This window comes from Cottoperca gobio, chromosome 5 (genome assembly GCF_900634415.1).
Source record: "Cottoperca gobio chromosome 5, fCotGob3.1, whole genome shotgun sequence".
Classification (NCBI taxonomy): Eukaryota; Metazoa; Chordata; class Actinopteri; order Perciformes; family Bovichtidae; genus Cottoperca; species Cottoperca gobio.
This window is the reverse complement of record NC_041359.1, coordinates 11,238,851-11,341,966: the sequence shown is the minus strand read 5'-3', so window position 1 is coordinate 11,341,966 and position 103,116 is coordinate 11,238,851. Positions and strand designations below refer to the sequence as shown.

The window sequence follows — 103,116 nt, the reverse complement described above, 5'->3', positions numbered from 1 at the left end:
GGTCTAGCTGCCTCCGCTACCGCGATAGCAGCTATGGATTAACTTTCTGGTTCAAATGTAACTTCATCCTTTGGGAAAACATACTGACCAAAGGAAACTCATGTTTGGGGGTTATGACCCTTTGTCCAAGTGGCAAGTGAGAGGGATTCTGAGGTTGGCTGGCCTTGGTCTCAGTTTCTCCTCAAACAAACTTTAGGAAGAGTGGAGGAATCTACAAGCAAAAGTTTAAAGGCAACAAATTGATGTTTGCTTTTATTATATTTGTGTTAAAGAAACTGCAGTGGATGTATGTTCTGTCTCATCAGAACAAAACCAAAGTATGTCATGAATTTAAAGAAAAGCTATTGTCTGTGTTTCAACATTTGCAATATAATTTTTCAGATATCCGACCATTTAGCCACCATGAGAGCATATGGATGCATTAGATGAGCGCACATTTCAACATTACAAGCCCCGTGGACACACATTCCTGACAATCTGGTGTAATCAATGGGAGTTTGGCACTCACAAGTCTGCTGTTGAGTTGATACAAATAGCCAACCAGTTCCTTTTGCAGTACATAGAGGAAAAGGAGACACCAAGACATCAAAGCTGATAAGAAGCAGCTTAGGAGTCCTTGAGGAATACAATAGGATCTGCATCATCTGGAAACGTGAGGTGCACGCAGGCTGTTAAAAGTCCCCAAAGATTAGCGTAAGGAGGAGAGGTAGGAAAGGGGGGGGGGGGGGCTTTATCTGCCAGAGCATGTCGAGACAGATCACAAGAAGAGGAAAATACTGGAAATGTCTTATTATCTTGCAAATGACCATCTTTTTTCCCATAATGCATTTCAACTTACCGGTATCTACTTTGTGATTCGTGGCATTTGTAAAAAACAAATGTTCAGCTATGTGTAAAGAGTTGCCTCCAAAAAAGATTTTCCTTGTTAGCCTTAGTTCTGGGTATCATTTGAAATGTTAAATGTTTTGGTAATAGTGCAGATATTTACTAAGTTTCGGGGACCAATATCAAAACAATAGTTGTTTTTTTAGAGAAACATAAACATTGCGCTTTTCTGCACAACCCTTTTTTTTCAATTACCAAAAGCTCTCAGGTCTTAAACGTTGTCTAAACACGAGCAGGTGTGCAAGAATGTTGCCCAAAATGTATCTAAAATTGGCTCTTTTTTATTTATTCTTTTTGTATCTGGAAGTTTTTAAATAATGCAGTAAAAAACATGGCTGATGATATTTTATATATGTCTTTATTATTATCAACAAATCCCATGAAAAGACCAGAATCAGCGATGCAATAGCTCTTCTATTATATATATATATATATATATATATATATATATATATATATATATATATATATATACTACTACCCTGTCTGTCTCAGTGTCAGGACACGACTATAAACCTTGATTGGTAAAAATAAATAAATACTCTTATTTCCTTAAACAGCTGGCCGCTGTCTTTTTTAACAAACCTTACTCAAACAGGGGCACATTTGACGGGCACTATTTTAAACTGCGCCTTAATACACGTTTGCTAGTCTTGTGAGTATTTAGCACAGAAGGGCGGTGTGGGATTTACTCAAAATAAACTACAGTGCCTATTTTCATTGTAAGGAAGGAACCAGTGTTTTTAATAATTGTTGGGAAACAATGGAAGTCTGTGGCATAAGGATGCTATATCAGGACTTGCCTAAACAGAAGAATTGTGTTAGTATTTAGTTAATCTTTCAAGAGATTTGTTAACAATAAGAAAAATACTGAATACTACCAGACTTTCCTTTAAGTAAACAAGATTAGATCTGGCAAGACATTGGAATTTTTTACTTTTCAATACCAAAACAACAAACAAAATAACTGTTGCTGTCTAGACCACAGAGGTCGACAACTCAAAGCAGTGATGACCTCTTGAAGAAAGCGCTCACACACCAAGAATACTGGCTGTTGTGTGGATCGCCTGAGCGGCGAGCCGACCTGTCTCTCACAGGAAGGGGGAGTTTCCTGAAAGGTCACGGTTGTTCCAGCAGACCAAACACTGGCTAATTGCTTTGTTGTTTGTCGGCTCGTTGCCTGTTTTTGTGATGCACTTTTCCTTTGTTTAGCATTCCCAAGTATATTACCTGAGCCTGTGGCCAAAAGATGTGTAGGACGGAGAGGCCAGTTTGAAGCGTGGGAGACAAAGGAGGGGGAGGTTGAGCGCTGAAATTATGAAGGCAGCGGTTGCACGGTGGATGCCATGATTAGGCCGTGAAGGAGCCCCCCGTCTCTCAAGCTAAAAATAGCAGGAGAGGGAAGGTGCTTATGGGACTGGGGGGGAGGACCGGACGGGACAGGACGAGCAGGGACCGCAGTAGTTGGTGAGAGGCAAACAGCTGGGGGAGAGAGTGTGTGTGTGTTGAGGGGGCTCTACTCCATGCAGCTGTACTCTGTCTTTCAGCCTCTATATCCCTCTCAAATTGTTACATTGCCTCTTTTTCTCTCACACACACACACACACACACACACAGCAGGAAGGAGAGTAATGGGTCCCTGACAACCAGAGCCCTGAAGAATGAAAGAATGTGCAACATGAGGCAAGGGAACAGCTGTATAGAGGGGGGGGGGGGGGGGTGGGGGGGGTTGATTCACAGAAGAGGGGCGAGGTACAGACGCAGAAGAGATGATGAAAAAAAATGGGGGGGGGGGGGGGACATCTTTGAGAGTTACAGTATGTGGAGAGGGTGGAGGTTTCTGGAAGTGGAATCATCAAATTTATCGGTTTATGTCAAACATTGTTCTAAATCAAACCCAGAGCGTCCTGGCTGGGACCGAGGGCCCAGCAGATGTTTAGCTCAGCTGTTGCAGAAACGCTCCGCTGTTGGGTGGATGTGCCTCCGATTAAGTGGGCTCTCTGTAATGAAACGGCCTTGGGAACTCGAGGCTGAATGAACAAGACCAATGCAAGGACGACAAACTGCAGATCCCCTATGTGTGTGTGCGTGTGTGTGTGTGTGTGTGGGAGGTAGTGGAAATAACATGAAGTCACCCTGGCTAAATAACATGAAGTCACCCTGGCTAAGAGGGTACTGGCCACTCGGTTTTGGCTCTGGACTACACCCTCATATGTTAAAGCTGGTCCATGGAAAAATGGCTTAATGTTCATTTGCTACACACTTATCCACATACATTTACACCTCAACCATTTTACGAGCTGTTAACCACCTATTTGAAGGAAAGTCCTGGCCAAGATGTACATCTGTACGATATGTTTCTGTGTCTGTCCCGCAGTTTGTATTTTTATGCTAGAAAGCATCTGCATGTGGTTTATTGTGCCACTCCTATTTTTCAGAAGACAAGCTACATTTTTGTTCAGTGTATACGCTCAGGGGAGACAAAATAGCATGAAGAAAAAAAACAGAACAGCAAAACCACAGATGATCATGAGATACAGCCGCAGTGCCACACATGTAATGTAGATACAAAACATGCACGATCACGCATGCACACAGAGACACATGCGAACACAGCACAGATGTGCAGAAGTTCTTCACTCTGATTTAGACGTCATTCAACATGAATTTCTATTTTCTCTCTTTGTGTTGCTCTACAAATGGTTAATACGTGCTCTCAACACACACCCGGATCATCCTTACACACTTTGTTTAGAGAGTTTTTACCTCTGAGGTGTGACTTCTTGTGAAATCCCCCTCCTACTCGTATCCTTACTATACCACCGTCGCCGTGGTTGTAGATGACACTTATCGCAGCATCTGAAGTGTGTTCTTGCTGTGTGTGTGTGTTTAAGCGATTGAGGTTGTGCAGGGGCAATATATCCAGATGCACCTGTGTGCTAGCGGAAATGCAGCCCCCTCCCCCCCATCACCACACCACACACACACAAATACACATTGGACACCTGTACTGTCTCTTGTCTTGTCTGTAACCTTAATACTTGAGTTGTTGAAGATGTTCTCGTTATTGTGTCACTTGTCACCACTGCACGTTTGTTTTTCTTTTTGATATGAAATGATATGTGAAAGGCAGAAAAATTGAGAATTTGACTAAAATCATGAACTTAAATAGATGCACAAAATAAATCTTCCTAACATACTTTTTTGCCAAGAACATCAGATGTGTATCAGTTGGTCTTGGTTTAAAAATACTGTATACCATATTATATATATATATATATATATATATATAATATATATATAAAATATATATATATCAAATATATATATATATATATATATAAATATATATAAAATATATATATATATATATAATAAAAAAAAAATATATATATATATATATAAATAATATATATATATATATATATATATATATATATATATGAATGATCATGTTGCTTTGTATCTGATGGATGTGTAAATTGGCAGCTGCTAACAAGTTCACCATATCAACATGATGGTGATCAATTATGTCAACGTTTCCACTGCCCGAACATGGCCAAAATAATCTGCTATTAGAGGTTTAGGATTTCCAAAGAAATGTTTATCTGAATAGACACACACACACACACACACACACACACACACACACACACACACACACACACACACACACACACACACACACACACACACAGATGTTTAAAGTCAGTGCTTCAGCCTCACTTTAAATAAGACTCCAACACTGGACTTCCTGATATAATTTTTTTCTCTTACTCTTTGATCTAAAAATAAGTGGGATTGCAGTCAAAACTGACATAAACCCTCCACCCTGCATATGTGTGTGTGAAATTAGAAACTTTAGAATACAGTGAACCAAAAGATCTAGCTAGAGGATGTAAGTAGGAAAGAATAAGAAGATGAAGAAGTTTGCGCTTTGTGTTTTTCAGCATTTTAGGTACAAAAGCACATCGTTTGTGAATTTCTCAGCTTGCACCTGCATTGCAGCTCCTCTCCCCTAAATGGATTCAAAACAATATAAAACTTACCCAATTGTATTTTGTCTATTATACTGACATTTTACAGCTAATATTTCCTGCCCCCCTGTTGACATCTCTGTTTTCTGTTTCTGTCTGTCTCTGTTGTATGTAGGCCGGGGTGACCACAGGGCTGACGAGGAGGTCGACAGGTGTCCCCCTGCCTCCAGCTGTGATCAGAAACACTCTGTGTGGTTTTTACTGAGAAAAGTCCTCGTTACAGAGGCGTGGACACAAAGCTTCACGAGCTGCTCACTCTACACACACGTTCAAACTATATCTGACTGAGAGCAGAGCACATATAAACACATGTAATATACATTCATCAACATCACATTACACATACACTCACATGACACACATCTAGCCCACAGATGCATCAAAACACACATACACACAGGGCAATGTTACCACTTCCTGGTTTAGACGGCCACCGTCCTACTGCAGAAAAATCCATAAGCACAGAAAAACTGACACAGTGGCTCACTTTAATATGAAACTTGTACTTTTATAGACATAGCAGTTCATGATATTTGATATGTGGCTCATTTTACGGCAATGTTTTCTGTGCTCTACAGGGTCTTAGTCAAGCCCGAGATGTTAAATGTTCAGGAAACCACAGAGACACTCAGCTCGAGCACCACACAATGACATTTAAGATCATGTTCTCTGTCTGAAACACACGCGCGCACACGAACACGCACACACACACACACACACACACACACACACACACACACACACAATGAGCACACACTAGTCAGGTCGCTACCTTTCTCCACCATGCAAACATGCTCACAATGACGATGCTAACACGCAGGTGTTTTGCAGGTATAATGATTAACAGGTTCACTATCTTAGTTTAGCAACATTTACAAGTTCAACTGAAGCCGTTGGGAATGTCAGTAGTGTTGCAGGTAACCTCATGATGGCGCTAGATTATTGGTTAGCTAAAACTATACAAATAAACAACATATAATCAACGTAAACAGTGATAAAATAAAGACAAGTACATTTATACATTTGTACAATATGTAGGCTAGAACATACCATCTATCCTTTAGACTCGTTGTTATACAGTTGGGATGAAGTGTGTACAGTTTTGATACAGGAATGCTTAGTAAGACAGCTGACCAGCTTTATACACTTACTGTATGGTGGCATCGGTGATACATATCATGATGTGGTAAATCAGCGAGTAACCGTGTGAATCATGAAGCTGGTGAACTTTGCTGCATTCTTACTGACTGTTGTTCTCAGTTTCATATTATTGAAAACTTTCACTCCTTTTCTGAACATCAACTGGTGCGAGACCTGCTCTGGTTTTCAGAATAAGTAACAACTAATTTTTGTACTACAGGGACTATTTTCAACCGTGGTCTACAGAATAATGGCAGAAGATGCTGAGAAGATTATCACAAGTAAGGCGACTCTGTCCATTAATTTCTATACTTCCATGCACTCATGTTGTGAGAATAATGAACAGAAACCTCTCAGTGTGCCATTACAAGCTTTCTTTCTCATGCAGGATTTGAGCTAAACTCAGAAACGGTTCTGATTAGAGTAGATCCCTTTTCCGACCATTATTCATCCAGAGATGTTCTGCTGTGCAGGCAGGATTATTTGTACGGCAACGTCCTACTTCTGATTCTCACAGATTAACACAATTAAAGTCTGGTGCAGCCAGGCTTATACTGTTTAAAGGCTTCGGTCAATTGCACGCTGGCAGGAGTAAACTGTCACATTTCCCCAGTTAACGAATAAAGAAACCAGTGACCTCTGCTTTTGTTTTAGGACCTGACCTGGAGAACACAATACAATTACTTTGAAGTTCTTCACGGCAAAAAAATAGTATGTGATATTTTATACCAAATAGATCCAAATCCCCATTAAATTTAGGCCTTTCAGTTGACTATACACTAAGATGTGGTGCTGGCTGGACTCCTGAAAGTTGAAAGAAATAATATTACATAGCTCTGAATCTTATTAAAGAAACAAAATGTATATAAAGTTAGCTCAGAGATTTAGAACAATTAAGAAGGCAAGTAAAGTGTTAAAAAGAAGCATCATAATGCATTCATATTACTGTTCAGACAAGAAGCTCATACAAGAAGATATAAGTGAAAAATATGTTCTGGGCACAGTTCATCAGTCATTTTAGATTTTTACACAAATATATATATAAACATAACAATATCTCAATGAACGGAAACAGCACATTCTTTAAATAGTGTTTTTATGAACACGTAGAAATAAAACAGCAATTCTTCTGACTTTCCACCTAAACTCCATGTATAATGAAGTTATAGAAACCACATGACTGAAGTGGCTAGAGAGTGTGTGTGTGTGTGTGTGTGTGTGTGTGTGTGTGTGTGTGTGTGTGTGTGTGTGTGTGTGTGTGTGTGTGTGTGTGTGTGTGTGTGTGTGTGTGTGTGTTGCACTGAGAGTATAAATATAGGGCACGGGAAAACACGGAGGAAATGTTTGGCTGTTAATGCGACTTTGCAGCCATTATTTTCCAAGAACACTTCCTTACACACACACACACACACACACACACACACACACACACACTGCTTCTTGCAGCTCTGCCCTCTTCCTTTTGCCTGGAAAGTAAGGAGGGCAGAGGAACAACAGAAATAAAATAAAAAGTCAAGATGTTTTTCTTTCCTCTCCGGAACAATGTCGAGCTTAGAAAGTTATTTTTCTAAGTGTAATCAACATTCTTTCTTATAAAAATGTATAAAATGTGATGTTCCTCCTGTTCCAAATAAATCACCCAGCTTTGCATTAATAAACAATACGATTATTCACACCACGACCCCTGCACTGAGTCAATTCTTACATGCAATGATGTTACCGTTAGCAGTGAAGGAGTGACTTACGCCTCCTGAGTGCTACATCTCATGAAACGCAGGTTTATTGATGTTCTGTATGTATGTATTTCCTCTCTGTCTCCACCTTCAGCTCTGTGAGACCAGGGAATGTTATTTTGCCCCATGGAGGGCCTGAGAGTGGGGAAACATCCACGGGCCATGCATGCGTTCCTCACATTCTGAACAGAAACCACATGGTGGGTTTAACCCTAATGATATTTGGATGACTTGCATAAAGGGCATCCAATGTCCAATCTAGATAAGTGGGCACAGAATCAATAGGAAAGAGGAAAAAAGGGTCCTCTCTCTTTTGCCCTGCAGGCTCACACACACACACGCAGATATTCAATGCATAGTATGAGCTTCACATTACTGATCCGACTGCATCGTTCCTTGGCTTTGTCTTCTCACCATTACTGGCTGTTTAGTTTGAAATAGAACTCTCTCTCTCTGTCTCACACACAGACGTACACGAGATATGCACACAGAAAACAACACGCCCTTGTTATTACTGGAAAGTCACAACTGACATCCCCCTGCAGGCGGCTATGTGCCAACTGAACAGTCATACCCCAAGCTGGGGCACAAAAATAAAACACTCCTTATTATGCCAGGGGCATTCTTATTAAAACATACAGTTATATTTCATACAGCGGCCGCGGCAGTGCTGGAATGTACACAGTACCTTTATGTGCTTAAGTCTTGAGGTACCTTTACTTAAGTATTATTCACATTCTACTTCTACTGCACTACATTTTGGAGGCAGTTATTGTACTTTTTACTCCACTACATTTCTCTCATAACTTTACTTTGCAGATTATTAATACAAAATACAAATCAAATAATCATTTGTGATATATTATTAGAGGTTTAGCAGTATATAAAGTAGTTCCACCTTTACCAGCTGCAACATTAAAGTGATGAACACATTAAAGCATCAATTATTATAATCCAGTAATATAATATATATTATTCTTAAATGGGTCATTCTACATGATGTGTACTTTTACTTTGATGCTAACACCTTTGTACTTTTACTTGAGTAAGATTTTGATTGCAGGACTTGTAACTGAGTATTTCTACACTGTGGTATTACTTCTTCTACTCAAAGTAATAACCTTGAAGATTTTTCCTTTAAATAGATCTCTGTTAAGTTACTATCTATCGCAGAATAAAGTAACTTAATTGTGATTGACAGCCTGAGGCCCACTGATGAAAGCCCTTTCATTTGCACAATTACAAACTGAGTTGACGTTCCCGTGATAAATCACAAGCAGCGCTCATCAGAAAGTGAGATCCAAAAACAAACCTGCAATTATTGTTTATCATCATGGTTGCCGCCAAAGAGAACGACACAGAGATCTTTGAGATTGTAACTTTAAGTAAAAGATTTGAGGCGGTCTACCATCGGTCTGCACATGTGCTGCTACGAGCTGCAGTGTCAGTCTCTGATAATATGAGGGCACCACCCGTCAGTATTTATACCCCCATAGACAGAAATATATGCATTTGAGATACACCCTATTGTGCTTGTACACTGGTGTCACTCTGCAGTGTGTGTGTGCGTGTGCGTGTGGACGTCTTTATCTGGTACTCATGATGATTAGACTCTGCCACTCCCAAAAACCTAACGAAGTAACGTAGTACCATTCCAAGAAACTGTCCTGGTGCGACCCTGGTCACCGAGTGCACAGTTTGGTGTACAGAGAAGGAGCGCAAACAGCCAGGCGCAGTTTACATATTTAGTTAGATAGTTTGACTTTCTGCATTCATTTGAATCACACCTTTTGTCACATTATGTAGAATGCAACGGTAACTCCCTTGACATGTTTACATTTTAGAATAGGGAATCATATTCATTAGTGAAGTATTCATGTGGCAAGAACTAAAGTTACACGTGGAAGTGTCCAAACAGGCTGTGAACCGAGCATTGACATATTATCACCTTATAAAGGTCCTGGAACTTCCTCTCCTTGATTGGCAGAGCGTGTGGAAACATTCTGATCCATGCCAGCAGCTTATTTGGAACCTGTAACCTCTGTGGCAGTGCATCCCACGCAGAGTTCTCCGAGAAGGATACCTTGTAATGGACCTCACCATCACTGCTAAACTGAAGAGCCTGCAACTGATGTACAGTCAGATCTCCAGCTTGTTTGCCTGCTCTGATGCTCAAGAAGTAAGAGCCATTCCACTTCAGGAATTCATCCTGCTTGACCACCTTCACGTGGTCGTGTGATGGTCTGATTCTTGCAGTCTGGAGTATGATCATGTCGTCTCTCAGGGTGATGATATCCGTTATCATTTTGCATTCAATGGTACTATGCATGCTGTCACACTCAATGTGTGTGTGACCTGCAACAAGGTACTGTGTGTTATAAGTACCCCATATTTCCTGGCAAGCTCAGAAAATGCATTTGCCACATCTGCGTTGCGGTTCTGATAACCACAACCATCGCTCCACACTACCATCTCCTTGATTTCTGGATGCTCTTTGATCACACCTTCAAAATGGCGATATTGAAGGTGTGCTAATACCTCGCTACTGAGGTCACCCAAATATAGCACTACCCTTCCTTTGATTTCAAGTCGAAGAGGGTAAAGTTATGGACCTGCAGTTTTGTTTTGTAATACAGGCAGCTGGCTTGGGTTTTTGGACACATCAGCACGGCTTGCAAGTCCAAACGGACTTCTCATTGTTCGCAGAATCCTTGTTCCATCTTTCTGGATCACATGTGCATCATATTCGGCCTTACTGATGCTTACCATGCTTGAATGAAACACAAACATCACACTGATCTTTTCGCAGAATGAATGCAGAATACTTTCCTTCATGGAACACATGTGTGAAACGTTGTATCCCAGCGGCCCTCACTCCAGCAGCTGCCTGTTGATATTCCCAATGTCGAAGAAAGGTGGCAATATGTGTCGATGAAATATTGTTTGAAGAGACAAAATATTAAGAATTGAAGCCAACAAACGCAAAAGTTACTTTTGCTCCTAGTAGCTAATTACTTTTTATAATTATGCAGTAATTGTAAATGAACTGTTTGAAAGATTAGATTAGTCTTTAGATTAGTCTGTATTGTCCCAGATGGAAATGTGTTCTTGCTTCATGGAGCTACAGGAGCTGTTGTGTGTCTGTTACCCACCGGGAGGCTTCACAATTAAACTACAACTTGTGAAAGTAAAACACTAAACACACACTACACAACATTTATAGCCTATATTACAGTAAACATTATCACTTACCAATAGAGGACGAGCCCTGACATGGACATAACTTCATTTATCTGGTAGTTTTTCTTTCTTCTTGAAGCAGCTGCCATCTTGTAAAGCTTGTAAAATGGCCCAAGTCACAAGACAATGTGACTTAGGACATTTGTTTAGTGCCTAAGTCACACTCTTGAGATAGGCCGTTGTACTAACAGGGTAGGAACAGCATTATCTTTTCAGTAAGGATCTAGATAATGTTACCAGAGGTGGCCAGCATCATGAAGAGATTGACTAAGGCCATTAGTTTAAGAAGGTGAACTGATTTCTGTCAGCAGAAAGGAAACTGTAGGATTTTTTAAATAAATAATGTAAAAACTGAGTGGAATAGAATAACATGAATTCAAATGTGCCTGTTTGTCCTATGTGGACGTCCTAAAATTGTACTGTCTCCGGTTCATGTTTGATAAATGCCAAACCTGAATGATGCATGAGACTGCTACGTGTCAGTAATGCTTCGTATCTATGGGAGGTAAAGTACAGCCAGAAATACATCCCCTATGGAAAAGTACCACGGTGTACAGTGTCTCGTTGTACTGTTTTGAGATAAAGCAGCCAGAAAGGCCTCACCTAAGGGATTTTGCTGCAACCAGAGCTTCTCTTTTCTAACCATCTAACCTCGTGCACAGATGCAACGGCTCAGCAGACCGCACAAGCGCAACCTTATCAGCAGGCAAAAGAAGGTCCTCTGCTCCGTACCAGGGCTGACAATTAACTGTCGCGCAATGACTGGATTTCTCTGATAACCTTTTATGTGTTCCTCCTGCACATCACCACGTGTGCAATCTTGCTTCATACATGAGCAGCCAGAGAGATTTTGAGCTGAGGTGAGCTCCAATCTCTTCCGACATATTGTACACATATCAGATATATCTTCATACAAGCCTGCTGTGTGTGTGTGTGTGTGTGTGTTCACCAGCACTGATGCATTTACACACACAAACACACACACCACAACTCTGTGGTGAGGTTGTCCTTTATGACCTAAATGAAATTAACTGTTGCTGGCTGCTGTCAGTGTTGAATCAGAGGTCATTGGGTCAAGGCACATGTAATGAGAGACAGTGCCCCCTGGTGGATAAATGGTAGCATGGAGATATTTACAGTTTATCCAATATGACTTTAATAAAGGAGCAAATTTAAAGTAAAAAGAGCGTTGTGTTTGTGAATAAAAGAGAGGCAGAGACAATAAGATAGTCACATGAACATGAACAGAATATGGAACAAATATTTTAAGTTTGGTGCCTCCTGGCGACTGAGGGGTTAAAAGGCCCTGTCACACACATCCGTATGGCAGAAACGTATGCTGGTGTATACGAAATATCGGCAATACATTGATATAAATGAAGGGTAAGTTGTGATCGTTCGAAGGAAGCAGACGATACGGCCCTGTCACACAGTTCCATATGGCAGAAACATGCCATATATGAAAATTAGCTGAGTCCAAATACGTCCAACTTTTCCACAGCGGTGTTGTAGCTGACGTATACATAACGAATACATAACTAATTATTATACGTATGTCAAACCTATTGATAGCGTATCACTTATTTAAAACGTATCAGAGCGTCTGGACAACGGAGCTGGGAAAGTGCCATCTGGTTCACGTCATGCTGATGCTGGAGAACAGAATGTACTCTTGTCGCAGCCGCTCAGCGTCCTCCATGCTCTCTGATGATGGTTGATGTATTCATCAAGACGTGCTGTGAAGAAGTGAGGATGAGCTACTCACAGGGACCCTATATACTATATTCAAACCCCAATAAGCTCCCAAAACGCTAGCTGAACGCTAGCTGTACTGTAGAAACACGTTTAATAAGTTACTCCGTCGTCAGGCATCATCTTAACATAGGGTAGGAATAGGGTATCCACTCGTTATCAATACATTGGCTGTAGGATTCACCGCCAGCCGACGTAGCCTATATCTAACGTTCCTCTAACGTATCACGTACTGTATTTACGTAGGTAAGTATTCATGTACGTATTCCGTATTCACACGTGTCTAACGTAACGTAACGTCTGCATATCTTATGAAGCACACGTCGGGTACGTCCGGTAATTTTGAACATGCTCAAAACATCAGCGTTCAACAACGCACCCCAGCGTAACACAGTGAGCTCTTAACGAATACTACTTATACCTTACCTTATATCAACGTACACCAGCGTGTTGCCGATATTTTTGTATACGTCATATTTTTGTATATGTTATGCATTCGTTGTGTATTCGTCTGATACATTTTGTAAGTGATACTCTATCAACAGGTTAGACATGTGTATCTGTATACGTCCACTTTTCCGATCCGATCCGATGAAAAGTTGGACGCATTTGGACTCTGCAAACTTTCATACACGCCAGCATACGTTTCTGTCATACGGATACGTGTGACAGGGCCTTCAGGTACCGACCATGAATTGAGGGGGACCTTTGTTGTATGTAATGCCTCTCTCGCCCCTCATTTCGTGTCATCTCTCTACTTTTGGTTATCAAAAAAGGCATAATATGCCCTCCGAAATACAAATAAATATAACTGTCTTTAGATTATAAAGCCCATAGAACATCATATCTATACAATATTCATACTCAAAATTGAGAAATCAGTTTTGAGAATGAAAAGGTGATGAGGTTTGTACCAACACTGTCATGTAGTAACAGATGTGCCTTTCTGTAGTTTGTTCAGTTCTTGTAATTAAGAAGATTGAAACCAGTGCACTGCACTTTCATTTAGTCATTTGCACCATTTACATTCTTTCCAGAATTATTTTCCAGAATACGAAGCATCATGAACAAAATAATGTACTTTGGGATGAATGAAGTTCTACCTCTTCTTAAACTGTGTTGCTTAGTGCACGTTTAGGTGTAGTGGGAGTCAAAGTCTTGCTCCTGTTTTAACACAATAAAGATGAAACAAAATCACACAGAAGCCCACTGCTATGTACAACTGTTTATTTTTGATTTGCAAAACATCTGACAAAAATAACATTACATAAACACCAATTTATAATAGAAAAAAGAAGATCTTTGAAGAAAAAAAAAAGAGGCAAAAGATAAATTGCAATTACATTAGAATTTCGGTGACAACTTTCATTTGATAATTGGAGCCATATCATGCTGACCTACACAGGCAGTTTATGGCTAATAGATTCATAAGTATGCATGTGTTACAAACATTACATTAAGTGCTTTTGTTGGTTCAGGCATTTTACTTGAATGTGGCATGATTTGGGTTCACAATACAGGGTGAGATTTCAATGCCAAATTCAAATTTGACTCCTAGAAGATCAATACACATGGCTGACTAAGTACTAAGTAAGAGGCCAATCTCACACTCAGGCAACCTTCTCATTCGGATTATGCTGGGGAACATGTGAAGCCAGCTTCATTAACACCCTTCCCTGCATTACCAGGGACATAATATGGCACACGGCTCAGGGTAGATGTGACCATGGCGACATTGTTCCTCAGTATACACTGATCAATAAAAATTCTCTTATTTCATTCAGTGTTTACCTGAAGCAGTTTGACATGAATACAAAATAAACTTGGTTTAAATTCACCAAAGTGAGTAGTTGCTCCGTTAATATGATACTACGGTCTGAAAGAAACGTTGTTTTTCCCCAATAAGTATTCGCTAAGTTGTGTTTCAAAAGACACAATTTTTCAATGAGGCTTGTTGCGCCGCTGGGGGGGGGGGGGGACGCCACACTGCATTGTGTGGCGTCAATAACACACAACTTGGTGATGCTCGAGATAAAAGCAGCATTGCATGGATACTGAGGATTTTCAATTCCTAATTCCCCTTGTTAGAAAAAATATCGGCAGGGAATGATGAAGGGAGCAGAAATTAGGACAGAAGGAGGTGAAGACACGGAGAGGGTATGGGGGAAATGACGGGGCAAATAAGAATGACAAGGGAAGGATGGCGTCCTACAGAGCAAAGTCCATGCTAACAGTACCAAGTAGAGCGCAAACACACCTCCCGCTTCTCCTACTGACACAAAGTCTTTCAGGTTGTTCCTTCTTGACAGCTGCATTCACTCCACAAAGTTCTCCTCTTCACCTTGCCCTTAAAAACTATAACGATAAGGTAGATATCAGCAACATGGCAACCAGTGTTATTGCAACTGTTGCTGAAAATGACCAAGATATCTAAAGACAAAGATGTCTTTTTTGGAGTGAATGCAGCCTCACCCTAGCCAGTCTGGGCCCCGTTGGTCAGAGTGCAGGCACTATATTAAAAACACTCCCGGTAATTTGTGCGTAAAAAAAAGAAGGCAATGTCTGAGAAGAAAAAACTGTACAAAAAAAAAAAAAAAAAAAATATGAATGACTTCATTAGCTGGACTCTCCCAAAATCTGTGAGATATCTCTGAGGTAATCATTGAAGTATGACTCATTAGACAGCAATAAATACCAACATGAATACAAATATTACAAAAGTAAAAACAAAGGCAAATGCTTAATGCTGAAGCAAAAGATCTGAGCTAAAAGAGGTAGGTTTTTTAGGTAGATTATGGTGTACATCCATTGTGGACACTCCTTTTTGTAAGAACTAAATTAAGTTGATTCCATTACAATCCCTGTCCTAATGGGGGGGGGGGGGGGGGGGGGGGGGGGGGGGAAGGAAAAAGACTTGAAAACCTTTGCGTGGGAGATGGCCAACTGAATCTATGAATGATATCATACATGTTTTTACAGACAGGATTTGTAATGGCAACAGTTATACAAAAAACTTCTAAAATGTCTACTAACATGATAAACTGTAAAGCTTGCTGGTGATAGTGTACCATGAGTTGTATATTGCAGGTGTTGTTACTGTGTTATGTTGCCAATTTTGAGGGAATCTCACCAAAGATGGACCCATCTATTTTGTGGTAGATTTCTAAATTCCAGTATTTTCAACAACTGCAATGCAGCCTACCATAGTAAAGCCAATCAGGAAAACTCTGGGGATGCACCATATTTAGATTTTACTGTATGTGCATGTTATGTACAATATGTTGAGTGGAGAAAAGGCTCCCAAAAACTACATTAAATCACATATTTAAGTTCCCTTCGTATGATGAAGCCTAAAGTAAGAAATCCCCTAGCGCCACGCGGTACTGAACGGAATCCACTTTGTCAATTAGCGGCTCTATGATGCATCCACAAGACTCTTCCTGTTCGCTTTTCAAAGCCCCAAGAGCAACTCCTCCTTTACCCTGTTCTTGTGATGAGGGAACTCTCCCCGTGGCACTTACAATGTTCACCAAACCTCCCGCTGTGTTAAACATATACAAATCAACACCGCATCTCTATCTCAAAAAACAATATAGAACTAAACCCATATCTACATACCGAAGTATGTATTTGGAGAAAATAAACATGGACTTTTCAAAAACTTCAAAAGTCAGTGTTCAGTAACCAAGCACATCATGCCCCTCATCAAACTGACATACTATACATATGAGTGGTACTGCCTAAGACACTCAATCCTCAACTCCTTAAAGTTCAATTAATGTATGTTTACATGCATACATGCATACAAACTTACAGCACATAATCCCAATGGTTTTCATGAAGAAACTCACCAAACTCATTATGATTACGTGAATTTGCAAACATCCAAAAACTATTCAACTAAGTCTGCTATGCAGATCATCTCCGTGTCCATCCCCGACTGTCAGCGTTCAGAGTGTCCCAGTGACTGATGAAGAGTTGGAATAAAAAGCCACAGTAGCGGAGAATTTACTCAAAATCCTATAGAAGGTTAAAAACCATGTGGGCCGAACTAATTAAAGTCAGTGACAATTTCTCACGAAGCAAAGCTGTGAGAACACGTCCAGCTCAACGACAAACACATGCTCTCTCCCACCATCTTCCTCTGAGATCACAGAGTAACCCCGGTCTGTTCCCGCTCCGACACAGGGAGGCCCGCATGGCCAATCACAGGAACCGTTTTAACTGATGTCTTCTGTCACACAGCAAATAGAAGACAAAAAAAATGTAAAAAGTTTGAGACTCACGTCATCTCTGCAAATGACTTCTTTTAAACCGAGATGCTTTAGTGAAATCTTCCGAACGTAGCAAGAATTTGACTTAACACTTCTTTGGGGAATTGTCTTGATTAAAAAAAGAAGAAGAAACATCTCATTTTATATAATTTCACCATAATCCCACATGCAGCAAGCCATACATTACTGGCCTCTAAACCTAAGTGTTTAAATTCTCTTGGCAGTTTGGTTTATAAGCCATTAAATGCTGTCTGATGAAGCATAAGCCAAAGATGACTGACGGCACTTTGACAGCAGAGAGAAGGCATATGAGTTCCTACCATATACAAGCTTATCTTCCAAGAGCCATGGATAAATAGCATATGAGTTTAGAAGATTATATAATGAGGATATCCAAGGCTCTGGAGTCATCATTTCGATGCACTGTAATGTCTCAGGTGTATTAGTGATCTATATGGCTTATATTAGACAGCAGCACGGTGTGTTTAGCTTTCTGAAAATAAACCTTGGAAATTAGGCAAATACATCAACCCACCACTAAAAAAATAATAATTTGACTGAGTCAAATACACAAGCAATCCCTGTTTAAGCCATTTCTAACTCATTCTTACCAAATAAAACATGATCAAAGTCAAAACAAAAGAGCATAGTGTCTCAGAACGTAGTGACAGTGAATCAAAAACAAAAAAAGGGTCAATATTGTATTTGCATATATATTTCTGAAAAAAATTTGCCTTGATGTAGCCCTATGTACAGCGGCGGACATATTATATATATATATATATACCTGGTATTTACAGAATGCAGCCACTAGAGGGCTGCGCAGCATACATCATCAAACAGGAGGGCCGCAGCCAGGCCCTCTGACATTCTAGAAAATCCACTTCCCTGTCAGAAACGAAAGGGGTGTGATATCTGAGGAGGTCTGAAGCAGCTTCCCAAGCTCTCCGCCCCCGAGCTCACTGTTTACTAAGGAGGAACAATTCATGGAATTGTTTTTAAAGGAGAAGTGACGTATAAAGCAAAAAACATCAGTTGCAATTACATCAGTATATATGCCAATTCCAAGTATGGTATGCAGCTATATATTAACAAGACAGGCCCCTTGCTTTGGCCTCGATTTACTATTCCAGTTAGATTTGGCATCTTAGCCCTTTAAAATCTGTGATAATATAGATACTGTAGATCAATACATAGGCTTGAGTAAAAGGTAGAATAACAGTGCTTAGGATACCTGTGGTAGTAATTAACTATTTACAGGGAAACAAACAATTAAACAGAAAGAAGAAGGATGAAAACCATTTCCAAAGAGAGTCACAAGCCATAATGCAGGCTTGGTTTGATTGACAGTTAGCAGTGTAAAAGTAGCTAAAACATTTAGTGGCTAATTCTCACCTCAAAACCAGGCACCCCAAAGTCCTATCAAAACCTCACTAAATTACAGACTATGTTATGTACTCTGCAGTATAAACCTAAACAATGACAGTTTCCTTCATAGGCTGGGTCGAGTTGCTGTATGCGTGAAACGAGCCATGAAGCAGCAAGGTTATTTTTAGGTACTGGAAGCTTTTTTGAGAAAGTAGTAGACCATACCTTTGGTGAAAGGCGAAAGGCATGTGTTTGAATTGTATACACAGTCATATACATACACACATACATACGCTGCCTTGGAGAGAAGCAGATGAAAAACCAAATAACATTTTTGAAACATTGAAAAAAAAAAAAAAAAACAAACAAACACATGTGCAGGCACTGCTTTTGCACTGAAATGTCGTCCGTACTGTATCTAGTTCTTGTTATGAGTAAAAGTCACTGTTTCACATAGGTGGTGTCGAACAACCCCGGTAAAACAAAGAGGTAGCTCAACTGAATGGCTAAAATGAATAACTGAGTATGTTTGTTGTGTTGGTGTGTGCACGTCACGTACACACACATAAAGTCCATTGGAGCAGCGGTTTGTTGATTTAAATACAGACAAAAAACTGCACATAGGCAGAGGTTGTATGTATAGTTGAATTTGTATTACATGAAGTTTTCTTTGTTTACCAAGTCTCCTAACATCTGCTTTCTCTCCATACAACCTTGCTCTTTATGCCAAGATGAACTTCTTTAGACAAGACGCACATGAAACCACACACTCAACACACACACACACACACACACACACACACACACACACACCCCCACCCAACACACACACACACCCACACACACGACAGACACAGACACTTCTCTCTTCCCACTAGCTTTATACTCCACACCTCCATGAAGTCGATCCAGCACATCCTCGGCTCCCTCCCTCCATTTATACGACTAGGGGGTCTCGTCTCCAGCTTCCTATCCACCATTGAGGTTCAGAGGTTCTAGGAAACTTCGCTGCCAAACACCTCCAACACCAGCGGGGTGAGCTGCATGCTGTGCTCCGGCTGGAAGGAGAGAGAGCGGTACTGCTTGGAGTGCTCTTCGTTGAGGCTGCGCAGGTCAGCCAGCTTCTGGATCATCTTGGCGTAAAGCAGCCGTCCTCCTGGGTGGTGAAGCTGGATGTAGGCCTGCAGGATCTCGGACAGATGGTCTTGGAGCGCCTCGATCCGTGCGTGATCTTGTACACCTGGGCGGTCTGCGGGGGGGGGGGAGAGGTAAAAAAGCAACCACAATGAACTGTTAACGTTACTGGAAAACTGAGGCTTACAATGTTTGTGTTTATTGTTGAATAATATTCATCCCACAAAACAATCTTAGAAGACCAAATGTAAATTAAAATATAATTGCATGATCTTTGAGTTAGTTTGTCTGCTGTTCCAGTCAGGTGGCTTGCTAATTTTAGATCAGGGAGAGCACATCTAATAAATAATGAGGTGCCTCATATACACACACACACACACACACACACACACACACAGGAATGCAAATATACACTCAGTTAACATGCTTGCTTGCATAACTATACATGTATAATACATGCACTAAATGCATACCATACACAAATCCGTGTTCATAAGTCACAACACTTAGACCTCCACCTCAATGTGACTTATGTTGACTGATGGATAGAAACAGTGCTTCAAATAATCTCTAACCAGAATATTAAAATTTATCTTTTGCCAAAATAAAGCTGGAATGAAAATATTCTCTGTTGGAAAAAGAGGCAAACTAGATTACTCATAAACAATTCATCAAGACCCCGCTATATGTTCCCTCCTCCACACAGTCAGACCTACGGTACCTGGAGAAAGCAAGCAGATGGCCATCAGCATCACGTGTTCCTCCTCCTGCAGGTTGAGCTTCTTCAAGCCCACCTGGAACTTCACCAGCGGCTCCAGCAGCTCCAGAGTGTGTCCCGCTGCAGAGGACACAACACAGCATTACTGTCTGCGCAGCACATACAATCAGCAGCTCCATACTATATCATAGAAGAAAGGCCCTCCCGGGAAGGTTACCACTATTCATTCATTTTGCCGGTCGGAATCATCTTTGAATTATTTGTTTCTTACATGCGCTGTGCTTTCAGGTCAGTCTTCATGAAGAACTCCCCACCTGAGAATCTCTATTAATCAGCTCATTTAAATTTGGATCAGCGTATATGCCATTTATGAAGCTGCATAAATAAGAAGCCATACAAATACTGGTAAAAATAAATGCATTGATTATCATGACTGTACATCTCCTCAGTTTATGGCCGGTGCTGTGTGCTGAACCTCGATGTTTTCTGAGCACTGACTATATTGCGCCTGTAGCAATAAAATATGTTCGTACAAAATGCCTTTTTAGATTAATTTATCTTTGTACTATGTAATAATGAACTCCAATTGAATATTACTTACTTTTATAATGTATCTTATTTAGGCAATGGTCTTAGATAATATTAAAGATTTTTTGAAAAACAAATTTAGTCTAAAAAACATTTTCTTGGGAAAATGTGTTTACTAAACAAAATGAGGATTTGAAAAGTATCACTTTGATTGGTATAGAAACTCAGGTACTGTATTGCACATTTTTAATGATACACAGCAGTGACTATGAACGTCATGTTACATAATAATATCTAATTAATGATCTGCAACTGTGAAGCAATTCATTTTAATCCCACGTGGAAGAGACTTTAAAAAAATAATAAACTTTTATACGATTGATTACTGCATGCGTAAACCTTCCAGTCAGCTCTTCAGAGATATTTTAAGAAGAGCACAACAGGGCTGCTTCCCCTGCTGCAGACAGTGGTTGTTTTGTGTGGTGAGCAGGTCAGGAGTGACATTCTTTGCTTGATCCCAGAGAGAGGGGTCTTGTTTGAAAGGCAAATGAAAGCCTTGCCCACAGGGGCCTCTGAGGATATGTAAGACTGGTTTTGCAGAAAAACTTGTATTAGCATCCTTTTCCTGTGGGTGTGTACTCCATGGCAACTGCCAGTAACCTTTTCTGTACTCCCACAGTAATGATCCAGTCACTATCTTAACGCCGGGCTGCTTCCTTCAAGCTCTAAATAGAAGTGTTAATGTGTAACACGTGTGTATTTTCTTCATCCATCAGCTGAAGAAAATGAGCAGAAGAGCGTGCATATGCATAGCTACAGCAGTCAGACTGTGGCAGAGTCAACACTGACCTTTGGTGACATCGCTGATCTGGTATTTAAAGTCAGGCCCACCACAGCTCCAGGACATGTCTTCCAGGTTGAAGCTCTGATTAGAGCGCAGCATGATCACCTCAATGGCGCTGGACTTGAGCAAGGCAATCTGGTCCTCTGCAGTCAGCTCCCTGCGGGGAAAGATATCACTTACTAAGTTAGTGAACCACAAATAGTAAATTATTAAACAATTAGTCTTCAGATAACCTTCATCATGTAGTGCGGGTCATGTTTCATTTAACGGGAAAGTGATGCAGCAACAGGCAAACAAGTAAAGATTCAAACAAAGCACCTGCCCATTCTGCAAGTCTGGGATGTCAGTTCATCAGTTGTATGATTCATTTCAAAAGGGATTTCACTTATCAATGGTTTAGTTACTACAAGTTCAAGTCAGTCACAGTCTTAAATGTTTATCAGATACACGCGGTGCTGGAAGACAAAAACATCCAAAATATTTATTTCCGTTTGCTTCCTCCTGCTGTGATGGGTCCCTGTGTTTGGAAAACTCACTTGAGAAACATAAATCATGCCGTTTTAAGAGTCATCACTATCCCGGTAAAATCCTGCATCTAGTATCATTCTGAATTTAAAATGTTTATAAGAATGACACTACTGAACGAGCAGAGTATGTGCGCTGAGAGCTGCAGGTCTTCAGGGGAGATCTGGGGTGTTTTTTAGTGCTTAGGGAGCCGATCATAAGTGGACAAACATTCCAAAGGTAATCCGACTACGTCCATCACTCACTGCCAGATGGAACGACAACTTTCAAGAAATACAGGCTCTGACTCGTTTTAGCCTCGACTTTGGGGTGACCCCGAGACACTGAGCGTTTGTCCCTGTCAACACACAGAGACAAACACGCTGAAAGGCAGCAGTTGCCAAGTGTGGAAGGGGGGGAAGAAACAATGAATAAAGCCTTGGCCAAACATTGTAATTTTGCCTTTACAGTCACAAATAATGTGCTGGCTTGTGTCTTCCACAGGTATATTATTCTATTTACCGGGTTCTGTTTTCAAGGTTATGTTGCAATTTCCGATTTTCATATCTTAAAATCGACCTTGTGCCAAACAAACTCACAAACAGAAGACAGGTTTTTCTGTAATAGGTCTATCTACGTGCTCTTAAAACATGTTGTGTGATTATCGGACAGACAACATGAAGGTGTACATGCAAAACCGGTTGCTGCTCAGCACTACAGGAATGTCCTCCTCTAAAAAGGTCTATTATACTTAAAAGGGCTGATCGTCACACTAACAACCGTGGCAAATGTATAACCTTGTCCAGTGAAGGAACAACACAATATAAAAAAGATTTTCCACAATGTGTCAGCTATCTGTAATATACAATCTATCAGTAATCTATGGCCTTTAGACCACAGCCATCACTGTGGCACAATATCGACTAATCAGGAAGAAAAACAAGTAAGTGTACAAAGTCTTCAACACACATTTAGGTAAAGAGTCACTCAGAGACATGAAATAAAAAATTCATTAAGAGGAGTTTGTTTCATCAAAATGTGTTTACTTGAGCCGGTCCATTCTATAAAAACAAAAACTGAAAATCAGATCAACAGAAAGTCCTCTGCAAAGGCTTAAATACAGAGAAGCTCAGAAAATATGCACCCTCTCCTCTATGTCTATGTCACAGTGGTATGAAAACAGTCCAGCCCAAGACTGAATTAGCAACATGTCATTATCATAAAGTCATTATTTCTGCTAACGGACATGTTTACTTGCCATCTTGTATTGCTCATTTTTTTGCCAGCGTAGGAGTCAAATCCTTTGGATATGGCATATTTATTTTCTGGCTTACATCAGTTGTTAACAACTAATGCAGAGTGCCAGAGTCACAACTCTGGCAGACAGAGAGCAACACGATATTATCCCGATAATCATCAAAATATGCTTCAAACTCCACTAAAGCATACTATAATCCCTTATCCTAAATTTAGTTAAGAAACAATTATGTTTTATTGCAGAATGAAAAATTCAACCATCTCAAATAACTCATACTTAAATAAAAAGATAAATGCATTTTTTATTTTAAATAGCAACATAAGTGTTAATATGTTCTTTCTTACGTGATAATTCCTGTATCTTTTAAATAAGACTCTATTTTACACTTCTCTACCATTACACACACACACACACACACACACACACACACAAACACACACACACACACACCTGAACCCAGGGATCATCTTGGCGAAGCCAATGACCTTCTGGATGCTATAGGAGACCAGGTCAGCCAGGTGGGGCAGCATGGAGAAGCTGGAGCCCTCCTCCTCGCTGGAGTCGGGGCTGCTGCCCTGCTCGTGGTACATCATCAGCAGGTTGTTGAAGTTCATTTTGGTGTCTACCGACTCTGCAGTGAGCAAGATGAAGACAGCAGAGCAGATGGGAGGCACAAAGAGAAAAGAAGGGAAGAAAGTAGAAAAGAAATGAGAATCGGGGTCATACACAAGGCATGATAATGTCACACTATTCTTCCATGAATAGACACACTCGGTGCAGAGAGAACAGAGAGAGGGCCTGTTGATGGAAAAGGATCATCTGAAAATACACAAGTGTCAGGTCAGTAGGAGTGAGATGAAAGCTTAGATGACAGCTATGACAACATGTGAAGCATGCGGAGCTTGCTGGGGTTGTTTTGAGTCGTTTGTCTCCGCTGAGTGTTGGCGGTGGGCCACAGGACTGTGTCCCTCGCTGTGTTCGCTCGATTAGTGACGGATGCATTAATGAACTCATGTTTACTAGTAGGAGTCAGGTGTCTGTGGGGGAGCAGGTTATTCACAGAATTTCCACTGGATTCTCAGTAAAGCAGCATAACAGATTATATACGCCAACATGCAAACAGCTGAAATGGAAAGAATTGCCGTCATAAGTCAAGTGTAATAACATAACTCTTTTGAAAATATTTTCTCAAAACATGTGTGACAATTGTGAGAGATAGTTTCACCTCTTATTAAATGTCCAGTTTTTTCTTTTGTTAGTCAGTTACAATTTCAGTGAGGTGACGCTCCTTATTCTTCCTTGTTTCAATAAAAGCTATCGCTGTTTTCACTGGATCTTGAGTGAAGACTCCGTAGGGTCTTACCTGGGGAGTGACTGAAGGAGTCAGATGAGGCATCAGACAGAGAGTGGAGAGAGGCAGCTCTACTGGCGCTACGCGTCACTGGGCCCTCACGCACAGGAGGCTAGACAGCAAAAAAAAAGGAACATATAAAGACTACCGGAGGATTTGTATCACCAGAAATAAAATAAAAACAAATTGATAAGCTATTAGATGTAATCTTGGAATATTTTACAATTATGCATGTCTTCTTTCACCATCTTCACTAACACACACAGCCAACCAATTCGTTTTCATAATTCTGATTCTCATAAAAGAAATACAGACTGCAGTTTTATTGAATATTTTCTTTAAATCTGATACAGAATGCACAGCAGCACGACAGGTTCGATGTCTGAAAGGACGGAGGGGTTTGAGGGTGATTTAACACCGTTAAAAGGTGTGAGATTTGAATTATGAAACAAAACATGACTGTTGTTGACAGGCAGGGGAGTAAAGCTGAAGCAGAAATTAATTCTGATGTGAGGAAACAACACCAGTATGCTGGTTAATGCTTTTGATGTAAAGATCCCTATGGAAGTGACAAAGCGTAATTGTTGATACTCGTTTGTCAATCCAAACACGATCATAACAATATCAGCTGTATTTTTATTCAGTTTGAAGTCCCATGAAATAAATCTGACTACAAAATGTTGATGAGGATATCTGTATTACAACACAAACCCTGAAGCGGCAGAAGTCAGAGTAGGAGTCGTCATATGTTTTGTGGTGCGCCTCCACCAGTGCGGCGATGACCTGACTCTGTTCATCACTAAGGCGGGGGCCGCCGCGCCTCCTTCTCCGCTTCGCGCTGCGCTTCCTCATCCTTCCTCCGTTGAATCAGGTCCTTCTTCCTCTGCACTTCCTCATCTGTCAGAATGACTGAGGGTGCCAGTATAAAGAGACAAAGAGGGAGCGAGAGAGAGAGAGGGAGGGGGAGGGAGAGGAGAGGAGCGAGAGAGAGAGAGAGAGAGACGAGAAAGAAAGGAAAGGGGAGAGAGAGAGAAAGAGGGAGAGAGAGAGAGAGAGAGAGAGAGAGAGAGAGAGAGAGAGGGGAAAAGACGAGGAGTTAAGAATTCCACAACACCCCACACACAGGAAAACTAAACTTTAAAAAACCAAAACAGTTTACATAACCAGAAAACAGGTGGGGGTAAAAGCCGCGCAAATGTGGGAAAGAATGAGTTTAAGATATAACAGAACACAGGTATATACCACCTTTCAGTGTGTTGTTTTATATTGTGATGACAGCTATGTCAATGTGGTGAAGGTTGGTGAAGGGCAGGGGGAGGGGGGCTTGTTATTCTCTGGAGGAAGAGAATGGGAGGGGACGCGTCCATATGGAGACCCCTGCTGCAATGAACAAGTGAATGCATTGTCTCAGTTCTGTTCACTCCTTGTTGTTCTAACCACTGAATTAGCTCAGAGACAGAGAGAGCCGAGTCTCAACAACATGCTGCTGTTTTTGCAACAGCAATGCCACTGGCTCCTCTCCTCAGTGCAGTAAATCGCAGAGTCGGAACACTTGGGTGGAAAGAACATTCACTGGAAGTGAGAGGCCTTTGCTTAAAAGAGACCTGGGGACAATATCCGGATATATCAGGAGAATACAAGAAGAAAAAAAAAGTACCTGCTATTTACAGACCATGAAAATAAACAAGACTGTGGGGAAAGAAGAGGCCTCGCTAGTTTGTACATAGCAGCAGGTGTTTAAACTTCAGATGGAGTATGCTCCACTAGTTCTAACAGAACATGTCAACACTCTAATGGGGGCAAAGACCCAGAGATACTTGACCTCAGTCCAAATATTACATAATATATACAAGAGGGACAGTAGGCCCCCAAATCTGCAAACACACAGTTGTGTAAAGTTTACTATCCATCCCAAAAAAGAAACAGCCAGAAAAGTAGATTAAATGGAATTTATATACAGTACGTTATATTAGCAGTGTAATTTATCTAGGTGGGACGGGGGTCTTGGATGAATACAGACATAGTTTTGATCAACATGGTGTTTGGCAACCACAGAAACGGTCAGTCTTTATACTAATGAAAATAAATCATTTACTGTAAGTATCATGCATTTAACTCAAACAAATGATCACTCCTCATTCAAATACATGCCGTAAATCACACGGTGTAATGAGAAGAGTATATTGCCCTGAAAGCATACGGGTCACCTGTCATACTTACACTCTTTCATCATGCCAATGTCCACACAGCGCTTGAGCCGGCATGACTGGCAGTGGCGCCTGTTGTCCTTGGTGATGGTGCAACTGCCGCTAAAGGGACACGTGAACGCGGCCTTGCGCTTCATACTGCGCCTAAATAAATGTTACACATTTCACAGGCTATTAAAATACTCACAAATATAACAGTTCATAAACACACAAAAGTACAATCTCCCTGAAGTTTTCGAGCATTTAGTTCACACACACACGTAGAGCAAGGTGCTACGTGTGTGTGTGTGTGTGTGTGTGTGTGTGTGTGTGTGTGTGTGTGTGTGTGTGTGTGAACATGCTTGTAACTATTTTGATATGAAGATTTAAATTTAATAAATATATCACTGTGGCACATTCAACAGTGGCAGAAGAAACATTGATTTAGTCAGTGAAGGACAGTATGTATGATCATTAATACACAGATGTGAGAAGAAACTTCCAGATGCATGCATGGTGAGAGTTCAAACAAGGGCCAACTGAGCGACGAGGAAGGAGATTATTAAACATCCTTCTTTTTCATCCTCCCCCTTTAAACATCAACACGGCCCGTCGAGAGGAACAGACGTAAACGGGCGGATAGATCAAACACACACACAAGCTCATACAATCGTGACTTGCTCTAGTTGTGTCTTTCGTTAAGTTAGAAACGTGTGTGCGTATCAATGAGCAGCCAGCAGCCAAGGCATTAACTACGGGAGCTCATTTGTATCCTCTACCTACTGCTGTGCATTAGTTTGAAATTGGATGTTGTCAGTGGTTTTTAGTGTGTTCTTATGCAACTGTGGGTGGTAATTATATTTAATGCGTGTGTGTGTGGGTGGGCGGCCATTATATATGCAATTTCAGACCTGTGTTTGTATGCTAATGTGTACATGTGTCAATAACCCGTCAGTCAATATGCATCTACTATTTTCATGAGGGTGATATGAGCAATTGTGCTGCTACACAAGGCCTACTGTGTGTGTGTGTGTGTGTGTGTGTGTGTGTGTGTGTGTGTGTGTGTCAATATATGCATTTGTGTACCTGAAAAAACCTTTGCAGCCCTCACAGGTCATGGCGTTGAAGTGGAAGCCGGTGGCTTTGTCGCCACACACACCGCAGATCCGCGGCACGTTCCTATCAAACTCATCCGGAGCCAGAGTGGACGTACTCACAACTGTGGTTTCCATCACTGCATAAATTGAGAAAGACAAATAAGAGAGAGAGAAAAAAGACTAGACCAAATAAGCTCCTGGTTATACAAACTGTTCACTTGCTCAATCGAATAAGACAAAAAAGAAAGAAAACATGCATTATAATCAGTTCAGTGTTGCACAAGAAATGTGAGAACAAAATAATAAAAGTACATTTAAAATGAGCTATCATAATACAGTTGATTTAACAGTCATCAGTTGATTTTTATACAAAGAGACGTCTTTTTTCATGTCCCTTCATTCAGGACAACTTCAAGTCCCCAGTCTTCACTTTGGAGGTGAACTCAACTCCAGTGTTTTTGTCCAGGGTTGAGGAACTGGAGCCATATGAATCAAGTGGAAAAAACTCTTGTTCCACTCCAAAATGCTGAATCTGGGTTACATTTGATTACATAGTGCTCAGAGTATCTATTTCACTTAACAGCCTTGTGAGAGGGAGAGAAAAAAAAAGGCATGTCACCGCAAGGCTAGCATCCTCATAAACAAACAATCACTGTCCCTTTTCACAAAGCTCCTTTCTTATTCTCTTCTTTGCTTCCACTGCAGAGTGAACGCTAAGAAAATGATGGAAGGAGATGAAGGGCGAAGGGAAGGGACGCTAACTAAACCGATACAAACCTCAACAAACTCACAAATCACCAGCAAATGAGATATGGGCCCAGCTGAATAATTTAAAATGTTTTTGACAGATCACTCCATCACTCATGTCTAATTAAAAACCACTGGTCCTGCTAAACGTCTCACATATTCCTCATATTTATGCTGTTTTTCTATTTTAGTACAGCTGTGACCATATTCTGTCCAGTATGCCTTTAAACCATATTCTGTCCATGGCCAATTTTATTAACAGGCCATAAAGCAAATGGTGAAAATACAAAAGGAAACAGAGGAGCGTTTCAATTCCACACTGCCGCAGGAATCATGGACAGCAGGGACTCAAGCCTAGCTGCAGTATTTGGACGTCTTGTATCTTAGCACCACATGAGTCAATAAGGAACATCTGATACGACTGCTACAGTACAGTGCAACAGTAAATATGCACGCGCCTCGAAGGACCGGCAGCTGACGGCTCATTTTTGTGGAGGGAATTCAGCAGTCAGGTTGAACTGAACTCTGATAAACGACAGTCCACAGAGAAATTCATAGGTTGATGGAAACATCCCGGTTAAATGGGCTACGTTCACACGGCCTGTTTCACATTTTCTTTCTTAAATGTGGCCAATATCAGATTCCACTGTGAGCGGGTCGCGGCCCTGACTAACCCGCATTCGCAGAAGAGCAATAACAAAAACATCATGTGCATTTTCTTTTTAATTGCGTTGCAGTGCGTTTACATGGCTGTGTGGAGCAACGGTTGCTACTTCTATATGGAGGGGTGTGTGGACGCGGAGTCGGAGACGGAAAACTGCCATGAATTCCGATATGACTGTTCAGACTGAGCTTGCGTTGCAAGAATATCTGACCTGTATCTGATTTTGGACCACATATGAAAGTGGCTCAAATCAAGTGATTTGTTCTCTTCACAAAAACAGATCTGTCACATATGTGCAAAGAAACATACTCAGATTTGGGCGGCTTTTGCCTGAAGCAGTCTAATCACTGAGCTCCTAAAACAGTGGGCTCTGGCCAGCTGATGTAAATAAGACTAAAAAGCAGAGCAGCAATTTCTCACATAGAGAAGGACAAAGGAGATGTCGTGGGTTAATCTACATTACCTGACAAATATAAAATTGTATTTAATCTCTACATTAACCAACCCGTCAGTGTCAGAATAGGCCTGTGTCCTAAACTGTTGCCCAATTGTCTCAGTGCACTACTTGTGTTTCTTTCTCCCATCCACCGTCTCACACCTCCCCTGCACATGTCGGTCCTTCAGAATGACATACCAGGCTATGACAGCTGCAGTAATCATCTGTCGTATTTCACACATTTAATGTCTTCATGACCGTTTTACAAATAGTCTTTATCCATGGACACCTGAAGATAAGGCCTCCAGGCTATTTACTATATGATACCACTTGCAATCCAGGTGATGTAATATGAATGGGCACAGACTCAAGCACACGCTCCATGTAGCCTACATAATGTGGGTAACCATGCTGGCCAAGACTCTGAGGCTGTCTGGAAAGAGGAACCGTGGCACACTTGAACAGAATATTTCCAAATAGTCCAATAGTTTGGGTTTACCAAAACAAGTTTTCTGAAATCAGCCAGGACATCAACCTGAACCTCATCGGTCTGTTAAAACATGCTTACTGTAGTGTGAACAGTTGTACGAGTACTTTAATATCCGTTTATTTATCGCAAGTAATATCATTATGGCATATATTCCTCATATCGTGCAGCCCTATTGAAGAGGTGACATTATCAACATACAGAAATCTATGACCCTACAGCTTGTTTAAATATACAATTTGTTTTTTGACATAGCTACAAAACTGTTATTGCTATCATGTAATGTACACAATACTGACCACAATAGATGGCACGGCGCTTTGTAGAACATAAAATGTGTTCTACTGCATGTCGGCAAACTAATCCCAGCAGGCACTCACGCTCATCACTCATCGTGAGCCAATAGGGAAAACACCCATTTACCATACCATATCATCAACTGATCAGTGAAGTCAGTCCTCTGCAATTGCATTCAGCCCTGACAGGCCATTACACTAAATGCACAGTAGTATTGAGAGAGCGTTAAATAATGCATGAGGTTATTAGACCAGATCTGTACTCATTCCTGTCTCGGGCAGGCAAAGCCAGGGAACATGTTTTGAGCTTTAGGCTTCTACTGAAGGTCTCAATCTTCAATGATATACGTACATATTGTGTGTACGTCGTTCGGCGGCATCAATCATTGCTGTAATATTGCAAGCCATTACTCATGTCTCATGCGTCACACTGGCATAAAGCCTAAGGATAAATGGTAACACTGTGATTTCCGATTAGCTTACGGGGGCGAGTCCTGCTCCATGACGGGTAACTAAGTACGGACTTTTCATCGCTGGGTGTAATTACTGTGCGAGTAGATTTTAACTTAACTATTTGACCAATTTCAGAATCCCTGTTGTGTTTTGAGCAGTGCGTTGCAGCAGGAGGGAGGGACATTATTATGCATTGCCACTGACTGTATTGGTTTAAGAACTTGGAGTCCAACAACTTTCAGAGCAACTGTTGAACTCCAACCTGTTGGAACTAAAATTCTTTCAGGTGGTAAACAGATTTGTTGCTCCATGCAAAAAAAGGAGCAGCATATTCTGTACCGAAATGTGATGTTTGGAACACACTGAGCACACAGAGACCACGAGACACACAGTATGAAGGGGTTGAGAGGTTTGACTTTTCAACCAACTGCTAACATGTTAAGCATTTATAAGATGCGTCTTCTATCTAGTGTGTTCCAGTCGAGACAACTTGTGAACACAATGGTTGGTAAGTTAACAAACAAAAAAAAGGAAGGCTTTAGAATCACATTTATTTTCAGCAGTTGGACATAAAACAGATTATTGGCTGGGACTCAACATTAGAAAAGAATTAACCTGATTATAATAATAAACCCACTGAAACTATGGAAACAAGGGAATGTTTGGTATCATATGACCGTGAAACCTGTAACTGTTCATGTCGGTAGTTGCTTTACCAATGATGTTTAAAAACGGTATAATAACATTTTTATTAGTCTCCTGCTCCCTCCAATGGTTCAGTGTAGTTTTAGTACAGAACATCGCTGATGGTCAAACACAAGCATTTATTCACACTGCACACTGGTGTTTACTGGTAACATTATTAGGACTTGATATGGGAGATTATTGTCATGTAATTCATGTTTAAACAATATGGTCGACTTTCCTCCATATGCCAATTATTTCAATATGATTGTGCAATAAAAACTGAAAATTCTCCAGAAAACATAAAAGTAAAGAAAAGTATCTGCGGTTTAGAGATGTACGTCCTGCCATTCTTTTAAACACATGCACGTTTCCATTCCAACATCTAAATTAACAGCGACAGGGCAGCAAAACAGTTATTAACAAAGAAATAACTGTTGACTCTTGTTGTCTTGGCATTTCAAAACAAAGTATTTATTTTTTAATCCTTTATCCGTCTAATGTGTTCAATGTTCACACTTATTTAGATGCACTGGAAATTCATACAGGAATATAAAAAAAAAGGACTTTTAACTTCAGTTTATGGAATAACTTGCATTTCTAAACCATTTCTATCCTTGGACATTACAAACATATTATAACTATCACATGTACATTATTAGTTATTGAGAGTCCACGTGTGCATTACTTCCATTAAAAGACATTTTAAGCAACAGTTATTATGTTATAATGTATATCCTCACTGCCAACTTGGGACATCAAATTAACTTACAGGGACTGACACATTAGGAGTTGTTATTTTATTGTGACATATCTATCGATGTCAGATTCTTACCGTTCGGAGGTGTATCCTCATTATCATTTGCACTTATTCTAAGTCGCTATGGACAAAAGCGTCACCTAAATGTCAAAAGACCATTACTGTTTGCACATACAACCTGCATTTGCACGATGTTACATATTTATAGTAGTTTATAGCACCACTCAATGCACGTTCTGCATTTAATATAGCACATTTTTGCACTTCTGGTTAGATACTGACTGCATTTCATTGGCTTGTACCTGTACTCTGCACAAGGACCATAAAGTGGACAAGGAAGAGAGTGAAAGTTGAAAGTACTCCATGTGAAGTGGAGAGTTTCGGAGGGTAATTAAGATAGCCCATCTCAGCCACATGACTAATATGAGTAGGAATAAGCTTACACAAGCTTGAACATGAACAACTTCTACCTACGTCTTATGGCCACTACATTAGTTTAAGTGAAATACTTTCAATTCTTATCTTGCTTTGTGAATGTGCTCAGTGGTAACAGTGCACATGAGTAATGTAATAACTTTGTACTTAGTTAAACAACAACATACTTAGCAGCTAGTACAAATAAAGAGCAACAGCAGCACACTTTCCTCCGGATTCTGAAACCTTCTCACCGTGTTATTGAGTTTTTATTCTGCTTGTGTGTCCATTACACGTCACTACACATATAGTTCAGATGAGCTCTCATGTATTGCCCTCAGCCATTTGCAGTCAGGGAGAGGAAGTGCCAGCCCACACAAGAGGGCAGAGACAGTAGTGTAAGAGCAGAGAGGGATGCACGGGAGAAGCAGGCCAGAGGGGGAGGGGGGGGGGGGGGGGGGGGGGGACGGACGCTGGAGAGATGGAGTAAAAACAGATAGGGATATAAACATAGATACAGTGAGTAGGGGAGGGGTGACCTCTTTGTCACAATGACTTTCTGTGTAACAAGGCGGATGTGAGAGAGAAATAGTATGAGGAGCGGACACTCGGCAGTGGCCCAGAGAGAAGCGATCAACACAAACAGCCTGGTTTTGTTATCTAAAAAGATGGCTAAAAATACATCGTAATAAGCTACTTCAATTACTGGCTAAATATAAATAAATGTCTCATCTGTGAAAGCTTTTCATCTTAAGAGTATCAGGGGAGAAAGCTTTTTGTGTAAGAATCACATTTTTTGCATGATTTATCTCTGTTGCTTTTATTCCCTTTTATTATTATTATAAATCAAGTAGCTGATTTTGGTGTTACGTGTTGTTTGTATCTTTGTGCCAATGAAAAATATGTTGCCTGTATCTATTGTACGTAAAGAATAGTGTTGAGATATTTAATCTAAACACAAATCTCTTTTAGCCTAAAAACCTTTAGATTCAAGGCACAGAATGGATCGGATCACACCACATGTGACACCCACCACACCCCCCTGCTCGACCAATGAGAAAGGACAATGAAGACTAGGAGAGTAGTTTAGTTGTAACGGGGTTTGTAAGAGACGCTGGATTAATCTGATGATTACTTCCACAGAAAATAGCCAAAATGTCATATTTTGTCCAAATAACAGACCAAAACCCAAAAGTATTCAATTACAATGATACAAAAGGTGGAAAAAAAGCAACAAATCCCCACAAATGAGAAACTGGAATTAGGACATGTTTGGCATATTTGGCTTTGATTATTCAATACTCAAAATAGTTGCCTGTATATTTTTTCTTTCAGCTAATCAATTAACAGACTAATTGTTTCAGCTCTAGCAAAAGTATTGACAAAATGACAATTCTTACAGATAGAAGTAGAGAGAATAATTGATCACATAGTGTAAAATAAGCACCTTTTGGTCCACAACTGAATAATCCTTACGAAAGAAGTAAACGATGATTTCTATCGGGTAAATCAAGGGACAAAAAGAAGGAAAAGAGATGTGAACTGGAAGCCTGGGGTTTGTGAGTCTGAGTGACACAGCGGCAGCGGTCGATGAGCAAGAGATGAGGCCTGCTGTAATTATACGCAGTTCCGCAAACTGACTCTAGCTTGTCATTTTAACTGGGTGGTGAAAGCTGCAAAATAAAGACATTACCCTAATTTTGGTGGTGTAGCCGAAGGAGAGGCTAGGGAGTTTCCTTTTCTTTTTACCAAGAAACTAAACGGAGGGAGAACAAGTGCTACTTAGCATGCAGTGGAGCAGTGACTCATCTTTTCCCCCTTTGATTTATTCACATCATGGCTGAAATGACACGCATGCTACATTACATTACATCTCATTTAGCCGATGCTTTTGTCCAAAGCGACTTACAATAAGTGCAAACAACCATGAGGATACGAACTCAGAACAGCAATAATCTTGCAAGTACATTAACTTCAAATAGGCCAAACCATTTCAAGTGTATATTCCTCATAATCCAGGGACTGACGTGAGCGCCGGTCCCAGGTTGGATTTAAAGATATGACAGCGTCTGCAGAAGCCTTAATGCTAACATTTGATAGGACATTGATTCTAAAGATAAGTGGGCTTGTGCTCTTGGTGGTCTGGACTAAATTAAGAATAAAAAACAAACAATAAATATCTTTAATAAGCTTAGTCTAACCGATACCACATAAAAGGTCTAGTGATTAAATATTTACTACTGAACACCTGGCCAATTTCTTTTGTATCATCTCGTGAGTGGAGTTGACGGAATATCCCACCAAAGTGTGCATAAAATAACACGACCTGTGTCACACATATCAGTGTAAATTGTTTGCACCATCTGCATCCCAGCATCCCAAATGGATAGGTCTAACTTGCACCTTCTAATTAGCTGACATTAGACGTCAATCAGTGCGAAATTAAGTCTCGACTACAGATGGTGAGAACCTGAGGGACAAAGAGTCGAGACTTGTCAGGTGATAATATGAGGTGATATTGCACAATCAGTGTAGTCCTTAAAAAATGGTAATTCCTGAATATGTGTATTACTGCTGCAGTTTGAGTGAGATATTCATACGAGGATAAGTGCCAAGGTGGACCATGGCAGGAGTCCAAAACCACTCATAAGGTAGCATATTTCCTTCTGTTCTACTTGCCATTTAATTTCAAGCTGCACCATTGGTTTTCTTTGTCAGGTGCCATGCTACTTACAGAAAAGGCATAAGTGAGACCTTAACTGCAAAAAAGATTTGGACCACAGCCCAGATGTTAGATTAACTTTCATCAAAGTCAATATTAAGTGATTATAACACCCAACCAACGCCCACCATCTAATAAAACTAATTAAGTGGTGCCATTAGTGCCTGGGTGTTGAAATGAAATGTGATCGAGGACAGGGCAAGATATAACAAAGTGGGTAAAGAGGAGGATCCAGACAGCATTTCAAGGAGGGATCATTTTAACTGCACACAGACGTGCAGAAGAGCGGGAAAAAAAAAAAAACCTCTGGCATCACTTCCCAAGAATGTCAGCAATGAGCTTACAGACCACATCCCAACACATAAGAGTCAGAGTCGGAATCACATCCAGACCTATAACAGCAGAGGAGGAAAGAGAGGGATTGCTGTGGAACGCCTGAGTGGGAGAAGGAGGCCCTGTCTGACAGTCCAATGAGCATCCTCCGTCTAAATCACATGACGCAATCCCACAAATGGTTCTGAAATTGTTCCATGCTGCCAAAAGTTTCTCTTAAAGGGAAAGAAATGGAGAGAGGGAGAGGGAAAAAAGAAAAAGAGAGAGAGAAGAAGAGAGAGAGAGATTGGTTGGAGGGAGAAGGGAGAAAACATAAGGCGATGTGTTTTACTGCATACCTCGGGCTGGGTCACTACGAGTACAGAAGAGACATAAACAAATCAGATCTAGAATGACCCGGGCTGCAGAGAGAACTGGTGCTACAATGGAAGTACACAGGCTTTTGATTCACACATAAAAGTACATCCAGGCACACAATAATGGCAGAAAAGAGGGGGAAAATGGACATTTAAAAAGGAGGAGGAAGGTGACGGGCTGAAGAAAACAAGTACCATTACAAGAAAACATGATCTGGGAGTTGTGACAGAAGAAGTTTAATTTAAATATGAATGGCGTTTAGAAATTGCTAAAGAAAAACATATGAGGAGAACAGATGGGGGGGGGGGGGGGGGGGGAAGGAGAACAATGGACAAAAAGAGACAATGTGGACCTAACAACAACAAAGTCGACAAAGTGAGTCTGTAATGCAGCTAAACAACTGGCTGAGCAGACTAGTCCAGTCCTGTCCCTTCGGTTCCCTCTCCTTCTCTCCCTCTCTCTCATTCTCCCTCCCGCAGCCTCCACGGGTCTATCTCATGCTCTTTTTCTGCGATCACAGGGAGCATGTTACAGCAGCCGTAATAGCACATGACAAGGTGACCTGTGCCCCACACAGGATGGGCTAAACTGGGGTGGAAGGGGTGGGGGGTCACATGTCCCGTGTCCAACTCTATGGTCTCTGCACCACTCCCCCCTGCCCAGGCCCCAGCGCTGGCCTGCAAGAGTGAGGCAGTGACGGCAGCCTGCCCCCTTATGCTGGGCCCCTAGCTGGACTCTGGAGAGGGGAAAGAGACGAGGCAGGGAGAGGCCCACTCAAACACACATCGAAAGCCCTGTTTATGTCTATGCCGAATGTGCATTCTCTGTCACACAGAGTTGTGCACGCAGAGAGCCAACTGGACAGAACCGCACAGGCAACAGAAGCGTTGGTGAGGTGGGTGCGAATGCACTAAGCCCACAAGTCAAAGTTATATAACCTCCATTTAATGCTGTCTCTCTTTCAGCAAATACGTAAATATATAAGAAAACGTTTGAAAGGTGGGGGAAGAGATTATACGTTTCATAATCCAGTTTTTTTAAGAAATCTGTGTATACATTCACTGCCCTTGATATCAAACAGTGATTTATATTTGTATTCCAGGAAGATGTTTTTCTGCTTGACTTGTGCTCCACTTACAACAAATATTACCTGTGTGATGATGTGTTTGTCCTACAAACCATTAACCACAGGAGGTAATTGAGGACCAAAAGACATTAGGGGGAATTTAACACTTCATTATTCTCATATGTAACTGAACACATGTGGCAGCACGCATGTACAGAGGCACACACAGGGTCTTTACATGTACAGCAGCCTCTTTCTTTCTATAGGGTTACATGTGAGAGGAAGGGACCAATTACTGTAGTCACGAAAGGGGGGTGGGGGCGGGGTATTTCACTGTACATAAGACCTAATGGACTGTACCATCACCACAGTACACAGCTCCATGAACAACCTGCTACAGTTAAAGTCAATAAAGACACCAACTGAGCTCATTTTGTATCTTCTCAGTCAGTTCTACTGAGAAATTAATTGAACATTTATTTAAAAGCTGAAGGAAACGTGGTCCTCATTTGGGTTGAGTCTCTCGTTTTCTCCCAAGTAATACAGGTTCTCTCGTAAATTTCCACAATTCAGAACATGTGTGACCGTTGATCTCAAGTGCGAGACGACACATTCATTTTTCTAAAACAGGCGAAGCAGCTGACATAAAAACAACATCATATCAACTACCTTTGAAATGTCAATCTGAAATTGTGTATATATATAAAATATATATATAATATATATATATATATATATATATATATATATCAAATATATAAATATATATATATATATATAAATAAATATATCCCCTGCTGTTAGCTGTATTTGGTCCCCTTCAGGTTCACTTTGAAGTGATGAGCAGCAGAGAGAGAAGAGTTAGAGGCAGTTTAAATTTTAGATGCAGATGCAAGACAACACGCTCGTAGTAATTAATGATGTCATTAATAGGAAGGGACGGTGAAGGGCAGTGGTTAAGGTGTAAAAATATAAATATGTGTGTGTGTATATATATATATATATATAAAATAATTCTCCCAAGCTGTGTGTTTGTTAACGTGACGGAACTTTTCTATACTCAGATAAATTGTTGGACATGTTCTAACTTTATGTTCACTGCAGCTCATCTCTTTTTTACTATGTGTTGTCAACACAATAAAATTATTACAAGGTGTTATTAAAGATGACTAGCTAGTTTATGGGGGGAATTTTCACAAATTCCACAAAATTATGTTTCAATTGTGCAGATCTCATTACACAGCCTTTTAAGTTAGACCTTTGGTTTTAGGAGGGTCACTGATTTAGGTCACAAATGGACAGGTCAAATTACATTAGATAAAGTTTTAAAAGTAATGAAATTTCAATTTATTCTTCACTGTTCTGATATTACAGTCTTATTCATGGGAATATTGATAATAGTTAATGCATTATTCTTACGTTTTGTATGATGTGCCTGCATTTTAAAGTATCCTAGTTGTGAAATCACGAGACTGAAACAATCCCAGGAAATCTTTGCAAAAATGTGACTTCAAAGAAACATAGGTTAGGACTTAATTACATGTTAACAATACACAACTTCACAGTACATTTTCCAAATACCGCAAGTATAAATATACACGTGTACCAGGTATAACTTAGAGGCAAAAGAAACATGTCTCACCTGAGGTTTTAGCATTCCCTTGTACAATAGGTAAGACTCGAAACCTTTCCTCGGTTTATCCCAAGTAGTTAATCCTGTTCAATACAAAAGCAAAATGGCATGTCCCAAGTCACTGAGTGGGCCTCGTACCTGGCCTGCAGTTACTCTGTTTATGTAACACTATTACTTTCTACAGCAACTTACGCACTCAAGTGTAATCATCATGTATGGCAGTAACGTAAGTGCGTAGGCAAACACATTGATACAACATAGCTTTACGGTGCTAAACCGGTTTCATACTCGGTCTTTAGCAACATAAATTACAATTACGTCTCAGTCTAATAAGTCTCGACTTTAGCATTCCTCCTGTACATGCGAGTTTCATACCTCAGCTCAACTTTTCCCCATGAAGACCCGAGTTGCTTTTAATCCTCTTTAGTGACCGTTCGCCGTCGTGTTCATGCTCTTGCAAAGTGTGTCCCCGTCCTGCTCACTGGTGGGTTGCTGTGAGGAGAGAGAGTCCGCGTTGTACTAAACTCAGAAATGTGAGGCGACTTGGGGAGAAAACGTCAAACTCGTACGCCCTTCCAGACGTTGGCTCACACAGCAGCGCTGGTAGTAGCTAGCGTTAGCATGGCTAGCTGGCTGCTTTAACCCTAAAACGAGGCACCAAGTTCAGCCAGCTTATTAACCGTTCTGCGAGCGCGACCAACGAACATCCAACGAAAAGATGGTCGAGACGCAACCGTGTTTCACTGATGGGCAAACGTACGCACTAACATGAAGAAAACTCAATCACACCTACGGTAGTCCGATGTGAAATACCTCCTTCTTCAGGACCCAAATAGATGGCCATTACTTTTTGTTATGCACCGCCCCCTCTTCAGGACCTCTACGGGAAAAAGGGATTTCCCCCCCATCCCCTCCGGTAACCAATCATAGGTGGGCTCGGCGTGTATCCCGTGCTGTGGTTGGTCATCTTCGGGCCCATCCTGGCTTTGTTTGGTCGGCTCTGGTGCCCATAAGCGAAGTGCCGCCCCCTCAAACAGGGGTGTGTCGTGACGTCAGAGGTAACGGAGAGGTAAACAACTTTGACCGCGTGAGGTTTAAAGCAACATCGTTTTGCCTCTAATCTCTGAATCAATGGACACCCCGGTGTGGGGATCACCGCGCTAACATTAAACACGGTGTGGTGTCTCAATAGGTGGAACATGTCCCGTTGAGGTCGTGGTTTTCTCTTGCAACGAAGTGTCTTTGTTTTGTTGCGACATGCTTTGAGCCCTATATTTGTAATTTAAACACATAACACCATCACCATCGATACTACGCAGGTGAAATAATAACACCAGCTATGCCTGGTCCTAAAACTACCGTTGTAAGCATGTTGCACCATTATTTCTTTGACACTTTGCAAATGTGTGCAGTGAGGCGTGTGCGTTGGAGGGGTGTGTCTACTCTGCAGTACAGTGGTAGGCTGGGAAGCAAAGCCGCTGCTGCATGGCGATCCTGCTTTACATTTGCAATGCGTGAGAGATGGCAGAGTATGCCCAAAATAGACGATTAAACAACTCCACTACACGACCACACTCGGCAAAGATTGCCAATATGTTGTGCTCTTTACCAAGGTAAACATCTCTTCTTTTCTTTTTCTATTGTTTTGCTCCTACCTATTTATTAAATGTGTTCATTCGCGCGGTTGTGTGGACATGGGAGCTCTGGTATGTGGCGTAAATGCTGTGTGCGTGTATGTGTGTTTGTGTGTGTGTGTGATGGGGCCAGCGGAGGGGGGCCCGGGTGAAGGTCAGGGGTGTGTCTATAATGTAAACACTGTAAAGGCGACATATACAAAGCGGAGAGGGGAAAGAAAGAGGAGGGCCCCATCCGGTTCCATATATCCTCTTCCAACTAATCGTTCTTTACTCCAGCTGCAGCCTGAAAACAAGAGACTGATCTGTGCAGATTGTAAAGAGAATACAGATTTCGGCTTTGCAAATTATTGAGAATAAGATTTAGCAGGACTTGCCTTTTCAGCAGTACGCAATCATTTCTTACGTTTAACAAGGCATCTAGCCATATATATATATATATATATATATATATATATATATATATATATATATATATATATATATATATATATATATATATATTATATCTAATCTGTTTGTACTATTTTAAAAGTATCTTCATTTTTTCCTTTAAGTTTGATAAAATAATTAAATAGGGCCTACTTGAAACAGCAATGCACCTGAGTGCATCAACCAAAGTTAAACTAGTTTATTCGCCTATAGCTCTCACAATTGAACAACTTGTATGAAGAAGCTACTACTACACTGTTGTGTTTATCAAATGTGTATCTGGTATATTGCACATTTCTCTCCTGCATTAATGTTATGGTCAGCACTTTGCTCGAGCTACAGTGTGTTGTTTGCTGCCTTTTTGCTTCCAAAACGACAAAAACCTTGACGAAAAACATTCCCTAAATATTCCTGTCCGCTCCACATTACACAGTTACACATGTTGTAAGCACTGCATGGGTAAAGAGTACAGACCATTCAACAATTACGGCCACACCATAAAACCCAAGCATTCATGTACAATGTCAACAAAACAAACAAAAGCTTGTGCAGTTTTGTATTCTATTTTAAGTTAATTAGAATAATCTGAACCCTCCAGCACCTTAGATATGTGTCAAAAGCTTGTTGACTGTTGATTCATGATCAGTGACTGGTAGTAAAGTGTGTTGGTGTTAGGTTCATGCTCATGGAGAGTTGATCCTTGTCCTGTGGCTTGGGAAGTTTCCAAGTCTGGCACCAACACTGGATCAAGCCGTTCCACTAACAGGGATTTGTTTGGCTCCACAACACCCATGTCAGACATGTATCGTGGCCCAGCCATTTTGTGTTCTCACATGCTACAGCCCTTCACAGTAAGGTGCCCCACTGTTTGGAAACCAGGAGAGTGGAAATCATAAATCATAAACCCTTGACACGTTAAAACTTAGCACCAGTTCTACAAATGAGTATTTGTGGCATAACTTCTATAGTATAGTATTCTATAGCCTTTAGGCTATTCTATTGTGTTATTATTCTAAGTGACAGTGACTTGTAAACATCAGTTGAACACACATGTTAATATATGCACATCCAAGCAGTATGTGACTACAGATTTAGAGGAGATGCATTTACTTTTAAATTATTGGTTTAAAAATGATTGGTTCATCATGGTGTATTATGACGTTGTTATTCCTGCCACAATAAGATGAATTAAAACATTGAAGATAAAGACAATACTTTTCTGTGCATAGTGAAATTACAGTATTGAGTATTGTGCTAAATACTCTTAATGTATTTTAAAACTAAATAGCAAGGTCATGAACAGTTGCAGGGTAAATAGTTTATCGCAGAACAAAATCAGAGAAAAGATGACATTCACACACATACACACGTCATGAAACATAAATAAATACATAAACATGTGATCTAACATCACAAGTCTAAAGCTTTCTAACTTTGCCAATCCTCCATTACTTACTAAGGACAAACACAGTACGCCAAAACATGTTATTGCCTCCCTTCCAAATACCCTGAACTCATCCGACACGTTTTGAGCGTTACAACTGTGTCAAGAGTCCTCAGGTGCACCAGTCCCCTTAAAGCACCTGAGAGCATCTCTAGCCAGATTCTGAAAGCATGTGCTGATCAGCTGGCTGATGTCCACGTGGATACACTCAGTCGTTGCCCTTTGCTCTAGTTTGTAATGCTGCAATACAAAATGCATTCATGTCGTGCCTATGAAACCTAGGATATCCTGCCTGAGAGGACTACCACCCCATGGCACTTACGTCTGTCATCATGGGATGCCTCGGGCTGCTGGTCAAAACCCACATAGACTCACTTCCCCCGGGAAATCTATGCAGTCTGCAGTTAGCATTGAACAAACAGATCAACTGCCACAGCTCTGTCACATTTGGACAAGAAGAGTCTATTTGTGAGAATATTGTTGATTACAGCACAGTCACAATCAATATAATTATCTTCATCCTCACGGAGTACGTCTAAGAACCGCCATGTGAAACTGAATCTTGGACTTGCTGAAGGGCAGAAGGAGATTGGCACTTCCTCCACTCCATTCTCAGCACTGCGGACACCCAAGACTGCATGCTAAGCTCATGCCATTACTCCCTGATTACACATTACTGTGAGGCACAGCACTGTCCCACTTTCATCCTTCTGAGAATGACACCACAGGCATCAGCACAGTCGCTTACCCAGTTTTCACGAAAGAAGAAAGGACATTGTATTATTTCTGGCTTTCAGCCATAGCCTGATTTCTAAAAGCACCATCTAATAAACAGGAGGTTATTTGTAAAATTGAGACCTATGTCCAAAGTAGAGAATATCAGGTTTCTTATATAACATATAATTCAGAATACACTTGCTACTTATAAGCAGAGGCTTAAGAGTAGTCAGATGAAGCCATTATTTTATTTATTGCATTATCTGGTTTTGTGTGCACATACAAACATCGTATCTGACAGTGACAAGCCTGCATACGAGTCAGAGGTGAGACTCTCAAATTTGATGCCAGTACAACAAGGTGAAGGAGATAATTGTGGACATCAGGAAGCAGCAAGGACGAGGAGGAAACCCCCCCCATTTTCATCAATATGTCCTAAGTGGAGACAGTCAGCAGTTTCAAGTTCCTTTAGGTCAGCAATGCTGCATGATGTCGACATGTGAATTCAGCTTGGCTCCGTAGATCCTTACTACCTTCCACATGTGTTACATTGAGAGTATCTGCAGCAGCTGCATCACTGTGTGGTGTCCAAGCTGCACCACCCTGGACTGTAAAGCTGTACAGCAGGTGATGTAAACAGCATAGTTTCTCACAGGCAATAAACAACCAACCCTCCTGGACATTTACCGCAGGAGACGCCTGAAGGAGGCCCACAGAATCATCCAAGACCACACTCATCCCAAAGTCTTTTACCTTCTGGAAAACATTACCATGGTATTATTTCCAGAGGTTCGGGGCAGCGTCGTCCTCAATGCCATCAGACCGTTAACTTTATAATCAAATATCACGTCCTGCCTTCACTGCCTCGTTTTGTACTCTTCTGTAAAAAGAAAGAAAAAAGGAGAGATATATATACTGTATATATATATATATATATATATATATATATATATATATATATATATATCTATATCTATAGATATATATATATATATTCCTTATATATCTCTACTTTTTCTGATTGTTCGCTAGTTTGTAATACAGATTGTTACTGTCCTGTATTGTTCTTTAGTGGCAGGTACAATTCAATTTAAATAAATGGAGTTATATTCTATTTTATTTTATTGAAATGCTGAAGCCGGTTCAGATATGTATTTGGATTAATTTAATTTAACCTGCAACAGTTTAAGGTAACGGAGTTTGTCACTATCTGAAATGAGTAAAACTCAAGATTCACAAATTTTTTAAATATTGACATAAAGTACAAGTAACTGTACTTAAGTACTTGAGTAAATGTATATCATTTTCACTTTTGATGTAAGGCTTAATAATATATAATTAATAACATAAGCAGTGAAGTAATGAACTGTATCATAACATGCTTTTCTTCTCACAGCATTAGTAATAAACGCAAGAATGTGAGCAGCCTTAATATTATAACAGTGATAAAAGTGAATAATACACATACTTCCAAAGTTGTTTTAATGTGTGACTTAAGGTTTAGTTGGCTATTAGTATTGTGTGATCTCATCATTTCTACTCAAACAAACAGATATCTCTGTCTTGTCTTCAAAGTTTTGTATTGCAGCAAATATTGAGCATTGCTGAAATTCCTTCTTTCTCCTCGAAATATTGACTTAAGGCACCAAAGATATTTTTGATTTTTCATAATTCCTTAGAAGATAGCCACAAGTGGGTGGAAGCTGTTCCTGGACTCTTACAGTTCATATACTTCATAAAGCACAAAGATAACTTATTAAAAACAGGTATTACAGTTGATACATGATCCAGCTTTCAAGTTTAATGATGCAGCGAGACTGGCTGCGATCCTTCATTCACAGACCGAAGAATCTGAAGCCTCATACCGTGGTTCTACTATTTTCCTCCTGAGGCTCACCAGGAGCTGCAATGTAGAGATCTGACTATGCAAGACTACCATGGTCTATTAAAATGCCTCTAGTTCCCCCTTCTGGGAGGATGAGGAACAAAATAGCCATTCATAAGAATACTGCACTTTCACACATGGATCCCCGGGCTATAACAACACTACATTACAAAATCTTATTGTTGCATTTTTTCCAAAGTGGCACAGAGCAAGTGTGCCTGCCAATATATAGGCTGCTATGCAACCGGTTGAGCTAGTTTACACCAACATGAGCAATTACACCAAAGTGGAGCCTTTATTGTTCCTTAGCAAGCAGCAAAGGTTAAAAAAGCATTAAGATATTATGATATCATAGCATATTACAGAAGCGATTAGCCCTTATTCAAATATCATCCTATATATCTCCAAGCCAAGTCATCTTGATCAAGTGTTGAGAGTAGAGTTAGATTGAGAACCTGCAGAACAGATGGGCTTGAAAAACACTTCCGTATCAGGTTAATTATAATGTACTTTAGCACACCCAATAATAGTGGCTGTGTCTTGGTTGTGTATCATGGACAAATCTACCTATCCTATTCACGCCAGCATAAACAATGTTTCACCCTTGGCTGGCCACTGAGTAGCTCCACTCGAGATGTGGGGTTACTTAAAAACACCTATGTTTGTTTTTTTAAAGGACATTAAAAATGTTTTCCTAATGTTTATGCAATAATGTTTGGATGTTGCTTCCATGATTCATAATCTGTTACAAAACTAGACTACAAATTGTTTCACCAAAGATGCTCTCTGGTTTGACACCTTTTGGCAGTTATATAATAAAAACCTTTATTTTGAAAACAGAGCTTTTATTTAGAGGAGCTGACATCGGATAAGGAGTAGCTAGCGATAATAGTAGCAATAATAGACATTATTGAAAGTAATTGACTTGACCCTCACATCTTCAGTAATTTATTTGTTAACACGTATCGGTAGGCTCGGTTTGACGTGGTCGACTGTCTGCAGCTGTAGATGGATGCGTATGTCAATAATAAGCTACCTCTGATTTTACCCTTCGTTGCTGCTCACTAGCACCACACACAGCGAGTTTCGCTAGCTTACCATAGCTTGGCTAGCTTTCTTTAGCTAACTAGAAACACGGGATGGTTGGCACTCTGTTTAAGAGTTTAACCCCACAAATAGCGAACAGTCTGTTGACGCATTGAATCAGAGAACTAATATTTCTACTAATAGCATACACAAATACGATAAACAGAAGATGGAAATACGGTTCTGTGGCTGTCAGTGGCGTGGTTGGTCCCATGGTGTAATGGTTAGCACTCTGGACTTTGAATCCAGCGATCCGAGTTCAAATCTCGGTGGGACCTCTTACTTTTATCGGGTCACTGTTAGATGTTGTCAATGTGTGTCTTGAATTGTGCTGTTTTAAGGCGATAGGTAGGTGCAAACTCTGAGAATATGAGGAAATACTACAAAAAAAAAAATCAAAACAACACTACAGACAATAACTTGTGTAATAATAATTCAGCTGTGCAATATCTGATTTTCTTTGGCAACAATACCATATGTATGTATACTGTACATTTCAAGAAATATTCTTATTTATACTAGTCCTGCATTTTAAACACCTATTCATAGATCCCATTTTAGGCATTCATATTACATTACAGTTCATTTAGCTGACGCTTTTGTCCAAAGTGACTACAATTACCTACACATACATATATTGTAGTATTCATTGTTTTTACATATTTCTTATTTCAATTTGACATATTTATAGTTTTTTTTATATTGAAGTACAACTCACACATTACTTAATTCTTGTTCCTATTTTTCTTATAACTTCTCTGTTTGTATATAGCAACTGTAACATAACCCAAGTTATCAATGAAGTATTTCTGAAATATATGATTTGGTCTGCCATTAAGTAAAGTATGTTAAACATATATTTGACATGAAGCCTATAAATGATGAAGCATACACACTTGCGTTTCATTAATTTTATTACTTAAATTTCCTGTCAAATATGACAGACAACATTCTTCTCAGAGGCCTAAAATATATTACTTCTTTTACATAAAAATCCATTGTTAAAAAATTATTATTGAGCTGAAGTCATCTAAATACTCTATCAGTTTATATAAAACACACATATATCAATCAACAAAAATGTAATAAGTAAAAAAAAAAAATCAAACTTTCAAAAATCTTTACAAAATAATGAAGTCTTTGGCTTAAAGTGAAAATCCCCGTTTACTTACTTATTATGTGTTGTTATGTATATTGGTGAATTCAATAGGGACATACACAGGACCAAGACTAATATGTGATATGGAGAGACTTTTCTGGTACCGGATCTTTTTATAATGACATAACCAACATTGCAGACATTGTATATTTTCTCATATGAGAACTTCCTCTTAACTTCACAAAGTAAGGCTTTTTGTTTGTAGCTGTAGAAATGTTGTAAATATGTAGGTCATGTCTTTTAAATAACATTTGTTAACTCAGTTTTAATGCTGACCCCCATTTTTCATGTAGTTTGTAGCCACATAATATTTTGTGAAAGCATCTGTCTGTTTTAAATTTTAGGGAGGAGATTTAGCATAATCCTGCTACTACATCTGTAGTTAGCACTTCAACAAAATACACTTTTAATAGTTTAGTTGCATTGAAAACACAATGTGGTGAATTGTTACAAATATGTACGTAACCACTGACTTATAATGTAGTCAAAGACACTTTTTCCTCTACATAATGTCGTTAATCATTACACTTACTATTTCACACATATTCACACTATTTCACCGAAATTGTATTTATGCCACTTTATACCACATCTGGTACAATGTGATACTTTGCATGTCAGCTAATGACATCATGACTCTTACATTTTACTACTTGTAGAAGAACCCTTTTTTTAATGTGATGTAAAGAAACTTAAAACAAATTACAGTGTGGTACATTGATTGTCCCTTACGCAGCTTGTGAACTTTGTTGTACACCATGTGAAATATTTGAAACAAGTAAATACAAATACAAATATTCAAAACTAAAAAACCCAACAAAAACTGTTATTCAATCTCATTTGGCAAAGGCTGGCCAAGTGAGGTCAGTCTTTGGCTTATCAAACTTTTCCTCTCTTAACTTTTTGCTCTGTAAACTGACATAAACAATACTTTACCCCACAGAGCAGTGATGATCTGCCAGAACTTATAAAAACAGTCATACAGCCGTGCACAGTGGTGCCGACACATGTAGTCACACACACTTCATTAAAAATCATATTAACATCTCCCCCAGATCGCCAATAGTCCAGAGTTATCAAATTCTCCTTCTCTCTCATCTGCGTAGTTGAGGTCCCAGCATGACTTTGTTGATAAAGTTGACGATGGCCACAGCTGGCTGCTCAGGGTCCATCTCTGCGAACAGGTGACACACGTTCTCTGTAGCGCTGCCAGTCCGCCTCGCCACAAAACCAAACATCCTGCAGTAAAAAGAAGGCACGAGATGTTGAGCGAATAATAACTGACACTGAAAGAAACCCAATTTCGTTCCAAGAAGTCAGAGTAACACATCTGATTGTGATTAGCTGCCATGCAAGTATCACATTGTACCAGTCGGTAATAGCACTCGGCAAGAAAAACACACAGTGAAGCAAGCACTTACTTGCTTGAAGTGCTATCAGAATTAGTCCACCTGAAGCACGGGCACACACATAGAGACACAGAGACAAACGTAGGAAAACATGAATAACAAATACACAGACACTGTTTTATAAAGACTAGAGTAGGCAGTGCAATCTACGTACCAGTCCTCTCAGAGTAAACAAGCAGACACATCACAGATAACTTATATTTATACAATATAAGTCAATACAGGAAGTATTTGTGCAGTTGCAGCAAGCACACATATGTTACAGATCTTTACAGAAGATAATCAGCCGTAACATGGACGAGCACATTCATTCAATCATACAGACAATGTCCGTTTGTTAACGATATATCTCAGTGACCCACCTCTGGTCTTGGGGGTTAATACTGCTGAAAGTCACACTGTTGATCGGGTAATGTCTCCTGAAAAATAGCCTGAGCGTACACAAACAAAAGCATGACTCATTTGTCTTTGGCATTAGATTTAAGTATTCTATCTGAGTTTAACAAAAATACCAGTTACATCCACTGTATTGAAAATGTCATAATCGTTGTGTCTAAGATGCACCTTCTTTTGCTGTCGGTTAGAGTGATGCCCTGAGCAGACACTTTGAAGTGGACCACTGTTGCCACTGGACGTGGACTCAGGGCCAAAGTACACTTGGTTGCCTTTGAGATGGCCTCTGGACCCGTCAAAGACTCAGTTTCCACAGAGTTCAGGTACAGCACGTTGCAAGCTTGTTTATGAGAGAGATGAGAACATTTGAACATATGAGGTTTGAGCGGTCTCTGCTGGTCAAACGTAAGAACTACAACTATTACTGCGTGTAATCCTCTATGGAGGTTCATATAACACAATCACCAAAAACAAAACAAGCCCATTGACTACCTGCTCCTTGTTTGAGGAGGTCAGCCGCTGTGCTGGTGTTTGTTGCGCTGTGTATCTCTTGAAGCTCCCCAATCAGATCTGAAACATCACAGTCTTGAGTGACACAACAATACTCTCTAAATGATCGAGGGTCCAGTCTGTAGCTGTTGTAATAACCTGCTTTTCTTTGAAGCATTTAATTGTTTTATCACAATAAATGTTTTATGTGAAAAGGAGGATATTTCAATTTGAATAAAAAACTGTAATGATACTGATTTCACCTTTTTCTGGGATGCGAAGGGCACATGGCAGAGAGATAGGAGTAATTGAATGCTGGTACACTAGAGCAGATAAACTTCCTGAGACGAAGACAGAAAGAGAAAGAAATAGGTAACACAGATTATTATAGTGACAGATTAGACATCATTAAAAGGAAGATTAGGAACTAAATAAAAACAAACACCTTCTTTAGGTTTACAGGTAAAACATAACTAAATATGTGAAACGTATTGCGGCAGTCATGTCTCCCACATAACTCACCGAAGTAGGACTCGTTCTGACAGCCCTTGATCTTCACTCCCCGTGGCCCAGTCTCGATAAGAAAGTGTCTCACCAGCTGTTCCAGAGGGTCCACTGGGAGAGAGGAGGGGAGGGTGAGAAGGGAGGGGGTGAGGATGAAGGCAGTAAGACTGTCAAGCTGCTGAGCATATTCTATAAGGATGCATGATTTTGATGCCTATAGACTTATCAAAACCACAATGTCACTGCCTTGTTTGATCACAACAGGGCCTCGGTTGTGTTTTTCATTTCATGAACAGAAATCTGATCACAAATGCATTTTAAAAATATATTTTATTCACAAAAATGTGAATGCTGTTAATAACATTAATGATGGCTCTGTGTGGCAAGTGTCAAGTGTGAGGCTTGGCAGTGTGACAGTGAGCCAATATGCACAATACCAGGACCCTGCATCGTACCTTTGCAGCCAGTGATGTTGGCATTAGGAGGATGGGTGGCCACCTTGAGGGCCAAACCGTAGGCTCCCTGGAAGGAGTTACTGTCTCTGATGAGGAAAGTTCCCGGCCCCTTGTCCTTCAAAACAGCTATGGCTATGGTAAAGAAGACACATTAGAGTATGGGGTAGTGTAAAATAAGAGACTGCTGTTTCTAGTATGATGTATGTAGTTTCTCTCTACTGTATGACTTCATCATTGGATTGTTTTGATAATGATGAAAACAAACATTGCATCATCCTCACCTTGGTCTCTGGAGATGCCAGGTTTGTACCAGTACTTGGAGCTGTCCTGGACAAACTTTGCATTGACCCTGATGTCGGCCTCCTCCCTGAAGCTGTGTTGTGAAGACCCCCGTCTCTGCTCTCCCACACAGGGGGAGAAAGTAACGTGGTGCATCGGGGGAGGAGCTGAGGAGACCCGGAGTAGAGAGTTGTGTCCGTTTAGGGATCCTTGTGTGGTAGAAAGACGTTTCTTCTCGGGGAGCGGTGGCTGGATGGAGGGGATGGTGATTGCAGTATACCCAGTGTATGGTACATGAGGGACGTTCAGTAATGGGTAGTAATAGGACGCTAAAGGGAAGGTTGGTGTATGATATCCGTCGGACACAGGGGATGGGGGTTTAGTGTCGGTTGAGCTGTCTCTTTCCGGAGTCAGACTTTGTCCCGCTGTGTCTGTAGATGGTGTGGATCGCTGGGGAGAAGACTGAAGGTCTGGGGAGCCGATAGGAGAATTAGGGGAAGTGGTGGAAGGGCTAGAACTGAGACTGGCAGAAAGGTTCATGGAAACGCCTCTGCTGCCGTCAGATGGGGTATCGCTGGGAAGATCGGAGCCATTCAGTTGCACTTGGACCGGAGTGATGATGACAGTGGCATAGTTTGAAGTCTGTAATTGGTTAGATTCCTCTGCACTTCCTGTGATCTGGGCGACTACAAGCTTACTATCAGAGCTCAAACTCTGCTCACTTGATGCTTGTGTGGAGTTTATGGATATGTTGGAACTTTGGGTTTGTGTTTCGCTTGGTACTGGTGAAATGGCTTTGCTGCAATCTGTGCTGGACTCCAGATGTGTCGAGGCTTCCTGGCTTTGAGGAGGGCTATCAGCAGATACACTAAGGAAAAGGCAAAGTGTGGAAAAAACAAGATAAATATCTACAAATCTGGATAAATGTAATTTTATTTTCAGCTTTGTCAAAAAAGGAAAAGTTTCACCTACCTGTCTTCTGCATGTGTGGGGCTGCTGCTACCAATGATTGTGTAGTCATGATCAGAGTCCAGTCCAGGGGTGCTGGACTGTCCAATAGAGTCCGATTTACCCTCTGAACCCTGGGATATGTCATCCTCCACATCAGCCTTGGCCTGTTCCACTTTGAGAAGTGAGACACAACAAGATCAGATGTAGGTATAACAAAGAAATTAGACAATAAGAAGTAACAAACATGCTACTACAATGTCAAAAACTAAACCCCCACTGTATCCATCCACCCAGAGTCCTGCACCTGCCCCCACCCACAAAACTCAGTACTAGAACCAACCTTTGATTGCAAATATCTCCAAGTCAAATCCGGACCCCAATCGACCCTTAAACATAAGACTTGCAACCAGACCCGTGATTTAACAGACAGGCTGTTACACAGTCATTCACTTTAAAGTGCTTTATTTTGTATCCTGGTTTACGCTGGGTTCTGATTATGCTTGAAAATAATATTAATGGATTTAGATATTAAAAATACTGCACAATCTGAAAAAAAGAAAACAACAACATCTTTGGTCTCATCTGCTGCCCGCCCGCATTTGGTAAATTGTTCCCGTACCCGTGAATTTATGTAAACATATATTTTTCACTCTGGTGCAGGATTCTACATCCACCTATCCAGTCACCTTTGTGATGCTCAGAGTGCTGCTGGTCTCTAGATCCAGAGAGAGGCTCGGGCAGCCTGCCTCTCCCAGGAGAGGGGCTACTAGCGGGCAGAGGCGAGGTTGATCCAGAGTGGTAGCCTGAGGCGTAACTCCGGCTCTCATGGCTCTCTGCTGGGGATGACTGATAAGGAGAGCAGGGGCAGGAGTGGCGGGGCTGTGGTGGAGTGTGGTACCCACTGCTGGCTCCATCACGCACATCCATCAGAGACTGGGGGCTCGGGTAGCCCTGATGAGGTCCGATGGCATATCTTGGCTCTGGGTTTGGACTCTGATCCAAAATGGAGTGGCAGACACGAAATGCAGGCATGGCTGATTTGCACTGCCAGAACTCTGCCTCTCTCGCCACCTCCCATGGATTTTCACTTTCCCATATAGGCGCCTCTCTTGTTCGTTGTACTCCTTGGGACCAGTGTGGGTTTTCTGATTGGTCGGGGTGCAATGGGTGGAATGCTCTAGCTGCCTGGTGCTCTCGCCTGCTGGAGCAGTCCCGACAGGTGCAACCAGAGGATGGCGTTGGAGAGCTGAAGAACATTTCCCTGTATGGGCTGGAGGGCAGTGATTGATGGGAGAGATGAGAGGCTGAGTTGTGGCTGGAATAATGGAGGAGGTGACACTCCTCCCCAGTGCAGAGTCTGTTTAAGGCTGGGAGGGTGTGGCTGTGAGGGTGGGTGTGTTCCGGGGTGGAATAAGGGTAGCAAGGCCTGTGGAGGCAGGGCAGGGGCGGGGGTGGGGTTGGACGTTCCCATGGTAACTCTGGTAAAGGATGGGCACTATGTCGATGGCAGAGTTCAATATGAGTTGAATGAGGAGGCGGGGACAAAGATTTGGAGGGTAAAGCCGGCAGAGTTTGGCTTTTTGGATTCTTTTTAATGCTGTTGCAATGGCTGAGACAACGACCATCAGAAAGGCAGGACTCTCGTTCCCTCTCCCATCCGCCATTGCCAAACTTTGTAGCGGCTTGGCCGCAGTTTGAGTGCTCTCGCCTCAAACCGCCAGGACTTGACGGGTCTCCGTCATCTAAAATCGCTGTCTCTCTATCCTTTTCTTTCCCTCTTCTTTTCTCTTTTGCTCCATCTTCCCCATCTCCTCTCCTCAATAGGCAGTCAGTGTTTTCTTTTTCTGAGCGGTTTATGAGCGGAGAGGCATCTTCCAGGTGATCAGAGCGGACTGAGGAGCGGCTAGAGTCAGAGGTGTAGGTGAAAGTCTGGGGCTGGCTGGGAGTTTGAGGCTTGACTGTTGGGCTGCTTGTGAGGCATCCGTTGAGTGACGCTGCTGAGGCAGTCGAGCCCGGCCCTCGACGCTTCCTCACCTGGGCGTACAGGCTGCCGTCCAGAGGGCCCCTCGTATGAGAAATATCTATAAACAAGAAGGGAGTGATCGATGTTTAACGAAGAGGTTACTCTTTACACTCGTGTGTGTGTGTGTGTGTGTGTGTGTGTGTGTGTGTGTGTGTGTGTGTGTGTGTGTGTGTGTGTGTGCACGTGTCTTACTTTCAATGCTGTCTTGGTGGTGCAGGTTGAAGTTCTCATAAGAATCCCATCTGACCACAGGGTCTGACGTGTTGTAGTCCACTTTGATGGAGGTGTCATTCTTGCGGTATTCTCGACCTTGAAAAGCGGACATTTCAAAATGAAGTACATGAAAATATCCTCAATATTCTAAAAAGAAAGAGATGCAGTGAGAGACAAACAGTTGGTAATATTCACCTTTCATTTTTTCTGGCCCATTGGAGAAGATAAACTCGACTGTAGCATCTGGAGGGAACCTGTCATCTACAAAAGACGAACACAAAGGCAGTGACTAAAATATCCTGGCAGTAACTTCAGAGACCAATTAAAACATTGACAAGAAAGTGTGACATGTGAAGTGGAAACACCAAAGTAAATAAATAAAGTTACTTGCTTTCAGTCATCATAATGGAAACAGAGAAAAACACTTCAAATAAATATATCTGAAATTAGTTTTCTTTTTACGTTCATGCATGAGTGTGGGTAATGTTACTTGTACATTGTATGCATACGTCAGCATGTGGCACTTAGAGCGACTGTCGTGAGACTAGTGCTTACTGAGCCATGTACAAGCATTTCTGTTTCATCTAAACTGACACTGTCACTTGATATTTGTCTCAGAATACACACAAGCCCCACAATGGACTGAAAAATAAGTGGGTCTTGAATTATACAACTGTGTAAACCATTTCAAGGAAGCAACAGAAACATACAGAAATAGTTTTCCATTTATTAATATGTTGACAATATTGAATAGAAAATTAATACTAATATATATATATATATTAGTATTAGTGTAGTGAAGCACTAGTATAGTCTAAACTCAACTTAATAGCACCTTCCATACATGCAGCCTAAAGTGCTTCACAACAAATAAAACAAATAAATATACGACAATATTGTTGTAATATTTGTCTTGCAAAGTTTTATATATTGTTGTATATTTATTTTATTGACTTTTATTGGTTGATTTGAACACTTTATTGTTTTGTTCTTTGTCTTGAAAATGTTTATATAAAGTGTTCAACCAATAAAAGTCAATAAAATGAAAACACCAGGGATAAAAAATAATTTAAAAAAACAATAAAGCTTAAAAAGTAAGGCTATAACTACTACTATAATTACTGCAATTTAGAATCCAGATTAAAAAGACAGGTCTTTAATTTCCTTTGAATAATACATAGAGAGCTTTCTGTTTCTTTGTTCCACAGTTCAGGGACATAACAACAGAAGGCAATCTCACCGGTACTTTTATGGGACACATAAGGAACATTTAAAAGAAAAATGGTGGCGGACCATAGTGATCTGCCTTGAACATAAAATGAAATAAAAATAACCTCCTCGCGGAGATGTAGTAATGTAGTTTTTCTGATGCACATGTAGCATAAATATTCTTCACTCTCATCTCTAGTGCAATGCCTTCATGACTGTCCAAACACTGAGCATTGCTCCTACTTTCTATTCCATGCATGTGATAAGAAACCACCGAGCCTCTGTTTTATGTACCTGTGCAGGCCAGGTCCAGTTCAGTCTTGCCAAACCATAGCTGGGCTCCGTGAACAGTGCAGGTGTGGAACTGGACTCTGAACACCACCTCCCTCTCTGCTGCTTGACTCCGCCTGTGGTAGCACTTCACCTGCAGAGAGTGATGCAGGTAAGAGAGACATGTACAAATACATGGACTGTCTCATAAAGTTGATATATTAATAGACTTCTAAAGAGCCTATGTCTTTGGTGCGTGTTGCTGCTGTGGACATTGATTACACTCCCAGACAAATAAAGTACTTGCGTGTCTTTGTAGGTCACTAAGGGCTTTGAATGTTTTTTTCGTCTCAAAGAGACATGCAAGACAGCGTTAGAAAAATAATTAAGAATGCATGTTTATAGTCTACAGAGGATTTGTAGCTTTTTAAAGGAAAAGTTACATCACAGTCGGGAGAGATTTTAGTGAACAGTTAAGGTAGCGCAGTTATTGCAGTGATGTCCTATGTGTGACTATGAATAGGAGTTCAATGAAAGTCTCATTCTCACCATAATATCCCCCTTTAATAATAACGCTGGCTCCATCGTCACACACAGCTTCCTTGCCCTGGAGCTCTGGGGATCACTGGAAACACACACACACATACACAGAATAAAAAAAGGGCCACAGCAGCTAAAACACACATAAAACCTGTCAAAACATGTCTCAACTGCGTAAAACAGTGGTAAACAACATTAACTTCAACATAAGCACAGACCAGCCTACACTTAAACACAGACAGCAGCCTCTATAGACAACATCTGTCAGTTGGAAAGGGGGAGGAAAGGAGTCTGTCAGCAGGAGGTGACCTGAACACGCAGTAACTGGACAACTGGCCATGTACTTACTAGACGCCTGAAGTGTAGACAAGCTGGAGAGATTGGTAGATTTTCAGGAATGGATAAAAACCTGCAGATAAAGAAAGAAGTTGAGGGGTAAAAAAGTCAAATGTAGATGTTTTTTACCTTTAACAATAAAAAGTAAAACACTTTCTGTTCGCTACTCAAAGCTAAGAATGACCTTAACTGCACTGCAAGCTATCATACTACATTACTTTGTGTAAAACTGACCTCCTCCCGTCTGGAAGTTTGGTAGTGATGGAATGAGGATCTGGTGGAGGAACAGAGGACTGCTGTTCATTTTGATGGTACCTGACAGCAACCCACCAAAGTAGTAGATGTACCTGAAAAAGAGAGGTAAGGAAATGTAGTCAATGACAGCAGCACCACGTGATATGTGGCAGAGGAGGAAATACAAAGATATGGCCCACCTGTTTTGAGAGGGCTGTAGGGAAGAGGAGACTTTGTCCTCACAGAACTTTCTCATTGCTAGAGTGGTGAGAGCCTGCTCCGCTCTGTGGAGGGGTATTAATAAATGCTTTAGTACAGATTGGGTTGAGGTGAGTCTTTTGGAAGTAATGCCTGGAGTAAATCATGGCTGTTGTTGGTACCAATTCCATCTATTCTACACATTAGGCATTTCGGACATTTCCATTTTTTCTGGTTAGAGCTTGCCAACATAAATCAAGATGTGAATGCACTAAGGACATTAATCTTAGGTGAAATGATGAGTCTATTAATAATAAGTTGATCGAGGGGAAATTAATTGTTCACAATAAATCATTTTTTAAGGAATAGTGATAACAAGTCATTGTTTTCAGCTTCTCTTGTACATTTGAATCTGTACATTGTTCTGATAGTGATCTGCATATGTTTGGGTTTTTGACCGTTGGACCAAACAAGTTATTCAAATACATCAACTTGGGCTCTGGGAATTCTTTTGCCATTGTTCACTATTTTTGGACATAATATGGATTAAATGACTAATAAAACAGGGAATTGAGACATTATGGAGACTCAGAGGTGCTCTAAGTAGTTGCACAGTAGATGTGATGTCAGCACAATAGAAAGGTATAACTCTAGTTTTGTATGTATGTTGGCAATTTTAGAGGCCGGTATCCAATTTGTATTGATTGAATTGCAGATTTGATGGCAGGTATGAATTAAAAACAGATAACTGATCTTAACACGTGCTGGTACAACGAGTGCCTTGTTAGAGTAATAATGATGCAGATTACCCAGCTGATATCTTGCTGTAGTGCATGTAGGCTGCCACGATGACCCCCGTCTTCCCTTTGTTTCCCTGTCAGAACAAAGATCAAAGTGACGATGACACAGCTTTTCCAACAGTTTTACATTTTTCACAGCAAAGCAAGCAGATGTGGATTCAGGTGGCACTGACCTTGCAGTGGAGGACCACCACGTTGTTGGGGTCAGAGGTCAGCCAGGTCTCCATGGCTTTACAAACAGCACAAATCCTGTCCAGGGGTGGGGCGTGAACATCAGGCCAGCCGTAGTCCTGCACCTGAACCACAGAGGAGGAAAGATGTTCAAAATTCTGGTTTTTCACAAAAGTACTTAAACCTGTCCATTAACCTTGAAAGTACAAAGTGATCACAAGGGGGATCTGTCATCTTTAACGATTTAAATACTTGTACCTTTGGGTTAAGTCTGGTGATGTCATGTCTCTTCTCTGATAAATTCAGTAGCTGGACAAGGCAGAGACACATAAGAAGATGTCAAAAATCTATTTTTACATATCAAGAGCAAAACATATAGATAAAGAATACATTTAAAGAAAAAAGGGAAGGAAGGGCGGTAGTTAACAGTCCCTGTGAATGACAAATACAGACTAAAAATAACCATTTGGGATAGTTACACAAATATACAAATAAAACCTGTTTAATAAGTTTTAATAAAACCTTTAATAGCAGCCATGCCCTTATTATTCAGCCCCTTTAGACCAATTACAACATTTAGTTTATATTCCTTATTTCTTCAGTTTTATGACTAACCAGGAACTTGTCTTGGTGCTTGGATTTCAGCATGGAGGCCACTTCCTGTAGGTTTCTGCGGTACCGCTGCTCCTCCAGGTCCGGCAGGAAGAAGACAGAGATGATCCTCTCCGTGATGTAGGTGAGGTCAAAGTCATAGTGGCGCTCCATCACATTCTCCATCACTTGTTCCAAACTTTTACTCCTGGACATTGTGGGAGTTTATTGTTTTAGTTCAGCCAAAACAACCATTAAGGCGATTAAGACAGTCATAGTTTAAGCTCCTATTGTTTATTTTATTGTGCATTCTATTTCTGTGTATTCATTTTGCATATCAAATATAATATTTTTTTTGTTTGATGTGTGATTCAGGCTTTTTGGTACCTTGGTAGGGAGCCTCTCTTCTTCTGTGGTGTAGATTTAGTGGAGCCGTGCTGAGAAACAATCAGAAAAGAGTAACTCTACTGTGATGATCGCATTACATGATATAAAACTACACACACACACACACACACACATACCAGGTCTGATGTTGAGGCACAGGTGGGAGTCACCTGAAAGGAAATGAGCACATGGTGTTTTTTGGAGCAGTCACAAAACCATATGCAGACACACACGCACACACTGGGAATGAACCAACACATGCCAAGTCATGTGTTGGTTTTAAACTGTCTTGGTCCTGCTCCAGCAGCGCAGATGAAGGGATGGAAGGATGGAGGGATGAGGAGGAAGGAAGAAGAGCTGACAGGGGAGGATGGTAAGATTCATTCTCACTCTCTCTCTGTCATATGCTGCAGCTCAGTTAAAGAAGATGCTGTCAGCACAGATCTGGCTGTTCCACATGATGAGTTTCTGATGCATGATGTCAGGCACACACACATACACACACATACATACACACAGACCGGTGCACACTAACAGACACACATATAGTTAAACAAGCGCCTCCACGCATGTCTACCGAACTGTAAAGGACTTGAGGACATTGTAATAATTTCTTTGAATTCTTCTTTCATACACTGTTTAATCTAATATTTATTGTGCTGAACAGGCAGTTAAATAAGAAGTAGTGCTCAGTATAATACGAGATACTCAATAAAAATGATTGATTGTGGTTTTGCCTTGTAAAGAAGGAGAAGAAGAGGAGTGAGAGAGATCAGGTTTACTGGAGGAAGTCTCTACATGTGGCGTGCAGTCCTTGTACTCTGCTGGTGTGCCAACAGTACGTTTGCCAAAACCACAAACACACATATACACAGAAAAAGAGAGCGAAAGAGGGAGAGGGGGAAGCTGAGGTCATTCAAACAGGCTACAGCCACTACTTCTGGATTGTTTATTATGAGGATAACAGTTGACCCTGAAGTGACAAGCTGGTAAAAACTAGTACTACTAGTAGTGTCAGTGCATGTGTTACTTTCCAGACTCATTTGATGAAGTAATTTACAATGCAAATCCCATCAAACTATTAAAAACAACACGAAATGCATTAATAACACAACCTAACGTACGGAAAACGATGGAAATGGGCTGAGACTACTGGCTCCGACTGGCAGGTGACACCCTGTCAACCTTTGACCTTTGAACTGTTCCATGAGCTTGACTGACAGCTGAGCTGTCCTCTGTGGCTGAGTGCTGGCCAGTGCTGACAGGTGTCAGGCAACAGGTTAACAAGTCAAATGCCTGCAATCACAATGATCTACAACTCAGGAAAACAACAGCGACTGTGCACAAATAAACTCAAACTACATGTTGACAGAACAAGCCGAGGTACGATCATTACCGTAGGACATTTTCAATATTACAATTAGAATTTTCATTGCTTTTAGATTGATGTCACAACTTCCAGATATATGTTGGTTTTAAGGTCTAATTTGTAAACCATCCCTGCTCTATCTTTGACAAAAATAAAAGGATCAATTGCTCACTACGAATGATTGTCAAGCAAGTTTTGAACCGATCTCCGGATACATGTTATTGTGAGGTTATTTGATTTCAGTCCCTCACAGTCGAGGTTGATTTGTTTTTGTCTTTGTTCAGTAGATGCAGAATGGCTGCGTGTCATTAAGGCAAATCATGTCATCATGTCGGCAACGCCAACGTGACATGAAATAACATAGAAGCTGAGGCAACCATGAAATCAGAAAGTGTCTGTATCTCAGAAACTACAAGGAGCACAATCAAGTATTTGGTATCTATGAACTCATAACAAGTTGAATATTAAAGATATGTACACACATGCGGCGTAAAAAAATAGTTCGAATGAATGAACACAATGTTAGCGTTTTTCCTCATTTTTCAAAGATCCTGACTTTGACTATTAATAAAAGTGTGATTTCTTATGTGATCTAAACATTTCAAAGTATACTGAAAGATATTTGCCGAAAGTATATCCGTACCAGACTTCAGATTTAGGACCAATCAGAACAAATGTTTTTCATTTTAATACTAAATATAGTCTTTGGGCACAAATGGGAGACAAATGTCTGTTTAGAAGGTTTACAATTAATATTAGAAATCTATTTGATTTGTTCCTAACTGGCTAAATCTTGCAAAACAAACAATAAAGTAATTTATGTTTTGTATTGGCATTAGTGTCAATGAGTTCCTGAATTAAATAGAACATGACTAATCATGTATCTTCAGTTCATTTAAATGTATTTAGTGTATTTCCAAGATAAGAGCAATGGTCCCTTGGAACATTACATAGAAGATGGGCTTTCTATTACATAGCATACAACCCAATAACAGCTTTCTTATTTCATTGCACACACACAGACAGGAGATGGCAAACAACATTACAGAGGGGGCACAGAGGAGACAGAGAGTTTAGGAGAGAGTGACGGGGGAAAGAAGGAAACATAAACAGACATGTGATCCAGGGAGGAATGAGTAAAATGAGGAGTGAAGGGGAAAAGGGAATGCTGTAATTGGTTACATACTGACAACCGATTTATTTAGTTAATAATAATTGTTATTTCTCAGGGACTTTAGTCAATCGGTTCTTTTCGCATTCCACCACAGCACAAGCCTAATCCGTACTTTCCAGTGTGGTAATGTACAACGACACAAACACGTTACAGTAGGAAATGAAAGAAGACTCAGAAGCCATAGGGGAGAACTCTTTTCTTAATAGGCTTAATAATGGTAGTTAAGTGGATAAAGTGGTCGGCTCCAGGAAGGAACAGTAGGAGACATGACACAACATGCACATGTGTAAACACAAACATACAAACACACAGACACACACACACACACACACACACACAAGGCAAGGGTTGAACCGACATGCAGCATAAAGGCAGAGGAGGAAAACATCGGAGTCAACAGGAAGCAATTTACAACAGGATGTCAGCGCTGGTCAACCTAGGTTCACACACGCTCATGCAGAGACAAATACACATACACACACATGCAGAGTGTGTACACATGTCTTTGGTGGCTCTGCCAGCCTCAGGGTCTTCATTAATGCATGTGGACGGTACGCTGGAGCCACTGGGAGCGGAGCCATCTGGTTTAGTTTGTCCTGTTCATCAGCTCGCATTTACTGAGGTGCCAATGACAGCACTCGATCCCATCCTCAGGGACGGACTGACTGTTTAGTCTAATGGACTGGAGGCCTTGTTCATCAAGTAACACTTTTCATTTATGTATTAAATCAGAAATGTCAAAGATCATTATTTTTTGCATGATCATAGTATATTTTAATTCCCATAGCTGTAATACATTTAAATCTTTTATATAGTGCATTATCCATTAACTGTCCTGAGGTATAGGCAGATATAATACATTACAAGCTGGTTATAAGTCACGGCCGGCTCCAGTTTTATATTGAACCGAGAGAAACGAGGCCGCTAAATCTACGAACGTAAATACATGTGTTTGCAGAAAATTCTAAATACTTTGAGGACATTATCTTGGGCTCTGGGAAATGTTTTATTACGTGCATTTACAGCCAATCTAATCTACAAATTTGATTGATTTGATTAACCAGCATTAATCTTCAGAGTTTAACAGTGGATCTTGATTAAGATTTTCCTGGCTGTTCTTCAACAGAGTGACTGTGGCATGAATCTTAAAGTTGTCACTGCCACATCTTGAATCATCACTCATATTCCATGGAGAGGAAATCCAACAGATCTGCAGAAACAGCTGAGTCAGTTGCGGAGAAGCGGGAGATAAAATGTGAATGTTTGAGACTCGGGCGTCGGTATGTTGTCCAGGAGGAGCGAGTTTCATTTTTTACAGTCGACTCAGAGCTGACATCACACTGTGGAGAGGGAGAAGTGAGTAAGCCTTCCCGTTTGAAAGTGGAAAAGCAAAATAGCCACGGCTTATTCCAAGTTCCATAGCCTCACAAAAAGACACTGGCCAAAGTCCACTGAAAGCTAAATAAAACTCTGAGGTTTTTAGTTTTTTTTGCACAGACTGTTAACATTGCACCCAGGGTACAAGAGAGCAAATTTAGGAGTGGCTGTGACTTAGGAGGCTTCACATGAAAGTATGGCATCCCAGCTCTTTCTTCTCTCATTACCACTCTGCCTTTCTTCTGTTTTGTCTCTTTCTTTGATCCCTAATTTCTGCATTCTGTCACTCCCCTCTGCTCAGCCCGCTCCTGCTCACTCACACTGTCTCTCTTTACTTTCAGTGCCTGGGGACAGGATGACCACAATCATCCCTGCCGTGAGATACAAGTATGTGCTCCCCCTGAATAAACAACATCAGATGACACCTCGATGAGCATCACGCATAGTCGGGGCATGTCACTATGTCACTGGCTCTGGAGAAGAAGGGAACAAGAGGAAGCACGATAAAGGGTTCAAAGCAAAATTTGTCCAGGGAGTGGAGATATCGACGGAGATTAGAGAGGGAGAAAAAGGCAACAGGAAGGAGGAAAGAGGAGGAGAGGCAAACAGAAAGCAAGAGTGAGTGCTGGATGGGAGAGAGATGTCAACAGCTGAACATGCTGACCACTGACACACAGCAGAGAGATTTCACAGAGCTATTTTGATAGAGCTCCTTATTTTAGACCATACGTCCCTCAGAACACTTAAAGGCTCATTTTGTCTATTTGCCCATCAGTCATCTCACAAATCCACTTGTGGCGGCAACAGCAGCAGCAGTGACATTTTCAAGAGATCTACCAATGGGTCTGTACCACAACCCTATGTCCAACTGCATCATGGCAACACACATTTGTATTTGGCCCTGGGCGACAACAACATTACACACCCAACAAATAACACACATTTATCACAACCTACTGTCTATAGGTGTGTGACCTACAGATGCAACTTTTAAGACCCATCTTAAACGATGGCATAATGCTTGTGTTGAATTGTATATTTATATTCGTATATTGTTACTTGTAATGTTTCTGCATTTTATGCTAACTCTGGCTTGTTTACATCTTGTATTTTTATACTGATACTGCATCTATCAACTAAATGAATAACAGTAAAATTACACATATCCGATTCATCATCTGACTCTCAAAAGAAATGTATTATAAATGATGCTTAGATAAGCTCCAATTGTTTTAAAGACATGCCAAAAAATAGGAGCTGTATAATTCCTGGAATATTAAACAAGGTTTGCAGTGCACATATCAGCTGAGGCGCTCAGGAAATGAAAAGCAATGAGTAAATGTAAACAGTGTGCATGTATCCGTGTGTGTGCGTGTGTGTGTGTGTGTGTGTGTGTGTGTGTGTGTGTGTGTGTGTGTGTGTGTGTGTGTGTGTGTGTGTGTGTGTGTGTGTGTGTGTGTGTGTGTGTGCACTATCCCTGTAATACTTAATTATTGATAGGAAGAGTAAAGCAGTAAAATGAAATTTGCCACGATAATTATTTGTACACAGTGCACCATGCTGGTGTCTGGCATATAAATAGCAACAACAATGTGACCACCTTGATGAAGTTACACAGATGTTCATCTGGCAGAATGTTCTATCCAAAACATCCACTTCAACCTCCATCCCATTGAGTTCTCCATCTCTATCGACTGGAAGCTGTTGCTACCTTCCCATTGCTGTGCCATGACACACCGAGCTACCGCAGGACAGCACGTCCACCCGGTCGCCCGTGGTGAGACACGACCAGAACAGCAGAGAAACACTTGTTGCCATGTTGCTCCAGACACCTGATAGGAGAGAAGCCACAGAGCTTCACATCTGGCCAAGAGCTAAAGCAATAAATGAGCTGATATTAGCATACTGCAGATATTTCGCCAAGTAACAAGAAATACCAACATTTGAGATATTTTTAAAACTGCTCCAGCTCCAGTGCCGCTAATCAGGACGTATGGACTAACACTAGTACGTACAACACTTGCATATTACACAAGCACATATTCCATAAAGAATCATAATTGCTTTATCAATTCATAACTCAGCATGAAACATTAGCAGAACAACTGGTGTGTGTGAGCAGACACTGCAGCCATCTGTATTTCACTACGCAACATTAGGATCCAGATGATGTTAGGACAGCTGACTGTGTCAGCCATTTGTCTCTGTCAGGTGCCCTTTGGTCTCAGATGATTGTCTGTACACAATACTCAACACAGACAGTGTTTACATTAGATACAGTAGATATGGAAAATGCATTATTACAGAAGCGTATACGGCTTACACAGAGTACACAGTACAAACGTTGATAAAATTAAAAGCAAGTAAACTTCTTCATACAGATCGATGCACGCTGGTGTATGCAGACACTTGCAACTGTACACACAAGCAGACAATCTCCCCAAAACTGTTTTTCACAACTTTGGCACTTTTACTACATTTTACATTTGCAGGCATCTATAGAAGCATACAGAATAGGGTTTAGATACAGCTTCCGTAATTTACTAACCTGCACATATACTGAACTATCTCATTAAAAAGTAAATCTTTCAGTGTCTAGCATTAAAAATTAAAATCTGTGTATTTTTTAGTAGGTCACAGCAGGAGTCTCTGCTTCATTTTCTGCACTTGCTTTAATCACAGTAAATTAAATCCTCTTTCTGGGCAAAGCAAGAGCTCTCTGGCTACAGCTTTAATGGAATAATATGCACAATCACATGCTGCATTATCAGAGCAAACACTGCGAAGAGGCTTTAAGGTTGTTAGATTGCAACTCAGTAGGAAAGAAAAACACACAAAGTGCATGAAAAGTCAAAGCTGCTGTGCTGAATATATATGAATAAACGAACCCCAAAGCTTCACTCAGTAAATACAGAGCGTGTTTTTACCTCTCAACAAGCAGCTCCAGTCTTTCCCTCTGCCTCTGAGCAGTCCTGTCTGTAGAGTGGGATACACCACCTCCCTCTCTCCCTCTCATACGAGTGCTCTGCTCACTCTCTCTTTCACCAACTCTCTTTGCCTCCCTCCCTCTCTCACGATAACACACACACTCCCACTGTGCCAGCAGCATATAAACATAGCTTTCCCCTCTCGCTCTGCCTGTGTCATACGCAGAGAGGCCAGTAAAAGCACCTCGACTGTGCGAGTGCTTTCCCTTGCATGTGCACTCACACACACACACACACACACACACACACACACACACACACACACACACACACACACACACACACACACACACACACACACACACACACACACACATCAATATACACCACATGCATACACTGGGCAGCCCTGCAGAGTGCTGATGTCCAGTGACCTCTCCAGTGGCCTGAGGCTGAGGGAGAGATGACAAGTGGCAGCAGTACAAAGAGGCAGAAGTAGATGGGCTGCACAAAGGATGCAAAACAAACAACTAGGGGTGACTGTTATGGAGATGGAACTAAGCGGGCATAACACACTGATGAAAGCATTTAAGACTTGAAAAGAAGACAGGAAATGGCACAGAGAAGCTGTAACTGTGACTATAAAACATCAGGAATAAAAACAAAAGATGATGACAGTGAGACGCAAGAGATGAAAGAAGTGAAAAAATAATATGTTGACATATGAGCAGCACATAGGAACACACAGTGAGAGCATAGCGTGACATGAAGCAGACAGCAATTTGCAGCCTTGACCCAACGTTCCCCTTTATTTATGAATAACCCAAAATGGGACTGATTACACACACACACACACACACACACACACACACACAGTCTGCCTCCCCAGCTGCCTCTCAATTATTTGCGTCACCCCCCCTGCCCCATGATCACTCACTGGGCCAGGCATCTACGGCACTCTTGTTATTTTCTATATTTACCCGCTCAGACTTCTCCTATCCAGATTGATCATCGTCCTGTGTGACGATGTTGAGTCTCCTCCACAGCGCGTGCCTCTCCTGCAGCTACCAAGAGTTGTTTTTGGCTATTGCCGTAGTGACCAGGGGGACGAGTATGACACAAATAATAATCCTCTTTTAATACATGCTGCTAAGGCACAACAGCTGGTAGTGCCCAGTTGAACACTATTATAGTGTGTGTGTGTGGGTGGAGGAAGAAAACTTCCCCCCCCTGTCATAAATCCCACAGGATTTAAGATGACACCGAAGAAATAAAGGCGATGTGCAGTTGTGCTGTGTTTTTGTGCTGTTGCACAGTGAGGCACAACAGCACAGTTACAGCAAGGTCGTGAGTCCACTCAGTGTTGTGTGACACTGAGCTGCTGTGAGCGGGGTCACAGGAGAGCAGAGGCAGCTACTGCCAATGGTTAGAAATAAGCTGTGGACAGAGAGGGAGCTTCTCTCCTGTACAGCCTAAACAGCACAAACATGTCCACTTATGATCAAAGAATCCACTGAAAACCAACAAAGATTAGGCTCCTTACTCAAAACACAATCAGCCTCATCTGTTGAGGTCACTGTCTTTGTGCAAAATTGTGTCCCTGCTTCCTCTATGGGGAATTTTACCTTGTACGATTGTTTAACTGCAGTGCAAAAATGTTGACAAGGAGGTATTTTTCTTTGATTTTAACGAGTAAACAACAACACCTCACATTTACCACCGATGCGTGAAAATGTTCTGCAATTGAGGTCCATTGCAAAGTGTTTTCAGCTCTTTCTTTTCCTCTTTGCGAAGTTCAATTCTATCCTAGATCTGCAATTTAAGCAATTTAATGCGAACATTATTGCTCATACACTGTGATGTACAACATATATGATAATATGATTTATTTCACACACTTCATACATTAGATGTGAATAGTATGGAGTGTCAAAGGTTACAGTCATATTGCCCTGAAAATATTGCTGCAAACACAGAGAAGTGAGTTAAACAGAAAGAGATATGTAGTGAAAAAGAGGGAATGCCTTGAGCAACAAATCCTAAAACAATTAATAAACAATCTGTGCAAGGGTTGAGATCATTTAATTTGTTTCAATGCAGTTCTGCTGGCTTCAAGCGTTTCAGTAATGCCACTAAAAACATTGACACAAGTTGGATTCATTTAACCAAAAGCATGACAAATCATTTTCTTCACCTTGTTTCCAGAAGAAATTTCCTGATAAGCAGTTACCATGTACAATTCTTGCTATGTTAAAGCCATACATACATACATACATACATACATACATACATACATACATACATACATACATACATACATACATACATACATACATACATACATATATACATACATACATACATACAGTACATACATCTTGTCCTCATTATTAGTAGTTAGTATTTCTCAGGGCTGTCAGGGACACTGTTAGGTAATTCAATGGATATTCTATTCCTCAAAACAGTGTTTGAGCTATTTCTTTCCCCTTTTCCAACTAACAGACCATTGGAGGATTGTTCATTAGAAAGTGTAGCTTCCAGTTGTCCCAACCCAGTTCAGTTCTGTACTTTACTTTCTTTTAACTACAGAAAAAGGTCCCCGCTACTCATCTATTAGAGCCAGACAGAAAGGCACACAGACCTCTGCAAGGTGCCATCTCCCTGAGCAATACTGCTTCTTTTGATTTCTCATCCTCTGACCCACACTGAGACAGCTCACAGCTCACTACTGCCCCCCTCTGATCAGCCGAGGAGGACTTCTCACAGACAATGCAAATGAGTATCAGAATGCTGTGTAAAATGTTATTCTTTGATTAGCATAAATGCTTAATATCCAGCTGTATAAGACAGTCACTGAGACTTCCCCGGTGTTTGAGGACTATCAGGAGCTCCTGCTATGCCGTGTTAACACATGACTGAATTACTCATAGCAACCTGGCTGGTTGCAGGTCAGGGGGTGGGGTGGCCTTTTTAAACCAGACATCTAGGTCAGTGCACATGGCTTACTCCACTTAAGACTCATATCGTATTAACATCTGAACCTCTGACACAGGAGCACAATTTGCTAATGACAGGAGGAAGGTAAAGTGAGGAAACGCACGGCTTACCTTGGCTTCACATGTCTTGTGAACTGCAACGTTGCACTCTGCACACAGAGAGGAGAGTACATGAGAGACAGAGAGAGCACAGTCAGGGTGAGCTCGTCTATGTCAGGTCTAGGTGTGTATCCATGCTTGTGTCTTTGCATGACCTGACTGAGACTTGGACTCACCCTTGCAGAAAGCCCCGGGGTTGTCGATGCTCTGCTTGCACACATTGCACACCCTTTTCCTCTTGAAGCTCTTCTCTGTGAAGATGTGGCTTCTTGCTTTGGCGAGCTGCAGGCATAAAAATAAATAGAATTAATCAAGAAGTGAAAACAATAAATGCTACTGCTCAAAGGAAGGCAATCATTGAAAATAACAATCACTTGTGTGGTTGTGACATGTTCAGCTTTAGCAGTTTTCCCGTGTGTCTCAAGGCATATTATCTCAGCTTTAGACGGTCACTGTCCCCTGTCTGGCGGCTGTCAGTACAGATGTGCGCATGGTTCAGTGACACACCAGCATGAGCACTGATGCCCTACCTGCTGTACATTCAGCTTCCTCAACTAAAAGCTCCTTTCAGTCATATCACGCTGTGTTTTAAGACATCCTGTTGTCTCGTCTTTTAACTTGTCCTCATTCTGTCTCAGTCTGTAGGGGAACTAAGATGATGAAAAACAAGCAGCCTGCTGTGATGCTACCTTCCTCTAATGTGCTGCATGGTCACATGTGAGCTAAATGTTATTGAATGGTGGAACATGGTGTTTATTGTTGCAGTATTGTCATTTGGGATGCTGTTAGCTTTCTTCAGGTCCTTAGGTGTGTCTGTCTGTCCAGGCTGAAATATCTTTAGCATCTTGGTTTAGCATGATATTTGGTAGGCTACAGACATTCATGTTCCCAAGAGGATCAATTATACATTTGGTGACCCCCTTTTCCTGTTGGTGCAAACATCAGGTCAGAATGTTCAATTTTGAGAGATTGCCTCAACGTGGAAACAGCTGAGCTGCTGGCTAACAGAGAGACTGAACATTCAAGCAAACCCAAACCAGGTTTGTAACCAACACTATTAGTCAAATACTGTGACTGTCTAATATTTTACATTTTCCTTTCAACACTGGATCACCATGGCATCTGTGTACACACATGGGCTTCTCCGGGCAAAGTAAATAAAGAGACAAAGGTAACTGTCTTTCTAAATTGTTGAACTCAAATCTCTCCTGATACTATTAATAGTATTATTGGCTGAAAGGTTTGATATATTAAAAATACCCTAAATAAACAGATGACATTTAAATGATAGAGAAGATATGAAAACAAAGCTTTAACCATTAACCATGGAGAAAAACCCTCAAAATGCATGTCTTTGCACACACACACACACACACACACACACACACACACACACACACACACACACACACACACACACACACACACTCCCAGTGCAGGTATGTGTCCTTAAAAGCAAATAAATGTAGTGCCCTGAGTCATAATCCATGGATTTTTCTTTTTATAAAGCAATACTCAACTGTCCCAGTGAAAAGAAGGACAATATTTATAAAAAGCTATGGTAATGCCCTCCCAAAGCAATGCCTTCTGACAGCATCTGAAGCACATTAAACCATTAAATCTTTCCTTGAGCCGAGAAGAAGGAGGTGCCTGGAAACATCAGGAGGGTGATGCTGTTTGTACTGTAGGGTGTGTGTGTGTGTGTGCGTGTGCGTGTGCGTGTGCGTGTGCGTGTGCGTGTGTGTGTGTGTGTGTGAGGCAATGGAAGAGCCACAAACAGCGTACCTGCACACACTGGTGTTTCTTTTCCAGTTAAATGACTGGATGCATTTCTCCGGTCTTGAAAAAACATTTCTCAGCTTCGGCATTTTTTTTTACTTTTTCCGATGTCTGGGTTTTTCCGAACAGGAGGGGCATTGAATTTAACTCTGGAAGGTGAAGGTGCATGCACACTAAAACTCTCACAAACTATCCAACACCAGAGTTCTCCTACCATCTTGAATTGAGAGTGGAAGGAAACTAGTTCTATTAACCACAATGTATTATAAAACAGCCATGTTGCTCAAGAGGAGAGTACGTGGTCTAAATCCTTTATGACTGGAAATGTATAATTAATGTTTTATGTAGCCCCTGAGCTTTGTGTGATTGCATAATGTGAACGTAAATGCAGCTGATTCGCTCCGACTAAACTTCTCAACCCACAACAAAAGAACTCCATAGAATTTGTGACTTGCTTCTTTGAAAACAGTGAATTATTTTCCTGTTTAACATTCAATTCCTTAAGAAACTAATTCAATATATTTTCCCCTTTTCAGTTTTTAATCCACCTGCGACTTGTAAGTAATAGGCTGCTGGAAAGCTCTTCACAGCTTCATTAAGTATACAGTCAAACAGTACTTTAAAGGAAAAGTATGACATTTGGGGTATACACTTATTCCCTTTCTTAGATGAGAGGATTGATACAACTCCCATGTCCGTGCACTAAACATGAAGCTACAGCCTGGAGATAGTTAGCATAAAGCCTAGAGACTATAGTATAAAGACTAGGAACAGAGGTAGAGCAAGACTGGCTCATCCAAAGGTAACTGTGTTTTTCTATACATACGGTATATGAACCAATTGAGATACAACGTGTTCATCTTAAACCAGCAATAACTGATATTTTAGGTCACTCGTGGGCGGCGGAATAAAACTGTACACACCATCACATTTTAAGTTATTATGACAAACTTTTTAGAAAATAGTTGCCTATGTAGTCTAGCCTACAAATCCAGTAGTTACAGAGCAACATTATCCTTCATTTGGAGCGGTGTTTCTGTCCGCCTGGTCAATGTACGTCCAATATTCACTCTCGTTCAGCTCTGTGCTTGGTCTTTACCAATTTCTCTTTAGCTGTTAAATGATCCACTGTGTTCACCGGGTATAGTTGCTAACTGTGTCTGTCTACTGATTTGTGCTAAGCAGTTTTTAGAGTTTTTTTTGAAAACAGCTGCTGCAGCTGAAAACTACGCTGTGGAAGCGGTAAGAGCAAACCAAAATTGCAAAGTCGCGGCTGGTCAGTTAAACAATGAGCTGAAACTCTCTGTAAAGCCGAGAGGAGCTGCAGATTCAGGTGATAATTCTCTGTAGGTTTATCACTACGAGCAAGGCCTCTCACATGCCACATTGTTTTCACATTCTCATTTGATAGATTATCAACATGAAAATATTATTTATAGCTATTTAAGTATTAGTGAGGTGCTGATAGGAAGATGTTGCTATCTTTGGCCAGAGCCAGGCTAGCAGTTTACTCTTGTTTACAGTCTTTAAGCTAAGCTAACTGGCTGCTGCCAGTAGCTTCCTATTTAGCGTACAGACACAAGAGTGGTTTTGATCTCATCATCTAACTCTCAACAAGAGCAAATTAGTGAATTTCCCAAGATGTTCTTTAACTTTACAGTCAAAAAATCAGGGCATGCCAGCATTGGGGACCAAAGAAAGAAATAATATGGGTTTGTAAAACGGTTTGATTCTGTTAGCCACTGTTCAGAGAGTTACAGCAGATTAGCTGAACAATGTCTTGAGAACAATACCATAAAGCATAACTTGCATATGCTGCGATTTTATAGTCAAGAAGACTGCACCATGTTGTTATTGTAATGAGTGTCTGACGTCCCACAGTCGAGTGCACAGGGGACACACAGGCTGTTTAAAACTGTCGGATGGTTTTAAGGCATCATTATAAAATAAATTCACTATTGCATTAATCTTTTTAAATAATGTAATTCCTCTTCTTGTCTAATCTCCTAACAAAGCCCTCCCAGGTGGAACAACAGTATTTATTTTGATCACTGACCAGTACTCATCCGACTCTCACAGGCATGAGTGGGACACATTACCATTATGCTGCATGTATTGATCTTATAATCACAGCAGCAGAGTAACATTGGACTATTGACATGTCCTCTGCTGTTGTGATGAATGGAAGCTGCCATACACCATGGCATCCACTGAATGTGTTCAATCTAGGTCTCTCTGTGTGTGCACTAGCTTAAGTGTTAGAGTGTGTGTGTGTGTGTGTGTGTGTGTGCGTGTGTGTGCATGTGTGCGTATGGGGGTGGATTTAGGAAGAGAGACGATAGGCTAGTGAACTGGACAAAAAGAGAGCATGTGAGGGGAGAGGAGGATCATCTTCCCCTCCAGTCATTTACATTTTAAATGTTATTACATAACTGGTGTATTTTGGAGCCTGAATCGATTGGACTTATGTCTTGTCCCACTGAGTTGCTGTCACTTACACACATAAACCTGACCTGAGATCACCTGCAGGATAAAAAGTAGCCACTTGCTTCAGGTCAATGAAATTACAAGTGTTTCCATGTTTATACATGTATTTGGGTTTTGTGGCAGAGACAAATTGTAGAACAGTTGCATAAATATCACTCAAGTGTGGCTTTTATAGAGACATGACGTCCAAACAACTATCTCATGTTCAAATATCACCCATATAGGCTACATCTTATGATTAACATTAAAACAGTAAATTGAGTACATAAGGTTTGTGAACTCTTTCAAGAGACACACGTCTCAGATGACTACATTTCACTTAGGAAGAACATCATTTCATCAGATGTTGAATCCTCTTTATAAATACCCATCTTTTGATGCCAGTGTGTCCGTTTGAAGTCCAACCTAAAAACGCAGGATGAGCCAAGGGCACCGCCTGGTGGACAAATAGTAGCTTATCTTTGTGTTTAATGCCTTAATCATGAATGCAGACCTAGTGGTATTATGTGTTGCAACTGCTGCCACAAGATGACAAATGTCCCTTAAAATAAGTGAATCATGTCTTAATCCACGGACACACGCACATGTTTAAATCTCTTTATTCCATACCCCTTACTTTGGAAGTTTAAGGGACAGGCTGCTTTAATTATATACCTCAAATCAATCAGTTAAATCCCTGATTAATTCAGTTAATGACATTAAGGATTTCAGTGAATAGTTTCATGTTAAAGACACTCATTCTATGCAGTTTACCTTCAATTAAATATTAAACATTTGAAAAGGTTTTTAAAGTTGTTGTTTTTGCATAGGTAAGGGATTCTGTTAGCTGTGCTTACATCAAGTGTGATGAAAAGGTGTCTACAAATAAACAAATGAGGCTTTATCACAGCATGTCACCAGAGTTGTTAGCAGTAGGGTGGTTGAGTTAGCATTTAAGTTTGAGAAAATTGTTTGGTTATTATCTTTCCAATAATGACAAATGGGATCAAAGAGCAAGAGTCATTAAATTTAAAACCAACAAATTAAATGACTCATGGATCTCACTGTGGAGGGGTGTCTTTTTACATAATGGTGCTGCCCTTATGACACTTTTGTTCTTGCCCTCCATCTTCCCCTATCAGTACATTAGCAAACAGTAGGATGAGAAAGCAACAGTAAGTGTGTACCTAACATTAAGAGCATGTGCCGCATAATACAATACAATCACAATGATAGTATGTGTTTAATGCTTTATAATGTTTGGCATTTTAAGCCCTCACAAGGTGGAATATTGTTGATGATTTTTTTATTTGAACTGAATACAGATTGCATAAGATTGTACAGATATTTGTGACATTTATGTACCTTTGATACCAGTAAAAAGGAACTTCGTTTGAGCGGAAATACAGTCTCCAGAGGCTCACATGTCTATCGGCAGTGTTGCAGTTTTGCATTGCAGTATTAAAGAACCCCACCCCATTTTTTGCAGCCAAAGCCGATGTCACTCTCCAAGCATCTCTGACCACCGCAGAGAGCCCGAAGCACTTCCACTTGTAACATGGCGATGAGGAGACCGACCGAAGAATAAAGGATTTCTTTATGACTGAGACTGCATGCACTTTTTATTGCTGTGAGGGCAGCAGCCGTAGCTCTTTAAAGGGACATTTTCCTCCGAAATCCAAAATACATATTTGTCCTGTATGTGCTATTTATCGGCTTGTGGTGCTTAAAGCGCCAAAACATTGCATTGAAAAAACTCCACATCAGTCTCTTTCCAGAAATCACGACTCAAGATAATCCACAGACTTTGTTGTGAACAGTTTCATGTGGGAACTATTTTGAAACTCACACCAAAGCAATCTAGATGGATAAATAATACTACAGGTAAATGTGTATTTTTGATTTTAGGGTGAACTGTCCCTTTAAGAGTGTGATTCCAAAACAACTCAGAAAGGTTATTTAAATGTGTCTGAATGCATAAAACATACATTTTATAAAATGTATACATTGTGATAATTCATTCAAATAGTAAACGTATAGGCTACAGCTGCAACACACACACTAACACACACTGTAAATGAATACAGTATACAGTGACACACCCCCTCTGCACTAAATGCCTCGGATAACGTGAGAGTTTTTTTTCATTGACACCTCACTAGTGATGACATGCTGGAGAGGAGCCACAACCTCAAGCTTTGGGTAACACACACACACACACACACACACACACACACACACACACACACACACACACACACACACACAAACAACACACACACACACACACACACACACACACAACAACACACACACACACACACACACACACACACACACACACACGATCGACTCAGGAAAGGACGGGAGCAGGTGCCGAGCCAGGGGTATGCTCTAGTCCTGGCAGGGTATTTATAACCTGCATGAGTAGGGGCGTCACCTCTAAACAGCCATGAAAATGCTGAAAATAGGTGCGGGAATGAGTGTGTGTGTGTGTGTGTGTGTGTGTGTGTGTGTGTGTGTGTGTGTGTGTGTGTGTGTGAGTGTGAGTGTGAGTGTGAGTGTGAGTGTGAAAGAGAGACAGAGAAAAAAAACAGACACTACAATCAACATTAAGAACTCCTGGACTGTTTGCATGTATGACATATTAAATTCCTCTCCACTGCAGAGTCCACCCATTCAGTTGGGACTATGGTATCATATTTTGGCATGGTCAGATACGCACGCACAAGCGCACACACACACACACCCACACACACACACACACACACCCACACACACACACACACACACACACACACACACACACACACACACACACACACACACACACACACACACACACACACACACACACAATTAAGGCTTTAGGGGATTTGAAACCACATGATCTGATTGGAGTAATGATTTTGTTCCAGAAAGATCCAGAAGTTCACTGTGCAGCACCTCGCTGCAGCGTGTGAAAGTGACACTACTTGAAATAAATTTTCTTTCCCAATCTCTTTGTCTATTTACTCTGACATACAGCATGCCCGAGTGTGATTTACTCTGACATGTGAGAACGCACACATTCTGGTGCGTGGCCTTGGCGCTAAACCAACCGACACTTTTTATTTTAAGTCTCTATAAAAGTCCTCCTGAGGCTTTAGGGGGCTTGCTCCTAAATCCATACATGTTCCTAAATAGAGCCAGCCGCCAGGCAGACGGCGGGTCAGAACCGGACAGTAACATAAACCACTTCCTCTTGAACCTTGCCCCCCCAAGACATAATTAACAGGGATCAAGTGGATGGTCCACGACTGCCTGTATCTTTTCTTCCACATTCTTTGACACAGATCCAATTGTGACAAATTTATGAGGCCAAATAAATCAAACTTTTGACAAATGTCATTAACGTTACTCGTGCATGCAATTCATGCTTCTGATGCAGGCTCTAAATGGGACCTGCAAAAGACATGTTTATCCTTCGGTATGCGTGCATCTGCGGCACGAGATGCTTCTGTTCTATTTACCGCTGACAAAAACACAGAGGAGGAATATTTCGTAACAGAGAGGGAGAGAAAACTTCTTTGGATCTAATTTGGAAACGTAGTGGTAATTGTTTGGATTCCTTTGGTTAATGTTTTGTGACTAGTATGTGATGAATGTAGAGTATGATTAAACAAAGTTCAGCGTCTTATGCTGAGTCAAATGATAAACCCTATGCAGTATTTATTTGAAAGAACTGAATTTACATCACGCGGTTATCTTCAAACTCAAAATGCTCTTTCCCTTTAGCTACTAATGAACCCAACATACTCTATGATCATAAGCATGTACAACCAACATGTTTACAGTTCCCTACAGAGCAGTTATTCACTTACCTCGGCAAGTTGAAGGATTTCAGGATGCACCTCAGGGTCCGCCTTTATGGGGATTCCTCCTGTGTCAGTATCAGGTCCATGTTTCCTCATCCTGCTGGCGCTCTTGCTGTGAATGCACCCCATACTTCCAGCAGACACCTCTTTTACCTCCTATCTTTAATTTCCCTCAACTCTTCTTGGCTCCTTCCACAAAAGTGCTTTGTGTCCCCCACTTCTTCTCAGCGCTTCATGTTTTAGATGGGCCTCCTTATGTTTCTGCGAAAGCTAACGTCTTCCTCTCCAACATGCTCCTTCTTCTCCAGTGACTCCTCACACCTCTGCCCTTCTCGCTGACAACTTGTCGTGCCTTGAAATCCACCCCAGATGACTTTTTTCCCCCTCCTTTCCCACCTCTCCTCTTACAACCCCTCTTTCACCCCTCCAAAAAGTGTCACCAAGCACAGACCCTCCACTCTTTCCCCACACCTCTCCTCTTACACTCTTCCCTGTCCCTCGCTCCCTGCCTCTCCTCACTCTGAAAGCATGCAGGCATACACTCACCCCCTCCCCTCCCCCTTTCCACTTGCCAATACCTCCGTCTCTTCTCCTCTACAGACCCTCAAATGTTTCGCACGCCGCTCTCTCCCGCTCCACACTTACAGAGCCTTGAGTCTCCCCTCTCTCTCTCTCTCTCTCTTGCTGCATCAGGCTCTTCTTGCTGTCTCTCCATGGGGGAGAAGGGGGCAGCTGTTTTGCCTTGTTGATGTCAGGCCCTTCCCCTTTCCTTTGGCTTTACTTCAGCCCCTCTCACTCTCCTCTTCCTCATGGGGGAGTGATTAGATAGAGCTTCTTTCACACACGTCATCCCTCTAGACTCTGTAACTTTGCACATGAGAACATACTGTAGCATGAGTTGATCCCACTTCTCCTTCCTGTCAGCTTGTTGTGAGGAAGTGAGTACTTTTAACAGCTAGCCTGGGTTTTTAGTAAAAACAGGATATCTGCAGCTCCCTTGGTTGTGAAAATGCAGTTTGATAGGACACATGACACCAACATTACAGTAATGTCCTCTCTTTTATTCCCTCAGTCGCTTTTCACTGGTATGAAGACAATGATAGGCTCTGTGCTTAAATCTTAAATCTCCGCTTCTCACATCATTTAAATTCCTTCAGCTTTCTGTCTCTCTCTGCAACACACACACACACACACACACAACTGTATTTCCCAAAACTAGATTCTCCAGACAACATGCTGCTTTAAACTGGAGGTTTTAGGGTTGCGAGGGGAAAATCTCCAACAATAAGCCCTTTCTAAAACCATGTTTTTGGCCTCTGGTTAGACCATACAAAGCGGCCCTTGGTTTAAAGCGAGACAAATGTGTGGCTGTGAGCTAAATTAGGTGACAAAACCATCAACATGCATTAATAAGTGCATAAATACCACTTCACAGATGCCCCTGTATCATATATATTCTAGTGACGACATCAGCAGACACAGTGGAGTTGACCATGACAGATTATCTGTATTTAAAATGAATACATGAGGGCAAATTTCACTTGATACATCATCAAGGGACCTGAATGACGCAAATCTGAGTCATGTTGTGGCTTTAATTGGATGGAAGGACCCTCCTGTGTGGACCAGCTGCTGATTCACATGGCAACATGGGTGGGGGCTAATGGTGGTGGGTGGGTGGGTGGCTAGGCAGCAGAAACACACAAGTTTAAACTAAGAGTTTCAACCGCAGTAGAGAAGTATTCAGATCTCTACTGAAGGAGAGACACTGCAAGCGAAAACATTGTTAGTATGCACTGGTAAAGTCTATTGTTTCCATAACAAGTCTTATTTCAGACCAGTGGCAAGAAAACATCCAAACACACATTTCCGTGTTTATTTGACTAACTTTGTCTGTTAGCGTCCGTAGATTTCTCCTACATTCACCAATAGATAGCATTAGGTAATGCCTTATTTGCATATTTAAGCATAACCTCTAAGAAAACGTGTAACTTAAAAAAGGAATTGCCTTAATGAAAGTAATCAACTGGAGAAGTGTTTACCCTCTTTACCCTTAATGTAACACATTGTAGCAATACTTCAATGTAAAAACAGCATTCATTAATATGTAATATGGAGAAGTACTTTACAGCAGTTTAGAGCAAAACAAGACAAAGATGAGCATTATTAAAAAATAAGCAACATTGATATGTTGCAGAGGCTTGAATCCTTTTATATTTACTATATATTGTTTTTCTCAAATGGATATTTGTTATTGCCCCTTATGTTTTTTTTATTTTCACTATTTACTGTTTTTTCTTAGAGCCTCCCAGCTAAAGTATTTCACACAATTGTCCTTTATAACCGGAGTGACAATATATTTCATAAATATTAAATATAAAGTAACTAAAGCTGTCACATTGAAATTGTGCACTGACATGAAGCAAAGTATAAAATAGAATAAAATGATTGCAGTACTTAGTTATTCCCCCACGGGTCACATGCACTTTGCAACCTCACGATGAAGAGGAATACTTTGCTATCATGCAGAACTACACTGATTGTACAAAATAGCTGGGAAGCTTTCCTAATTTGACGTTGTTATAAGCCAGACGCAGAGAAAAAATGAGAAAAAGCCTTTTGTAGCTTTCAGACAATTGTCCACACAGCGAGTCAGCATCTTTCAGTCGCACACGCACAATTTATGCTCCTCTAAAATTAAAGTACTTTGTGAACAAACACCGGGCTAATGTGTTTGTAACAGCGATAAAAGAAGCAGACACCTCTGGTGTCCAATCACAAAGCTTCAGCATACACAAACTCCTTCAGTGCGTCTGTGAAGCTCAGCAGGATCCGAACCAGCTGCCACCAGGAGTCCGGCCCTCAGCAGGGGGTCGAGACAGAAGAAATACTGTGGAAATGTTAAGTCCCACAGACCACACCAGGAGAACAGTACGCAGAGGGAAATACTTTGTTGTTGTTGCTAATAAAAGTGATGCTTTTGATGATGCAACTCGCCATCCTGCGACTGACAGTTTCATGGTTCAATTTGAATGACACGCCATCACAGAAGTGTATTTGTATTTATCACTTATGCCCATTAGATATTAGGTCTTTTTTTTTTTTTACCCTCGGCCCAAATCCCTCCAGTAATGCATACATAAACAATGACCACATACTATATGAATGCACATAATGACCCCAATTTATTGCAAATTGGAAGACAGGTTCATGTAATCCTCACATCGTGCTATAGGCAACTCCAGACTTTCCCCAAATATTTGTAATCCTCACTTCAGGAAGAGTGAATGATTTAGACAGCTGTGGAGAATCTTTATGACGGCTGGAAACGTGCATTACGAGCATTTAATTGATGTTATTATTTCATCAGGAGGTGTAGTAATAGAAAGACATCGGTACAATGATTGGGGATAATAGCAAAGCACTTGATTGATTCCGAGCAAGAATCGTATAGCGGCCGTTTTTCATTTGACACACAAGTCACAGTCCTCTTTACAATACTGTGACTCAGTTTAAAACAACTTCAATTTACGCTTTCTCAAACAGTGCACATGACAATTTCTTTCTTCAATTTAGTAACCAATCTCAACATTCATGTTTTAGAAGACAGGATATTCTTGACCAATTTCATAAATAAATTTGATTTAAGAGAGTTTTAAAATAATTCTATAAAATTACTTACCAGTGACTAAAAAAGGGCTTATAATGAATAGTTATGCATTTAATATGGGAATTACTTGGTCAATAGGTCAAAAGTTGATCAATAAAAACGGTTCCACTTAGTTAACTACATCTTCTGTCATATTATCCAACTTCACACCTGTGATCCACAAATATACAAATCCTTTTTTCCCCACTTTTTCCATTTATTTATTACAATTAATTCAATGTTATCCATCACTTTTCCATGTGTCAGCTACTCCTTTTTTCCCATTTAAAACAAGTCCAGTATGCGACTATTCTTAAGAAGCTGAATAGTCCTGAAGGCGGGGCAGGGGAGGAAGGATGGGTGGGAGGGTGTTTTGAAAGTAAGGACAGGTTTGTAGGAGGAAAGGAAGGAGGGAGTGATGTCCTCCCAGGAGCCTCTTCCATGTGAGGAGTTTTTTTTTTCATAAGCTATGTGAGATTATTTTTTTCAGCGGTTGTTGTTTTCTCCTTTTCTTGCGCTTTCAGGCCTCGTCTCGTTATTTTCTCTCTATTCTACGTCCTCTGCGTCGTCTCCTTGGTCTCCGTCCATTAGCAGAGCGGCGTACTTACTGGCTGAGCTGAACTTCTAAAAGCAAAACAAAACAGAACCTATATCAGTACAGTTCTCTTTGGATGCTAGACAAATAGAGCGTATACAAGAGAAAAGATGTCAACTTTCTCAAGGAGAATGAAACATTAGGGACAATTATTTTATGACTGATGATGATGGGCTGTTCATTCGCTGAAAAAATGTACGGGGGAGCACTGATAAAACAACTTAAGGCTTTAGGGAAACCCTAATGAAGATTCATTTAGGTGACGTCAGACTCTGGGCTAATCCTTGGCAGTGAAGGACTTACAGGGGTTGGGGTTTCTTCAAATTTCTTTGGCTCTGGGGGTGGTCTGGAGTCTCGGTCTCTTCTGTTATCCTTTCTACAATCAGAGCGAACACTGAGGTTAACATTTGTTGACAAACCTCAGTGCTGGAAAGTTGACCCTGGCTATGAATCTTCAAACACACACAGCTAAAAAGACAAACTAAAAAAAAGGAGCACAAATTATGCTAATTTATCTATTATCTAATTATCTACAAGCTGCTCGGCACCCAGTCAACACCGTGCTCAGTTCTCAAAGCCTCAAGTAAAATTCAGAAATCTTCCAAATTTCAGGTCCGATTCATGGTGTTGATGTTTTTGCACTCAAATTGATAGAAAAGGTAGAGCATTAAATGTGCACTCCAGAAATCCTTGTGTTCCTAATGTCCACAACACTAGGAACAATGAATGCATCATCAGCAGTGTAACTGAGCATAGGCCATTCTTTACAGATGCCCAGTGACTCCCTGTCCCATTAAGAGCTTTGGAGTGGCTAGCTTTGAATGGCTGACCTGTCTCCCTCCTTTCTTCGGTCTCTGTTGGGGCCCTCTCCTCGGCCCCGCCCTGCTCCAGGCCCCCCTCGTGCCCGTGGGGGACCCCGGTCCTGACGCATACCATCAGCCTTGTTCTCATCTTAAAGGAGAAGCCAGACAGTTGAGTGAAGGGAGGATGTAGCATAGACTACACTCACAGCACACTGCAGCATAAAAAGCCACTGGGTTGGATTCAAAAAAGTTAGTCACTGATGTAGAACCAAGTGAGAGGTGCACAACCGCTTGCATGCAAGCTGAGCTTGTACAGTGCAACTCTTTTAATTTCGACATCGGCTTGAAAGTAGTGCCAAAGTAAAAACAAACAAAAAAAAAACAAGTCCTATTCTGATACAGCACTCTTTTCATATTTGGCCTCGAGTTTGAACCTGACGTATATATATATATTTTTCCCAAGTCAGAATTGTGGTGCAAGTACAAGTCACTTTGATTATTTGTACAACAATGCAGACTTTTCAGTGCTCCCCTTGCAATGAATAGTCTCCGCAGGACGATGAGTTCATGACCCAATGACGTTCTCACTTTGCCAAATATGTCTATTATGATACAGTTACAAAGTGTGAAAAGAAAGGATAACAGCTGCTCTTGCACCTCATCATGTAAAATGAACCAGTCTCAATGGAAAACCCCTGGAACTCATATAACTTGCGTAATAATGCTGTATATGGACAATAAGGAATTTACTTCCCGTCTGTAAAGTCACGTTTCACCTTTTATGGCCTCAACAGAATGAATTGATAAACCCAGTTTTTCCTGTAAACCTCAGTTGCCTCGTACTAAACTAGAGTTTGAAACCATTTTCATATCAGCATCAATGATTTTTTTGGTTTGGTGAATGAAACTTGGTACAGGTACACCTAATCGTACACTATGTAGTTTTCTGCCACTAGTGGGCTCTCAATCAAAACAATAACAAAAAGATGGCAAAGAAATTCCATTTTAAAGGGCTGTCAGATGTTTAAATAACTACACTCTCACTTTTTAGCCAGGCCAGCATCAAAGCTCAAGAGATGGCCGTGCCAGTTGGGTTGTAAGTCAAACACGTTGGTCCAGACTAAAATATTCACTTCAGTTCATGACAGGAGCTTGAAGATGAAGAAAGCTGAGCATACACTGAGCTTGATAAGAAGAGTCTGAGGTGTCCTATAATGGCCACTGTACAGAGAATACACCGTTTTGATTAAGATGACAACATGGTCTTTTCACTGGCTTAAATGTTTTTTGCCTCACTAGTAGGGATCTAACAGCAACGTCGCCTCATTTTTATCCATCCACCATTTTTGTTTTGTGTGTAATGACCTTTACAGTCTCACAGGGTTGCTCATGTGGCTCTCGATTTTGAGTCTTGCTCAAATTCAAAGTCTCCATTATCACGCATGTTTGTGAATGTATGAAATAGTTATATTTTTACAGAAATGTCCTTCAGTTTCCTTTGTTTTTGTCGAGTCCTTTTATAGTTGAAATGGCTCAATTCTATTCAGTCTGCACTGAGGTTTGGTTCGGGTAGGTCTTACCTTTTTCAGATTCTCTTTCATCTGCAGAACTTGGAGAGCTAAGGAGAAGGTAAGAACAGTCAGGGAAATGTATACAAAACACTCAAAGTTTTACTTTTCTACAAGCATTTGATAACCACTTCTGGGTATGGAATGTTTTGAAATGGCCGTTTCTGAGCCGTGTATTCCTGAAAGGCTTCCTAACATGCAGTACATCGTATTTGAGTTCTCACCTGAGCTTGGGAGGAGATGAACCACTTGGGGACACAGGAGAGACTGGAGGTCGTCCATCACCCTCGCTAGAGCCTGTGCTGGCTGCACTTCTCTTGGCCCAGACGTTCTCCTTTGGAGGAGGTGCGGGCATCACCTTCAGCAGCTCCTTGGAGGAGTTGGTGGAGGGGGGCAGTGGGGAGGTCCCAGGGGAGGAGGGTTCACCTTCTCTCGCACTGAAAACCTCATTTTCCCCAGAGCGCTCGCCATCTCGACACCGGGAGCCTAGCAGATGAAAAGACCAGCATGTCCGTTTTACATCACTGAAGATTATTTTCAATGCTTTTACCACTTGGTGAGATATTCACCATTTTCTGTTTGTCTTGGTTGGTTTTTTTAAAGTACACTGAAAATATATCACTTACTCCCAAATACAGAAGACATTTTTGCGAAAATAAATGAATACTTTGATTTCCGTTTCATCTAACAAACTGCAGACTGAATTGACTGTAATGTGATTGAGAGAACAAAAAGGCCCTACACGGCCAGATTCCTGAAGGCAAGCTCTATCAAAATTAAATGCAAATGTGTCTCACCTCTTCCAGAAGTACTTCCGGGCTGTGAAGACTCACTTGTTGTGCGAGATCGCTCAGTGTGAGTTTCTTCATTGCGCCAACTTGGATCCCTAAAAACAAAAAGATAAAAGCTTAAACACAGGCCTGCAAACTCCAGTGGGATGAAAAAATGGGTACAGTTCTAAGGATAGGGCCAAACTTTGCTTTGTGATGCTTTGCTTTCACTTGGTTCAGACAAAACTTTAGTTAAAGAGCAACTACACACTAAACATGTTCCCCCACTGTTCACATAATACACACTAAGTGTAAATTACTGCTTTTCTGTCCCGTTGACTTAAGTGCAATGCGTCTGCCCATGCAGAGCTACACAGTTTGCAGCTGTTACAAAACAAACTTTACATTTTTTTATTTTAAGCATAAGTAACATGAACTCCTCCCAAAACAGGGAGTACTTGAGAACCATACTTCATAAATAACAAATTTAGTTGTCACTAGTTCATAAACAAATGATGTGATAAGGGTAGGGTTGTGGTGGTGATGGTCTAGTGGTCTGCCTTCCAAACATAACACTAGACGGTCGGGAGTTCAATACCAGGGTGCCACCATTGTACCCCTGAGCAAGGTACTTGCAAGGGAGACTGTCCCTGTACTTAGTTCAATGCAAGTCGCTCTGGATAAGAGCGTCTGCTAATGTAATGCAATAATCATCCATGTCAACTCCTGACCTGTCTCGCATCTTTCTTTCGGGTCCCCGGCCTTTGTCCTCTTCCAGCTGCCTCTGCAGTCTCTCTTCCTGTTTCTTCAGCCTCTCCTCCACCTCCCTCTCCTTGGCTGCTGTGTCAACTGGCTTGGCTGAACCAAAGATGGATGAGGTCCTGCTGCCAGAGGTTGGAGCTGCAGCTGGGGCAGTACCACCACCACCACCTCCGCCGCCGCCTCCACCTCCGCCGCCACCACCACCACCTTCCTCGTCTTTGAGCAAGCTACGGGGCTTAAGGTTCAACTTGGGTCTCTGCCCGGAAGCTGGCATGGGAACAGGAAAGAATAATATTCATATTAATATTCATAGGAGTGTGCCTGTAAATATCTGAAGATGGCGTTAGCAGACAACCTCTACGTAAACCAGCTTAATTATAAGGGGAAAGTTTAAGTACAAGTTACAGTGGGAACAGTAGGAGAACTGGCAGAGCATACAATACAAATAAAATAAGTGTATATACATGTAGTGGTTGATTTTATTGTACTATTTATGTTACAGAATCTGAATCTGAGTTACTGTCGTTTACAAACTAAAGAATAGTTCATTTGTTTTCTTTTTACTGAATACTTAAAAAAGGCACATTGTTGCACAAGTGACATTTATGCTGACATGTAAAACTATTACAACTATGAAATGAATAATAAAATATTTAAGTATAGAATAAGAATAGGTAACGAGATTAAAATTCGTAATAAGAACTCTCACCGTCACTTCTCTCCTCACGCCCCTCCTCCCGTTTTTCGTACCGGTCCTCACGGTCCCCATAGCGATCCCGTTCCCCGTAACGATCACTGCTACCCCGACTATCATCATAATCACGGCGGAAGCCACTGCCAAAGGCACGACGACTTCCTCCTCCTCCACCACGAGAGTCAAAACCTAGAAGGATGGCAGGGGAGAAAACGGGTAAGAGACGAAAATGGTAGTTTATAAACAAGTTCATACAAGTTTAATAAAGTCAATGACTTGAATAGGATAGGCACGGCAAAGAATATTTTGGGGATTTTATGATAAGGAAGCATAAAAAAAGCAGATACAGCCAGGGTGATCTGAATCCAAACAAGCACAACACCACACCTCCTCTATCAAAGTCTCTACGATCCCTGTCGTCATAGCGGTCCCGGAAACGGTCTTTCCCGCTATCAAAGCGATCATTGTCCCGCCGTGGCCCGTCTTTGAAACGATCCGACTCATAACGGTCCCGTGATCCTGCAAGAATTTTAACAGAATAGCGATGGTGTTAATTTATGGATTTCCACTGCTAATTAACTTTGAGACTTGAGTTCTGTCAACATTTTGGATAAATATATAAATAGCACTTTAGCATGTTTTACAATTGAAAAGCTGTTAAGCACATTTAGGGAAAGCATTTAGCAAAGGGAGGGAATTTGGACACTTTCGAATAGATAGCTTGGTTTAACAAATTGTTTCAACTAATATTCTCCCAGGACATGAAAGCAGCATCAGTTTTATCCTAGTGTGATACTAAGAAACAAGTCCCTTCTGTTCAAAACTTCTACCTCAATTATCTTCAATCACAATTATTCTGAAATCAAACGTACGAGAAGAATGGATGTCGAAGCACAAACAAATACAATTCTGACTCACTCTCTCCAAAGGCTTCTTCTTTCTTGGGAGGTCCATCGTCAGCATCCGAGCTGGGCCGAGCCCTCCAGTCACTGTCAGTCTTGTCAGGACCCAAATCTGACATCCGGCCACCCCTGTCTCGGCCTCCCATAGATCCATTGTCTCGCTCTGGAGGTGTGGAAAAAAAGGATATAATACGTTTAATTATAGGAAATTAAGGTTTGGGGACATATTCCCCATTTGCTAAATGACTATAAAAAAGGTAGTCATGGTGGCCAGAAGTCACAGCAATAAAAGTGACCAACATACCTTTATCATTAGACTGGTCTGCAATATCTACACGGATCCTTCGGTTTCCCAGGTTCTGTTGGCATGAACGATGGAGGGGACACAGTCAGTCTCATGAACACATTAACATTAACATTAACAAAGATAGATCATTTTCACTTTGTGCAGTGAGACAAACAAATACATTCTAACCCAAGAATTGAATGTGCAATAAACTACAGGGAAAGCCTTACACTCATGTCAGCTCAGATCCAGGGGTTAAACTAAAAATGCAAAAATGTTAAAAGTTCTTGTTGTATCTCCTCACCTCCTCGTTGAGACTCAAGGCCCTCAGGAGGGAGTCCACATCATCAAATTCAGCATAGCCAAAGCCCTTCAGCCTCTCTGGGTTACTGGGCTCTCGAGGCAGACGCACTGCACTGATCTGGGGGTGAAGAAAGTGACAGAATAACATAAAACAGATCTGGACCGAGATCTCTACAGTTCACCAATACAAACTCAGGAGAAGCAAAGAGTAATATTCAAATGGAAAAATAGAGAAGAATGGTTGACTAGGACTTTAGTGGAAAATCAGCAAAGTTATCTCGCTAATATTAGTTGATTTTATAAACGTGTTTTATTTAGCAATATATAAAAATGTATGCGAGTGTTTAAGATATGCTAGTAGTTCAAAAGGGTTCTAGCTGAGTTTTATGATTGTGTTACTGAAACAGGACTCTGACCAACTTGGCTTTTGGAAGCTCGATTATCTGTAAAAGAGTCATTTATAGATAAACGCAAACATTCCTGGCTAGATGAGGAAACTAACATAAACCCTTTAGTATTCCTTTGATGCACCCCAAATATGACAAAAAGGTCACGCAACATTTGGACCCTACTTAAACCGTATATTATGGTTTAACAGTACAAACAGCTTACGGTAAATGCCAACATTCAACAGTGGCTCATTGGCCATAGTTCTTACTGAGCAGTTAAGGCACTCAAATACTGGCATATTGTCAATAAGAAACAATAAACAACACAAATGTCAGCAACGCTCCATCATAAGACTGACTTGTTGATAATTACTGAAGTGCAGCTTGCGCTCATTTATTCAGGGTAGGCACAACAAACTGACAAAAATGCACATGTGAAGGCACATCGCAGCGGGTATCAAGCACTTAGATCTATATGCTTTAATTCTGTAGTTTCTACGGTCGAGTGTGGTCCCATATAAACACTGACATTAATTTTTGTTTTGGTACGGTCTGAATCCGCAGTGGGAAGCTGCCTGAACGTTTGGGGGAGAAGGACTTGCCTTTGCTTCACTAATGGGGCAACATGTCGTGCAACGGCGGCATAAATACATCCATAAATGGCGGACATGGTCAAATAACCTAACAGGACTTTTTACATGTTTACAGATAAATGTGTAAACAACAGCAGTCCCAAGGGCAGTGTGCCTCTGTACTAATACTTCAGAGATAAAGATGCAGATACATTTGAATATGGACAAGACCGGCTAGCTTGATAAGATGTTGATAAGCATTTAAGGCTCCTGTAAAGAGCAATAAAGACTGAAACTGTCACTTGAGTTTCACCGTTTGCGTTTCCTGCAAAAAGTTGCAGTAGCTTTAACAACCAAGGGCTATGTGTCGTATGCCCTCCACTGCATGTGTGTGTGCTTGCTAAACCTACTGCCAAGCCGCGGAAGAAGTCTTTGATCGAGTCCTCAGTGACATCATAGGGCAGGTTGCCTAAGAAGGCCGTGTAAGGCGGGCTGCGGGGCAGTCTGGACCGGTCAACATTGGGTTCACGAGCAGAGCGAGGAGCTGTTGGCAGGATGGACCGGTCAATGCCCGGTGCCCGGTATGAATCCTCCTCCGTGTGCCAAGAGGTTGAGACTGGAGGGATGAGAAGAGAGAACATTTTAACTTACTGATCAACAACTGTATATTTCTATTTGATACTGGGTTCTTCATTTCTTAGAGGTTTTCTATTCTGGACATGCAAAAAAAGCATATGGCAACAAAGACTTAATGAATATTAATGGAAAGATATATTCATTAGTCACACATCGACATCCACAAAGACACTACAGCAAATACATAACTTCTATAAAAGAAATTACTTAGTGTGAGAAATAGTTATCGCTGAACCCTTAAAATGTCCCTTTAGTTCAGCAGACACTTGTGCATTATGTTACTGTTCTGTGAGGTAGACATTGATAGAGTTAATTATCAGTGCTACCCTGCTAATGGGTTTGAAATCAGTACAAGCCACTAGCCGGTAAAGTATGCAGGTGACTGCTAGATTTGCTTCACTCATTTCATCACTCGGTAATTTAGTGGATGGAAGATTTTGTTATCCACCAGCCACAGTGGAAGGTAGACAACGCTAGTATTAGGACTGATGCTAGCTGATGCAAAGATCCTGGATCAGATATAAGAATAAAACAATTACATAATAAGTATCAAGAAACTACCTAGACACGTCATGCAAGGCACCATTTTTGTATGATATTCTGTAAAGAGACTAGCTACCCATCACGTGACAACATGTGATGTGAGCTTGATATGTTGCTCTAGCAAGGAGGAAACAGCAGAATACACAATGTGCAATTTTTAGAGGTACAATCGGAAATTGTGGGGTTCAGCAGCACAAATTTGACAAAGACAGATATGCACCACGCAAAAAGAATGAAGGAGAAACTCGATCCAGAGAGCAATAGTTCATAGCCAACAGATTATAGAAAAATGCATGAATTTATTTAACCATCCGTATCGAGTGGTTGATAATTTGGAGCTTTTATGATTCATTTGACATCCAAGGCCTCAAGCCACACTATCCAACCAACATTTAATATTCAAAACGGCCATACCAAATCTGTACAAGTCAGTTAGTGGATTCCTTTCAAAATACTTGAAAAACTTTGCGGTGGTAAGCAGTTTAATTAACGCTCTGCCACAACATATTTACACTAAACACGGTTGCTCATTTTACGTTCAGTGACTGCATTCTTCAACGCATTTCTCCCCACTCAACTAATAGACCCGAGCAATAGAGCAAGGATATTGATCTTACTATTGCAAGTTATGCAAAATAAAGACTTTATGGATGTATTTCTGTGTGTGCTCACCATCTCCGTCCAGGTCATCAGTCTCATCGGCCCAGCTAGTGGACTTTGCTGGGTAGCTGGGGGGAGCGTTGCTGCCTCCCTTGTCCTCTGCCAGGAAGTCAGTCAGAGTGAGGGTCTTCCCCTTCTTATTCTTCTTCTTAGCTAGAGGGGACATGAACACAGAGTACATAGTCAGCCATGGAAGAAACATACTAGGCCATGGGTTAGTTGCCCATATGGATGTCTGTCAAGAAGTCTTTAAAGTCTCCGGAAAGGCAAATCCATGATAGTCTCTTATTAAATGTAAGACGGAATCTAAAAGTATGAAAGAATGGCATTTGAGATAGCTGTGTAATTTTTAAGAATAAGTCTATTTCCCTTCCCTGTGATTGGGTTGCACTTAGGCGGAGATATTAATTACGTAATAAATACCTGTCAAATCATATTTACGAGAAAGATGATTGACGTGTCTATAATGTCAAACGGATTTCACAACACTTCCAATCGTATCCCCCATGAGAAAACAGTGCACTTCACTTGAAAACCTGTAATGTTAAGCCACCTGAATCTGTATTAATCACAGAGTTGATAAGTAGATCAAAAGGTGTAGCATAGCTAATATAATGCTAACTGTTTAATTTAAGTAGATGAAGAAGTTCGGGAGGTATAGATCCATGAAAACTCAAAAACGGATGGTCTACCCTAGTCTGCTAGTTAGCCGAGTAGTCAATCTAACTAGCAGACTACTGGGTTAGTTGATAATAGGCTCAAACGTTTTTGCACAGAAAAGCTAATGCTAACCATTCTTTGTAGGTGAATGGAAAACACTACAAACGATAGCTCCATACTCTGGGAGGCAGATAAATAAAAACACATATTAAGGTGGTTTAACCTAGTTTGTTAGTTAGTTGTCGATACATTTAACGTTTTTCTCTCTCGGAAATTACAAATGGCTAACATTTGGGGGGGGGATTGTGGCAGATGTTGTATAACTTTATGATAATTCCAAGGTCAAAACAGTAATGTTAGATTGCTTCACTGGCTTTTATTAGATTTCAACTACCATTTTGAATAACTCAGTGAAATATTACAAAATATAGTTGGTAAAGCAGTGAAATACTGCACAACAGAGATTCATTCTTTAAGCACCAACAAGCTGGGTTTGTGTGTGTGTGTCTCTCTCCACTCATGTGGACAGCTGCATCTCTGAGTAGACAAACAGTATTTGTAGCATGAGATGTTGTCCACATCCAAGCGAGATAAGACTGCAGTGTGCGAGTGATAACAAAAACACTGACTTATTTTCAATAAATACACAGAGTGGTCTGCCTGTCCAATAGGTCAGAAATGGTTGTACTCCCATTTGTTCAGCCCCAAGAATACAATGCAAGGTGCAATCATTGTGATGTGTTCAAACCACTAGACTGCATGTTTGATGCATTTCCAATGAATACGCCTTGGGGTGTGAATCGATGGTTCACGTATCCATTGCAGAACATTCCTGCTAGTGTATATTTGAATGGCAAACAGTTGCCAGTTGACCTGTGAGAAGCCAGTTGGGTGCTTCACAGGTCAATTTATAGGCAGGTCTGGTTTGTTTGGGTCAGGCAGAAAAGGGGGGGATCAACAAAGCTGGCTATGAGCTTTATAGTGAAAATCCCAGATGTCAGGACATTCTTTACACACTTAGTTACAAAAACTGCACACATACAGACCAATAGAGCCGGTTAACAACTATTTCCCAGTGCAAAATGCTAAGTCATTGTTAACAATTAACAGGCCTAGACTTATTATACCCTCAAAAACAATGTACTGACTGCTTAATAGCTTTCTTAGCGCGCCGCACTAATGGGACATTAGCAAGCTAGGAGCTGCGTAACGTTAACTTTTGGCAGTAGTGCTAAAGCTACAATACCATAACACCTACAAGGACCAACTATTGGGCCAAACACACAGGTTGTTTGTTTCCTAGGAAGCAGATCGCTTTTGTCTTTATGGCTATGCGGGCTTAGTCAGCAAAGGAGTGCTGACGGGGGAAGTATCCCTGCTTAGCTGGCTAGGTTTTAGGGCCTAGCGCACATCGCGGCGCCAGAATCCAAGTGCGCCATCATCGGAGCAAGACTTGACCGGCCGGATGGGACGGCTCGAAGTTATGAAGCTGCCAGGGAAGTGTTTATGATACGACCCAACAGGCCCAGCTGCCTCGTTTCATCAAACACCGATACCAGGGCGCCAGGCTGCACACGTGGGGAGACTACTCGTGCAGCCCGGACTTCTCGGCCCAACTCCTCCTCCACGAAACGCGCTTGCGCCCGATGCTTATCTGCTCTGAGCTCCACGGCGAGCTCCGCCACGGGCATACAATGTGCGAGGTCTACACGCAGTTAGCAACATTTCCCAACATGCTATAGCAGGTTTAATTTATGTAATACTGTGAAACCCCAGTAGCAGACAACCCAAACACCATACTAACGTATGGGGAAAAAGCCGCATGTAATCTGTAGGTTAAAATTTTCAGATGCAGTGCAAGTCGTTCGCCTTCCTCAAGCAGTTACGTCTTTACCGGGCCAAAACAACCGACGAACCTATTTATACACGCGGGACAACGACGCCAATCAATAAGACGATGCATTAACAACCCTAAAACCTAATATGTTTAATTATATCGTGGTAAAAACCCGCTAAAATCCCCCCCAACCGACCAAGATCGTTCACCCTCATAAACCTCACCTGACGCCGCCATGTTGGAGAACGAGTTCGTAGTAGTTCCCGGATGAAGGCGTCAGAGGTTTATTATCGGGAGCGCGCATTGCCGTTCACGGGAATGTCTCCTCCCTTGTTTGCTTACTCCAAACTTCATAGATGTATACAGAGAACCTGGTTTACTTCTACTTATCCACATCTGCTCATTGAAAATGACAGCCAGACATTAGTTTCCTTTTTTGTCAAATGTGTCACTGAACTAACGTTAGCTTTAACTCTCATTTATTTCTGTTTTCTGGCCGTCTCCAAATCCTAAAAATCTCCATGCAGCTTTAAATGCTCTTTTTTCAGAATCAGCTTTACATTACAGTTCATTTATTCTTTATTGGTCAAGTAGACAATGTGAACACTTGGCTAGAAGGAAGTTGAATCTGTTGTTCTCATTGTTCTCAATGAAGGTCTACTTACACAGAAATAGACAACAGTATTATGTAGCCCAAACACAAGTATGTGAAAAATAGGTGTAGTATTTTTAAATGTATAAATTAAAAGCAAAAATGACCAACAACAAAAATCTAATAAAAAGGCTATTTACATGTCAAGTGTTTCTGTAAGTTGTGAACCATAAAAATAGAGCAAATAAATAAATACATGTATATGCATGGACTGGATGATTATTTACCGAACGTGCACATGTGTATGTACGCAACTTGCAGGACTGTTATCTTCATTGTTTTGAGCGTGTTCAGCTCCAGGTTGTTCTGACAGAATAACTGCTTAATATTCTTTGTTAACCTGAAAAATTATCGGTAAAATTGTGAATTATGTCATTTAAAATCTTAAAAGGCTAAGACCAGTCTTTGGTATGTGCGTATTTAGGCATATACATTCCTGAATTATTTTTAAGAAACCCTTTTCATCATTATTGGACTAATGCATTAATGTGTGAGCAACTTTGTATTGTTATAGCTGCTTAAGGTGATGCTAATTCTAGAACTGTATATACTGATGCATAGTTAATCTATAACAATGCATTACATTTTAAAAGTTCATCATATGTTTTTTTATGTAAAAACTTTATCTGGAAATTAGTAACTAGTGTACAGCAGTCAAATTAATGTAGTGAAATAAGTCTTCCTTTTGAAATGTAAGCGTAAAGTAGCATTACATGAAAATATTCAACGAAAGTACAAGTACCTGAAAGTGTAGCTCTACTTAAGTTACTTTCCACCTACGAGTATGTGTATTTTCTTTTTCTTTTTTTAACAACTGGATAAGAAGAGGATTCAAATGAATACATTATTCAAATGCTGAGTTAACAAACATCTAGGTTTGCATTGTATTTCAAATTACATTCTTCATATTATAAAATTGCTGCAACCATTAGTTTGTGGACTATCGTTTTGAAGACTCGAGTTTGAGAAGGGTCCAATCTTTGCATGCAATCTTTCAGACTACCCATTTCACTACACAAAACCCTTTTCCTAACCCTTACCATAGATACTGTGTGTCTGCAGCTTGACCTACTTGTCGAGTTTGACATTTAAGTATATCCATTTTGGCTGTCGCCATCTTGGGTTTTTTTTGGAACCAGAAGCAACACGAGAGGGTGGAGGAGCTAAGTACAACCGACATTGAACAAGAGGAGAGCAAAATGTTACAACTAATTTTCATGAACTGAAAACACTCTATGAAAGGATTAAAGTTCTAAGACAAAAACATGGACAACACCCAAACCGTAAAACACTGTTGTAGCGACTTGTCAATCACAAAGTCGCCCCGCCCTAAAGCATAAGCAGTTTTATCTTCTATTTTACTCTCAATGCCACCATATTTACAAAATGAACATTATGCCATATTGAAGAAAGCTTGAAATTAGCGATCGAGACCATAAACTCGTCAGAATTATTTTTACTGAGGTAATACCTCAATTGAGAAATAGTGTAATTTTCTCTTAAACTTCTATACAGTCAGACTTATTTTTGCAACCAGCAGAGTCGCCATCATTGGATTGTTTTGGAAGTTCCTCTGCACTCCAGTGGCCAAACATCAATTAAGGCAGCTTTAAGCATCCTGAAGGAGTGCAGGGAGGACTCAGCAAACAACAAAACTAACATTATTTTTCATAATTAAACAAGCAATAAAATCATGTTTGTCCGCCATTCATTTTTTGGGGTGAGGATAATTTGTCAACAGAAATGATATAATCTTGTAATTCCTTTAGACTTTATTTTTCAGTCAACGAGAGCTAATTAATATGACAACAACCTATAAAATGCACATCATGTAACAAAAACACATGCACAAGAGGCATTACTGTGGGTCAACAAGTGGTTTTATTCATTTTTATTTTGCTGTCAAGTCAGGCACTGTTATTTTTTTTCAAATAGCCTTGCCTGAGGTCGAATGCCTTTATTCAGAATTGCTTTATTTATGGTTAACATGGAATGTAGTCTTGGTTCAAAACTGGCTTTAGTTGATTGGACCAGCATGATTCTTTTCCGTAATGGAAAGTTGTGGGTTGTTCAGCTTTCATTGTTGGGATGGTCCCAGATTCTTTGTTCCAAATTAGTTTGCGGCCGCCAGCTCTTCCAGTGCATCCTGGAGCCTGTGCAAAACATAAATGAACTGTTTAACTTTCAAAATATTCCTGTTGAACAAGTTATGTGAACTGACTGGAATTACTGGCTCACTCCATGATGTAGTTGTACTACCATGCAAACCATGACAACAACTGATTTTAGTATTCACCTCCACCACCATCAACACCATGCCTGGATCTGTATTTTCTCCTCCACCTAACTCTCTTACTTGAAGTCTCCACCATCCAGCAGACTCTTGTAAGTTCCAATCTCGGCCTCCAGTTTCATCTTCATGCTGAGCAGCGACTCATACTCTTGGGTCTGATTCTGGATGTTTGCACGCAAGTTGGTCAGCTCCTCCTCCAGACGGATAATAATGTTGTTATACTTCTCCGTTTCCATGTTGTTACGCTGCTCTGTGTTGCGTAATGTCTCCTCTAGGGACGCTTTCTGATAAAGGATTGAAAAGGGAGAATTAAAAGTGTGCCAAAGATGTTTTTAGGCAAGCAAGTTTAATTTCAGTAAACATGGGAAAGTTCCAAGCTTTGTGAAAAAGAGGGTGTTATGCAATGGTCCTGTTATTTAAAAAGGAATCTGAAATATTGCACCAAGAATATAGAATCTAATGAGAGGATTTGATTATTTCATGCTAGTGAATAAAATGAAAAGGAATGAAAACAGAATATAAAACACATGCTTGTAAAATGCTTACTAAGCTCTGTTGGGACGCAAGTTCAATTTCCAGTGTCTGTATCTGCCTGGACGAATCACCCCTCTCCATTTGTGCTCCATGGAGAGCTTCTGTGTTCTGTGATACCTCCACCTGCACATCTGCAATCTGACAGGGAGATGAGATGGGAAGGGTGTTAGACAACAAACAAGATAGTTGCTGTAAGTGTATTTAAAAATACACATGTTTTTTTAACACTGCATCACCTGATTTTCATGCCACTGTTTGAGGTCTTCTGCGTTTTTCATGGCGATCTTCTCATAGTTGCCTCTCACGTCTTGCATGATCTGAGCCAGGTCCTGACCTTTGGGGGCGTCAATGTCCACTTGCACTCCTGAGTTGGAGATCTGATTCCTCAGCTCCATCACCTCCTATTGGACCGAGAGGAAGAGAGAAATGAACAAAAGCATTCAAGACTTGTGAGCCGCTGCTCCAGTAGAAGTGTGATGGTTAATCTGGATGTACAATAAACTCACAATCTCATGGTTCTTCTTCAGGAAGGTGAGCTCCTCCTTCACATTTTCAATCTCGCTCTCGATGTTCATCCTGGTCATGTTGGTGTCATCTATGACTTTCTTCAGACCAGCGATGTCAGCCTCCACAGACTGTCGGATTGCCAACTCATTGTCGAACCTGTAGGAGTGCACAGACACAAACTCCATTATTCTTTTTAAAAAGCCTCCTGTGGACAGATGTTGTAAATGAGCGTTTTGCTACACACATTTAACACAGTGCATCTGGTCCTTGTGCATAAATGTATGTTACAATTCTAATGCTACTGTGATGTCCATATGAAATAAAGTAAATTAAAATAAACACGACTGAAGTTTCAAAGAAGTGTTTTAGATACAAACCTGCCCTTTCTGAAATCCTATTCTATCCGATATTCTAAATATTAGATCACATGCTCTGCACAAACTCTGCACGGGCTTCCATTTCCATAACTTAAATTGGCAACACAGCATGTCTGACTTCAAAAAATTAAGTATAAGTTTAATATAGAAAGCAACATAAATAACTCTGAGATTCAATTTAAAACAACATACTTTACTTTGAAGTCGTCAGCAGCAAGACGGGCATTGTCGATCTGGAGCACAAAACGAGCGTTGTCCAAAATCTCATCGAAGATCTGGACAAAAGAAAAGGTTTTAATTTAAGTGTTTTTGCTGGTTAGAAAGAACACAATTGTTTGAAGCCTGTTCCTTCAATGCTCCACTCCAATCATTATGAAACAGCAATATTTCACACAGCGATAGAATTATACATATGTTTTGAATCACTATTTCCCTTATACAACAATAGAAACCCAAGAGTTAGATTACACACTAGGGCCACAACATGATTGAATCCATAGTAACATTCAGTAAAAAGAGGAACCACACACTGAAGGACAGGAAAAGAGGATGTTCCCCTGCCAAAAAAAGAATCTGGTTTGTTTTAGCATTGTTGGAAAAATGGATTTCCTGTCTGACTAACTCATACAGAGAGGTTTTTCTTCTCTCCAATTCTCACCCAGCTTCACTGTCTCTGTCGGTTATCTTCTTTGTATATATCACTGTTTGTGTTCATGTGTGCAGAGACTGCAAAATTCTTGCATGCGTGAGTATGTTTGTGAGATTATACTCTTGTGTGTCCATGGTAAACTGCCTCAGAGGCAAAGGGGAAATACTTGTGCCTTTATGTGTCGAGAAATGCCACTATCAATGTGTTAATATGTGACATTGAAGATCTGTAGTCTGTACAAGAATGTGACATTTGACTTTGCAGACTGGAGCTGATTGTTATACATCCAATGCACTCACACGCATCTCTGTATGCACACACACACACACACACACACACACACACACACACACACACACACACACACACACACACACACACACACACACACACACACACACACGCTGGCAGTCCGAGATCCTTTGTGTGTGTGTCATTACCACACATCTGTTTCACATTGAGGACCTCCTACACTAGAGAATGCTTGTATAATCTCCATTTGCAAGCAGGACCATTTGGAAAGGCTTTTGTCTGGTTTAGGTTTGTGTGTAAGATTTTCAGTCTCTCATGATGATGCCCTCGTGTTGGTGATTCATCAGAGGAAGTTCTGGACACTTTGTGGCATAAACAAGTTTTATGGGGGAGGGTTAGACCTTAGCAACCACACAACCACACCCTTCATTCTCTAGCGAGAAATTTGATAACTTACAAAGAAATGCTGCCCGTCTCATCATCAGCGTTCTCTAGGCATTTGATAGACAATAAATACACTGATCAATCTTACTGACAAACATTGTCTGTGATGTCATCCTCAAATTAAAGACTATTTCAAGCATTTGCAAAGCATTTGAACACTCATATCCATTGTCTGTCTCAGCAAGTTGTATCAAAGACATCAACCAACTACCACAGCATCCCAGTTTTCAACAACGTTTCATACTCAACTTTCCCCTTTTCATTTTGAGTAACAATATCAATATTCAAACAATCAATATTACCTGTCTGCGAAGGTCTTCTATGATGGGTTCATACTTGCTGTAGTCTCTCAGGTTGGGCCCTCCCTTCTCCAGAGCCTCCATGATCTTCATCTCCAGCTCCTTGTTGGCCTGTTCCAGGTTCCTCACCGTCTCCAGGTAGTTAGCCAGGCGGTCGTTCAGGTTCCGCATGGCTCCCTTCTCGTTGCCCGTGATGCTAGAACTGCCGGCACCACCACCAGTCGCCATGGATGCACCGGCACCACCAAAACCTGAGCCCATACCACCACCCAATGCATTGCTCAGCTTGAAGGCAGAGGATGAAGAGGTCATTGGGGCACCAGACCGCAGGGAAGATGTGGAGAAAGAGGAAATGCGGGAGCCCTTTCCACCAGCACCGCCATAAATGCTGGAAGAATACTGGGGTCCGGAGCGGGTCATGGAGATATAGGAAGAAGATGTCGGATTCATGGTGGATTTTCTGTAGTTCATTTTGGAGAAGTTTAGGGACGGCAGAGAATGAAGTGAAAAATGAGAAGTGGAGCTGCTGGCCGGCTTAGAAAGAAACGCTGGCAGGGGGAAGTTGGGAACTTATACTCCGTCTTCTCTCCCTCAATCACAGCTGGTCTCTCAGACCCTGCCCACTTCTACATCGCCCCAGTTTTCTCTTCCTGCTCCCCCTCCCTGCTCTCTCATGCTCTCATTCACCCACATGTTCCTTTTTTCCTAACCGACAATGTATTTTCTGTCTCCAAGGAAATGTGTGAGGCATTTTTCCGTTGTGAAAACACTTAAAAACATTCACAGTTGAAGAGAAAATGTATTTGACTGAACAATAGAGTTCACATACACCACAGTTTACAACAAATACAAGAAAGCAGTTTTAAACAAAGCTGGAATAGAATCAAAAATAAAAGTTAAAGGGCAGACTATTCTTTTTTAAATGAGGTTTACTCTGTAAGCATGCCACCAAATTCTTTTGGTTTGTCCATAAAAGGCATAATGCCTACCAGTTGCTGCATAGTTTCTAAGTTTGTGGTCAGTCATGCCCTAAAATAAACAGATTTTGACTACTTTCCTATCTAGACTAAACTGAAAGTGAGATAGTGGAGCAGCTGCAGCACTGGAACTTTTAGTTGTGGCTAAAACAGAGGGGGAGGGGGGATGTATACACTTAATATATAAAACAACGTAAATACCGCTGAGATTCTAGTTACTTTTTTAAAGAAATCAACCAACTACCACAGCTTCCCAGTTTCATACTCAACTTCCCCCTTTTCATTGTAATGATCATTATTTATTGTCACGCTAACCTATTTGCCAATTCGATGCTAATCGAGTAGCTGCAATCAGGAATCTCTGTGTAATTGCAATACAAATCATATTTCAACACAGACAATAGGGTTAACATTATTAACAATGAGTATGCTGTAACAGAAAACCTAAGGACACCCAAGCTTCAAATAAACCCAGAAGACCTGAGAAAGGATGAGATGCCTAAAGAACGAAAGTAAGCCAATAGCACATTGTTTAGAAAGCAATCAAAAGGAGAGAAAAGCTGCCCTCGTTCACCTCTCACACTATAGGTGATTATCTGCCCAAATCAGGTCTGTTGAGGATTTTGAACAATAATCTTTGAAGCCTTATCTGGTGTGATGTGTCAACTGTATACATTTGATATGTCAGTATGAGCAGTACTTTTTTTTCATTGATTTTTGTAAACCACAGGAAAAAACACATGCACGCTCAAAGCCGTGGTCACCATATAATCAGGATGAACGTTACTTTCACTCATCTCAGAATTATGTGGGTTTTATTATGCATCAAAATGATTAAATGCCATAGTGCAAACACTCTTTAAAAAACAAAAAAAGAGGAAAAACGTAATTAATTTCCTAAAAACTAAGCTGCGATATTAATTGTTTCAGGCAGTACCTTGGAAAGGTTCATATTAGTTTAATGTAGCGAAAGCTCTCGTTGGAGCGGATTTTCACACTGGGCCCCCGAGAACTGGATAACAAAAGCAACTGAACCACCCCGGGGGAAACTGGCAAAGACTCAAACACCTTCCCTTCATACAACCTAGTTCTTTTCTTTTCTGATCTTACCTCACCTTCATGGTTGATCAAGTTTCAGTGTTTCTCACACTTCACACAGCGCCTCGCTTTTAATTTCTACTCAATAAGAACGGAAAAAAACAGCATATGTAGAGGGTTAAAACAACATAAAAGCAAAGTAGTCCAAGGAGTTTGACCTGGGATAAGGACAGGCAGATAGAAAGAGGAACCATGAATTGAATCAGCATGACTCATACCACATGACTAGCATCTCCACTGTTCTGTTTGTTTGAATGTGTTTTGGCAACATAATTGACTCGCAAAAAACAAGAAATTGACAAACAGAAACAGGGGCATACCTTGACCAATAGTTTTATTCAACATATCAAGTATATTGCATATTTGTGGCACATATCCCATATATTTAAAGTAGCAATAGACAACATTTTTTGTTTTAACTTATCATTATGTAGTAAATGATGATTGCACAATGTAATGGCTGTAGAATAATGAGACCAGCATGAGTTTACATTGGTTTCATGTAAGCCTCCCTTTCACAATAAAAGCCCTAGACATATACATGCCATCAGTGCTTACTAGAGAGCCTTTTGTTAACAGGCAACTCAACAAAATAGCTTACAGTAGTTATCCCCAGGTAGCGGAGCAACCGGAGTAATGTTAACTGTGGAAACTCTACCCGGCAAAAGAGCCTTGTTGACAGAGGAGGCAAAGAAGGCGAAAAGGGAGAGTAATGAAAAAAGTTATTTCTACTAAGATAGATCAGTAAGTAACAAAACCTCAGAATCAGAATTTCTAGTTCTTTGGGATTTCTTTGTTGTTTCTTGATTTGGACAGTAGCCAGGCTGTTAGCGGTAGCCATATTGCTAACAATATAAGGGTGATTCTTCAACTATCGTCATTTTTGTGTCCCTGGCAGAAATAAGAAAAACAAAAACACATTTCCTATTTTTTATTTGTGTGACTCAACACCAAAAGGAACATACAAAAATTAAATCATAGACCAGTCATTATTTTTGTCATTATTACATAAAAAGTGGCCTTTTATGTGTTCTTACTGTTTATCACTTTGTCCCTGGGCCTGATGTTGGATATTCAAACCTGCTAAGTTTTGAATTTAATATTAACCTAATATTAATTGTATGTGCAAATGATACACAAATGGCCATTTTAATGAAATGTATCATGTGTTGTAAAATATATTAGTATTTCATGTCTTTTTTTAATAAAAAGAACACCTGTCCCTTGGGGTCCTTGTCATTTCCATCACACCATGCAAAATGTGAATTTGGTGAGTTTTTTAAAAAGTTTTTAAACTTGGTGATCACAGCTATAGTCATGTGACAGGAGAGCACATGGCTGCAGCACAAAGACAGCTCCATGAAGGGAAGTGATACAAGAATCAAATCTATGGAAATATTTGGTCAATCGAAAATATGTTTATTGGCTGTCATTTCCAAATAGCTCATATATTCTTTAAATGTAGAAATAATAAGAAAAACAACATTTGGTATTGTCTGTTTTGTGTTTATTTAATGCTAGCTCTAAAGAAGATGTTAGCATGCTAACATATCATGAAACTTTCTTTAAAATGTGTCAAAACATCATTTCTACAACAGTCATTTCCATTACTTTGATTATTGAGATGGAAAAGACCATTTGAGTGTTAAGACTCATATCAGTGAAAATAATGTATATTAAATTAAATGTCAGTGGGGAAGCTGTTCAAAAATATATCTGCAATTACTATTCACCGACAAGGAACCACCAAAGAGAATGAAACAGGGACCTTTTTTGTTTTGCACCTTGCTTGTAGGTTTCAGCAGTTTCCAGCAATGTTCTGCTAAATGATTTTATCTGCTTAAAGGTTAAAGTTTAGATGATGAAGTTCTTCCGTTAAAAATGTGTGTTTTTTTGTGTCGGGGACAATAAAACTGAACATTGTTTAAAAATGTTTTTGTGACCTGTCATTTCAACACATGCAGTCATTTCTGTCACACAATGTCATCCCCATCATAACATATTCAAACTAAAAATGCATACAAATTGAGTTAATCACCTTAAAAATGTTTTGTAGTTTGGAAAATTGTGCAGTTATAAGTACCATTAATTAATATTTTTTGAAAACACAAGGTATAGTAAATCTTTCTTCTTTTAAAACAACTTTTTGTGGTGTGATGGAAATTATGATTTCCTCTGACTGTTTTAATAAAATCACAAGAATTGTATATTATTCAAATAACTTCAGCATAGCCACTATCAGGAAGTTTTAATACACAGGATGTAGAAATATAAACATATTGAAACATTTCTCTAAATATATTTCATCTTTTCTAAAAAGTTCCAGACCAAAATGGTCCGTAAGAATCACCCATAAACAAGCACATCATAGTACTTGTTCATATGCAAATCTACAGACAGAACATATGTTATCACTGTCTCCATTGCTTGGAAACAAATGCAGTGTTCCAC

General features: G+C 40.7%; 4 protein-coding genes and 1 non-coding gene across 11 annotated transcripts; 1 reads left to right on the top strand and 4 right to left on the bottom strand.

Moving 5' to 3' along the window:
* Window positions 1-13,999: 13,999 nt before the first annotated feature.
* Window positions 14,000-39,996, bottom strand: LOC115008607 (vitamin D3 receptor B-like). Its single transcript, XM_029432304.1, is given in 12 exon segments — window positions 14,000-18,023; window positions 19,323-19,678; window positions 20,285-20,401; window positions 21,659-21,810; window positions 23,866-24,046; window positions 24,779-24,878; window positions 25,478-25,588; window positions 25,590-25,675; window positions 26,987-27,117; window positions 28,039-28,186; window positions 39,111-39,184; window positions 39,477-39,996. Coding segments are annotated over 9 exon segments (1,278 nt in total). The 5' UTR covers window positions 28,185-28,186; window positions 39,111-39,184; window positions 39,477-39,996; the 3' UTR covers window positions 14,000-18,023; window positions 19,323-19,424.
* Window positions 39,997-46,505: 6,509 nt separating this feature from the next.
* Window positions 46,506-46,577, top strand: trnaq-uug (transfer RNA glutamine (anticodon UUG)). The gene has a single exon. It is a non-coding gene; the product is annotated as a tRNA-Gln (tRNA).
* A 618-nt stretch (window positions 46,578-47,195) lies between these two features.
* Window positions 47,196-77,312, bottom strand: LOC115008436 (tensin-2-like). 3 transcript variants are annotated; one of them, XM_029432042.1, is made up of 27 exons: window positions 76,961-77,312; window positions 69,029-69,134; window positions 68,865-68,902; window positions 59,048-59,080; window positions 58,911-58,960; window positions 58,548-58,731; window positions 58,191-58,241; window positions 57,935-58,057; window positions 57,771-57,835; window positions 56,964-57,047; window positions 56,764-56,876; window positions 56,542-56,602; window positions 56,203-56,278; window positions 55,678-55,807; window positions 54,370-54,435; window positions 54,154-54,270; window positions 52,625-54,019; window positions 51,960-52,110; window positions 50,990-51,855; window positions 50,709-50,840; window positions 50,272-50,364; window positions 50,013-50,090; window positions 49,753-49,830; window positions 49,432-49,600; window positions 49,230-49,298; window positions 48,880-48,909; window positions 47,196-48,697 (listed from the first exon to the last, which is right to left on the bottom strand). In XM_029432042.1, the coding sequence occupies exons 1-27, from the start codon at window positions 77,081-77,083 to the stop codon at window positions 48,553-48,555; spliced, it is 4,626 nt and encodes a 1,541-aa protein (XP_029287902.1). In that variant the 5' UTR covers window positions 77,084-77,312; the 3' UTR covers window positions 47,196-48,552. The 3 variants fall into 3 exon arrangements, 2 of the variants coding, with proteins under 2 accessions (XP_029287902.1, XP_029287903.1); XM_029432043.1 differs by lacking the exon at window positions 48,880-48,909; XR_003832293.1 differs by lacking the exons at window positions 47,196-48,697; window positions 48,880-48,909; window positions 49,230-49,298; window positions 49,432-49,600 and having other exon boundaries at window positions 49,756-49,830; window positions 50,013-50,086.
* Window positions 77,313-80,116: 2,804 nt separating this feature from the next.
* eif4ba (eukaryotic translation initiation factor 4Ba) lies at window positions 80,117-92,923 on the bottom strand. 4 transcript variants are annotated; one of them, XM_029431943.1, is made up of 15 exons: window positions 92,808-92,923; window positions 90,099-90,239; window positions 88,658-88,863; window positions 87,288-87,404; window positions 87,002-87,056; window positions 86,714-86,860; window positions 86,183-86,314; window positions 85,811-85,984; window positions 85,071-85,368; window positions 84,367-84,455; window positions 83,794-84,055; window positions 83,582-83,619; window positions 82,029-82,149; window positions 81,502-81,574; window positions 80,117-81,227 (listed from the first exon to the last, which is right to left on the bottom strand). In XM_029431943.1, exons 1-15 carry the CDS (start codon window positions 92,818-92,820, stop codon window positions 81,150-81,152), a joined length of 1,944 nt encoding a protein of 647 aa, XP_029287803.1. In that variant the 5' UTR covers window positions 92,821-92,923; the 3' UTR covers window positions 80,117-81,149. The 4 variants fall into 4 exon arrangements, with proteins under 4 accessions (XP_029287803.1, XP_029287802.1, XP_029287804.1 ...); XM_029431942.1 differs by lacking the exon at window positions 92,808-92,923 and having other exon boundaries at window positions 90,099-90,267; XM_029431944.1 differs by lacking the exons at window positions 82,029-82,149; window positions 92,808-92,923 and having other exon boundaries at window positions 90,099-90,267.
* Window positions 92,924-95,093: 2,170 nt separating this feature from the next.
* Window positions 95,094-99,148, bottom strand: LOC115008654 (keratin, type I cytoskeletal 18-like). Of its 2 annotated transcripts, none has more exons than XR_003832318.1 (7): window positions 98,594-99,148; window positions 97,139-97,221; window positions 96,569-96,725; window positions 96,299-96,463; window positions 96,075-96,200; window positions 95,532-95,812; window positions 95,094-95,388 (listed from the first exon to the last, which is right to left on the bottom strand). XR_003832318.1 is itself a non-coding variant. In XM_029432376.1 (7 exons), exons 1-7 carry the CDS (start codon window positions 99,059-99,061, stop codon window positions 95,349-95,351), a joined length of 1,260 nt encoding a protein of 419 aa, XP_029288236.1. In that variant the 5' UTR covers window positions 99,062-99,148; the 3' UTR covers window positions 95,094-95,348. The 2 variants fall into 2 exon arrangements, 1 of the variants encoding a protein (XP_029288236.1); XM_029432376.1 differs by having other exon boundaries at window positions 95,592-95,812.
* Window positions 99,149-103,116: the final 3,968 nt, after the last annotated feature.

Bases quoted from the DNA above. Each gene is read 5' to 3' on its own strand.
- LOC115008436 (XM_029432042.1), bottom strand. From the start codon at position 77,083: ATGGGGTGCATTCACAGCAAGAGCGCCAGCAGGATGAGGAAACATGGA. The intron at 58,961-59,047 runs GTATGTGTGTGT...ATTGTTTCTCAG, and splicing joins GTGCCTCAACATCAGACCTG to CACGGCTCCACTAAATCTAC. The intron at 54,436-55,677 runs GTACATAAAACA...CGTCTTTTGTAG, and splicing joins ACTGGACCTGGCCTGCACAG to ATGACAGGTTCCCTCCAGAT.
- eif4ba (XM_029431942.1), bottom strand. From the start codon at position 90,267: ATGTACTCTGTGTTCATGTCCCCTCTAGCTAAGAAGAAGAATAAGAAG. The intron at 85,985-86,182 runs GTGTGGTGTTGT...CCATCCTTCTAG, and splicing joins TAGAGACTTTGATAGAGGAG to GTTTTGACTCTCGTGGTGGA. The intron at 82,150-83,581 runs GTAAGACCTACC...TTCTCCTTTAAG, and splicing joins TGAAAGAGAATCTGAAAAAG to ATGAGAACAAGGCTGATGGT.
- LOC115008654 (XM_029432376.1), bottom strand. From the start codon at position 99,061: ATGAACTACAGAAAATCCACCATGAATCCGACATCTTCTTCCTATATC. The intron at 96,464-96,568 runs GTGAGTTTATTG...TCGGTCCAATAG, and splicing joins TGAAGAAGAACCATGAGATT to GAGGTGATGGAGCTGAGGAA. The intron at 95,389-95,591 runs GTAAGAGAGTTA...TGTTTTGCACAG, and splicing joins CTGGATGGTGGAGACTTCAA to GCTCCAGGATGCACTGGAAG.